The 144,179-nt window shown below is 40.0% G+C and overlaps 3 protein-coding genes and 1 long non-coding RNA gene across 15 annotated transcripts in view; 1 reads left to right on the top strand and 3 right to left on the bottom strand.

Moving 5' to 3' along the window:
* The window catches only part of SUSD1 (sushi domain containing 1), a 48,190-nt gene extending 39,002 nt beyond the window's left edge, over positions 1–9,188 (bottom strand). For 6 of the 11 annotated variants that reach the window (XR_012670828.1, XM_075136356.1, XM_075136365.1 and 3 more), the window contains exons 1-6: positions 8,817–9,187; positions 6,877–7,008; positions 5,539–5,694; positions 4,753–4,905; positions 3,256–3,432; positions 933–1,112 (exon numbers count right to left, since the gene is read on the bottom strand). Coding sequence is in view for 9 of the 11 variants with exons in the window: in XM_075136356.1 (XP_074992457.1) it covers positions 933–1,112; positions 3,256–3,432; positions 4,753–4,905; positions 5,539–5,694; positions 6,877–7,008; positions 8,817–8,895 (877 nt within the window). In the remaining 2 variants the exon portion in view is untranslated. Of the gene's footprint in view, positions 1–932; positions 1,113–3,255; positions 3,433–4,752; positions 4,906–5,538; positions 5,695–6,876; positions 7,009–8,816 lie in introns of all 11 variants that reach the window. The other 5 variants (XR_012670827.1, XM_075136358.1, XM_075136362.1 and 2 more) reach the window with 3 other exon arrangements.
* A 16,383-nt stretch (positions 9,189–25,571) lies between these two features.
* PTBP3 (polypyrimidine tract binding protein 3) lies at positions 25,572–82,864 on the bottom strand. 2 transcript variants are annotated; one of them, XM_075137531.1, is made up of 15 exons: positions 82,727–82,864; positions 80,945–81,008; positions 52,547–52,622; positions 48,696–48,865; positions 47,656–47,802; positions 42,799–42,963; positions 39,844–39,954; positions 36,678–36,852; positions 33,401–33,478; positions 32,601–32,740; positions 29,957–29,990; positions 29,227–29,319; positions 28,434–28,650; positions 27,296–27,373; positions 25,572–26,597 (listed from the first exon to the last, which is right to left on the bottom strand). In XM_075137531.1, exons 3-15 carry the CDS (start codon positions 52,569–52,571, stop codon positions 26,465–26,467), a joined length of 1,566 nt encoding a protein of 521 aa, XP_074993632.1. In that variant the 5' UTR covers positions 52,572–52,622; positions 80,945–81,008; positions 82,727–82,864; the 3' UTR covers positions 25,572–26,464. The 2 variants fall into 2 exon arrangements, with proteins under 2 accessions (XP_074993632.1, XP_074993631.1); XM_075137530.1 differs by lacking the exon at positions 80,945–81,008.
* Positions 82,865–115,869: 33,005 nt separating this feature from the next.
* On the bottom strand, positions 115,870–132,790 carry HSDL2 (hydroxysteroid dehydrogenase like 2). Its single transcript, XM_075137532.1, has 11 exons — positions 132,659–132,790; positions 128,212–128,375; positions 127,677–127,775; positions 127,440–127,554; positions 124,931–125,034; positions 123,875–123,973; positions 118,696–118,890; positions 118,137–118,208; positions 117,298–117,483; positions 116,637–116,765; positions 115,870–116,180 (listed from the first exon to the last, which is right to left on the bottom strand). The coding sequence occupies exons 1-11, from the start codon at positions 132,673–132,675 to the stop codon at positions 116,068–116,070; spliced, it is 1,293 nt and encodes a 430-aa protein (XP_074993633.1). The 5' UTR covers positions 132,676–132,790; the 3' UTR covers positions 115,870–116,067.
* Positions 132,791–134,782: 1,992 nt separating this feature from the next.
* On the top strand, positions 134,783–137,035 carry LOC142075729 (uncharacterized). Its single transcript, XR_012670999.1, has 3 exons — positions 134,783–134,969; positions 135,502–135,630; positions 136,711–137,035. It is a non-coding gene; the product is annotated as an uncharacterized LOC142075729 (long non-coding RNA).
* Positions 137,036–144,179: the final 7,144 nt, after the last annotated feature.

Raw genomic sequence — 144,179 nt, 5'->3', positions numbered from 1 at the left:
GCTACAAAAATTACTGCTGCTTAACTCCAGCTATCTGCCCCCGGCCATCCTGTAATCAGATGGAAAAGCAGAAATGCAGAAGTATGTTTCTCTGTAATATAGCAAACCTTGTATTTAGACTGGTGACCCAGAATAAGAATATTAAAGAAGATTCTAAAAGTAGAGAGTTGTTGTAACATAGACACGGCACATTCAAAAAACTTACTATATTTGATTGCAATGAACAGAAGATTCCACCCTGGTGGATCAAGGTGAAAAGATATTAATCATCCAGTGAATGGAAAAGTGAAGTTGTTCCAATGTAAAAACTGACTAAAGACTGTAATTATCCTGAGGTCACATTAACTAATAATATGAGCTCAGAGTAACAGTACACCAGAAATTTTGTTGGCAAAATACTTTTTTTTAAATGTACTTTTGTGTTTCTTCTTATCAAGGAACTTGTTAGGCTATGTTCTTCCAAATCATAGTAACAAAAGGGATTTATCACTCATGTCAAATAACAATGGCATGCTTGAGCAATCATAGTTTGCAACTGTCAACTGTCCAAATATGGGAATTTTAAGGGGATGCTAACTGCTAATAGTGGTTCCATTTCTGAGTAGTGGCTTCAACCACAGAGTAGATATTGAGCTAGAAAAATGGCAGCAGTTTAGGCTGAATTCTCATCTCATGGAAATCCCAATGCCTGACATGCATTGGAATTTTGTCCTTAGAATGTTAACTTTTAACGATTAATTGCAATGTCATTAGCAACACAGATAAAAAAACCCTGTTTTATATATGGCTTTTGTTCTGTGCCTGAACTTCATATGCCAGAGAATGTATAAACTGAATGCCCGAAGAGGATGTCTCTATTTGATGACTGCTATTTATTACGGTGCCTGAAACAGTATCTACGCTAAATAAATCTGAAGGCAGATTTCATTTACCTTTGCACACCAAATCAGTACCATCCCACTGTCCTTTGGCATTGCAGACTGCGGTCTGACTGCCACTTGCGACAAAGTAACCATGAACACACTTGTAAGTAACTTCACTTCCGTATGTGGTCCCACTTACAGACGCTGGATGTGCATTCAAAACAGAAGGTGGAACCCCGCAATCCACACCTAGGGAGAGGAAGAAAGAGGAAGATAAACTTGTTAGTCAAGCAGCAGAAGTAATGACGGCTGCACTCCCATGAATATTTCTTCCATCAGTCCGAAGGAGGCAGATGAGCAGAACGGCCTTTAGGAAACAAAATCTTGAAAAGTCCACAAGGACCAGAGAAATGCAAAACCACAGAAGAGGTTACCACATACAATACAAAAGCTTCCTGTTAAAGCAAAATGCATTGTAATAGTTGCTCTATTCACAAACATGCCAAACTGTCATTTACAAATGCATAAAACAAAGAAGTCAAGTAGCACAAAAACTAATTTGTTCATTATGCCATGCATTTTCTAAAGTAAGCAACCACCTAAAACACTTTCATGTTAGCATGACACAACACTCACATTCAACAGTTTAATTACACTTCCTCACGTACATCACATCTTCCCATTAAACCATCTGACTTTTCATGTCAAGAAAATTCTTTTATTAATATTCAAGGGAAGCTATATTGTTCAAAGACACATTACATCCATATACTTACATTTAAATAAAAAAAAGGGGATCTGCTCCACTTACAGTTAGGTCACACATTTTAACAAGTTTGACCTACCTTCCATGGCCAGTTTCATGATGACTGTATAAAATAAAATCCTAAATTACCACACGAAGGAAGACAAAAGACAAACTTACTGATTTTCCCAAAAAAGAAGACATTACACCTGGCCAAGAGAAATTCTCAAATTAGTGACAAAGACTTATCACGGAAACTCTCAGAGTTTAAAGAATTATTTAAAGGTGCCTTTACTAATATTAAAAAAAAAATCAGACTTGCTGGTTTTACAAAAAGAGAAGTCCTAACTGAAATCCAGGAAAAAAACTTGCAATACAAAGGGGAAATAAGCTTGTCATTTCAGACTCATGGACTGTTTCTTCGTGTTTGATGTATTTTATTTCAATTAAACATGAGAGATGTGCTCAGAAACTCCAACCTGACTTACTGTTTGATTGTAGAAATTTAAAAAATCACATGAAAAAGCAATCACTGAAAAATATTAATAAAAAACAAATGTACCAACAACTCACAAGGACTGCATTCCACAAGCTTTCTTTAGGGACCTCTTGAGATTTTGGGCACTTCCTTTTTGTTTTTAAATTCATTGTCCTTTATTTATTTTTGGGGAAAAATGTTATTTCAATTGTTTTACTTTTGATGCCAATAATTTAGTATTAAATTGTTTTATCTTTTCTTTCTTACGAATTTTCTAGTGATACTTAATATTTCACTTTTCCCAAGCACACTGATTTAGCATCCTTATTCCAATTCATTCACCTCCCATAGACACACATAACAATATTACATTCCTATCCACTCTCAAAGGAAAAAAAAAAAAAAAAGAAAATGGGGAAAAATTAGAAACCAAGAGGTTTGTATTTTGAGATAAGGAACTCTCCTCTCTAAGTGATAATTTTCAGGATGACAATTCTGCTGTGTGGAATTGTTATACACAGTGTAGCTTCTGTTAGCTAGCACTTCAAGTTTAGCTAACATTTAACTAATATATAGACTTTCTAACTACTCATGGGAACACAAAATCCTGCACTTGTAAGCAGTAATATTTCCACAGAATGGGCGACTAGAAGCCAAGCAAGCGGGAGTTTTAAAGATGCTCACAGGAAACTTTACACTTCAGAGGTGCAAAAGTGTTTGCTCATGCACAAATCATGAAGATTATCCAGAGATGAGGGGTGGTATGATGCCTCTCTTTTGCATCTAAAGTCAACCTTAGGAAAAAACTTCACAAGCTGTCAGAAAAATTGTTCTTTTCAGGAGAGGTCACTGATGCCTTCCAACTCAGTGGCCTTTCCCATGAAATGCTACAGAAATCTAGTTGTTTCCTAGGCTTTGGTTCACAGGCACAAGGACACGCTGCAGTGTCTGTAAAAATGCAAGGACCAGCATCAAAAATGTCGTAACACTAACAAGAAGAGGTGGCAAAATTTTATAACCCGTCCTTTTCTTCTCTTTTTGCAAATAGCCAGATCTTGAAAAATTATCCTTTAGATTGAGGAAACAGTCTATTGTCTTTCACACACACACTTCCCCATGCATAAACCCCCTTAATGAAGAATTTAAGAAAGATTTAAGACTCTTTTCACCTTTACAGCTTAAAGTGGCAGGTTCCCAAGTTTCATTTGCAGTGCAATATGCGAACTTTCCCTCGTTGCTGTAAAACCCTTCTTTACATTCATAACGAACCGCACTTCCTGGTAGCAAGCTGTAGTTCCCCACAATGTAGCCATGCTTCATTTCAGGTGGGGAACCACATCCAATTTCTGCAAAGAGATTGGGTTAAAAGATCTCACAGTACAAAAATCACAACACATGACCTTTAAGATGAGCTGAACTGGATGGTCACATCACAAAATACACCCAATCTGATGAATCTGAGGGGTTGCCAAAGGGGTAGAAGATTAGAGTTGAAGAGTTGTACTGGCCACAGTTGGAAGAACACAGTGATCCAGGTATTGAGCTACATCTTTACTAACATACAGCTGGAGCCATTCACAACACCAAAGAGGAGATACTGCAATGTGATGGTGCTTTGTGCGTGCCAGTCTCGTTACAGCAGTGGCTGAATGATCCTTCAACACCAGAGCAAAATTTCAGGCCCCAGTGCGCAGCTTATTTCCCTCTGCATGGGAAAGGTGAAGCACTGCAGACAGGCTGAAGTGAAATGGTCTGCCCCTCAATTCCTCCACCTCACTGAACCAGCCTGCACACAAAAGCTACATTCCTTCAGCACAGCTGCTTGACAGGGCTCCCTTGTCCGACTCCGCAAGTGACAGTCAGTACAGACACGCTACTTCACCACTGCATGTGGAGGGGAAAGTTGGTGAGATAAGCAGGGTTATCAGCAGTTCTGGCAAAACGATGCAGAGCACTCCAGTTGGAAACACTTGGACGAACTACAGGCAGTGAGCTTTACTGACTGTTCTTGCAATAATTCAGAAATGAAAGCTGGATATAATCGAGGTAGTTCCTTCCACCTGGGATGCCTGGGTTCATGACATACTCTGAAGCTACAGCTTACGCTGCTAGCACTTTGCACTCTGAAAACCTACACCAGAGAGGAAAGGAGGAACGGTTTCAAATTGAAATTTTTTTTTTTATGGCAAGATAAACAGAACAGTTTATTTATGCAGGTGGCACAGTATGTAAAAAATAGTTAAACTATTATTTTATCATTCCTCTCCCCTAGCCGTGTTTCATTCATCTGACCTCTCTTACCAACTATTTATCCTCTCTTCCCTTCCCCTTCACGCAGTGTGATCATATAAGCAAGTGGATTATACCACACTTCCTTCCTATTCAGACACTAACTACATCACCTTCATGGCATCATTAAGCTTCTCTGACCCTGCACACCTGAACCACTGCTGAGAGCCTGTAGAAATCATACCCAGGGTCAACTCCACCATCCAGACATCATTGGAACAAACCGAACCCAAGAAGAAAAAAATTATACAGCAGGCAAAGTCCACAAAGAGGGCTTCTGCCCTGCAGACTTAAAAGCACAGGTCGGAGCAGGTACTACTGTATCAGGTAAGATCTGATTTTATCTGCTAGCAAAAACAGCATCCAAAGACTCTCACCTTTGCATGAAACTACATTCTCATCTGGATGAAAAGAATGTTTTCCATTTTCTAATTTATAACCATCATTGCAGTAACACTTGTAGCTTCCTTCAGTATTCACGCATCTTGCATTGCGACCACACAGCCCAGACTCCTCGCATTCATCTATATCTAAAAATTCAGAGAAAAATATATGCACTTGGTAATATAGGTTTTTTTAATTAATTAAAGTAGGACCCAAGCTTAAAACAAATACAGCATTCCATGAATGGTTCTATGTAGATTCTGATGGCTCATCTGGAAAACAAAAGAGCTTATCATTGCCTGGTGTTCAAGCATCCGGAAGGAGGAGACTCTCAATTTTGCCTTTTAAAGTGTTTCGAGACAGATAGTTTCCAATGTTATCTCCTGCTACAACAACCCTAGAAAAATCCCGTATCTGCAAATATCTTAATCAGTCACAACAGTTCATTACTGTAACAAGGAACTCGCTAATTTTCTACACTAAACACAAATATGACATTCTGGCGGAAAGATAAGTATCATTTTATTTTCTTAAACCTAGCTTCTTTTTCTGGAAAGGTTATTGCTTGAATGTGACTGTGAAGCAATAATTTATAACACAGCAAAGAATGCAAAATGGAACTAATTCATAGCTGTTAGAACCTAGATGTCAAATAAGTGTTTGCATCCACAGCAGAAAGTGCTCTGATATAGTTTTAGAAAGTGACAGGAAAAAAAGATTTGTGCAGTAGAAAATTAAGTTCTGGATTCCTGGTGGTCAAGATTCTTTGTGATGTCTACCTGTACAGTTCGTGCCATCATTGGGAATAAACGTCTTGTTGTTGTTGGAGGCTCGGTATCCATCAAGGCAAACACAGTAAAAACTTCCGTGTGTATTATGACACACTGTATGATTTCCACAGATCTTGCTGGCTCCAATCTGGCATTCATCTTTATCTGTTAGCACATTTAAAACACATCAGAGAGAGATTAAGGAAGTAGAGCATCCTCCCCTCCTCACTCGTTCTTGTGTAACCAGACTTCCCTTACTGTTTTTCTTTATAAGTTATTTGCGATGTAAACACTGCTAGTAAGCTGGGGAGTTTAGACCAACAGAGGTGGTTGTCCCTGGATGAAACTGTGAATAAAGTTTCATGACACAGCTTGAGTTGATCTAAGAGCTGCTGAAACCAGAGGGTCCTGCTCTCCGCTTCTGCTCTTCCTTAGGGCATGCGCTGGAACTGGCAGAGAATTAACATGGCAACATATGCAACTTCTCCTGCAATAATGAGATAACTGAACTCTGTGCAGGGCCCAGCGGGTGCCAGAGCGTGTGAAGGAAGGGGAAGAGATGGAGTGGAAGAGATCAGAGGTAGAGGATCTTCCCCTTTAAGCAGTGGTAAGCGGTTACATACACTCAGACACAGCATTTGACATCATCCTTTGATTCACTTACTGATTTATCATGTATGAGGTAGTATTAAAAGGACATTATCAGCTACAGTAATAAAACAATTCTGAATAACACTTTTCATGTACAGACATTTGCACTTAAGAAATCTCTGTATATATGCACACTGTTATTAAGACCAGACCTTCAACTTATGAAATTAATTTTTAGTTACCCAGTAATTTGAGATAACTGGAAAAATCAGCAAAAAAGTGCTAATTTTAATTGCCAGTTTTATTGCCTAGTTTTCAGTTCAACAGCGCATAGGTTGAAGAGAATAATAAAGTGAAGCCCACCATATTAAATTCCTTTTTGCTGAAGCTAAGATAAAAAATATTAAATAAACCATTCCAATACATTTTATTTTAAAAATAAATATTTGATAAAACCCTACACTTTCTAAGATAAAACTAATTTAAATCCTTCATTATATAGCAGAAACTGAATAAAATAATTAAGCAACTAAGTACAAAACAATACTTACATCAAGTACAAGTAAAGTACAGCTCATGGCTAGCCATTAAAAAAAAAAAACGGAAAAACAATCCACACATATTCTAGGTTTTGGAAATTCTGGCAGGAAATGACAAAGCTTTTACCATGTTTTGAATAACTCAGTAATATTAGTTGAGAAAGGACATTTTAGGAACGTACACATTTTCTTGCCATTTTACAAGCAGGCAGCCTACCTTGACAATGAGTTCTTCCATTGCCTACAAATCCATAGTTACAGATGCAGACACTTTTTCCTTCAATTTGATGACATGTAGCATGAATGTGGCAAGTTGCACAGACATCTGAAACTGATCTGTTCACAATTGCTTTAAGAACAAAAAGATGGAATTACTTTTTTTTTTTTTTAAAAAAAGGACCATAAAGGTGGTCTGGTATGGGTAACTGGCACAGAATTTAAAGTGGAGATAAAATCCAGATTAAAACACATAGAATAAAATCCCACCTCTTCCCATCTCATTTTCAAACTTGCAGGAAAACCACAGCCATAGTATTCAGAGACCAAAGAAAAAAAATAAACAGAAAGGATTAAACAAAATAACTACTGAACAGTCTTCTCCATCCATCTACTCTCAGACAACAAACAAAACAGCTTTTCAGCAGTTAGCAAGGCTTACAAGACATATAATAAATAGCTATATTCAATATTATTAATCTTTTCTCCATATTAATTTTCTTTCCCTTTTGTCTTGATTTCTGTTTCCTCTTTTATTCTATTATTTTGTTTCTATTATTTATGCATAGACATTTGGGCTATTTATCAATCTATTTGTAACTTCTATCATCAACATGTATATGGTATAAATGTTATTCATAAAAACGATGTTACGAATGCTGCCAGAAGGAAAATAACTTATAGTAAAGTCATTTTAGAAATTAATTTATATCAGAAGTAGTTCAGCAGCATATGACACACAACCTAATTGGCTGTAATTTGATAGGGCTATAAATATACATGAAACTAAAATAAAATATGAACTTATTCCCTTATTTGTATTCATACTTCTAGTGCATTATGTGCATTTCTCTCCGTTTTTTTAAGCTCTTTTTGTTATCTTCACACATGCACTGGCTTTCCAAATTATAAACCTCAGAATGGATGGCTTAAACGTAGACAAAGCATATATACGTTTGCACCCTTTTACATTTTTAAAGAAATAACTAATACTACACAAGCTGATGTTGCCTCATGATGCTGGACATAGCAGTATGGAATTTTTTACTCTTCTAAGACAGCTAAGATGACTGATAAGGATGGTGTGGTTCTTACAAAATATAATCTTATGGCATATACAGCAGCTGTCACAAAGTTTTGTGTGCCTTTACGTCATGTCTAAATACACAACCGTAACGGGAAGGAGAAGGCAGCTGAACACTCCAGCCAACTTTTTTACGCACCAAATTTATCAGTGTGATAAAACTGCTCTTCCACACACATGGTGTTTCAGTTTTACTCACAGTGCCTTTCTGAGTGCCTTAAGACTTGCTGGAAGTATCATAAATTCCTACTCCTAATTCTCAACGCTTTTACATACTTTTTTGTGTGTGTTCATAATAAGAACAGGAAACAAAAACTGTCAGCACGCAATGGCAGCCAGTGTAGATCAGAAAATTAAATTTAAAAACAGCCACGGTACGAACTTTCTCATGATACCTCAATCTTCTGATAAGACATGGGAGTGTCCTCCTCAGATTGCTGCTCCGGGAGATAAAAAACGGTTTCCCGCCCCTTCCTACTACGGATGAAACTTCGCGACTGACTTCTCCTCAGCAACACACGATTTTTCACTCCAGCACTAAAGCCACTCATGGTTTCAGCCCACCCAGGCGCTCCCTCAGGCGCGGCTCCCGCCCAGGCCAGGCCCTCTCGCCCGCCAGGCGCACGAGGCCGCTGCCGCCACAGCCTTCACCGGGCGGCGAGGAGACGCACCAGCCGCTGTGAGACGTGGGGCGCCCCGGGGGCTGCCGCCGCCACCACCGCCGGGCCCTTGACGTCCCGGCGGGGCAGGCGCCCACCGCCAGGCCACAACCCTCCCGCTGCCGCTCCCCGCGTCCTGCGGCCTCCGTCCCCTTCGCGCCTTCCCCGCCCCGGCGCCGCCCTCACGGCCGCACTTACCCCGCCGCCGCCCCGCGCACTGCAACAGCGCCAGCAGCAGCAGGAGCGGCCCCAGGGCCCGGCCGCCCCCCGGGCTCATGTCCCCGCCGCCTCCGCGCCCCTGGGTGCTGCGCGGCCCCGGTGCCTCCGCATCCTCCCCGCGGGGTGGAGGTGGGAGGGGAGGGCGAAAGGCCGAGGCCCCCGGGCCGAGGGCGTCGCGCTGACCCTAGCGCCTGCCTCCCGGCGGGGCGGGGGCACCCGCGGGCGGCCCTTATCGCCGCCGCCGCGCCCGCAGGGCCCCCCCCGCTTTCCCTCAACGAGGCCCCTTTCCTCCGTCGACCGAAGAGCCTTTGCCCGCAAAACCCTCTCTTTTCTTCCCCCCCCTTTTTTTTCTCTTCCCTGGCACAACCCCTTTCCTTCCCCAGGACACCGCCTCTGCCCCGGCCGGGCGAGTGGCAGAGCTGATAAGGGCTGTTGCTGTCTGTAGCGGCCGGCCCTCGCCACGGGGTGGGAGAGAGAAATGGAGCGAAATGTTATTTACGATTCCTGGGAAAGGCGACTGGGAAGTTACATCCTTTGTGCTGCTCCCTGCCTGCCCGCGGTGGGGTCCTCCTGCCCCGCAGCAAAGGGGGCATCTCCTCTGGTTGATGGTGTTGGGACTGGGCGGCAGCTCCTGGTTGATGGTGTTGGGACTGGGCGGCAGCTCATGGTTGATGATATTGAGGAAAGGTGGCCACCAGCAGGTCCTCGAGCCCGCTGGGGCGATGCTGCAGCCCCGCGTCTGGAAGGGGCCCGTGCGATGCTGCAGCCCCGCGTCTGGAAGGGGCCCGTGTCCCCCTACACTCAAGAGGGAGCCGCTCAACAGCTCTGCTGGACCCGTCTGCAAGCTTGCTTGAAGTTGGCACATCAGTTCTACAAGCGTATGAAAACTCTGTAACTGTACGCTACCAGCCCTTGGTACTGCAAATCAAGTAACGCTTTCTCGTTGTAGGCCTTCACTGCAGTACAGATGAATCCCAAAACTTTGTTTTTCTGCTGTAGAAGAATGGTAATCCTCCTGAAGCTCATGGTCCCCATTCAGGTCTGCGAGCCTGAATTTTAGAAAGCTGCATAAACTTGTATTTATCTACAAATGCAGTTGCCCAGTTATCAGAACTACAATAGGGGAGATGAATGGGGGAAGCCTAGCACAAAGGTAGATTTAGGCATCTTTGATACGCTCTAATGAGCTTCCTGAAGAAGTTTTGCTCATGTGCCATGTTGGCTTTACATTAATGCCCTTCAATGCTAAGAGTCAAGTCCTCCATCGCGACTGCATTTAAGTGACATAACGTGATCTTTTACTGCTGTGTCTGCTGTGTTGTAACGACAAAGACCAAACAATCTGTGTCCGATTTCAATGGAAACAAAACTCAGTTTCATAAAACTATCCATCACCTTTATTGATTTACTTTCATTTATGTAAGTTGGTCTGTTCCAGTGTTTTTTAATTACTGTTCTGCCTACTTAAGGATGTATACATTTTTAACCAGCTTCTGCTACCCTTATTCATCTTGACCAGGACACAAAGTGACCTGATTCTCCAGCAGTGGCCAGTTACATGGCAAGCGACCCTGCTTTTGCAGTAACACACTACAGATGTCAGTACTGCATATTTCTATCTTAAATTACTGAAATTGGAGGCATGCATTCTCAATGGTGGTAGGTAGTTTATCACTATACGGAATAATTCAGAGAGGAATTGTTCTACACAGCATATTAAAAATGTTTTGGAAATTATACTTTTTCTCTCCCTTAGCAGCCCACCAAGTTGCAGATCCACTAATCACTGCAATTTCTACTGTTCCTTTCATAAAAAGTAATGGGAGCAACTGTTTATAATTATAAACACCTCACACAGCAAACAGGAAAATATTTTCGGTAGCAAGCCTGAAGAAATACGAGTATATCATTATATTTATAAAGAGAACAAGTTAAAAAGTGTAATATAAACATTCTTTAAAGAAAGTAACAAGGAAGTTTATCAGTTGAAGAAAATACAGGACCTAGATTGGAACAAACCTCCTTGTTTTTTTCCAGTCTAGTATGTTTTAATTCATATATGTTGCTTGCATATCTAAATTCAAAGCACAGTCATAGGAAATAAGTGTCAAAAGGATGTTGAGAGGTCATCTATTCTGTTTTTCTGCTCTATGACAAGACCGACTCTATATAAATAATTCCCGATACACTTGTCTAACCTGCTCTTTATAGTGACAGTGATGTAGAATTCACAGCATTCCCAAGCTATCTATTCCAGTACTTCACTCCCTTTGTAATCTGAAAATGGTAATTTAAGGTTCAACTTAACTTTTTGTTAAATTGTTAAGTCTTTGTTCACAACAGACTCCCAACAGCCTTCATGATCTGGACCCAGGTCTGCATCAGCCATTAAAATCAGTCACAGATCACTTCTGCTCTGAGGTCACCTGCCCAAGTCCTGAGATAATTTATTTAGAAAGACAATTAAAGATTCAGGAGGATAAGGCAGATCAGCATCCCAACATGCTGATCCTTACAGTGTAGGCAAATTCAGCTTATTTCATACAAAAATCTGTCTAATGAAAATACAGGATAATATCCACATAGATTTTCTGTTCTGCATAGGAGAAGGTTTTTATCTTTTCACTGGCAAACTTAAAGGACCTAGTTTGTAATTACAGTGGTTCCTTTGTCCCTAACAGCATTAAATCTCACTACCCAGAAAGCATCTGTACCAGTATTTGCTTCCATTTCTCTTTGTGATAAGAAAACAGTTGTGATGGTCAAAGTAATTGAATTCATCCAGAGACACTTGGAAGTTTCTTGCGCAGTTTTTCCTTGCAGCTGTCTAAATGGAGATAATTGAAAATTGGAAAGGCAAGCAGGATGAAACATCTCCTCAGCCGTCTGTATTTGTTCTGTCTCCTTTGCAGACAGTGAATGTCACTATGTCACCTAAATCACATTCTTTTTGTAAGGTTGTTTGGCATAGATTACACTACTTATTCTGACATATCAAGACAAAATATTTGATACTAATGGCTCTTTCAGCAAACAGATTTTTAAAAACACAACAAACATCTTCAGCAAGATTGAATAAATGTAATTCATCCTTGTTAACAGATCACTCAGCTATTCGTAATGCAGTTGCATTCTCAAACAGCTTGCTATCAAGCACTTCTTTCCAGCTGGGAATGGAAAGAGTAACTGTAACTTGATGGAAGGTTCCTTCCATCTGAATTCTGCCTCTCTTGCCTATTTAAAGTGAATCAGATTAATAACTGGTTTCTAGTTATCCACTTAATTTCTAGAATAAGCAACGCAATTGTTGAAGCAGAAATAACTGAAAAATTGGCTGACCCTCTTCAGCTTCTAATGAGAATGCTTCAGTAAATATTGCGCAGAAGAAAAGCATTCTCTTGTAATGAATTTTGCTACAAAGGAAATACTACCACTGAAGTTGTTTGCAGCATTTCTGTCTGTACTCTCAGGTGCCCCTATGCCACTGTCTCAACTCCTGACAGATGAAGTCAGGATGGAAAAAAGAAATGGGATTTCTGCAAAAGAATTTGAGAGAGAGATACCTGAATTTGAACCTTAAATATTGAACGGTTCTATACAATTTCCCTGGAGGATAGGCCTTGGATGAAACAGACATCAGAGCATGACATATACATCTCACAGCAAGAGCATGGTAGGTGATAAAGCCTGCTGACGGTTGCTGCTAATCAGAAAAGCAGCTCTACAGAGCTGCTATCTGTGGCTTTTAGCATAGGAGTAGGAGCCCAAACTGAGCTTTGCCACAAACTCACTGTGACCTTTGATAAGATAACCCCTTTCTGCCTCTCTTGGCTTCTCCCTCCCACTTAGTTGTGAAACTGAGATAGTGTTCCTAGATGTGCTGAGGCTTAATACCATAAAAGCGGGTCTGAGATGATGCAATGTAAACTTCTGTGACAGAAGCTTTGCTGTCACTACAATCTGCCCCAATTCTTTTTAAACCACAAGGACTTAGGTTTAAGCAGTGTATGGCGCAGTGTCCTAATGTTGCTAGATCTTGGAATATCATATGAGAAGGCTGCTGACTAGTCATTGCTTCTGATTATTCCATGCTGTTATATACAAGCTGTGTCATTATTTTGAGGGCTATGCTGACTGAAAGCAATAGTTAAGAGGAGAGAGGCAGAGTCACAAAGAGAAGTAAAGAAAAAGAGTAACAGCACCCCCTTCATACATTATTTAAAAAAAAAAAAGTAATGTTGTGATTTTCTTAACTCCAGATAGATGAACACTCATTTTTTCCTTTCTGATCCTGGAATACCTGCTAAAATCAGAAGAGAAAGAACTGGGCAACAAGCTTAATGCTTCCTTCTCTGCCAGGCTCCCTGATATCATCCACAGGGGTGCTGGCCTTGCCATTCCAGCTGCACAAAACTTAGTAACAACTTATAGCTAAGGCAAAAATTAATGATAATTTCTTTGATAGGTACAGGAAGCAAATCAAATCCCACTGATTGTATTATCCTTCTCTCGCCATTGGCTTTGCTATATTTGGGGGCAAGATCAGTCTAGAAGTGTTATAATCATTAGATGGGAAATACGGCAATTTGTCAAACTATCTATGAAAACAAGAAATTCCATACACACGTCTTATGAGAAGGGAAAACCAAATATTGACAAGAAACTATAAACCAAAGAGTTTTCCTCAAGCTGTTCAGGCAGCTGGGGATTCTTTTCCCACGGCTCCTTTCCCTAGAGACCAACTGTATTTTGTCACCTGGCAATTTCATATTTGCATCAACACTTTGTAGTGGGAAAGAAAAGGGGAAGAATCTAATAACCAAACTTTTCATAGTAAATACCTTGACCTCTCTGAGTTGTTTTGTAAGCAATTCAGCGTTCACATGCTGTTTATCCAGTTTAAAGAAACCGTTATCTCAATTAGAAGGCACCTCAAGTATTTTCAGACTCTGGGAACACAAAGCCAGCAGGATGAGTTGGATTTCAGATTCATAACATTATGCATTCATTTTTTGTATATAAAGAGAGAGTGCTTTTGTTTGGTTACAAAAACAGCACGAGCTTTGCTCTTTGGTTTTTCAAAATTCAGTTAGGTATAACGCTATTTTTTCTACATTTACTGGCAATCAGAAGAGAAAGAGACCCTGGGTGATGACATTAGTATGTTGTCATAAATTGTAGTAAAGACATAAGTTTGACATCTCTAGGGAAATAAAAGGTCACCTTGTCTTTTTTTTTAATATTAATTGCAAAGCTGACAGCCCTATTCATCCTCAAATAGTTTACAATATTCCCACAAGACTCTTGAAGACTATCAGTAATGCCACTATCCAGAAATTGATTGGCAATAAGAGACCATTTGCCACAGTAATTAAAGGTTGAATTCTGTCTGGTACTGAACATTCGTTCTTGCATCACAAAAATACAGTAGCTAAATGACAAAATCATTGACCTTTGCTGCGATTTTGTCTACTACCTGCTTTTTCGCACCAGGAACAGGGTATGTGTTAGTCAATGGGACCCAAATAAAAATTAGGGATCAGAGATATACTTAAAGATGATGGAAACTTCTCTACAAAAGCAAAAGGAAGTGTTCTGGGGATAGGTCTTCACATTCTAAAGGGTCCTAAAAATTTGGAGGAAAAGGCTCACACAACTAGACTAGTTAATTGTTCCATTTTGTATAGACCCAAAATTAGGGAGATTACTGTACATCTCTGATAAAGAGTCTGTTTATGAAAATGCATTTTTGTATGTACTGGCTTTGGGACGCTGCTTGTTAAACCATAAAAACACAAGTATTAGATACAAGTATTTGTTGACTTTCAGAGAGATTTTTTAAAGCACTGTCTAGCATTAAATTATTTCCAAATATTAAAAAAATTCCAAATTAAGATACTTCCAAAATGAAACTGTTCTTTAAATTTAATCAACCCTGCTTTAATCTGAAAATTTAGGCAGAGAAGTGTCACTGTGGATGGCACAATAGATAGGAAACAGGCAAAATGTATTTGAACCTAAGCTATTGCTTAATTGTTATCAGTGTATGGTGAAATGTTTGAAAAAACAAAGCATTGCTGGCAGAAACACTCAGAGACATCTCTGTATTAGAAGTGTAGAAACATCTATAGGCATTTTTAACTTCTCTTGTGCCTAAGGAAAAATAGCTACATCTCAGAAATCATAAAATTTAGAAATAACCTGCTCTGCCTTTATAGTTTTTTTTTTTCCTCTTTGTATAGAAAAAGCACCTCTTAATGACGACCTCAGCATTTCATTGTTGGTTATCATGAAATTAAATTATAGTGCATGTTAACTGTGCTTTTCTAATGATCTCTGAATTACAGATTTGTCCAGCATAGTCTTTCTCAGACAGCAACTTTTCCAAACCTTGGCAATCCAGAGTTCTGAGCACATTTTTTACTCAAAACAACAAAAAAATTTTTACTCAAAACAGTTCAACTTTCACTTCTACTTAGTGGTCCTTCTACACTTATGATTCTAAAGACAATCATGCATAATGTGAACACTTGGACCTGTAGTAAATATTTAAGACACAGAATCAAAATTCTGGGCATGTTTTAAACTTCTTGTAGCTTATCTTCCTGAGGAATGTGTGGCCAACTTGCATTCTAGAATATTCCCCCAAAATTAACCTGGACAAGGCAGTCAATAAGCATACAATGCATCAGAAACTGCTTTTCCTAGACTACTTTTCTGACCTTGTAATTAAAATACACTTTAGAGTTGCAGAAGAGGCATTGCAATTGTTTTTGGTCATGTGCAATACTCCTCTCAAAACTCCTGTGATAGTATTACGAAGAAGGAATCTGAGACAAATGAAACTTTCTAAATCCACAAAATACCCATAGATTAATCTGAGCAAGAAATCCAAGTTTGTCTTACTATGCACTGCCAGTTGTAACCTTTAAATCTATAGGCAAAAAAAGTGCATACAAAAATAGAACCTTTACCTAGCAAAATGTGTAGAAAACCAACAAACAGATTAAAAAACCCCTTTCTCCCCACAACAAACCTTGATGTGGGTAACATATGGCTACTATGCATCTCTAATGAGTAGTATAGAGTGCTATGCAGCTCTAATGAGCTACTCCCACACTTAATCCTCTTTTTGCCTTCTTGGAGAACTTTCAATATACCTGAAGAACTTGAGATTCAGATAATGTAAGTCTGTGGGAACTAAATGATGACTGTCTATTTAGTCCTGCACTAGGCTGACTATTTTTTTCTTGCTAGGTACAACATCAACTCACTCTCTAATCACAATTACAGAATTTTTTATTTCATACCCATTTGAAGTACAACTATTTCATATGTGACATTATACAGCTACATAAATCAGATATCCCAATTTATAACTGTCTTAATAATATAACACCGTGCATTAACATAGCATTAAGATCCAGGTAAGTGATTTTACACCAGGGGGTGTTTTAAAGTTAGGCTGAAGGTACAGTCCCATCATTGGGAGAGTAAGTGAGAAGATACGTATATTTAAGTTTAGCAGCGTAGTTGTTTAGATTGGATCCTAGACTTCGAAAGGGAAAAAAATCAAGATTAGTCAGCAGGATTTCTCAACTTGCATTCAGCATCTTAATCAAGCCCATTGTTTCTATGCAATTGATCTGCAAAGTTATCAGCAATTTTCCTGTTAGATTACATGAGACAGTAAATGACTGAGATATTCCAGGCAAGACAGGATGTGGTTGCTAACATCTTAGGGTTGTGTCAGACCCTTCAGAAGTAATTTCTTCCTCATCTATTTTCCTGCTGATGAGTGGCAATAATGACTGTTAAAATATTTTTCAGGGGCCTTGATTAAAATCTGATGCATCAAAATAAAAACTAAATGAAAAGTGATCTTTCCATAATATAAAGTTGGGAGAATCTAAGCCCCACAGAATCAGCAGCTTGTATAACAGCTAAAGATAAAGATGCACAGTAATTTAACACCTTCCTCAAAGAAAAACAATTTACACAAGCAGCAGTCATAGTCCTGCACTGATTGCTGAATAAAGGGCTCCATAAAGAGTTCCAGGAAGTTCTTGGGGAATGTTACAAGCATATATAGCATGCCCTGAAGCCCAGGCCATCTTGTGATGGGCAGGCTGTAACCAACAGTGCCAACCCAGAGCAGAAAGAGAGAAAAAGACATTTATGACACAACAAGTCTTAGGATCAAGAAGCATGGTGGTGTGCATTAACATTTCTATCCCTGTGGTGGAATTAACATTGAAAGATCTTATCCTGGGAGATGCCTAAACTCAAGAACTCAAATAGCATAATGCGTTGTTGTTTACAGTTGAAATGGAAGGCACTCAACAATTGGCATAGGTCTCCTATCAAAATCTTCAACCAGTTCAGTATCTGATAGACCAATGAAGGCTCTGAGAAAGAGGGTAAGCTTGTTGAAACACATACAGGAACAGCGTGAACCCTTTACACTTTTGACAAGGTAATTAAAGCTTCAGCAAGAGAGAATTTGAAGCTATCCAGTCACACAGAGAACATACACACAAAAAGGAAAAGAGTATGCAACACATACATGAAGGAAGGTGTAGAAATAATTTTCATTTAACAGATGTGATTCAAGAGAGTACTTCGGTAGCAAACCCTTTTCAGAAACCTGCTGTGCTCTTAAATAGAAAAACTTTCACAGCTTTGTAAAATGAGGAACCTTAGTTACACAATTCACAAGGTATTTCCAAATCTGTTGAGCAGATGAGTCAAATTCTGCATGTACAGGAATGACATTTTGCTGAATGCACTACATTGCTATTAAATCTCATAGTGGTTTTGGGCAATTTGGCCATGGGAGAGAATTGGAAATGAGGGGAGGGAAAGGAAGGAAAGAACAGGTTAGAAAAGCTGAAAAAAAATCAGCCAGTGACATTGCCATGTTCTTTGGTAAGAACTAAACCTGACAATCTCAATTTTTTGTCAATTCTTATCTGAAAGTTGTTAATTAGAAAAGAACCCACAACCCTCCCTCCAAGCATCCACCCAGATCACAGTGACTAAATAGTTTATGGAGCTACAGACAGTTCTTCCAAGATCATCAACAGAATTCATGGGACTGAACAGAAGAATTATCTTAATTTCTTTAGCTTTTGAAAAAGCCCTCAGTGTCATTTTTTGTGTTAAGATCATATTTTTAAAAAAAGCTTCATTTTTATTTTTACAGGCAGTGATACTTACCGAACACTGTTTGCAAATACATTCTCTAGGTGTGTGCTAGATACCACCATAGCAGGGTAGAAACAGAAACTGCATCCAACCACAGAGCTGCAAGCATGCAGCAGCATGCAATATCCTTCAGTCAGTCCTCTCTTGAAAAGTTTCCAAACATGGAATAATGCGGCTTTTCAGACCAAGATGGGCTCTGGAGGGAAAAAAAAAAAAAACAAACCCCACAAAACCCTCAATAAAAACTATTATAGACCCTTCATCATACAAGTAATATGCACACATAAGAGAACCAGTTAAACCATAGCTGGAAAAAACACTTTACACAGTACATTTAATGCATAACTACAGAAGGTATGCCTTTGCTTTTCAACCAAGTAATTTTTAATGCTTGCATTAAAAGCTAAAGATTCTCTCAGACGGACACTGACTAGCTGTACTTGAAGCAGACTGGAAATAAAAAACAGGACCTAAAAGCATTACCCTGATAAACTGACTTAGACTAAGCGGCAAATATTAAGGAGTGGGAATGATCACTAACTTGAGACTGAAGTATTACTCTTCTTCTGAGAGCTCTTTTGGAGTCAGGCAACTCATGTTGCTACCCTACACTACCCTAACGAGGTTTGTCCTCATTGTCAATGGACAATTTCTCTCGTTTTTTGCAGCATCTGAGCTGAGTTATGGTTGACAGCAAAGGCATTGGTCTGGAAATAGTCTCTGGGTGGATTCACTTCTCTGAGGCCTCTTTTCCCTCACCTACATATTCTACCATGTGACTTCCACTTTCGTATGTTTTGTTTAGACATCCTTGTACTCACCTGCTACACTCTGAAGAACACAAGGCCAGATATCCAAGCACACTTAAGAAAATGCAAGAGGAGATTTTTATTTTATTTTTGAAACATACATTAACTTGTTCCCAGCTCTGTAAATGGGTGAGCACTGGGGCTGTAGAGTAATCTTTGGGGATTGATCCAAACCATATGAGATGTTATCTGTTGGCAAATTCACCAGTTACTGCCCTTTCTGTTTCAGCTTGCAAGTAACAGAACAAATTCTGGTATCAAAAATTTTATATCCATGCTATTTAAAAGTGATTTTTCATTTTCCAAGACAGACAGTGTATTAACTACTTAGGGAAAAATAATTACTTGTGATTATATTACAGGGGTACAACAACAGCAGACAAGAATTTGAGATAGAATTTATTTTTTGGTTAAGGAGGTAGGGGAGAAGATGACAGATAGGAATTCCACTCTCCTACCACACTTCCTCAGGCAGACTTGGCCAAAAAAAAGCAGCTAGATTTTGGCCACCAAAACCTAGCATTTTCTCCTGAATGCTCATCAAATATTTAAGTATCAAGGACAAAATCAAGAGTTACGCTTGGGGACTACATATCTAGTCTTCAGAGAATAAGCATTTTGCTGAAAGATGCAATCCAATCTAAACTGAATTACATATTTTTCCCTACAAAAGCATTTACATTCAGAGATTGGTAATAGCATAGTTTACACGAGATTTGCTCAGTGCTGTAGTCCTAGCCTTGATACGCAGGCAGTCATTAAGTACATGTACGAGACTTCAGATTCTTCAAGATCTGCTAGGCTTGGACTCAGTGGCAGACAATTAAATCCTTGCCAGATAGGCTGAGCATTTTAGCTCAGAAAGAGGCACTGCACTCCCCACGTCACCCACATACTTGTATCTATTGCTTTAGACTGCTGCCTGTTTACCATCAATCCTGAATTCTGGATGCAAGAATAAAAGGGTCTAGATTAGTGTTGTGTAACACACAGAAGGACAAGCAGAAGAGTATGAAAGAGTATGAAAGAAAACAGTCAACAAGAAAGCTGAGACACAGGAAGCTGAAAGCAGACCATCTTTTTCAGCTACTATTTACATTTTTTTAAATCTTTGTGAAATGATACAAACTTGAATCCTAAGGCTAGAAAAGAGTACAGCATGATAGAAGAGAAAACAAAAGAATTCTCATTGATGAGGCACCAAGGCTTGAAGTCTTTCACCCTTGTCTCAAAGAATGAAGCATCTTCAACTGCTGTATTGGCTCAGGGTTGTAGAAGAGATTTCCATCCCACTGAAAATGAGAATTTCTACCCTGCTCAGGAGAAAGTTTAGGTGCTGCTGAACTTCAACTGTTGTTGAAGATGTGCATTAGTCCTGTTAAAATACTTTTGATATAAAAAACTTTTGCTTAGATGGCTATGTATGCTAAAGAAAAAAACAAAAAATAAGACATTATTAGCTGCACAATTATAAGACAAGAAAAACCCCAAAGCAATAGACAAGAACACAGGAAAATTTAAGAGAGTACAGCTGTAATGACATTTATTAAAAGGCATGCTACAACAACTAGGGTTAGGAAAAGAGTTAGGTATAGATACCAAGTAATCTGCAAATACTAACCTAGAAGAAACAGAATATATTGCAGCATAAGCAAAATCAAATTAACCATGCACTACACAGTCAGAAAATAGGTTTCTTTAATATTACATCTTCTTTTCAGTTTTAAATCATCTCAACAGACATGGAATCCTTTTTATGCAATGCCGCAAGACGCTTTACAAATGAAAGCTGTTGCTTATTAAAATATACAAGACAATTGTTTTCTTATATAAAAACATTTTACACTTTCATTTGTTCCCCAAAACACTTTTTGCCAAGTTTGAAAAAAACAAAACAAAACAAAACATAACATGATGTTACAAGTATTTACAGCAATTTCTTGTGTTAGATGAACATTTTTATAAACTGAAAGGGAACTTCTATGAACAGATCATGTAAAATGAGGGAATGTCAGCAATCCTTAGCCATGCTTTGTGTGTCTTGAATACAGTACTAAAAGTAGTCCATTAACCTTTTGCCTTATCTCACACCATTTGGTTCACATTATGATCCCATTTTCCACTGTGTTTCATCCACCAATCGTAGTGTCAAGAAAAGGCCACTTTGCATTGGGTCTTCCCATCAGAAAGGAGCATGAGAGAAAACACGGATTTCCCACAAAATGTCTCAATAAAACCAGAACAGTCAGTCTTTGGTCAGAGAGTGAGGTGACATTCTGATGCAAGAATCTGCTTGGTTAGCAACCTTTGTCTTGTGCTGCTGCAGTTCTAGGGTGAACTTTTGCAGAAAGTGGATAACATATTCAAAAATAATTGGAAAGTGCTTAAAATTAACTAAGTACATAGGTGGTAGCTTTCCACTCATAAATAATGCACAGTTTCCAAGAACTGAAAAACTGCTTACAGTGATGACATTAGTCTGCTAAGGTAAAAGCTCTCTTCATCTATCAAGGACCTTTAACTACATAAGCATTTCATTTCTTTGGGACTGCTCCAGGCACAACATGTTATTACTATTTGAAGTTGGAAATATGTGGGTTATGCTTGGATTCCTGCATATTGCAGAAAAGAAAATGCAATGGTAAAGGCAAAGGGATAATTAAATCTGTACTGAAACAGCTGTAATTCACTTCTTGTACAGTCAGTGGACAACATTCATTTTTAACAATATAAATACACAATTTCCAGGGGGAAAAAAGTATTCATTATACTTAAGAAAGCAATAGATATGAAAAAACCCTACATGTAAAACTACTGAAGGCACATAAACTTTGGTCCAATTTTGTTCCCGTCCTCCATCCCGCCTGCAATAAAACCCTGAAGTTAAATAGCTCAGAAATTTTCCATTCTTTTTTGAAATAATTCACAATTCCTATCTGTTAGGATTTGCTTTGAAAAGAGCAGGCAGTCTTGTATATAGCAAACAAATCTTCAGAAGACAAGTAGAAGATAAAGTTAATTTAAAGAAAAAATTCTGTGCAATCTGACCAGTGTCCTTTCAGCACAACGGTAACAACACTAAGTCTGGTAGTTCTGCTCTAGTTAACAACATACGAGGGCAAAAGGTAAAGGCAAAACAATGCTTTTTGTAAGCAGTTGACCTCTCATTTGAAAAACAGCAGTACGTGCTAACAGTATACAGTGACAAGTAATAGGTCCACATCCCTTATAAAAAAGAACTCATCACTTTCCTACTTACATGAATCAGAGGAGGGCAAGATATTTGATTACACAAACCACACCGGCAGTTTTATCAACAAAGGCAAATAGTTTTCTCGACATACAAATGCAGGTTTGCCGCCTGTAATCAGAAAATGTCATATATAGGCAAATCTCCTCAGATATGTGGAATATCTTAGGCATAAAAAGGACCTCAATCTACCAGTGCACAAAAAAGTGCAACTCACAGGACTAGCAGACAAGGCAACCAAGTCAAATTATGAATCAAAGTTTCAGAAATTTGTTCTGATGTTCAAAGACATTTGAAGAAATTCAAAGAAGCAAAAGTTTTACCGTTATGCAACAAATCACAGGTCATTTGTAAAGGCACTAAGTTGCTCTTGGGTTGTTAAAAACGCCTTACTACACTTTGAACCACGTGTGCATCCACAAAAAAAAAAGAAGCTGGAAGTAACCCAGAGCTGATTTGTGGACTTGACATACACATAGGCAGAGAACTCTACCCTCCACCGTTTCCAGTACCTGTAGTCAGGATAAAACCACTAGTGTTTTAGCGTACAAGTTCCAGGTTACACTATGCACATTACCAGGTACTTCACAAATGATTTAAACAGAAATTAAGAACCTATATTAAAGAAATTATGAACCTATCTTTAACAACTTAAGGCCACAGTATAGAGAAGGCGGAGCCAGAATCTTCTTGGGAGTTGCACAGTTAACAGGACAAAAGGCAACAGACATAGGATCAGTATGTTGAAAGCCTAATTACATATTAGGGAAAAAAATTCATAATGAGAGCAGTCAAACATTGGAACAGTGGAAGAACAGAGAATTTCTGAAATCTCCATACTTGGAAATACTGAAAACTTAACTGGACAATTCTCTGAGCAACTGCTCAAAATTGGCCCTAATCTGAGTAAGAGGTAGGATTAAGGCCTCCAGAAGTTCTTTTCCAACCTACATCGTTGTAAGAATCTGTACAATAATCCCATCCTTTCCCAAATCCTGCTCTTCTCACAGATATCAAGGGGTCTGCTCGTACATGCTTTAAAGAAGCAAGAACTGAGATGCAACTGTGCTTTTGCAGGCAGGCACTAATAAGTCAAGCACAAAATATAAGAATCATTCCTTTTGTCCTGATCCTTCACTAACAATGCACTATGATAAACAAGGGGTTATGGTTTTGCTTTTAATTATTCAAGGCAGAATACTGAATGAGATAAACTTAACTAGTGCCTTTGTTCTGCCAAGCAAACATTAAAACGTACTGTTTGTTTGGAAGCTTGTCTGCACTTCTTGTAAAAGCAGATCTCCCTAAGAGGCAGCATCTTGAAGATATACACAAATCTAAAAGTAAGTTGACAAGAATAATTCAATTGCAGAATAGAAAAACAGCAAAGGAGAATTAAAAAAAGATACATGATAAATGTATCACAAAACCAAAAAGCAAACATCATAAATATCCACCACCCAGATTTTTCTTAAATTAAAAAATTGTAAATCTCTGCTAACTTACACTGTAGGCTTCTACATTTCAAACTGCTAACAGTCCAGAGCTGACATTAGCTATACTCTAACATTAACCTAAAACGGAGAAATTATTCCTTTCTCTTTTTGAGAGAATGTCAGAGGCCCTCATCCCTTTATGTTTGATTAAGCTTTGCCATCTTCTGCTATCAGAGCCAATAAATTAAAATGCATATGATTCACATGTTTGTATACACATATAACGTATTACACAGATAGCATACGTATGGTGCTCCTGATACTGTATGTGGCAATATTAGCTCTCAAATTTAAGGTTCCTTTTTTCCTGCTTTAGTGTTGCATTCAGATCTAATACGATTCCTCTCCTCAGTTGCTGTAATTGTTAAGAAAAGTGACAAACCGTATTTTATGGATAATGGCCTAGCATTATCAAACCAATTTATGTGCAGTAAACAAGGAACATTCCCAGGTCAGCAAGATTCTCTTTAACTGATATCAATGTGACTGCTAACAAGGTACAACATAGACATGAATTAGAATTAAGCATCTTGGTCAAAAACGGCCTGTGCAAACGAACAAGCCTGCTTACAACTGCACTTTGCTAAAATCATAAATGTGTAACTTTTTAATATGGTGCTCTGGCACCACACAATTACTTATTTTCAGGAATTTAAAAAAGAAATATTTGGTTTCAAACTTCACCAAACTGAATTAGCTATTTCAGAAAGGGGAAAATGGAAAGACTATCTCAAATCTCAGAGATAACATTGTCTATTATTCCTAAGCCAATTTAACTTTCCAGTAAATAATACATTCTGAATATTTATTTGTTTGTGTTGTACAGCACTTATTATAGCTACATACGTATCTACTCAGCATTTTATCTACTGTCAGATAGCACGCTTTTGTTGCAGTATAGAGGTCTGGCACCATCTTTACTATGATTGGCTGCTGCACCTCTAATTAATTTACATACATTAAAAGAAGGCAAGCTAGTATCTTGCTGATTTTGCAAAAATAATTCAGAGAGAAAATCTGAAAAAGCTTACTCCAGAATACTCAGATTATAGTAGAAACATGCCCTTTCTTCTAGAAAGATAGAAAAAAGTCATACAATTCATACAAATAATGAAAAAAAAAATTAATGTGTGGCAAAACATTACAGAAGCAAAGCAGAAGCAAATTCTGCAGTAGTTAGAAGTAAAAAAATGCTATGTTTGAGAGGAATATCTCTTTAAAAGGTGTTTAAGTAAATACTAAAAGAAAAATTTCTTAAAATGAAATTTGAATTTTTAAAATACAATCAGAAGTTACTAAAAAGTTCATATGTACTTTCAACACAAAAACTAACTGCATCTCAGTTCCAGCAAGAAATGGACATCAGTATCGAACATTTTTTCATACTTACAAAGGAAAGAATGCTACCTCTTTACTACTGGAAGTTCAATTTTGAGAGAAAATGCAGGAACCCAAAACAGAATATTTTGATACAGCCAATGTCTCTCAAAAAGTTAGATGAAGTCTAGAAACTTCAGTGAATTTGTTGTTTGGTCTTTTTATACAGGTTCTTTTTAGTGTATTTTTCTGAGTGTGAAATTTTTTTCAGCCAAGTACTGGTATCAGACAACTGCAACCAGGTAAATTTGAAGAAACCGTACATGATTACACAATGAGTTAAACCTCATTCCCACCTTTATCCAATCTCTATACCAAAGCAGAAGAGACTAGAATTCAGAGCATTACTTAATGAAAAAAAAAATTTTGAAGTATCAAGGAAAACATTTCCAAAAAGATCAAGAAGAAAAATATTTTGAAGTATCAAGAAAAACATTTCCAAAAAGATCAAGAAGAGAATTTTCACAAAGCCCAAAATGTATTTTTCAAGACACTTCAGATAGAACTCTAAGCTATTGTATCATAAGCACATAGTAAGGCACATTATAAGAAATTATAAGTAAATACACAGTAATTTAAATATTAGACATTATAGTGGTATAAAAAACTTTTGAGGTTTAATTTTTCTTCCCCCAAAGATGACCTTAACAAAAATAACTTCTTAAAAATCTGTCAAACCATCATAGACCTGAATATTTTCCATAAGATTGTAAACATTTTATTCTTTAAAGCAATGTAAAAAATTCTTTAAAATCAGGACTATTTTCTTGTCTTATTTTCTCCAAAGTACTATTACACAACATCACTTCATAGTAAAAATAAGACATCAAACTTCCATTCCATGGTTAAGTCAAGCTAAGTCTCTGATACCACATCTTGAAGAAACTTGTCAAATATCTTTTACTCCACAGAGAGAAGGCACTGCCTTTTCTGTAATAATTTAACTCATATGAACAGCACAGACTTTTTGTTTTTAAAAAAAGTTATTTGTAAAGATTTGCCAAAGTATGAACACACACCCTGGTAACATAAATACTATTTAGAGGACACTCACAGTCAATGCTTGCTTTTCTTCAAGAAACCCAAGCACTATTTCACATTCAAATTAGCGTTTAATCTGTGTAGAGTAGATTTACCATTTTGTTAGAAATACTCTATGTTTGGTATATTGTAAAAGCACTCTAAAATGTTTTGTAAGGCTGATTTTGAACAAAAGCTAAAAGAACATTCTCAAAATACAATTTTAAGTAGGAAATTTGATGATAAATACTGTTGCTAAAGCAATTTCATAGAAGAATCTTTCTATGGATGAATATTAAACTTTGATCACATACTGGCAGCTAAATCAGAAAAGATGATCCCTTAATTCTTTGTATATGAATGAGCTTTTTCTTTTAAGAGACAGAGCTAGTCACAGCTGTTTCAGTCTCTATTTGAAGATTTTACTAAAACTGTGATGCAGTCTTAAAAGGGAAGTTCACAGAAAAGTCAGATTGTAGATTTTGAGAAGGAAACTCGGAGGTGATGGTTTTCTCCAAGGTCGTGATTGTGAAGCTCAATGAGAGCATGAACTGCTTCTTCCACAGAGCCCAGCTGGATAAGAGCCATTTTGCAATCTTTCCTGAAGTACAATAAAAAACATTATTAATCCTAACCAAATTTTCATTGCGCTAGCCAACACAGAAAAGTGACGCAAGTATTTTTTCAGCCACACCACACACACTGAACTTGTACAGTGAAAGAATCAGAACTAGTTATGTACCTGCTAAAATGAGGAAATAACAAAACTATACAAATTTTGCAGATCAATGGCCTACAGCCATGCCATTCTTCCATTACACTGCTCTTGAAAAAACAGGGTTGAACTAAGGCTTGAAGACCTCTAAGAAACACTTGTATTGTCCATATATATGGGATTATTCTAGCAGGAATAATCATGCTAAAATAATGCTGCCAAGCAACCTTAATGAATGTTACAGCAAATTCATTGTCATCTTTTACATAACATTTTACATACACACAGCTTTTATTTCTTTTTAAAGAAGCGAGTATTTACTTTCCTTAAACTTATCTTACTTTCAACACGTGGAATTTGTCAAAAGACTGACTATTTTTCATTTAATTATGCTAACATAGTATCCCATTTAAAATTTTAAGATTAGAATTATGATAAAAATTGTCATAGCTGTACAGCTTTTGCCTATAGATATATGCATATGGGATTTTGCCTATAGTTATACACACATGGAATTTCGCAAAAAAGCAATTAGCCATCTTCCAGGATGAAAGCTTGCTCAGCATTTTTACAAGACAACTTACTGGAAGAATCTGAAGGCTTTCACAGTAGATCCAGTACTTGCAAAAAGGTTCTTCAGATCATCAACAGTAACAGAAGGCCTATTTAAAAAAAACAAACAACCAAAACCAAAACAAAACCCCGTCAACTTGTAAAAGAGCACAGAGTTCTGTAATAGTATCAAAATCTCAATTGTGGCTTCTAAATTAAATTTGAACAGCAAAAACTATTCCCACCAACTCAAGTCATGTCAACACTTTAGACCAAACATCTTAGCTTTGACACTAAGATTTAGCACCACAGTGTGCTACAAAAATATTTCAGATACACTTTACTGGTTTTCATCCTCCCCCATTCCTCCCTCACTTAAATTCAGATTGCATAAAAATCACTTAAGATCTTAACAGGTACTTTCAGAAATACCTTTCATCTTGTAATTACTGCTAGTGTGCTTCACATATTTTCAATTTCAAAAGTTTTCTCATTTACTTAAAAAGCTATTTTCTAGATTTTTTTTTTTCTTTTCTTATTTGGACAAAATTCCATAGTTTTCCCTTTTCTCTCCCTGCACAGCTGCCGAACAAAAGAAGCCTGTAAAAACTTATGTTTGGCTGTCACTCTACACATTGTTGACAACATTCTAGATAGGAAAAAAGGTTGTTTCGGTTTTAAAGAACACGCGTCTTAATACATTTTTTTTAAAACAACTTCCCCTCTACGTAAGAGGTCTGAATTCTGTAGAAACTGTTCTTTAAAAAGTGTCAGAATGATTAAAAACTGTATCTACATTAAATAACAATGCCAATGATGAAGTTGATGTAATGTAAATCCAGTACATTATCTCAAAAACCATGTCTTTAATCTTTGTAAAAATTTGTAACACAGGACTTAATATGTGAAAAACAGATCATATTCTCAAGAAAATGTAAACTGTATTAAAACTCGTAAAGAAGAGCATTCAATCAGTTATCCTCTTCGCTAACAATAAAAAAGTGACAGTTAAAGGATTCACTTATTGTTAATTACACAAGAGAATGACCCAAATTCTCAGGAAACTGTAAAAGGCCAAGGAAATTTAAAGCTTATGTCAGACTTTGTAACTTAAGAACATAACCTAAAAAACATCATCTTTCCAAGAAGATCACACAGGTAGATACTCACGGGATGTTGGAGAGATGCAGGGTGGCAGATGGAGGAAAGATATTTTGGAAGTTCTTAGAGCCAGGCTTCTTAAAGCGATGTAAAGGGCTATTGCTATAGTCCTTTGTCAGACCTTGGTCTTCTTGTCCCTCACGAGGAAGTTGAACTGTCTGGTGTTTTGAAAGAGTAGCACGGAGGACCCTTCCATAAAGCCTCTGTCCATTCAAGTGGCTGATAGCTAACCAGTGGAAATACAATTTGAACAGGAATGAAGGGAGGGGAAGGAAAAAAGGATTCTTTGAATACTAATATTGTCTTCTATTTAATGTCAGATTTCACGTTCTAAATTGAAACTGCAACTTCCACGTCTACTAGGTGGGCTGTCATAATATTATATTTAAAACAAGTATAAGGATGTAATATAACCTCCAGTCAAAATGCAACAAAAATGCAAAACAGCATTTTGATAAAGAGCAGTTGATTATTCTTAAACAGCTAGATATAGGATAAACTACAGGAAAATTGTATGATGTATTAGCAAAATAAACTACAGGAAAATTTTATGATGTTTGAATTCTAACATTTACTAGATTGAGATTTACAGGATTTTTTTTTTAACCACTAGAGGAAAATAATTTGTTTACATGAAAGCAAACAGATCATTATCAACATATACAAAGAAAAGTTCGTCTGTAGTAAAGCATCACAATGATGGATTTAATTTGTTGATGCTTGTCACTGACAGATGGCATATTCCTCACCTATATCACACTCATGCTAGTTTGAAACATAACTGTGCCTTAAAAATCAGTACCTAATTGAGCCTGGGTTGCATCTGCCATCTGAACCAAAGCATTTTCTTTTTTCTTAAACATGATCTTCACACGATGGACATCACCATACACACCTGTGGAAATCCAGAAAGGAAATGTGTCCAGAGCATCACTACAAACAGCACAAGGGCAAGCCTGTTCCTTTTGAGTAACATTAATGCTACAAAGAATAATCACCTCATTAAATAGGTTGGTTAGAATATTAGTATGAAGGAGAGCTTTAAAGTTTGTGTATTATTTTCTGAGGCTCAGAAATGGGGGGGGAAAACCAGGATCTTAGTTCTAAAACTGCATGTTTATGTTCAGCTTTTAAATAGTGCAACAGTGTTAAAGTCCTCTTAACAGAGGCATATTAAAATATTACTATGCCAACAAACATTGTCCTCTGCAACTAACGTACGTGCCAATTCTGTAATCCATTTCCTCTGATGCAATCTTTGTTTTTTCATCTTACTTCGCCTTCCCACTCTTTGTAGTAAAGAAATTGGACCACACACTGAAATTCTTCTGACACTGTAACCATTTTGCCTTTTTGGTACCTATGGCCTACGACTACTGACTCAAATTATTGTCATTTTAAAACCAGCACATTCTTTTGTGCATTTTCTGGACAAGAACAAAACAATGGAGCTTGCATTAAGCAGCATGTGTCAGATAAATAAAAGGAATGCTAGCCCTATAGTTTCTCAAGGTATATTTGACATATCTTACCAAATAGGATGAAAAGTCCATGTGGTGTGATGGCCTGTTTAAATGATAAAATGAGTATATTATTTTTAAAGCCATGCAAATAAAGAAATCTATTCCATAAGTGCATGGTAAACAAAAAGAATGGAAGAGATACTGCACACTAATACATAAACCTGTCTCCCCAAAAGCCATTCCCTGCAATAACTACAGTGTATAGCATTCTTGTTAATATATATTTGCTATGCACATATAAGATATTTAAACAAGCTAACCTTCAGCTCATGCATTTTCATCACTCAAGACTCAGTCTGTCATACCGAAGAAGTTATTAATATATTAAGTGGCTTAATTATTTGAACTTATTCTTTCCAAGCTAGCAGTTCATTCCCTGAAAAAATGAAAGCCATTTGCTAAACTAGAAATAGAAAAGAGCATTCAAGAACTCCTTTGTATTTTCTGAACAGTAGACAACACCTAAAAAACTAAGAACAGTTGCTTCAAAGTGTTTGCTTTGTCTTCTATTTTGCCCCCATCTCTGTACATGACCATGACATACTAAACTGATACACATACCATTTAACTGTTTATATATGAAGCATATAGAAAGTGGTATTTAAATTGTGTTCGATTAGAAGCTGTGAACATAAAGCAAAATATTGGAAGAAATAATTTTTCTTCAGTGATTTTTAATTAAATCCTTGTGTACCAAGGTCCCCAAGCACCAAAGAAGGTAATTTACACCCTAATGTAACCAGATTTTATTCAACTGAGGCAAAGGTTTTGCCAGTAATGAGTACTAAAAATACCTGGGTATCAGAAGCACTACTCACACTCTCTAGCCTTATTCCTTCTCAACTCAGAACATTTGAAATGTGTACCAAACATACCTAAATTATTTAAAAACAGAAGATACTGCAGCCTAAGTGTAAGCCCGTACCCTTTTATCATCAGCATTTAGTAATAAGGAACAATTACTGTCAATGTAAAATTTAAATGCTTCTAGAGTTTATCCTTCTGGCCCAAATATTTTAATTCAGCACAGTTTATTTAAAGACATTTCTTAACCAAATGAGACTGCAATATTTCTACTAAAAATGTTTTTTGGAAGACAAAATCAGCTAATTTAGAAGTCATAAGGGAATGTTCAAATGCGCACTGAAACCCTGCAACAGTGGAGAAATATAAATTGAAATAAAGTCAGCCAGATTTTCTGTACACAGGAAAATAAGTGACAGGGCTCAGACAACCACTACTGAAGAACAAGTGTTACACAGTTGCCAGGAAATGTGTTTACAAGAATTTATATTTCCAACAATTAATGTTGTTGTACATTCTTATTTTTTCTTTTAAGTTGAGCATTATTTAATGCATTTATGTTGTATCATGCATTGCAGCACTAAGTTCTACATGCCAACTTCTTAGATGTGATTAGTATTAATTAAAGCAGCAATGTCCTAAAAATAGCTTTGACCTATACTTCACATATGCTTATTCTTAAAAAACACACTCTTTTAAGACTCAGAGAATCATCTTGAATAATCACCTGCAGAAAGCACATCCACAGCAATCATCAGAAATTAACTGATAAGTTATTGACAAATCAAAGAAAAATTGACTTGTCTTACAGTCCTAATCGGCAGCTATTTCTTTTAATGCTTACTGTGGAACTCAGCTATAAGTACAAAAACAGAAACACAGCAATTACTTACAGATCAAAAGGAACTGGTCAACAGATTTTTAAACCTCAGTAATATGAAGATAACTTCCATTTTGCCAGTAACTCCTAATTTTATCAGTTTTATGGTTAAGTGAATCTAATGAGTGTGTAAAACAAACAAGAATTTTACATTGCTGAAGTAGAACTGCTTATCAACAGTCACGTAGAATTGTGTTTTCAGTCATGGCTTTGGTAAAACTTTTTTTTTTTTTTTTTTTAAGAGATGAACATTGCTTTTAATTAAGCACAGATCAATGTGTAATATTTGAGTAACAGGAGTAAGCTTATTAGAACAGTTTATGTCTTTTCCACTATAAAAATAACTATCCAAGTTTTGCTTGGCAATTTTACTGCCGACATATGAAAAAAATCTGTGTGGTACTATGAAAAGTGAACATGTGTATTTGTTAACTTTTAAAAATGGATTTCTTCCTCTCCAATCTGGGAAAAGTTGCAAAACTAGAAAGATCTTATCAATGTTTTGAAAGGTACTTGATTAGGTAAGCTTTTATCTCCTTTTCTCTTCCATCCTGTTTCTCTAACTCCTCATGTTTTGTAACAAATGAAAAATTCTTTAGCTTCTCTAATGATAAAGTAGCACACAAAGGAGTCATATTAACAGAGACAGCAGCAAGTTTAGCCATAATATACATTCTTTACCTCTTCAAACATTTCTTACATCTGACCGTAGACTTTTCTCTAATTACTAGCTACGCTGCTAACATAGGTTTCCTTAAGTAAATTGTGTTAGGAGGCTTTTCAGTGCTGACTGGAGTTTTTAAACCTCATCAATATTGCAAACTATCTCAAACAAGAATAGAGCTATCCTGGTTTTAATATTATCAGCACAGAGATTTCCTATCTTACTCCTTCAACTAATGTCAATTTGCAGGATTCTGGCAGTTGGTACAAATTGATACTTGCATCAGTTCCACCAATCAAACTTACTTCAGGGTTGAGGTTGCTGACTAGTAAAACAGAATTTCCTGGAACACCAGCAACACCAGGAATAGTCATCTGTCCAGATGCTGCAGATGTGGTGACTGCGAGAGAACCAAGTGCTCCAGGAATGGCTGGAACCGAAAGACCTAGAAGGGTATTAATAGCATCACTTGACATCTCAAAGCAGAAAAGACATTTTAGAAGACAAAAACAAGTTATGTTTCACAAAAACATCAATATTCAATAAAAAAATGCTTTTAAGGAATTTAGTTATTCCTAGTATCTGACCAATAAAGCAGGAAGCACCTCCCCTCCAGAGATGAAGAAACATTCAGCTACACCAACAGACCCAAACAAAAGGGGACATAAATTGCAGCCCAAGAAAAAAGAAAAATAATTTAGCACAGAAGTTTATCCTGTGTTAGAAAGGAAAAGATAGTGCTGAGTTTAGAAGACTATTTATTTCTCATTTTATAGCCAGAAAAGGGGAGACTTCCTGCTTTAGCTTTGAATGTCACTGAAGTCTTACGATTTTTAGAAAAACAGATGCTCAGAGTTTCCCCTCTTGCAGGTAATCTTTATTATGGCATTTAATTTCTTTGCTAATTAAATGACGAACTACATCAGCATATGTTTTTTATTACAGAAAGTAATTTTACTGAATGAGAAAGAGAATCAGAATGACTCAAATGAACATTGTGTTCTGACTGCTATATTTGAAAACGATTTGCTCTGAACACAGGTGTATTCAGATAGACCACTAGCCCCAAATGCAAACACCACATTTTTAGAAAATAGAAACTTACCAGCACCTTGAGCAAAGCTCATGGCTGGGGCAAACCCACCAGCCCCTGCATATGATGGGAAGATGATATTTTGGGTGCCTAGAGAGAGCAGACACATCTAATTAAAACAGATTTTAAAATTTCTAGAAAACAGAAGAGACTTCAGCAATGAGAATCAGCTTCCAGTGTTGCTATTCTGACTTCAGTCTGTGCTTACATTTCTTATAAAATGTTTGGGTTAAAAACTCTCATTGAAATCCAAGATTCTATGTTTTACAAAGACAATTTTCAGCCACTTTTGAAAGCAAATATTTCAATCAGCCTCATGTCCCTCTCTAAAACGAAGTCAGGGCAAAATGTAATTTAGACAAGTTTGAATAGGAAAGCACAGCATAGATTAGTATCCGTTAAAGTTAAGTCACCTGTGGTGTAATGTTCAACAGTTTCCATTCACACAATGGAAATGCATTCTAGAAATTTTTTGGAAGCAAATACACTCAAACACATTTTGCAATGATGAGCTACAACTATTTCCTAGATATTTCTAAACTCAGTATGGGCCAAATAATACAAACAACTACAATGAATCTGAGGTTCTGAATTTTACTAGCTATTGAGATGCATAAACTACACGTATTTTGTTTTTTAAGGAGATGTACTTTCCCAGCTTGTATTACTTCATAAATGATCAGTGGTTTTTATGGTTCTCCTGGTAATCACAAGCATTAAACAGTTTTGAAGTATCAACGTATGAAGAGTCCCAGCTCAGTGATTTTCATGTTAGTATGTGAAGTTAAGCATTACCTGGGGCAGCACAAACTTGTGTTCTAAGAGGCAGTTAGATTCAAGCTTGAGTTGTGGATTCTTTCGTATGTTAGCACACCAGATTTTTTTAAATGGGACATGTATAATCAGCAAATACATCCTGCAAGCCTGGCAATGTGTCTGTTTTACTACTCAAACCTCCACCATTGACTAAAATAGCTACATTCACTAACAGATGGTTATTGACAGGAATGATACAATACCCTATCCTTCACGAATTACAAAAACAACAAATGCAACAGACACCACAGATCAAGTATTCATGAATACTGCATCACATTACACCACCTCTTATCTGTAGCAACAAAGTGTCTTTCATACAAACAACTGAATACATTTATCACACCAAAGCAAGTCATTGTGTTCTTGAAATACACACACTGGTGCATTATACTGACAAGTTCTGGCAATACAGGTATTAATCACTTATTCACAATCCCGGAACAGTAATCGAAACATTAATGAAAAATAGATAAAGCGCTTTTATTCTGCCAAATGAGACCTGCATGTTGCACACTGATACTAAAATCAGGCACGTAGAAGTTGTGAAACAGAGCTAATGCAGAAAGATCTGGAATTCTTTGTTGCGTTTTTTTATGCATGTAAAATCATTTGCTTTATGGCTAGCAGCTAGCTTTCAAAGCAAGCTAATTCATGTATCTCTGCTTATGCTCACTGGGTGAGGGAACTCCTTAAATGCAAAACATTCACAAAATCTGCTTGTTTATAGTGCAGTATCTTTTCCACCAAAAACAAAACAAAAGAAAAAAGAAAAAAAAAGAGGAAAAAACAACTTTCAAGAGCCGTTCAGTTTTGCTATTAAGATAACTTCAAGTCTACAGAAAAACTAGATGTATTATTGTGATAGTTACCTGCTTTATCTTAAAATTCTTCATCAAAACAACATCCATTAGTAATAACATAGGAAGTGTAAGTGCTCTCATGACTCCCAAGAGCTTTTCGTCATGTCATGCAACTGAGGACTATCAGAACATGCCTATGGCAACATATGCATGTTGTTACCACTGACAGAAAGGCTAGAAGCATGCTTCTCCCAGTCTACAGCTATGTTTTTTAAAAGAAAAATATCTATCCAGCTGCTTCACTGTGACTGCACTACAAACAGATTTTTATACAGACATCAGACTCTTCTTTACACCAGCACCTCTGCTGTTCTCACTATTACAGTAAATGTTCAGACTAAAAATGAGACTGCTAGGAATGACAAGCTTGGAAGAGTGAGGGGGAAGGAAATGGAGAAGCCTTCATGTGTTATCCTCCAAAAGCACGCGTACAGTGTTATCTCTGCCCTACAAGCAAGTTTGTCCTTAATCTACTCTAATTGTACTTTCCTCTTTTATTGACATCTCAAATTGTGTAAGTCTAATTAATCAGAACACATCAGATCTACAACAGCACGTTTCCATGATGCTGTATGGCAAATCCTCAAAAAAATTATAAAGATAGTTGTATGTTACATAAAGATCCAAGGCCTGCCTTTAATGAGACCAGCAAAAACAATCAAGAAAGTAGTGAGTGCAACTCACTTTCTTAATCTATTCTAAGCTACCAAAGCCAACTATCCAAAAAACCGAAACCAATCCCAGTATCTGCCCTAGCTATCACAGAAAACTAAAGGAAAAATGGGAATTCTTTCCCAGCCCTTGGTACTGTTCTAACCAACTGGACAGTACTTAGATACCTATTCAACAGCTGAGACAGTTCTTAGCTGTGTATTATTGCTAATGGTTGTCAATAGAAAGAAAGAAAAATAGCTAAAATCGCTCAAATTGCATTGTGAGCACTTCTGCCAGGTCATCAGTTTAATCTGTTTGATGATTTGCATTATTACCAAATTGATTAAATGAGCATGCATGAGTTATTTATGTCAAAAAGGCTTCTCCAGTGTGGCCTCAAGCAGACACTGTCTCCTCTATGCCATAGAAATGACTTGTAAAATTCAATAAAGTTTCTAAAATGTTATCATTTAGAAGGTGACTACAAAACATACATAAATAAGTGTAGAATTTCTAAATTTTTTATGGTTTTGTTTGTTACAGCAGGCAGTTATCTTAAAATATCAACAAGTAAGAGCTAACACCCTTAAAACACGTATTTTCAAGCAGCTTTAGGCAACCAGTGCCAATTTTGGATGACGCCATTGACCATTCTGACATGCAATATTTATAATACTACCTGTACCAATGATATAATTTCACAGCATTTTACAAATGTAGCTTTTTGACAACACTTTGAATTTGCCCAAGAACATTCCTCATGTTATAGTTTCAGATATTAATTTATCTTGAGTAGGACTTTCTGCTTTCCGTACAAACTTTACTGGACCTAACAAACAGAAATGTATGCAAAATGTACCCTTCTACGAACCTGTTATGAAGCCAGAGCATAAATGCAACATAAAAAGCGTAATGATCTTATTGTGTATTTATCACTAAAAGTGAAGGTTTCTTACCAAAGGCAGCAGCTATGGATGGCTCCAGGGGTGGCTGGCCATCACCAGAAGGAAGGTCAAGGCGAGTGAAATCTCTACTTTTGTCATTGTTGTACTTTACCTTAAGGCTAATTAACTTGGAGAAATCAATACGCAGAGTGCAGCAGGCAGTGTAGATACTTTGGCCATCCAGAGCCTGAAGAAAAATAATTATGTTTTCAGAGACAGAACACATAGTGGCAGCCACCATTGTAAGTTTATTTTATTTTCACCCCGCAATTGTATCCAAACAGAAATTCATCTGCTGTTTTCAAGGTGCTGCTTTTAAACAGCAAGTAGACAATCATACAGCCACTATGCTTACCTAAACATCCTGTGTAGAGTACTAGTGTAGTCCACTAATTAGTAAATATTATGTCGCCTTGTGCCAATGGACAAAACATAGCTTTAAGCATGACTTGTCTTTTTAGCTGTGCTTCTAATCTTCCCTGTCTCCCACTCAATACACAATATCAGATGCTAGTAGCGATACTAATTTGGAGATTTTTATTGTATGGAACTGTCCCTTGCATAAATTGGTGAAGGGTCCTATGAGGAGCAGCTGAGGGAACTGGGATTGTTTAGCCTGGAGAAAAGAAGGGTCAGGGGAGACCTTATCACTACAACTACCTGGAAGGAGGTTGTGTGTGGTGGGTGTCAGTCTCTTCTCCCAAGTAACAAGTGATAGGACAAGAGGAAACGGCCTCAAGTTGCGCCAGGGGAGGTTTAGATTGGATATTAGGAAAAATTTCTTCACAGAAATGTTTATCAAGCATTGGAACAGGCTGCCCAGGGAAGTGGTTGAGTCACCATCCCTGGAGGTATTTAAAAGATGTGTAGATCTGGCACTGAGGGACATGGTTTAGTGGTGGACTGGGCAGTGTTAGGTTTACGGTTGGAGTCAATGATCTTAAGAGTCCTTTCCAGCCTAAATGATTCTATAAAATCCATCTTTTTAGGAGCACCTATGCTCAGAAAGATCATTGAAGTAGTATCTTCTGCCTATACCATAAAAGAATCATGTTGGATGAAGGGTGAAAAAAACACTCAAAAGATACTGGTTTGTTATAATTCTTTAATATAATCTAGACTGAAATTACGATTTCTGTGAAATCTTTAATAAAGTATAATTTATTATTAATACTGTTCTTTAAGAAAAGATGCTATTGCTAACAAAGAGGCTATAATCCTAACTACCTTTTCTAATTTTCAATATATATTTAATCTCTAAAACACATAATGAATTTACTTATTGGACTAAAGTGCAAGTAGCAATAGATACATATTCTGTGCCTTTAATTTTGAAGCTGAGAATAAAGTCAACGTCAATAACAAAAATAAGGTAAAAGTCCCATTCACTCTAGTCTTCTGGTAATTTTTTGAAAAAACTGAATGCTAAATACCACTTAATACTTAGCAGAATCTATTCTTCTATATATCTTCTATGGAAACTTTCAAATTGATTTTATTTATTTACTAATATTGAGGTGACCACATAGGTTAAAAAGAAATACAAAGTGTCTCAGGCTTAGTTTCAAGTAAGCAAGGTATTTTATTTTCTGTCCTGATTTTTTACAGTTCAAGTATCATAACGTGATAATTTGTAACACTGCTGTCCCTTCTGCAAATATCTTTGAGGTCTCAGCTCTTAATATTTAATTATCAAACTACTCCCCACTGAGGAAATTAACAACATTTTCTAGAAATTAAAATATTTAGCGATTATAAGGAAACTAATTCTAAAAGTTGTTTTGAAAAAAAAATGTATTGGTTTTATGTGGGAAGGTTTTGGTAGTGGGAGGGACTGCTGCCCCTCTGTGGGAAGAGACCAGGGGCTGCCCCGTGCTGGACAGAGTGAGTTCCAGCCGGTTCCAAAACAGATCCGTCGCTGCCCAAAGCAGAGCCCATCAGAACACTGGTGGCACCTCTGTGATAACATGTTTAAGAAAGGGTAAAAACCACTGTGCAACAGCTGGGAGAGAAAGGAGCGAGAAAAATGTGAGACAAACAACCCTGCAGACACCGAGGTCAGAGAAGGAGGGGGAGGAGGTGCTCCCGGTGCCAGAGCAGAGATTCCCCTGGAGAAGATCATGCTGACACAGGTTGTCCCCCTGCAGCCCACGGAGGTCCACAGTGGAGCAGATATCCACCTGCAGCCCGTGGGAAGGACCCATGTTGGAGTAGTTTGTGAAAGACTGTTTCCTATGGGGAGGATTCATGCTGCAGGAGGAGAACAGCGTGAGGAGGAAGGAGCAGCAGAGACAAAGTGTTATGGATGGACCGCAAGCCTCATTCTCCATCCCCCTGCACAGCTTGGGGGAAGGAGGTAGAAGGGTTGGGAGTGAAGTTGAGCCTGGGAAGAAGGAGTAAGGGTGTGCGGAAGGTGTTTTTACTTTTATTTTTGTTCCTCTATCCTACTCTATTTTTAATTGACAATAAATTAAATCAATCTTCCCTAAGTCGAGTCTTTTATAGCTGTGATGGTAATTGGTGAGCAATCTCCCTGTCCTTATCTCGACCCACGAGCTTTTTCATCTTATTTTCTCCCTCTGTTCTGCTGAGGGAGGGGAGTGAGAGCAGCTTGGTGGGTGTCTGGCAGCCAGCCAAGGTTAACACACCACAGAAAATGTACCTAAAGTAGGTGAGCTTTTCTTCAATACTGAGAACATGCATTTTAAAAATCAGGGTACAGCTGGTTTGAAATTAAGACGCTTAAGGTGAAAACATTGATTAATGTAAATTTCTCACTGAAATTCAAACAAGTAAAACATGTAACATTCATCTAATCTCTGGGCATTTAACTACACTACTCTTAGTATTGAACCTCACTGAAAATATTCCATTTAGTTTGAAAGGCAAAAGACTTTTTCGTCAGCTAGTTACCATCACTCATCAGCTCTGATTTTTTTTCTGGTAGACTCATGCAGGTCTTGGGGTGTGTGCTATACATTTATGTTTACAGTTGATGATAGAGTGTTATCCTCTTAACTAATGAAGGATGTCAAAGTTATTCATGTGCAACAACAGTGTTAGAATGATGAGAAGTCATAAAGTTAATGATCAAGCTATCCCTAATGTTCCCTATTTATCTGGGGAAAAACAAAAAAAAACAACAAAAAAAAAATCAAGCTGAATATACTACACTTACCATTTTGGCATAATATGCATTCATTGGGTCAGCATACTGGAGCAAAGCTTGGAATTGATTGTTCTTAGTGAAGGTGATAATCTTCAAGACAGATCCAAATTTAGAGAAAATCTGAGAAGGAACAAACATGAACTTTCAGAAACAATGAATAATACAAGCACACTAAAAACTAGCATTTTAATACTTCATATAAATTTCTGAAAATTATTTCTTATGTGAGACCTGAACAGAAATGGAGTGAACTCAGAATTTTGTTCCAGGTAAAAAAAACAATTTCAAAAGAGGCTACAAAAGATGGGGAAGAAGGATAAAATTTCCTTAAAGATTTAGCGATGACTGTTCAACTAAGAGCAGGGGAGGCCAGCCCAAAGAAGCATTTGTCCCATGTCTGCAGAGAAATTGTGGATAATTAAAGTTGAGGTTTGAGAAGCGGACTTTCACAAGTCAGTTGAGATGGGAACTGCAAACTGCTTTTCAAAGTATCCACCTTTACGTTCTGTACTTTAAACAAATTCTGCAAATTTGGTTACCAAAAATACATCTTAAATAGTTGCTGTGCCTACAAATTAATTACGCAGACTCACTGTCCAAACTAGAAGACAAAGAAGGAAAGAAGCAAGACAAGACCTAGTTTGGGACCTACCCCTCTAATTTACAACTGAATGGTATTTAATTTATTGCAAATGCAAGCATTGCAGAAAAATTTTAAAAGGTTGAAATTAAATGTATATCACTCAGAATAAGAGTATGCACTACATCAAGGTGTCTATACAAAAGCAAAGCCACAAAGAATGAGGACAAAAGTATAGCTACCATGCAAGTGCAGAAAAACTATGTCCAAATTAACAGCGGAAGAGGAAAGGTGAGTTTGGGAAGTAAGTACTAATAGTTTTAGAGAAAACTGTTAGAATCGATACAAAGTCAGGAAAGCAGAACCCCCCAGACAAGTATTAAGCCTGGAATGGAAAGAAAGGACAGAGATAAGGACAAGCACCTCTTGCCAGCCTATTAGGCCTAGAATAATGGATACAAGACACACTGTCCTAACCCTTTGTGCCCAGTTTTTCAACCTCTCAGAAACAAGGTTTTTATGCTGCGGTCATCATTTTGTGGTAGAAATGTGGTAGAAGGCAGAACAGAAACCTTTTTCACAGCAATTGAAAATTAGCCATTGAGTTCCTGTTCACAAAGCACTTCCCCTTAAGAAAGGCCTAAATACTGCTTCTGAACATATGCTTTTTCACATTTATCCACAAGACCAAATAGACCTTTTTTAAGATAATTAAATTCAATGTATTCCTATATGGTTTTAAACCTAAAAACCACTGTATATATCAATTTTGTTTCTGCAAAGAAACGATGAATATTCTGTTTCTTATAATAAATATTTTAAGGTGAATTGTGGTATAAAAAAGGCGTTAGTTTCTTGACAAGCAGTTATAACTTACAAAATATAATCAAATTTTTGGATGACAGCTTGCCTAATAGTGTTCCATATGATGCTATACTTATCAGTGAAAATTTGCATTTCCATTAACCTTACCACACTTATAAAGTAATATTACATTGTAGCTATCAGGCACAAAGTGCTGCTTTAATTAGAGGAGATTGTCCCCTCCAAATAAGCTCCCTTTTCAAATATTGCTTAATTTTCTAGACCTACTGCAAAAGTAGTTGAGTGAGGGTCATTGGGCAATTCAAAGACTGAAAGTGTAGTTCTGCTGCACTGAAGTAAATATTAATCAAATTAAAGTAAATTAACATGAATCTCCTCTTCCACTACCTGCTTAGTAAAAAACAAAAAACCAAACCAAAACAAAAAAACCCACACAAGATTAGATCCAGGAATTGCTATTGCACTATTAAACTAGTACAGCTCCCATAACCGCAGAAGTTTGTTCTCAGGCTATTCTGAGTGCACTAATAATCCTAAACAGTTGACATAGTATTTGCACAAGTTCAATAATGAGTGAACAATACTCATAGATACAAACAAAAGTTTAGATCAGGCAAATTGCTACATCAAAGTGACAACTAGTATACCAGTTAATCAGTATCATGGAGGGGAGATACAGAGAAAGAGGAAATATTAAGAGGTAACAGGAAAAATACAGTGTTGAGATGCTAGTAGAGCAGCAAAAAATCTTCTTCCAGGACTACAGGTTCTTGTAAAAACATCCCAATTATTTTAAATTGCATTAATTCAAGAAACTCATATTTGGGCATTGCACAAATTTACTAGTAATTACAAAAGCTTCAAGTATGAAATCCTTTGCAATATCTGAAAAAAGTATCGGCAAATCCTTCAAGCACAAAGAAATAGTCTTGTAAAGTTATTGTTTTAAAACTTAGAGTTCTCAACTGCATAGCACAACCCCTAGTAGGAGTTATGGTAACGTCTTTCATAGCTATAGCCCACCACTATTCCAGGCTTTCAGAGGTAGTTAAAGTAAATGGCATTCTAACAGTTGATGAACAATCAAAAACATTTGTCCAAGCCACTAAACTTGTATATTACATCACTTGCATTGAATTATAAAAGGGAATATAAAACGCTAAAACATAATCCAAACTACAAAAGTTACTCCGTATAAAGACTGCTAAAATATTGGTCCACAAGTTCATAACAATCAGTATTTTGACTAGCTCATCATGTGGGCATAAATTAGAAATAACACCTCAAGTTTGTTGCTGCTTCCACAGAAACCAAGGAACTAAAAGAAATGAAAGACAACATGAAAAGCTGAATACAGAAGTTCCGCTTACTTTGATTTTTTGTGCAAAACTGATTCAAGCCTAGATCCCTAAACTGCAACAAAACATTTTAAAGTGACAGTCCTCATTCAAACAATTAAGCATCCACAGGTACTTTTAAAAAAAAAAAAAAAAGTTAATGGATTTACAATGGCAACATTGAAACAGATTTTAACTATTATTTTTAGCAATCCTCATTACCTGGTACAGCACTTCTAAAGTGACAGGGTAGAAAAGATTTTCGACAATTATTCGAAGAACAGAACCTTGACCTGGAAGGAGCCCACCTTCAGCAGCAAGAGCACTTGTAATAGCCAGGCTTCCCGACTGCACAGCATTCACAGCTTGCAATGCAGCTTGGGCTCTCTGAAATCATGACACAGTGGAGACCACAATTAACTTACACACATACAAATCATTCAGATCCAAACAAAGTTCTCTCACAAAGAAAAGCATGTAAAATGCAAAAAATATATTCCCTTTATATGATTATGGATTCAAATCCCACGTTAATAGGTAAGTCATACCTCTTCCGTCCCTTACCCCTCCCCAAAAGAAGTCAGATCATATTTTCAGAGAATTACGACTTTTTTTTTTTAGTTAAACTGTTTCTACTTTGTAATGCCATATAGACACAATTTTGTTTTGATTAAGTAAGCTTTTGTCATTCTAGAGATTTTCCAGCAAATCAATATGATGACAATATTGTAATAGACTAACAGTCTATTACACTAACACTAACCAGTCAGTGTACCAAAAACTATTTGCTCTGCTTTATTAGGATTTCATTCTCCTCAGGAACTAAGTTTTGCTGGGGATAAGCTTAAAGCTGCATACCCCACTCTTTTTTCCTAAGCCAAGCTATCAACCACAAAAAACACCTTTAAATCTCACTCCTCAAACTGCCTCACTGGGACTTTGAAAATCTCTACGCTTGTTTTTGATGGGCTTTCCTCAAAAAGGTCTTCAGACTACCTCTGAGAGCACTATGAAGAGATGTTCCTTTCCAAATGTAGAGTTGTGACTTGAAGTCATGTCTCAGTAACACTATTTCCTTGGAAGATGGGCTAAACATGGCACACGCTATAGATGTTACCCAGCTGCAGAAACATGTAACCCTGCAGAATAATCTGTACTTCAGGCCTGAGCCTAGACACTAGGTCAGTAACATAGTGTTCAGTTGCTCTGCTAGGGTCTCTAAAATTTAAATAAAACTCAAATGTAAGAGTCATAAGTGCAAAAAAAAATTTTTTAAGTAGACAATGTTGTTTCTATAGAAGAAAAGCAAGTGTCATGCAGTGAGTTGAAAATACTCTGAGAAACGGATACAAGGAGTCTTATTTGCAAATATAAGTATAGTTTTCCTGAGGCTGTTACATACACCACATCCTTAAAAAAAATCTTGGTATTTTATTTGGTTTTGGAGATAACAAACCAATCCAGCAATCTTGAATGAGGAAAGAGACAAATAACACTTATCAGATTGACAAGCTTGCAAGATTTCAATGACTTTTGCATCAGCACAAATTAAAAATGAGCACTGATTTTTGCCCCAATCACTACTTGCAACATTCTTACAGAAAACAAAATCGTGATACACACATCATGTTATATAATTTATGTATCTAAATGGCAGGTCAACTGCAATTCACCCAGGAATCCAAAAATCCAAACGGACTTCAACTACAATATGATGATGTGTGTACTTTGATCTTCTTGTGCAAAGAGTATTTCCTTGTTTAGAGATTAGGATTTAAAGCAGTCATCTGCAACGTTCAATTCATATTCTTGAGAAATCAATTTTTAGTACTTAGGAAGAAATTAATTCTGGTGTTTGGCATAAAGTTACACATAAAACTGATGTCTTGTCAGTGAAAATATCCATTTTATTGGATCTAGGGTTCTTCTTAGAATAGAGTCAACATTAAAAAAGATAACACTATTAAGAATAAACTTGAACAATTTAAAGATGATGATTTGCTATTCCTGAGTTTGGCAAGGCCCTGAACAGTGCCAACAACACAAATCTTACAAAAGCAGGTTACATGACCTCTCACAATAACATCTATATCTGATAAAGTAAAAAGCTTCAAAAGAGCTGCTTTTTGGGCAGAAAGCGGTTCATCAGCTCGGTTTGCTCTTCTATGTGTTCTTCAGATAGCATCTACAGACCCCTGATTAGCAATTAACTTTAAGAAAATACAAACATATAAAATTGAAGGGGTATGAGGTTTTTTAGTATTCCTGCTACTATATTATGGACACAGTAAGAGGGGAAAAAAATCAGGACTAATTATTCAGAGAAAAGATTTACTGGAGAAGACATGATACTTTCTTCGTATTCTGAAGCTACTGAGAGCTGTTACCTAATGTTAAAACTTAGGAATCGCAAAAGTTCTTTCAAAAGAGAAACATATGTAAGCAAGTATTCCTAAGTAGTGTAGAATATAATAGCAGGGTCACCTACAGCAGGATGCTCAGGACTGTTTCCAGTCAGGTTTTTAACGTGTCTGAGGATGGAGACTCCACAACCTCTCAGAGCAACCCATTCCACTGTTTGAACATTCTCACAGTAAAAAAGTTTCTTCTTAAGTTTAAGTGGATTTTTCTGTATTTGAATTTATGCCCATTGCCTCTTGGGCATCCCTCACTGGGCACCATTGAAAAGAGTCTGCTTCCACCTTCTTTACTCCCCCCTCACCACCATATTTGCAGACATTGGTAAGATACCCCCAAGCCTTCTCTTCTTCAGACTGAACAGTCCCAGCTCTCTCTGGCTCTCCTGGTGTGACAGATGCTCCAGTTCCTTAACCACCTTCATGGCATTTTGCTGGATTTGCTCCAGTATGTCCATGTCTCTCCTGTACTGAGGAGCCCAGGACTGGAGACAGCATTCCAGATGTGTCGCATCAGTGTTAAGTAGCGGGGAAGGTCACCTCCCTCAATCTGCCAGCAACGCTCTGCCTTCTGCAGCCCAGGAGGCTGCTGGCCTTCTTTGCTACAAGGGCATGTGTTGTCCACCAGGACCCCCAGATCCTTCTCTGCCAAGCTGCTTTCCAACTGGTTGACCCCAGTGTACAATGGTACCTAGAGTTACTCCTCCTCAGGTGCAGGAGTTGGCATGTCCCTTTGTTGAACTTAATGAGGTTCCTCCTGTCAGTCCATTTCTCCAGCTTTTCAAGGTCCCTCTGAATGGCAGCACAACCATCTGGGGTGTCAACTACTCCTCCCAGTTCTGTGCTATCAGCAGACTTGCTGAGGATGTGCCCCATCCCATCATCCAGGACATTAATGAAGATGTTAAGTAGTACTGGACATAGTATCAACCCCTAGGGTACTCCACTAGCAACTGGCCCCCAGCTGGACTTCGTGCCACTGGTCACAACCATTTTAGCCTTTCAGATCACTTCACAGTCTACTTATCTAGACTATATTTAATCAGTTTGTCTATTGGGATGTTATGGGAAACAATGTTGAGAGTCTTACCAAAGTCAAGATAAACGACATCCACTGCCCTCCTCTCATCCACCAAACCAGTCATCTCACCATAGATGGCTATCACACTGGTCAGGAATTACTTCCTTTTCAAAAACCCATGCTGACTTTTCCCAATCACCTTCTTGTCCTTAGAATGTTTGGAAATGGTTTCCAGGAGTAGTTGCTCCGTTACTTTCCCAGGGACCGAGGTAAGGCTGATCAGCCAGTGGTTCCCCTGGATCCTCCTTCTTGTCCTTCTTTAAGATAAAAGAGAGATTTGCTTTCTTCTAGTCCTCAGGAACCTCCTCTAATTGCCACGACCTTTCCAAGACTGTAAGAGTGGCCTTGCAATGACATCAGCCAGCTCCCTCAGCACTCATAAGTGCATCTCATTAGGGCCACAGACTTTTGTTTATCCAGTTTGTTTAAGTGTTGCCTAATGAGATTTTTCTCTACTTCCTTCATCAAGACTTTCCCACTGTTCTCAGTTGCTTGGTATTCCTAAGAGCAAGTCCTAACCACTCAAGACTGAGGAGAAGGCATGCAGAACTTTTCCATGTCCTTTGTCACCAGGGCCCCTGATCCATTCAGCAGCAGGCCCACATATGTCCTAAATTTTGGAATTTAGGGAATTCTGCTGCTGATACACTTTGAGGAGCCATTCTTGTTGCTGTTCACATGCCTTGCCAGAGACAATTCCATGTGGTCTTTTACTTTCCTAACCACAACCCTGCATGGTCAGATAATATTCTTCCTGAGTCACCTGTGTGTGATTCTACCTTTTCTATGCCTCTTTTCTATGTTTGAGTTCAATCAGGAACTCCTTGTTCATCCAAGCAGTCCTCCTGCCACCTTCACTTAATTTCCTGCTCATCAGGATGAACCATTCTTGAGCTTGTGCTCCTCCACAGTAATTTTACAGATATTGCGAAGTCCCTGTCTGAAAGAAGCTACTGCTTAGATAACAAGAGAGAGAAATAATATCTATCAGAATTTGACCATTGGTATAGTGGAAAGTAGTCTGTTTATTTACTAATGTTGTGGTTTAACCCTGGCAGGCAGCTAAGCGCCAAACAGCTGCTCAGTCACTTCACCCCAGCAGGATGGGGGAGAGAATCGGAAGGGTAAAAGTGAGAAAACTCATAGGTTGAGATAAAGACAGCTTAACAGGTAAAGAAAAAGCTGCACGTGCAAGTAAGGCAAAATAAGGAATTCCTTTACTACTTCCCGTTGGCAGGCAGGTGTTTAGCCATTTCCAGGAAAGCAGGGCTTCATCACGCCTAACAGTTACTTGGGAAGACAAACACCATAACTCCGAACATCCCACCTTCCTCCTTCTTCCACCATCTTTATATGCTCAGTACGACGTCATATGGTATGGAACGTCCCTTTGGTCAGTTGGGGTCAGCTGTCCTAGCTGTGTTCCCTCCCAACTTCTTGTGCACTGACACTGGCAGGGCAGTGGGAGAAGCAGAAAAGGCCTTGACACTATGTAAGTATCACAGGCTTACATAAAATTAACTCTATTCTAGCCAAAATCAGTACACAACTCATGTGCATAGGTTGCAATATTATACTTACAGCCTGATTAGGTAGATTGTCAGTCTTAAGTTCTCTGTGATTGGAATACTGAATATAAACAGGCTGACTGCGGAGGTGAGGTGTAGCAGGAGTATAGTAGTTCACCATAGTAACAGCAGCTTCTTCAGAAGCCATTTCCAGAAATGCCTGCAACCAATATATAGAAGTTTTCAGTGTTGTTTTGTTTACAGGAGAGAACAAAGCATCAAAACACCATTTATTCCCAATTCCATTCTCACTAGAAAAAGATCATGTGAAAAAACAGTACTGATTTACTCAGCATTAAAATGCATTTGTGTGTGCATCTTTATGGGAATATTTGATTTGATTTGTGGGTTTTCTTAAAAGGTGTTACATTGTAAGCACAGTAAGTCATTAAAGAAGAGGTGGAGTAAGTATGACATATGGGAAGCAATGCTGCTAAATACGACACTGCTAGTGAATTATTAGATTCTTGAATCCAAGCACTATTACCTAGGTGGCAGACACACATACTGATTGAGAAAGTAGGAACAGGACACTGAACATCTACCAGTTTGTGCATTATATTAACCCAGCTCAGTGTTCTAGACAATTTTTGAATGAATGCCTATTATTTTTAGGATTGCAGTGTTTATTCATGATGTGAACTACCCCATCACATCTAAAAGGATTAAAAAAAAAAAAAAGCAATTTATTTCACATTAAAAAATTAACATGCATATATTATTTAATCAGGCAGGTTATTTCAAGACATATGTCAACATTAATAGTAGACAATGTAGTTCATCATCATCTATATATTCTTACATAAGGTGGATATAATGTTTAGCAATATTATTAACAGTTACTAGATAATTGTTTAATACAAAAGTATATTCAAAACTTAAAATAAATATCAAGACATCCTTTCACATTTGAAAATATGAAAATCTTGAACTATCAATGAAGTATTTAGAGACTGTTGCAATCATTTCAGCCAAACGCAATACCAAAAGGGTCATAACATGAACCACATCTTCAGCCTTGCTCTTATAATTGAAACACTGAAAGTGACATACCTGACTTCTTCCTTTTAGCATCAAAAGGTTGGTTACTTTGCCAAAAGGGAGGCCTAATGAAATAACTTCTGCTTCAGTAACATCACTTGGAATTTGACGAAGATGAAGGACACGTGAAGGCGAGCATGGTGATCTGTCTCCTTTAAATTTCTTCTTGTCATTCCCATTTTCTAAAATATTTTAGGGAGGAGGATGGACAAGCAAAGACAAACTTATTGCACAGTATAGATACCAAAACCTAAAAGAGATCAACTGCTGTCTCAGCACTGACATTGAGTTATCTGTAGCTGTTTGAATCCTAAAGAAGGGCAGTTCATATATAACAAAGGACAGTTTAAGACGACCTCTTCAGCTGTTCCAAATCTCCACTGCAAGGGGAGTGAGTGGTGTGTTTGTTTTGCTTTGGTTTGAGTTTGTTTGCTTGTTTATTTTCTTGTGTTTTGGGTTTTTTTTTTTTTTTAAGTCTTACAGACAGAGAGGCCAATAACTTCTTCCCAAATGCCCATGTAACATATTTACAAAATGTTAATTACACAGAAGAGGGGCAAGTAGTAATTGGGAGGTAATACATTCCTTTTTTTTATTACTAACTTATCTTCCTGCATGGTATGTTTCTTAATTAGATTCAGTTGCTACCTCAAATAATTTTTTTTTAATTTTATTAAAGAAAGCCTACTGTCCCACATGACTGTAAGTTTTAAAAAGTCTTTGAAAAGGATAGACAGCAGTGAGGCATGAAATCCGTTCAGATTCTAAAGTCCTCCACTTTGGCAAACTGCCTTTTTTTTTTTTAACATATGCCTATTTGGATCTTGTAACAGGTAAGTGACCAATGGTTATATTTCAAGGAGATGACTTGGAGTCCTTGAGAGCACTTTTAAGCAGAACACCTAGAATAGGCACGTTGTTCTAGAAGCTATCACAATGCAGTAATAACTTAAAGTAGTAAAAATGAAATTCATTAGCCAAACTACAGATCCCAGTAAGAGATTCTCCTAAAGCAAGCTAGAGAGGCTAATGAGATTTGGTGAAAAAAAAATCCTAAACTGAGAGGAAAGACAGCATATTTGATGGAAATTGTATTGAAGTCTAACTGCATACCACTTAAGTTAAAGGAAGAAACAGCATTCTTTTTTTACTTATGCGCCACAAATAGCTTCACTCCAGCAAAAGAGATAGCCTTAACACCTCATGTGTTGCATTTAGCCTTCCAAGGAGAATAACAAAAGATTAGGAAAAAATATCTGCATGAGCTTAGTAAGTAATTTTGGATTTTGCTGTAGGTTTTGAGTAGAGTCTAAGTCTGAGAAGATGTTCACACAAGTCACTCTGTATAAGGATCTTTACAGAGGGTTTTTTTACTAGTGGAGGTCTGTTAAACTCCAAGTTAGATGATCTAAGGCTCAACCATGGCTCATTCATAAGCCAAGTTAACTAATTCCCCCACCCGCAAAATAGAAAAGTCTGTTATGCACTGATTTTTCCATCAAGAAATTTTAAATGGCCTCACGTGCTGTGTGTGTATTCTGTGAACATGTGACACACTTGTTGGGGATGAAACTTTAAGACAAACAGAAACATATTAAATGCATATCAGCACAAGCCACGACAAGATATATTACTATTAAAGCCTAACAACCCATCCTATTTTGTACATACAGTGTACATCCTCTATTTCACTATCTACCCACTAGCTCTAGTTATCTGGCTTCTGGACAGTGACCAACACCTAACCTAAAAATGCTATTAAAGTGCTTCTTTTCCTGTTGTAATTATATTAAGTTTTGTGCAACTTTAGCTAAGTCACTAAATCCGTAATAAAAGCTATCACTCATTCCATCCAAAGTATAAAGACCTCAGCATTTTTTAAACCATGCTTCTTTCTCCAGCTATTGTTTGATATTAATTTTGATGCAGAGTGGTAATCATGTGTTTTTTCTAGCATCTAAATTCCAAAATTGATTCAACAATTCCTTAAGTAATTCCCAAGGTGTTCACCTCTTCCGAATTTTACACTCAGTTGGGTGAAAGCAAAAAATGCTTTCAGACAGACAAAGATAAAAGAAGCCTTATGAACAAAGTGAAAATTGGGGCCTGGTGCTACCAACGGAAGTTCATTACAATCATGATTCATGACTGGTACAAATATATTTCCTAAGTGAGAAGCCTCAGATCAAGAAACCCAAAACGTATTTTAGACATGTGACCCACCAGACGAAAAAACCGCTGCAGGTGAAGCAGTTGTATTAGGTAAAGAGATGCATCTCAACAGAGATTATATAAAACCAAAATGAAGTATAGAGTTATCAATGAGAATCAGAGGTTTTTTGGATTTCTTAGGAGACAAACACGTCTATCTTATTTTAAAGTTTAATATCATTTAGACACCCTGGACATCACTATGAAGGATCAGTGGTTGCACTGCTAATTAATAAAAGCCACTTGAACTCAGTACAAATTTATATTCCTTGCCAGCTGGTTTCTTCTTACAAAAATACCATCTACACAGGCCTGAAACATATTTCAGCTACTATATTACTGAGTTATAAGCTAATGCTGTTTCAAGCCAAGCAGAAGGCTCTGGATGTCACACTGAATCGATTAGCAGAAGAATGAACAATCTGACATGTGCAAGTCAAAGAAATCAAAAAGAAAAATTTTCAACTTAGCTCCTCAGACTCTTCCTTCTCCTTATTCCCTATTGGAAATGTAGCAAGTAAGTTTTAGATGCTTATCAAGAGGATATCTGCTCTGTCCCTTGCCCCATTATAAAATCAACTATTTGGAAACGACTGCTGACAGGCAATAGTCTATGTCATGAGTTAGTTAATTTACTTTACTTAAAGCTAACTTATGCAGCCATGGGCCATTAATACTTCAAGCCCACCTAAGCTGGAATTACCTCTAAAGGAAGCAGTCCCACCTCTCTCTCACTTTCAACTTTTTGTCTGATCTAAAACTACAGGTAACCAAATACACTTACTGCATCTTTATCAACACATGGCGTGGGGCACAGCATAAATTTCTTTGGGTGGTAGTACTAGTTTAACATGTTTGAAGAAACATGTGGCTGTGGTTTCACACTGAGCTATCACATTGCCTAAATAGACCCAATTTCCTTACCCTGCCTCTGTCTATCCAATTTCCCACCATCTCCCAAAAAACCATTCTGCTGAAGAACAATCTGTGCAGATATGTAGGGAACCAGATCAAGAAAACATCTGATCAAGAAAAAAATAAAATAATTTTTCCTACTGCTTCCCTTGCAAAAACACTACCATTTATCTCAACCCATGGAGAGATTGTCTGGGGACAAGAACTGGAAAACATCTGAAAACAGATCACAGGAGTGTCTGTGCTGCTGCTCAAGAAGTTCTGGAAGTAGAGTAGACAGCAGGAACAAGAACATCCAAAGGAATCAGCTTAACTCTTTATCACGAATCCACATAATGTGCCCTATGTTCCACCAAACTGAGATTGATATAGGATATTCATCTTCTGTCTCTGTAATCCTGACAGCCTTGAAATACTTCAAAACAAATTTCTTTCAAATGCACAGCTACAGGAAAATTGAGTAGGCACTTGAGAATCTGTACAGAAAGCTACTTGCTAGATCACGATTATAGAAAATAGATACTTTTTTGCCCCTTTCAACTGATCAGTTTTGGAGCTCCTCAATACTGTCATTGAATTGGATAGACTCCAGCGGCTCTACTGTTGGGAGTCAAATTACAGTTCAGGCTTGGTGAAGCTGCTCATGGTGACAATAAATAATAATAATAAAAAAATACATTTACAGAGAAAACACACACTGTTGAAGAACTGTGATAAAAATCTTTTTTTATGTATACCTGTAGCTGGAGTAGAATTGTTCATGGTAAAAGGCCTGTTACTGACACCAGAAGAAAGAAGCTTGTCAGGTCCACGCTAAAAAATAAAAGACAAGATTATTAGTAAAGGCTGTTACAGAGAAAGAGCTTCATATAAAAGCGCAACAACTCTTGTAATTTATTCTTCCCAAGAATACCCCCTTTCTATACACATTATCCACTATTGCTGTGAACTTATTTTTCAGGAAAAAAAATTCCAACCACACAACTTTTCCTTCTGTCTCAAGATGTTAGTAAGTTCAGCTCTGTTACACTTCTTACTTCTCTTATTATTTATCCTACTACAGTTTATGTTTTAAAAGATCAAGAATAACAAATGCTTATGAAAAGAAATAAGCTGGCTGCAGGCTCTGGATCTGCAATACTACATTGCTTCCAGATACAAGTAAACACACAGCCACACAGATAAGGTCAGCATTTGTGGCTGGACACAGTGGACCTTGAGCAAAACTAACTTAAGACATATATTTAAGTATACCTATGGCACTTTTTTTTTTTAAACCTAAGCCTTGTATGAAGAATTTGATGGTGGATCATACGTATTTAGAAAAAATACCGAAAATCAAAGTGTATGCTTTAAGAATACTGACAATTTGAGGCTCTAACTACTAACAGAGAAGAGTTTGAGCACTACAGGTTCTTCATTCAAAAATCAGTGCCTTGCTGGTAAGTCTGTTTACTCTTTCAGACTGTACTCGTATGCCAGCCCAGCATCAGCTTCAAAATGCCAACAAGAAACAAGGTACCACAACCTCTGAAAGGCAGTTAAGGTTCCTGAAACTTTCACCACACACTTCCCTGAAAGCATTTTCATGAAAACGTTGAGACTAAGGGAGTGGTTCTATAAGATGGAACAAGCTGATCCAAACAGCTCCTCACCACTTTGGTGGAAGGAGAGGGTCCCATTGCCCTTGCCCCAGTATTCCCACCTGCTCATGGTCATGAGCTGTTTATCAGCAAGATAAAAGATTTTCCATGAGATGATTTAATCCTCCAACGTGCCAGCACTCTATGCTGAGTTAGGTTAGTTAGTTTATCAGCTGAAAGAAGGGTTGAAAAGCAAGTCCAGTGCGAAGAAAGGGGTAGGGATACTTGAAGCGGAGAGGGGACTAAGAAAGCATCCTTTTGGCAGCAGCAAGCCATCACCGTGGCTTGTATTGGCTGCCAAAGTACTGCTCATAGAGGACTGGTTTATAACCTGTCTGTGCTTAAAGGAGCAGTTTGGTTCTTTTCATCCTTGCAGTTAACCATGTGGTCCTGCTGCTTCCCCAGTATTGGCAAGGTCATTCACAACAGAAGGCTGGGACAGGTTAGGATGATGAAAAACCGTTTCAGCCAAATTTAGCTGCTCATGAAGGAGCACAGGTGTTAGTGTGGGATGGAGGAAAACACAACTGTGTTCAATCCTCTCTGGCAGCAGTACAGACTTATCATTGTTAACTATGAAACTGCATCTTAACAGTATATTTAAATGCAACATCTAATTGTGGCAAACACTGCGCAAAATAATTTTTACATTAAAATAAATAAAAAATATAAAAAACATTTTAAAGAAATTCCAATTCTAATTGTTTTCAGTTGCCACCAATTAAATCCATTTGCAATAAAAATATAGGCTAATGTAAAGAGCAGCCTATTCAGCTACGCAATAAAGTACACCATATAATCATATAGCCCAAGTTATGCTTCTTTGGATGGTCACATTTTAAATTAATCCCGTTAAAGTTACTAGATGTCCGATACATATCACATTCTATTTGGATGGATACTGGAATGTAATTAAAATCCAAAATCAGTATTCATTTTTAGTTATTAGAAGTACCTTGAGTATGCCAGCATCCACGTATTGAAAGCCTAAAGAGCATACTTTGATTGTAAAATGCATAACCTGCTAATGAAACAAAAGCAGCAATATGTGCAGCTAGTAAGTGGTAGGAAGTATTAAGGATGGTCTTTTACCAAGCCAACCCTTCCTTTTACTTACAGGAGGGCAGGAAAAACCCCCACTACTCTGTAACTCCAGTTGTAGGGGCTTTTAGCTTGTTTTTTAACTTAGCATTTATTCAACAGAAGAAATTGCTGCATTTTTCAAGAAAACTGTGAAAAAATTTGGTGTTTAGCACATCTGACTCTGGCAGCAGCTGCCTTTTTTGAGCAACGCTATTTCGTGGTTTCATTATAAACCCTCGCCCCAAACACATCTATTATTATTTTGACAGGTAAGTTAATGTCAAGGACTCAACATGTATTCTCACGATTTCATATTTAATTTTGTATGCACTGATATAAAAAAACCACAACAGACTTTTTCAGGGAAAAAAAAATTTCCAACCTCTTCCATTTTTAAAAGTTGTCTTAGTTGAATCAACTCAGGATTCAAATGAGCCAGGTTAAACCACGACAACATCTTAGTGCAGAAACCAGAATCTACTATTTTGACAAGCTACGTACTTACAGTTTTTGCAGAAGTTAGGAAAATGTGTAATGGCAAGATTTTTACAAATTAGTGTAAGTTGTCTAGGTATTAGTCTACAAATGCGAAAAATCTGTAAATTAAGAACATACATATTTCATGGAATTTATAATTTACAACAAAAATTATTTGCTTTCAACTTAAATTTTACTGTCTGCATCAGTAACTTACAGCATTAGATACTTGGCAGGTTTGGCACATGAAAATGCAACTGATAAATTTGATACTGATTTCTGGGCAAAATTCTTACGGGATATCACAGAAAATATTAACTAACTGTGAGGATTTACAACAGAACACCATGATGAGCGGATAGATCTTAAAAACAAATTGCAAAGACCAGAACTTACTATCACAGATAATACAGAAAGTGTATAAATCAACCATGATCTGAAAGATTATTCAGCTTTCTCAGAACAAGTTTTGGCATATTCCAAAAGAAAAATGTATGTAACCTTCTGAAGAAGTATTCCTCCTTTCTAGGCCACCCCATCTCTACAGTTTCACCCAGTAATAATATCGCTTGTGGGATTGTGCTGTAAACCAATGAAGCAATTCCAGGTTAAAAAGGCACACGCACAAAGGAACACAATTCAGATGACTGCAGCGATCTGCAGATGACTGCCCTGTATCCATACAGCTAAAGCTGTAGCTCACTGCAGCATAAAATGAACTGCTCCGGGACGAGGGACTAAACCAGCTTCAACAGGGGAAAAACGATACCACAAAATTACAACCTTCAGTCATGACACGTGCCTGTACCTACACTGATATGTCACTCAATCACCATCTCCTAAGACAGTTCCCTAGATTTTGCCTTTCTGCTGACAACCTGGTAATATAGCAGCCAAAACACAATGAAAGCTCTTTTAAACCCTAAGCTCATCACCTAGTCAACTGTTTTACTTGGTCTAATAAAATACTAGCAAGGCTTTGAGCCTCTTACAATACAGGGAACCATCATCATTACAAATGTATAACTGTCTTCGTATCTTCAACTCGATAAAAGGAGGATTTTTAAATTAATGTACTTTTAACTGTACTTATGTTAAAAAAAAAAACAATAAAACTTTAAATCGAGACATCATAGAGTAAATGGCCTGCCACAGTCATGCTAAGTCTAGAGCCCTTATTACAAAACTTAGTTTCTTATAACCACAAGATTTTGGTTATACCTTTTGTTATTATTTGAATGCTCCACTGAAACACTACTCCAGTTTATAACTTTTGATACCAATACTAAGGTATGTACCTACTCATACAATTACAGCGTATTTATTTATTATAACATGCCCCCTCGAAGGATGTGGTGTAAGAGAACTGCTAGGAACTCCAGGTTTTGCAGGTGGATGACCAAGCTATTTCTGAATATATAAAGATGATTTTCAGGACCTTATCATTTATCCAGCAATATAACTGATAAGCCTTCTCAGTCATTGATTGGAAGCAAAACCAAACTCAATGCAAAAATGTTCTAGAAGAATGCAAAGATAAATTGACACCATGACAGTTCTCCTGCAAGTTGAAGTACAATGTGCGCATGTTGGGGATATTCTGGATTAGTAAAGGAGATGACATTTACTTCATCAGTGTCTTCCCTGTTCATACAGAATCCACAAAGAAATGACAGAATTAATGTTCGTGAAGCCCGTTTGTTCAATCTCCTCCTTTTCCAGATGGAGCTGAAAGATGTATTTTTGAAATACTTTGTAACATGAAGCATTTAATGTGGTGACAAAGATCTACTACAGACTGCTCTGGTAAAAGGGCTGGCAAGGCCTTGAGTCTTGAAAAAGTCCACACAACAAGTTAGTGTGGTCTAGGTAGTGTGTTACAAAATTCTTACTGGATTTTTCTACAGAGGCTAGAGTGTCCTACCATGCCCCTAGTCTCTCTCTGTATACACGTTTTCAGTCGGCTATTTCTTAGTTATTCACTGTTTAAGTCCAGCTCAGAAACAGTCAGAGCAGCCAAATCCTGCCTACAAAGCCACCTTGACGTCCTTCCTTGCCTGCAGTTCACACACACTTGACGAGCACTTCTTTCAGCAGGCATGTCAGCTTATGCTGCCTTTATGCCATCAGTACCGCTTCAGTTTTCACAGCACAACTGTCCGAGGTGGGACAATTACTTAACCTAAGTGAGCTGCTTGCGCCAGTTCACCGCGAGGCCTCACAGGCAAAGGTGAAGAGGCAGGCAGGACAAGGAAGCCCGGCTGCCTAACCTTTCACTGATAAGCACTTCTAAGCGACACTCACAGAAAGCAGCACCATAGTTCTGTTTGAGTGTCAGAAGGACTGTAGCAATTACATGGTGAATATTCCTTCTTTCAGCCCTGTGGGAAATGTAGGTAAGTGGAATTGTTCAACACAAGGATGGCTACCAGCCCAGGGCTGGAACACCCTCCTCTGTTCCCTTACTCATCCCATCATTCCAAACACATTAATGATCTCCTAACATGTAAAGACTGCTTTTTCTTAAACCATAAGACTTTCCACCTCTCCTATTTCATGCCAACTTTTTTGTATTTGTTTGGGATTATTAAGTGGTGATAGGTAAGGTAAGAGCAGTAGAGCACCCTACAGCTAGCTCAAGTTTATTCTTTCCTATTGAGTAGGAATTAGAAACGAGTTGCTTGGAAAGCATAATTTGATTTTGGGCACTTCTTTAAAAAGACGTAAAATTTATAGTGCTGAGTAACCATCCAGTAAGGGATGTCTACAAAGTGTAGCACTCAATGACGGGTTAGTGAAACGAATTATTCTTCTGATCTACCATGGCCAATCTCCCTGACTAAATAAGGCATATTACACAACTTCAGAGTATAGCAACAGATGCCTTTCCTGAAATTACTTAAGCTGTTCTACGATTTTTAAATTTCTGATAGTAGTATATGTTAATGATTCTGCAATTCAAGTATTAAAAAAGCTGCACTCATTGCAAAGAGGTATAACAAACATCTGAAAGTCTACAACTCTAGGTTTCTGAAGTCTTTGTGAGTCACTTATAGTTGGAAACAGGAGGGTAAGTCTGGTACTCTAAAATACTTCTTTACAACAAATTCATTGGTCAAAAGTGGCAGGTATTTATTCAGCATTACTTCTGGAATCAATGAATCCTACAAACGACCTTTTAATTTTTAAAAAGGCTGTATGTAAACAAAACCACTTTTCCCCCCACCCCCTCAACTTTCAACTGCAGTATTTTCCTCCTCCATTTCTTGCTAGTCACAAATACTTCAGTACAGTTCAATTAATTACAAATGGGATAGTCTCAGAGAAACTTATTTTACCTGAAATATGTATTGTTTGTTTTCCTAGAATACAACTAGTCACCCTTCTAGACTATTATTTCTAAGTCAACAACCAGGAAGAACATGATCATAGCTTTTTACTATGAGATAGCTAGAACAATAAAAAAGGGGGCCCAATTTTAAGGGAAAATAATTCTTTCAAAAAGCAGATTTCTTGCATATAAATTAAAGTTTTGTACATTTTTCTACAAGATTCTACATGGCAACAAATGAATTTCTGTTCCAAAAAGGGCACCCTTTGAAACATGACAATTTCAACCTGTACCAGTGAAAAATTGTTGTTAAATGTAAATGAAATGTTCTAATGCATACTTTATTAATTTTTATAGAATCCAATTGTGAAAAAAAAAGCTAAGGGTCATGAGAAGAGTGAAAATTACCATTATCTTCTACTTCTGCAGTAAGCTCTCTAAATACCCGTTATATTCCTTTATTCTTTCTTCCACAAACCATGTTTGCAACAGAAATGCAACTCCTACTTCCAAAATGAGAATTTAATGTGAAGTACAATGCCAGTGATGCTAAAATAAAATGATTTCAAAGAAAGTGGAGGTAAACTAAGGGAAATTTCAGAGTCAAATATTTATAAACTGACCTTACAAAGAAAAGGTGCCATTTCAGTATGCTGAAACAGAAGGAAATGAAAGGCAATGATCACAAACAAGCAAGCCTCCTTTCCTCTACTGCAAAGACCCCTTACAAACACATTGGCTTAACAGGCTGATCGTCAGTCATCCTAGAAGCATGTTGTTTTAGCACAGATAGCTGCTCTTCTGCAGGCTTGAATGCTCAGTGGCTCTGTTAGCAATACAGCCCGCTCTGCTGCCCCTGTCATCAATTACTGAAGCTCCTTGCTACACTGGTAACAAGATACTGCACACTTTCAAGAGTCATGCAACAGTAATTAAAAAGCGAAAAGAAAAAGAATGAATCAAGTTTTAGGCTTGTTGATTTCATTAATGAAAAGATATAGGGTTCTTTTTAGAACAACAAATAATTAGTAAAGCTGCAGCAGTATGTACTGTCACACAAACTAAATCACCTTTCCTAATCGTGATAGAACAATTTCTTAAATATGAAGTTTCTATGACACAAAAAATAACTTGAATAAGCAGTTCCTAATGGCAGATGCCATACTGAAGTTGGAAATACAATACAGACTCCGAAATAGCCCAAAATACACTACATGAAGTATCTAGCAAGAATTTCAAATCCAGCAGTTTCAAGAACTGCACACAAAATAATTTTAGAAACTGTCTAGTCATCCCATCTTATCTTCTGCAATGTACATAATAGAACAGTACAATCATGGAATCATTTCACCATTTTTCTATAAAATAGCTGGGGACAAATAGTTAATAAAAAACCTGACTACATACACACACATTTGTCCTGTTGTTTTCTTTTAAACAGCTATTTCTCTTTTTACCACTATAGACTGTTTTTTAAGATTGATGCAGCAGTTTAAAATGAAGAAATCCAAATAAAAAAAATGTATTTTTTAAAACCATATAAATGCTAATTGCATTGGTTCAAATCACATCCAGAAGCTATGTGGATTGCGAACAGTTTATCTCGAGTTTATACATGTTTGTTTTTCAGGTCAGCAGCAGGAATATGGAAAAGGAGATAAGCTTTGCCAAGCTACGGCATTCATCCTCCACTGGGGAGACAGCAGAACACAGACGGGAAGGAGGCAGTGAAAAGCTCATGAGACCAGACCTGAGCAGCACCTTTCCCCCTCTCACCATGCCAACTAGCACAGACACGTAATACGCTTACTGCATGGTATACACCTAGACCATTTACCTTCAACAGTTGTCTGCTTTTACCATTATCTGGGTGTTATCTATCTTTTGTTGGAAGAGAATTTTAAATTAATCATCCAATCCTACTGTATGTCCAAGGTCACATCTTATTAATACAAGAATCGCCAGTTGTGCCCTACATGCTTTAACCAACCCACCCATCCATTCACAAAGTCGGAGAAACCACAAGCTGTAGTGACAAACTGCTAACTTAAAATCATTTGAAACTAGGGAGACATCTTAAAAGTACAAGGAGGCAAAGAAAAATCCAACTGTTCTTACACATTTTCAGGTCATCCATAACGGCAAGCATCCACAACAGCAACTTCTGCATCCACAGCTACCTGGCAAAGCTGGTCATGATCTCTCCATTTTAAATATTTGCCTTGCCACAGTTTAACAGATGCTCTAAAAATACAAACGACACTCACTATATAAAAGTTCTGAAGTACAATTCTAGCGCAAAACCAACTCCCTGTCTTTGGGATGCAACACATGTGAGGCATAAAACTTCGTCAGACTTGGACTAAAAATCAATTAAGCAGCATCAAACCCAAAACAACAAGTACTCTAATTTTATACATAGGGAGTGGGGAAAAAAAATGTAGCTTTGACAATTAAAGCCCCAAAGTCATATTTTAGGCACTTTCAATATTTTGCATGTAGTCAGTTTCATTACCGACACTTAATACTCATGTTTACCCCACACTATAGTAGCAGAAACCAGAAACTCAGGTACTTATTGAAAGAATTCAGGTTATATTTAACTTTTTTTCTATTATTAATGGTACTCAGCAACTACAATACCAGAAAAAGTGAAAATGTACATTCTGAAAGGACCTCAGTCCCATGCCCTAAATATGACCTGAGCATTCCTTCTCCACTTTCCACACATTCTAATAATTTTATTCTTCCCTTCTCCCTAAAATAAAAAGGCAACTAAATATATGCCAGGAATAAATACCATGAGTTTTCATTAAGCAACAAGGTCAGGAAGAAGGCAAGCGTCATTTTGTCTGCTTGACTCACCACAAGGCTTTGTCTAGGAATATGCAAGGGCCCAGTAACAAAAAGCACTTCTTAAATTGAGAGCTACTCAATCATTATTTGAATTAAGGAGGAATTTTTTTATATATAACATAACTATAATACTGTGTGGTTTTTCTGCTTTCTAGAGACAGTTTGCATATGTCCTCAGCAATATTAAGGCATACAATTTGGCTACTTGTTAAACTATTTTCCTAAGAAGGTGAATTGCTGCTTTCAGTTTTTAGGATGGAGAGTGGGAGAAGGCATACTAGTAGTTTGACTCATTTAACTGCAGAATCTAGTCTTCAAAAGATGTTGTAAATACTACTTAAATGTACCAAGAAAATCTATATCTAACAATGTTACTATCCCATATACATAAGACTCATAAAACATCTGATCTGACGGACGTAACAGAGACGGATAATTGTACAAAAGCCTAACAGTTAATTCAGACAATAATTCTGAAATAACAGAAATTTATTCATACTAACACTGGAGCTAAATTTTCTGATGCAAAGTCTTCCACAGAAATACCAGCTTAGGCTCTTCTTCCCACACACTCCCATCCTACTTTCCCACCGTGAACCAAATGGACAAACTAATTTGATGAAAAAATAATCCATGGTCTTGTCTGCAGCAGAATCACAGAGCTGTGTCTACATACCTGATGGCATGGTTTCACAGCACAACCCAGCTGAATTAATGATTTATTGCCATGAAGGTAAATAAGTGGCTCAGTGCATCATTTCCTATCCCTCTGTTCCACTCCATCTCCCTAAAAGCGAAGCAAATTTAATTTGCCAACCAAACAAAAGACAAACTCCCCTCCAAAAAACACTTCTTTTTTTAAAGGAAGAAAAAAAAACAAAAAACAAACAGCCTAGTCTCCTCAGATGAGCTGGATCTGGAGGTCCAAGTAACAGAGAAGAGACTCAAACAAGACTTCACTTTTTCAGCATCATTAAAAGTGCTAAATGTCCTTCATGAAAACATAGCCTCATTAGTGACATGGTACGAAGGCCATGAGTAAGCAGCAATGCAAAGGAGAGGAAGTTTTGTCTGTATTGCTTAGATTTAATAACAAAGAGGTCACAATACACATAATACATTCAATAGTGGAGACAGCAAGTAGAGTTATTTGTTAAAAATGAGTTACTAATGTCTGTTTTTCTCCGAGCAAGAGATATTTACAGTCAATCTGTAACGGATTTCTTCCAAAAAGAGCTTTCTTCCAAAAAGAGTTTAAACAACTGTAATACTTGCATCATTTACTTGCCTACTTCTAACCATTCTTTAAAGAGACAGATTCTACATTTTTATTCACAGGAAAACTAGCATGATCCAACTATAAAATTTAGGTGGAGACAAGACATTGTAGTTTTATGGGGATGTAACCAAAAAAGTTAACAGTCTGCCTTATCTCAATACTGTAAAAAATTCTGTGTCCTTTTTCTACTATGACTTTTACAGAAGCATAATCAGAGGAGAATACTGTCAGAGATACAAACTTCGTAGTGAGCATCATGAATACTAGGCTGTGTTTGGGAGATTTTAATAACTTACAAAAGTAAAGCTGTAGATTTTGTGTGCATCGAGCCTGTCTCTTGGCGCAGTACATCTACACTACATTCTGAATCCGTAAGACACTGCTTGCATACACAGGTTTACTTGCCAGCTCAGTCTTCCACATTAACATTCTCCAACATTTCCAACTTCAGCATAACTTACTTGTGCCAGGCTCAACTTCCAACATGCCTATACTCCTTCCATGCTTCATCCACTTTTATGCATTCATATGTCACTTTAGGCAAAGCTATCTCTATCAGAAGAAGCAATCAAAAAAAACAAGATCAAATTGTTCTTGAAAAAAGAGCTCCTAATGCTAACTCAGTTTGGTTCATGTATATTCAACAGATTTGAAAGTTGCTCTGTTTAACTAAGAAGTATTTAAAAATTAAAGTATTTGGTCACTTTATTAGCATTCCAGTTCCTATGTAAACAGAAATTATGAGAATGCACATATTAGGTCAGTCCAAAAAATCTAACACTACTAACAGTTGATGCCCAGGAAAGACTTTAAGAAGAAAACAAGTATACAACAATATTTTCTCAAAATATTCTCCCAGAACCACACAAACATACATGCAAACAAACACAAGTTAACTGAAGTAGAAAAAGCCACATGATACATATCCAAAAGCAAGAATAAACATTAGAGATATGAACAACATGTTAAACACTCAACTAAATGTGTTAATATAGTGTATCATTCACAGTAATGATTTACACCCCACAATGAAAATCAACATCTAAGTAAAGGAAGAAGTATAAATGACATTTATCTTTAAATCAATTCATCTGTGGACAGGAAAAAAGAATTTTAATCATGATTTAAACTAGACATTTTAAAATAACCCATTCTGAATGTCATTCAAACTTCCCTTTAGGGGGAGACTAATACCAATAATCAAATAACATATGCTTACAGCAGAATTCACTGACTTCTAGACTGTTTTCCCAAATCTTATGGCAATTAGTCTACAGAGTAAGGTTATATTAATGTACAAACCAAGCTTCAAATAACAAACCTTTATATTTCTGGGACATAGATTCCTTAGGCATTCCTTGTTGTTTTTGACCTTGTGACACAGATTGCAGAACTAGAGAACACAGGGATACACACAAGGTCAGAAAAAGTTTACAGACAAGGTTTTGCTACTTACACAATACATGGATACTTCTCTCATCATTTTCACAAACAGCAATTTTAAGCCTGCAATAATTGTAAGTAACCATTTTAACAAATGCTAAGTTGTTTTTCATGGTATGATATGTAGGAAAACCACACTTCTCCCCTCCCCAGAATACTAATACAATCTTCAAGATATTTACCAAGAACCAAACATTAAAAAGGCAGATGGTATCACATGGGCTCAGAGCAAACTGGTAACAGTTCCAGCTTCATAAAACACAGATTTCAAAGTTCTATGGTGTCACGGCTTAGGTCAGGACAGATTAAATGCATCAATTGGTACAAAATAACTGTTTTTTTATTCCCTCTGTAAAAGAGTGATTATTAATGCAAAGAACATACGAAGTGTGGTGTTCTACGGAACACTACAGAAAAGTGCTTTTCACTACTTCCCCTTCCTTGCTGAAAGGAGCAGTGTGTACCAGGTGGTCAAACTTACGGGCCTGCAGCATCACCCTAATTACTTGGATGATGTCAGCTCAGTAGGCCAAGGCACATTCCACCACTGCTGGATACCTCAGTAGCACTCATGCGTATAACAGTAAGTTGTAGGAAGTTACTCACATCTTAAATTAACGCCTTTTGCAACAGTTTACAGATCTTTATACACAAGACTGTAACAGCCAAGGTTAAGATTACAAGTGCTCCCAACAGTATGGCAATGGGGGGAGCTTCAGCTGCAGTGACTATGCTCTGAGCAGTCTCAAGTATATTCCCATGCCGATGTAGCACTTTGATTTCTACCTCCTGGTGAACGTCTAGGCGTCCTAATGGCTTTGTGATTTGTGTCTTTAATCCCACTTAATTAGGATGCTGTTCTGTGAGCCCTTCAACATACAAGTAGTTCCCGTTTATACTCCCAGCCCAGGTCTTTGTTGATTGTGCTGATCTGTGCCGCTTGGTCCTCTTGATGGTTGTCAATTCATTTTCCAGTGGGCTCTTCCCTTTGAAACATAGGCATTGTCATGTTGCACCTGCGCACTGAGTTTTTCCAAACCCCATGTGCTTTTTCCCCACAAGTTAGCCATTCAAATTAGCTTTCCTCATCTCTGCCAATTCTTGCTTCCAGTGTGTAAGCCACGCCCAAATGGCAATGGCAACCATCCAAACATCAGTACACAGGCATAACCTAGGCCACATCCTCTGTAACATTACACCAGTGGCCAGTCTTGTGGCTTGGAATTCCAAGCACCAATTCCATTGTCCTTCACTTTCATACATTTCTATCACCTGCTGAATGGGACTCCAAAGAGCACATTTCCACCTTCTCTAACTGCCAATAATGTGACAAGAACCATCTGTGTAGAAGGCATATAGCCTGTCATATTCCAGAGCTTCTTGAGCATGGGGTAATACCTTGGATTAGGCCCCAAAATCACGATTTTTGGGCCATTTTATCAGCTATTCTACGAGGCCTAGACGTCTCTGTTTCCCCATCTGATCCGACTGGGTAAGCAGAGCTGTCCATCTGGGCAGGTAGAACTTGCCACATGATGAGTTGAGGGCATTCCTCCTTTCAGCATCCAGTACCAGAAGCCAAGGGGCCAGCAGTAGTTGTGACTCCATCCCCCTGCAGATGCTGCCCAGATTCCCTCACAGATGGCTCCTGTTTCTTTTTCTGTTAGGATATAGTTTTCTCAGGTCGACAGCAGCCTTGGCTCCAGAATCCAAGGAACACTCCTGTCTCTGTGTGCTTTCTGCCATAAACTCCACTGGTTTGACTGGTCCCCTACTGGTTGTGTATAGCACATTTCAGACATTTAGACCCATTCTGACAGGGCTTAGGACAACAGCATGTGCAATTTATTGCTTTATCTAGTCAACGCCCTGCTGTTGGTCAGGCCCCACTCAAGTGTGGTTTTTTCCTGGTGACTTGGAACAGTGGGTTCATGCGCTGACTTTGTCTGGATACATATGTTCACCAAAATCCTACCATTCCAAATAAAATTTGTTTCCTTTTATGTTCATCGGTGGAACAACTGCCACAGTCTTATTAATCATGCCAGTATGAAGACAGTGGTGGCCATGTTGCTATTTGACACACAGAAACTGTATTTCTAGTCCTGCAAGTCCTTTCACCTTACTCCTCTTTGATTGCAAGTCCTACATTCAGTTCAATTCCAACTATCCTCATTATCCACCCCTTGGGCAGTGTTTCCCTATACTATGATGTCATCAGCATACTGTAAGTGATCTAGGGCACTGTCCTCCTCCAAACCATTTCCGTAAGTCTGTGACAGATGCTGGAACCATGCTTCCATCCCCACTGCAGGTGGTTCCAGGTGTATTGTGCTTCCCTCCAGGATAGGCAAACTGCAGTTTAAACTCAGGAGCCATGGGAATTGATAAAAACACATTAGCTATGTCAATGGTGGCATACCAGGCAGCAATTTTTTTTTTTTTGCTTTGAGTTTGTATTGTAGTTCTAGCGTAGTGTTATAGCAGCCCTCAAGGGTGCTGCTACCTCGTTCAGACCTCTATAGTCCATGGTTAATCTCCAATCCCTGTTGAGTTTTTGCACTGGCCAGATAGGGCTGCTAAGGGCTAACAGGTTCAAGTAACTATTCCTTGATATTCTACTTCCACGGTAAGATAATTTATGGGACAGGCTGAGTATCTTATGCAAGAGACCAATATACCTATTAGTTTGATATTCTTGCCAGTGCACTGCATTGCAGTTGGCACTGATGGAGAGGACATCTGTAGCAGTCCTACTATGACTCTACTCCTGCAATGACAGGCAGTTAGGACAGCAAAGTGGTGTTCTTACTCATATCCACAGCAGCTATGCCAAATGCCTGTGATGTCCTTATGGATCCTTAGTATGTCCATTCCTTAAAACGGCAATGTCCAAGATGCAAGGGGCACCAGAACCATCCCCACTTCATGGTGCTTCCAGTTAATTTTAGTAAGACAGAGTTTGGCTTCTACCACATAGAGCTTCCACTGGCCTCTGGTGACTTCTTTGATGATGACTTGCACCCTTCCACTCAGTGTAAAAAGGAACGGCGTGCATTAAACCCCTGTGTCCACCAAGGCTTGATGTTTTCTGGGCGAATGTGTGCCAGGCCACCAGACTCACAGCCCAGTAATTCCATTATTCCCTGCAACATCATCATCCCCAGCTGGCTAGGGGCAGAACTTCCCCTACTGGATGTTTACTTTGCCAGTTCTTCTTGGCAAGGGGTGAAATAGGAAAAATATATGAATAGGAGAATGCTGATAGGGCTGATGCTGTGAGGCCTTCCTCAGCCTGTTGTGGCTTAGCAGCTGTCTGTCAGGAAATGACAAGGACCAGCTCCCCCACAAAGGATGAGGAGCCACGAGCAGAGGGCCAGCAAAGCAGTGCCCTATCCCACAGTACCCAAGTGAGGCAAGCAGGGCAAGTGCAGGGATGGTAGCCAGGTTCAACTGAGAGTGCAGATCCTCCAACAATTCCATAGTGGCAAGGCAAGTCCACAGTCAAGCTGGGAAGGCAAGTCAAGATCAGCCCCAGTAAACATAATCAGCACCAGATACAGTCCAGTGATTGCTGTGCAAGTCCACAGCAACAAGGCAGGACCAGGTCAAGCCGCAAGTCAGTCTGTGGGTCAGGGTCTGGTTCAACAAGGTTCTCAGCCAGCCACAAGCATGGCTGTGATGGAGCTGCAGACAGGCACGCATACGACATAGCCTGGGCCATGTCTGAAGGCCTGGGCCCGGGCTGAAATAGCGATAGGACGAGAGGAAATGGCCTCAAGTTGCGCCAAGGGAGGTTTAGATTGGAGATTAGGAGAAATTTCTTTACTGAAAGAGTGGTCAGGCCTTGGAACAGGCTGTCCAGGGAAGTGGTGGAGTCACCATCCCTGGAAGTATTTAAAAGACGTGTAGATGAGGCGCTTAGGGACATGGTGTAGTGGGCATGGTGTGTTGGGTTGACGGTTGGACACGATGATTGTAGAGGTCTTTTCCAACTTTAATGATTCTATGGAATAGAGCCCATGGGCAGAGGGTGTGGGTGGAAGCCCCAGGTGAGGCTCATCAGGGTCATTAAGACCCTGCATTTTAGTGCACTCAGGAGCCTGACAATGTCTGTCTTGCTGCTTGGATTCACATTCTCAGGTGGCCAACTCCTTGGTCATCCATCTCTGCCATTGGAAATAGACCCCCGCCACTATGCCTCCCAGTTATACAGCTCTAAGCTACGGCACACACGTCCAGCATTGTAATCACCAAGTTAGTTGGTTTTCCTCTACTCCTCAATTATAATCAGTCTTTTGATCATGTGGTTTCAGTTTCTCACATCATTAATGTTTTTTGCAACTTTTCAACCCTTCTCCCAGTCTAGCAGAATCTGCAGTGATAAACAACCTCTTCACATGGATACCAGAAGAGAAAAAGTTAAGATACACTGCTCAGAGCGCAGCCACACAGCCTTGACTCCTATTTCTTCAAATTGCTCCTTAAGGAACACACACTGCTCCTCCCCTCCTCCCCCCAGGAAGCACAGTCTTATACCACAGATGCCCCAGACAGTGTAAGGAGGATTTGCTACACTCACTATATACTGAGAGTTGCTGAATGATGACAGAAAACAGGGAAGGGAAAAACTTAAACTCCACTTATTAGTGTTTTGTGTGTTTCAAGACGTTAGTGTTATCTTATATACACTACTAAAATACTGTATCAGGTAGGAGTTAGTGTTATCCTACATCCAATATTGACACATCATACTGAATAGCAGCTAGTGTTATCATACGTATGAGTTAGCATCCACTATATACACTATTAGCACACCTCACATAGAAGTACTAAATACACTTCCTGCCATACTCCTTGCTCCTCTCCTCGCAGAGAACTAATCTGGCAGCTCGAAGTGGTCTCAGCATCATGGACATTCAGACAGCACTACTGCTGTAAAATCCCCTTTTCACAATCCAAAACCTCTTCAGATCCTGCATCTGGCACCAGCTTTTTATTAACGGCATGGTTTAAGTTAGGACAGACTAAATACTGGCATTAATTAGTATGCAATAACTGCATTCATGTGAAGGAATATGGCTTTTTTTTACCTCTGCAAAAGAGTGATTATTAATGCAAGTAAAACTACAATATTACAGAAAAGTGGTGCTGCCTACTTCCCCCTTCCTTGCTGAAAGGAGCAGCAGGTGTCAGAAGGATTAAGGTGCTGAGTGTGTCGGTTCCAGCCATACAAGCTTGATCCCTCTCTGGAGTTCCTGCATGGTCAGGCCTCCCTAAAAACAGAGGACAGTACCTTGCTCCTTCAGGATGAGATGAATGACATTTACAAAGGGAGAGCATCTTCTGGTTTGTTTGATCTTTACTGGTCAGTGGACCTCTTTGAACTGTGGATTGGTGTAGTGGGTCACTGGGCAAATATTCCTACGTAAGTTCAGTTTGGCCTTCTTTTTTCCTATCATTTTCCTGATTGTGCTTTATCAAAAAACTCTCATCCTTAACAACTATGTAGTAACATAAGGGAGGTCAAACTGTGGGCATCCAACATCACCCTGATTACTCAGGTGATGTCAGCTCAGTAGGCCAAGACATATGGTAATTGTGGCTCATGAACAGGCAATCAAGAGAAACTTAGCACAGACATTGAAATGCTAGGAAATCTGCATAAGGAAAATCACATCTATTTATCATCTTAAAACTCCTATATAGGTTATTACATGTAGTAGGCTAACACAGGGAAGTCCTGTTTTCTCTGAACTACACTTGTGGTTGCATTTCAAAACTGCTTTGGATTTATCACATTTTACAATTCTTACACAAAAAATCTTGCAATATTCCTTCATTGCAAATACAGATGAATATAAACAAATAATACATGATATGAAAACTCACAAGCATTGCAATGACTTGAGACTGCTACTTTTCCCACAATTTCAACATTTAACTAAACTATCAAATGGGAGAGAAAACATTAATAAAATATTCCTTTTTATACAAAGGCACTGTCAATTTTCAATTATTATAAACTATGAATGACTACTCTCCCTTGAACAGAATTCCTATAAGTTGAAATCTTGTTTAGCATTCTAAATATATGAATGCCCTTTTAAAGTGCCCAATATTAAAATAAAAAACAATTTAACTACTACATGCATTAAAATGATAGTTTGTCAAACTGGAGGCCAGTATCTTCCCAGGAAAGATACTTCACATGCTTCTCTCCTAATGATGATGTCCTACAAAACAACCTGGGGGACTCTGTGCTGGGCTCAAACATTGAGTGGAAGGCTATGTACAGAAACCAAATTCTGCCTCTTCCACCTTTTGTGACAGTGGTTATACGTACTAGAAAGTGGGTTTGGTATCCCAAGTTTACTGGTTTACTTGGTTATCCCAAGTTAATCCTCTTTCTCCCCTTCTCCTGGAAGTTACCCTGCAGTTGTCTTTACAAATTTAAGAGTGAAGCTCAGCATTTTTCACATCCAAGAGTCTACTTCAACCTTTGCTTATAAGGGCTTCAAATATATATGTAGACTTATAGTGGACAGTTGAATTAATGTGAAAAGTTATTAAGCAACATTTTCAATTATGAAAAGCACTATTCCCATTTTTTGTAACACGGAAAATAATAATAATTGATAAAAAGCTAAGAAACTATATTCCCTAAGCCATTTAACTTTTCAGCTGAAAGTATTTATCCACATTAAAAGAGTTAACTGTTTTCAGAGAACTGCATAGCTACCCTAGTAAGTTAAAATATCAAGTAAAATAGATTCAGCATGTTAGCTTGAGCTCAAGTGAAGAAAGCTCTATGCAGACTACCAACACAACTATAGTCTCTAGTACTTCTGGGCAAAGATCCCTGACATTTTAAACAGAAACTTCAACTGTCAAGGTTCTCTAAAGCTGGAAGTATCATATAGTACACACCTCTACTTTATATTACGACACAACCCTAAGGTCTGCAAAATTGCATAAGTGCACAAGCAGAAGAACAATAACAGTAGGCTATTCCACAGAACTGTTTTTCATTTGTCTTCTCTTCTGTAAGGTAAATAATAATTTGCCTTTTACTCTGTACCTTGTGATGAAGGCATGACAAAACTAATCAGCACCACAACTTGATAAGTACATCATTACCATCGCTTTCCCTTCCCAATCCTGACAACCACTCATGGAGGCAGGTCAATATTAACTTTTACTTTACTTTTTGCTGTCTTTAATAGAATGACACACTTTTCTGTTTCCCACAGATTTTGGAACTACTGTTCGTATAAGAAGATTACCTTGTATTTCACACTACTAAAACAAATTAAGGACAGCTTAACTCTTATCAATTTGCTCCTAATACAGCAGGCAGAATTCAGCAGTGTTCTGCCACTATTACCAATCTGAAGGACAAGCAAAGAGAAACTACTTATTATCTGCCCTTGTCACAGAACAGCATCACACAATCTCAGGAACTGATTTATGACTCTTTTGCATCACTATTAGCTAATGTAGTTGGGATAAAAGACTACACAACCAAACAATCAAAAAACCAGTCAAACTGAAAAAGTCTCAAAATTAACAATGTTAAAGTAACAAAGTGATCTGCAGGTCAGTTTTTAGTACAGGTTGTTCTCCCCTCCCTGACAGATTGCATTTATATAATAAACAAGTGTATTCCGTGTACTTCAGCATTTGCCTTTTGAGAATAATTTATTAGTAAATACGACTTTGGAAAATTTAGTGATTTGCACCAGACGCCAGGAGGGACAGAGATATTTCCAAAAGCCTCTTCCACATTTCTTGTTCATGCAACACTTTGCACACTAATTCAGCTTTCAATAAAACTGAATACATTCATTTAAAAATAATTAATCTGAAGGCCAGAATAATAACTTTCATCTTGCATGCTTCTGTTGTTTCCTTCTCCAGCGTACTAATATAGCCTATTCATACTTAAAGCAACTAAAAACACTCATTTAAAAGTTAGTTTCTCAAATTTATTCAGGTGCATTACCATTTAGAGAAAACACCACCTTTGTTATTCCAGCAAAACAAAAAGGTTTCTGGTTTGTACACTAGGAGAACTGCTAAAGAGCATCACCAATATCAAAGACGTTTGCATCTCCCTAAACACATTAGGGTCTGCAAACAAGCACAGTAAAATGTGAGGTCTAACTATCGCTTCACTAAGTTTGCACAAATGTGAGTGAGCACAGGAAATGAGAATTACAAATTCTGCATCAACTACACTCCAATGAGGACATGGTGTAGAACTGCATTACAACCTAGCATATCACAGAAGTTCACAGCTGAAGTTGGCATGAGCCAAGCATACATATCAGTCTAACAGTTTGCTGTTCACTTAAACCGAACAATAACATGACACTTCACAGACTTTTATGACTACATTTCTTTTATTACTAAAGAGAAAAAAAAATTTCAGTAATGCTAAGACTGCATCTGGATGTACAGACATCTTTATACTTCCAGCTGTCACACTTAAGACTGACTACTTCAGAATTTAAAATGAGATACACCATTATCCGGTGTATCAAAACTGCAGTTTGATGCAGTAAGTCCAAAACAGACATCATGACCAGACTCCACAGGTCAGAACACTGTAATGTTACATACTTTGCATTTATGCTAGATATTGGGCAAGAACCTAAGGAAATAATATTTTCCTCTTGAAATTGTGTATGTCCCATCAATACGCAATTTGAAGATGCCAGGAAGTAAATTATTAGCTTGTGAGAGAAATTACAGACTTCCTATACCAATCATGCCTTTCTAAAGATTCACTATCACACAGGTTTTTCTCCTCTTCTAGGTTCTTCCCTCTAACATATCATGTCCAGACTGCTCAACTAAATTGGGAGAGGCTGCAGTGGAGGAAGGAGAGCAAACTGGTAAAATAAACTACCATCAACAAAAGCAACCTTGAGCATGTGATTATCAAGAGCTGTGAAATTAGTCTGACGAGTTAAGTTTTTAAATGAACATAAAACATGCATTTTCATTCTTAAAGTATGAAATACCTCCACGTAGTACAAAGGCTTGTCCTAAAGGACAAGAATCCATATACAACTTTGAATGCCCCAGAGACCGAGCAGGCATCATGCAGAGAAGCAGGGCTTCCTTCGAAACTGTGCATCAAAAAGAAGATGACAGCTTTTCTTTGTAGCATCATCACTGATTTATGATTTCCAATAATGTTGTTTTCTGATAGTTTAAATACAAACTTTACTAGCAATAAAGATTAACGTCTATGCCTCCTAGTTAGCTTAATCCTTAAATACGTCAAGATCAAAATTTAAGTTCTCCTCATGAGTTAACACAGGCTTTTTGTTTCAAGAGAAAGTTACTTCAATATATTCTTTTCAATTATATTCCTTTTTCAAACAATCAATAGGACACTCAACACAATCATTACTGAAATCTTCATCCTAATTTTTAATACTCAACTGAATGTGTGAGCATGTCTGTAAATAAACACTATACAGAATGAAGCCCTGTACAGTAAGCACATACTTTGCCTTAAACTTAAGGTTTTTCACTTGAAGTCACAAATATATCTGTACGATGTCATATTGTGTATAGTTTTGTGCCATTTTACACTTTACTGTGCACAAGTCAGAAGATGTTTACCTGATGTAAACATCCAGTAACCTAAATAAACCACCTGTAAGCTGTCTCTTTTGAATTTGATCAGAAGAAAATTTACATAGCCTTATAAAGTAAAAAAGTGCCATTACTGGACAATCTGGTTTATAATTTATTATTATTAAAGGTTAACATTAAGAAAGAAATACAGCTAGAGAAACAAAACAAAAACATGAGGCTTATGACTATCAATATGGTATCAGCAAAACACAGGAAGGGTTATAACAACAGAAGTAACAAGTGTATATGAAAGGCTATAAATAGACTCCTACCTTAAAACTGACTGCTAAAAGATCTGTAACAACACTGTATGAAAACAATGAAGAGAGAAAACAGAAGATACTAGCAAATTATTGCAAAGGTAATGGTAAATAGGTTAAAGGAAGAAAGAAAAACATTGTTATAAAAGTAAAAAATGTGATGAGCTGTGGATTTTTTTTTTCTCTTGCAAAGGAAACAGTTTAACAATGCACAGCATGGAGAAAAAAAGAAAATGATTGGCAGAATCACAATAGCAATCATCAAAATTTCTGCAAAATTTCTGTATGAAACACACCCTTTTTACCCTTCATTTTTAACCCTAGTTCCTTCTGAAAACAGAAAAATGCATAAACAGGATTCCTGAATACAGTGTTTATTGGCAGCTCTACCTTGTAGCATGAAAGACATCTACTTTCATTACTTTGATTTCTGTTGTTCTGCAGAACTAAATATACATAATTTAGTTTAAGAAAATAGTATTTGGGGAAAAAAATTCTCGCTTCCCACGCATCCAAAAAACACCATGGATTTATAGGAAGCAACCAAAGAGATTTGCCTCTTAACTAACCATTCAATTTAAAAGCATGAAACTACTTTTTCTAACTTACAAATTTTCGGAGCCTTACAAATTGTCTAAAAAAAAAATTTCCCCTTCTCAACTTAACCATGACACACTACAGACACACGTTCTGGATTGTTTGCCTTCTGAGTATTTAACTTTCAGCTTCACATTTAAAGCTTTTCTCCACAACAACAAAAGCCAGAAATTTTTTATTTTTTAAAAGGAAGATCAATGTTCTCAAAGAATCACATAACTCTAGGATTAAAAGCTCTAAGAATTGCACACTTGAAGTCAAGTGGTTGGAAAGGAATAAAAGTCTGCATGATGATGTGCATCACATAAATTAAGTATTACTTGAATAAGCTCTTGTCCTAATAGATGAAAGATTTGCATCAAGATCAACAATAGAGTACAATACTTCTATTCACAAGCTAAATTTTCAATACTACTTAGTATTTTCTATGAGAGTAGCGTTGTATGCAGGAAAGACATGGTCACACCTATGATACCCACAGTTATTGTCCTTTTTGTCTCATCGATGTTTTCTTTCCTCCCCACTTCCTTAGCAATGTTTCTTACCAGTTTCTCACTGCATGAGACTTTCTCATGTAATGGTCTCTGTTCCTCAGCCCAACTCTGCTTCATGTGTTGGTACAATTAGTAATGAACTAGCCACTGTAAGAATCATCCCTTAGACTAAAGCTTCAGTATTAATACACTAATTGTATAAATCAGGGCAAAGTCATAATCTCAGGCTGTCTGGAGACTCGGGAGACAGCACAGCATTGATATACCCCTGTTTTTGTTTACATTCTCCCCTGTATCCAGAAAGCCTACATCTTTTTTATAATGAATGCTCCATCTTTTCAGTATATATGGACAAGCTCTTCTTCTCCCTTTTTCCCCTCTCCTAAATATCACCAATCACACGAAATGAACTTTTCCCTTCAATTTTACTTCACAATAATACATCCTTTTACAGTCTTCATTTCTTCCAACTCTCAATAGAACCCACAAGTTAGTTAACGAAATAATCATTTTCCCTGATGAAAGTATACTGTGAAGTGATTTAACAGTAACACTAAAATCATTTTACTGTCAAGCACGACTTTTTTAGTTTTAACCCTACCCTTTTGCTTACAAACATACAACAAACTATGGGAGAAACATGATTCTGAGAAGGAAACCTATGAAGCAAATACAACTCTTGAATTTTATTAATATTTAAATCCATGCATCCAGTTAATATTCTCCATGTTTTATAAAATATGGGTTACTAAATGAGTTATCACCTTTGGGTGGTCTACAGTTTTAAGTTAGGTTGGTTTGGTTAAATATCAAGTTACTAACACTCATTAGTCTAGAACACAGTTTTAATCTAGGCTTTATGATCGCATGTTTGGGATCCTGCTGAGACCTGGCTTTTTTCTTGTTGCGCGTTATGAGTCCCTCTCCCTATCTTTTAAGGTACACACTGAAACAGCAACTAGTACCATGATAACAAGCTCCTCAAAGAGAACATTGTTCACAACACCCGAGGCTACACTTGTCACAAGCGTGCACTAAAAATGGCGATTTTGTGCACAAAACAGATGAACCCTATTGCTCAAAAATAAAGTTCACAAAAATAAAAAATTCCCAATGAATCATAATCTTGTTCCTTGATGATTCTACATCAAAGACAGTATTTATGTTATCACTGTCCAGTTCTCAGCCCTACGGAGAGCAACCATTACACAGCAAAAACAAGCAACAAAAAGCAGAGGCAATAGGGGAACACAGCACAGAGTGAATGATCTTTGCATTTACACAGAAGTCCCATTAGTGTGTATGTATATAAAATACCATCATGTAAAATAAGTCTCAAGTATCTGTGTATAAGACAAAAATTGCCATTAGCAGTGCCATAAGCAAACAAATCTCCCTACAGAAAGTATGTTAGGGGATCCTGCAGATAAGACTTAGCAATGAAGAGTTATTTTCAAGTTACTTTTACATTCTTAAGGCACTTAATTTTACTGCTATACTTTTTTTCTATTTTAGAAAACAAAGCCATTGTACATACAAAAGCTCTATTTCAATAAATTGAAAATCATGCATTAGTGGATAAAGCAAGGTTGTACAGAATAAAAGGAAATTATATATAAACAGAGTCTTCTTCAGTGACAGACTTCCGTAACACTTTTGTACACATGACAATTAAGACAACTCAGTTTCTGAAGCAACAGATAGCTGCTTTTAATCTGGGAAAAAAAAATCTAGAACTGCATAGATAGAACACCAATTTATTTTGTTTATCAGGAAGAGATGCCTATACTCATTGACCTTTAACCTCATTGACTCATTTCCTTTAAGCACTACTTTAGCTCGTGCATTAAGTTGACCTATAAGACTGGACAATATATGTAGTTTTGCCACCCATACCTTCACTCACACTTTGGTACCCCATCCCTATAAATACTTGGTTGCCTGGAGGAGAAAGACCAAAGGAAAAAAAAAACAATTTATAAATTAAAAAACCCAAACAGCTCCAGAGACTGTGGATGTCTGCAGTTTGTACTCATCTTCTGAAACTGACCAGTTTTACAAGGAGAACAAGCTTTTCTATATCTCTAACAAGTTTCATTACACAGACACAAGTTTGCCAGTGCTGACAGAAGCTACATGAAAAATGAACAGATCACCTACTTTTGGGTTCAAGAAGTTTCCTCCACATAAAATAAGTTTTGCACTACAGCTTCCACCACATCCAAGGTCTTACACCATGCACTGAGTAACTACAAAAAATCATTATGGATTTCAAACTGACTGTGTTTTGGAAAAGGACCAGTAACTGAAACAAGGGGGAAGGTAATTTTCCTGGCAACACAAGATCAGAACAAATAGTTTGTCTGTATACGTGGAGCAAGGAAGAGAAATCAGAGACTAGAAAATAGAAACAGGTGAACTGAGAAAGAAAAAAAGAGTAAGAAAATGAATGTACTATAGTCGGTAGTAAAATGAGAAAATGAACAACCAAAAAACCCACAGAAATGGAACCAGAATGAAAATCATAATCAAGCCGAGCAAAGCTAGGTAGGAAAACAAGGCCTAACAAAACCAAGAGGGATTATGTGTAATTTGGGAATTAAACTAAGTCACCTGGCAATATTACAAGTCAGTAAAATACTCAGATGCTATATTCATTTAATTTGCAGTGGTCTTTGGGGTCACTGTGGCAACATGCATTTCATGCTGACTGCCAAACAATATTGTAAGTGTTCCTAGCCTAGAAAATGTTATGGTTAAAAGGCTGAAGGCATATAGAATCACAGAATCATTTAGGTTGGAAAAGACCTTTAAGATACGGGAGTCAGTATCTCATAAAGGGTTGAACTGTAGTTTACACGCTCAAATGCAGCCCTTGCAGTATGTTGTCACTCTGGACAAGTGCATAAATGTGTGTTCCCTTTAAAAACGTTTATGGCCTTTTCCAAAGTATTGCAGTCTAGGAATTACCTAGTAAGCAAGAATCAGAAGTGGGAGCAATACTCTTAACCAAATCACTGCAAGGTAACAGATCTGCAGTGGCCTGCTTTTTATTACAAATGGGAGTTATTTCACATCCTTCTCATGTGCCACTGCTCATGTAGCTACCATGCCACCTAAAGACAAGAAAAAGGGTTACCAGTCCCTGATTTCTCCACAAGGTCTGATCCCAAACCAGAAGACATAAGATTTGATTTCTGCCTGTACCCGAACTGGTTTTGGATCATCCTTATTCCCATGACTAATGCCATCCACCTCCCAAGAGATAGTAAGGTTTTGTTGAAATGGTAAGATCCTAGTAGGGAGTACTGAACCCCACCATACACTTGTGCACTTCTGTGAAGTACGCACACTTGCACAGAGTGTAAGTATGCAAACATTATTTTGATTCCTTTGCTTCTGGTATTCACTATTGAGAAAGAATGATCTGTCTTCTCCTTGACTTTAAATGCCACTATAGTACACCATGTCTTTTAATGAATAAGAATGGCAGGAAGTTAAATTACTTGTAGTACAGTGTGATTAAGAAAGTTAATTGCAAAGATGATGGTTAGATTATTGAATCATATGAGCATTCATTCCATTGGCTTTCACAGGAAATTTAGGGTGCGGTTTCCTGGTCAGTTAAGCTGACCTAAGGCTACAGTGAGCAGAGGCAGTCATGTCATTCCCCACCCTTGTGTTTTCACAGCTCCCCCTGGAGTGACTAACAACTGCAAGGCAGCATGGTACCAGAATAATTTACTATGTGGTTCACACGCAACAATTGCCACACCACGAGGGAGGTGCAGAAATGTGCTGCGGAGGATAGTGCTGCACTTTTGGCAACAGCCCTGAGTTTGAACAACTTCAGCTAACAAGGAAACAGCAAGAGCCAGGAAGAGTGGTATACACAGGAACAGTCAAAATACTTTTTCCTTTTCACCTACCCACTCTGCAACACAGTGTCAAAAAAGCTGCCTCTTACTCCAATGTAAAAGTCACATCCACATACCTGAAAAGATAGGCTTATTTTCACATGCTGAAATGAGGGGAAAAAAGGTCTCTCAAATGTAGTCTTCCATAAAGATTATACAGCACAAAATGAAAAGTATAAATGATATAGAATGATCAAAAGCAGAAAAACTAAAAGTAAGAGTGCAATTCCATGCAACAGTTAATGAGTGCAAAAGAAAAGAATTAAGAACTGTACCTTGAAACAGGCGGCTCTAGGCATACTTTTAATACATAACTAACTCCCATCCTCACGTTTTGACACAATATTATGTTTAAGCAGGAAATCCTTTAAAAGAAAGTTGACCTAAACACATTTGGGCTTATCAGTTAATACCTCCAGAAGTGTTTCAGCTAGCACAGGATTAGTTCAGCAGAAAACTCAATAAATACCCCCTGGTAGGACCCAGCATACTTAACTGCTGGTCTCTCCACCACCTAAGCAGGTTAATTTTCTTGACTATAGACCAAATCAAATAAGTAGTCATTTGACAACTGGTAAGGAAACTATGAAATTGATTTATATTTTGCTATTTTCATGATTCTGGTTCTGTCAGATGATTCCTATTTCTGATTGTATCAGATACTAACAGTAAACAAGTTTGTTCAGTGAACAGCAAGCTCATAAGGAGAGGTAATTTCATTCATACCAGGCCTACATTAGATATTTTTCACAAGCACATAACTCAAAGTGAGTTAGAAACAGATGCTGATGGAGGAACTACCTGCAGGAAAATGTAAGCTATGTAATTCTACTCTAAGTAGAATATAAATCCAAAAAAGACTTGTAAGCCAGGAACTTAAGCATAATAATGTGCAAGTGGTTGACATCTCTTTAAGAGCTTGAACATCATCTTGCAGAATTCAGAAGCCTTGTTAAATCCAAAGATTTAATCTGGTACTGGAGTGGCTGAATTTAACTTGCAAATATAAATTCAGCTGCTGTGTTTACTGTTGTTCCTGATTTTTTCCTCTTACTAACCCACAAGAAAGTCACTAATCTCAGTTAAAGAAAAACATACATCTATATGCATATCTGGGCTGCCTTCGATAGTCAACAAAAAATTATAGTTCATACCATTACTAATTTCTTTTAATTTAATCAGTTTAACTTGAGTCACATTTTCCTCCAAATGCAATAATCTTAAATAAAGAGCCAATTTCTTTGCCACAAAACAGTGAAATATTTACAGCTTTCTAGAGAATCTTCCTGATCCAAATAAAAATGGTCTGTGTTTACCTTTATGTATTCTTACCCTCACTAAATATAAGTTTTGGATCTAAATTAGCCTCAGTATCCCATAGAAATAAATTAATCCCTGTACTTAATTTCCATATTAGTGCCAATGAAGTGTAACTTCACTTCTTTTACTCTTCCTATTTTGAAGACCGTTTAACCAAAAAAAAAAGTCACAAGCTGGTTTATGAAAAGTTTTAACTTGTTTTACTTTAAATTCTCCATGCTAGGGCAATTCTAACCAATCACGGTCTTAACAGCTTGCATTTTCAACTAACAGTTTGGAGATCCTCCAATCAAGTCCAATTCTCAGACAGTACTTAGCATCTTCTAACAAAAAAAGAACACCCCCAAACCACCCCCAAAAAACAGGCCTTCCTGAAGTGTCACAGGCAATATCTAACAACTGAGAGCATACTCAAACTTGCAGTTATCATCAACCACTTGTATCATCACTGAAACACCTAAAAAGCTCTACTTAGGAAAATTTCTTAAAAAACATTTAATTGATTCACCTTTAATTTGCCCTTAGTCTTTGCCTTACTCTCTGACAAGCACATTTATTAGGAAGGTTCTACTTTGTGATGTTAGATTTTTACGGTTTAAGAACTACATACATTTTGCTTATACTATTTTTGCTCAAAACAGAATTAATGTCAACCTTAAGTTATTAGTATTTCAGGGCAGTAGACGAACTGACGCATGCCCCTTTTTCCTGCCTTTCTCAACTGAAATAACAAAACCTTTATGAAAATTAAAAAACAGTTTGCAAAAGAAACTCATCGTACAAGTTGAAAGAGAATAGGGAGACCACAGGAACCATACACGTAGCTTAGGTAGCAATTCCACAACCTAAGAGAAAAAAAAAAAATTGTATTCTCAAATGGATTAAAAGAAAAATATAATTACATGTTCCTCATAAACACATTTGACAGATTAAAAAAAGAGAAGATTCTCACTCCAGAGAGAACTTTCTTAATTTTCTTTTGAAATTTTCCAGAAAGTAGTTTCAAAGCAAATGTGAAAAAACGCTGACCACAGCAAAATTACTCATTACATTTTTGAATTAAGTTCTCCAAAAAGATACTTCCTAACACTATTTGCTTTTTGATTAATCATCATTTATGCAAGACTGTTCTTGTCAACTTGCCTCCCTATCAAGGCTTCCACTGTAACAGTGTTAAAAGATGTCAGAAAAGTTTGGGCTGCACTGCTTTGAGTCACCAGAAAGGAAAAAAAAAAAAAAAGTCATCCTAACTTCTGTTTCAGAATTCCTAGATTTCAAGAACAGCTAAGATTTTACAAGACACTGAGGGACAGGATGCACTTTAAGTTAATAATATTTATGTCTTTGCACTGTCTTTAGTGATCATTTCCATTTTCATGTATGCTTACTGTTATGATGAAAAAAATAAAAGAAACAATAAAATGCCTTACTTTACTGACATTAGGCAGAGTTAGTTTCCTGGGACAGTCAAACTTCCCAGGCTTTGGATTTTGAAATACCAATAGGCAAAGGAAAAAATACCAGCAGTCACATTTGCACTTAAAAAAGTGCACTTAAAAAGTAGTGAGGGAAGTTGGCAGTACACATCATGAACTGGGTTTTATTACTTAGTTTCAAGAAACTTTATCAAGGCATATGACTGTAAGTCAGTGTACATCACACTACCCCAGCAATGGGAGCACACTACTTCAAACTTGCTAGAAACAATTTTGTCTTCTGAGGACCCCATACTGTATAAACTTTGTCACTCTAACAGCATACCGTGTACTTACGGCCTTCAGTGCGGTCTATAAAAATGCATTTAGGACTACAGGAATAATCACTCTCATTATTGATTAACCTTGCAGAATAGATGTCAATCAGTTCACTTCCACATATGCACTTCTATCAGGCACCAGCGACATGGCAGACAGCAGCACCCCCACGTTTTTTCTGCTACAGACAACCACCCGCCGGACTTGAGGTACAAAACTTAAGTTACCACATGAGACTGCAGTCTCCGAAACTCGTCGCGACCCTCACTCACCGTTAAGAAAGCAGCGCGCCAAAAAGCTTTATTACACGTTAAAAGCGGTAACTCTATAATAAGATTAAAAACCCGCCGACAAGTAGCATCCGAGAGGCGAATGCCACCCCCAGCCCGGAGCGCCGCGGCGTTACGGGAGGGCAGCCCCATCCCCGAGGAGCAGCGCCCGGCGCATCCCCGCCCGGCGCCCGCGCTCCGCTTCCACTTCAGCGCTGGACGACTGCCGCCGCTGCCGGAGAAACGTCAGCCGCGAGCACCGGCGTGTAAAAAACGCGCCCCCAACCCCGCTGGGAAAAAAAAAATTAAGAAAAAAAAAAACACACAAAAAAAAAAACCAAGAAAAAGAAAGCAAAACGAAGAGCAACCCGCACGCCTCGGATACCACAAAGTTCCCCGCGAAAGCGCCCAGTCCCTCAGCTCCAGGCCGGCGGCGGCTGCTGGTTTCCTCCTTCCACAAGTACCTGGCGGAGCAGCCCGCGGCAATATCCCCACCCCGAGCCCGGCCCCTCCGAAACCCGGCCCCTCCCCGACATCCACCTTTCCCTCGCTCCGCTCCCTCCGCCGGGGGCGGGGGGTACCTCCCTCGGCCCCCTCTCCCCACCCCCGGCGCGGCAGCCGGCTGCTCCGAGGAGGAAGGAGCCGGGCCGGGCCGCGCCGGTCCCCCGCCCCCCGAGACCGCGCCCCGCCCCGCCCCAGGCGGCGCCAGGTGAAGCCCTCAGGGGACCGCCGGCCCCCGCCGCCAGCGGCCAGCGGCCACCGCCCGCCCCTCAGTGCGGCCCCGGCCCCGGGGGCAGGGCAGCGGCGGCAGGTACTAACCCATCCATGGCCCAGCTGGGGGGAGCGGCGGGCCGGCCGGGGCCGGGGCCGGGGCCGGGGGCGGGGAGGCCGGCGCAGAGCGCGGATGACAGGGAGCGGCCGCGGGCGGGGCCGCTGCCCCCGGCCCCCTCCGCCCCCGCCCCTCCCCTCCGCGAGCCGTGGCGCAGGCGCACTGACGGGTGGCGCCCGGCGGACGGAGCCGGCGATCGCGCCTGCGCGGCGGCGGGCACGCGCCCGGCCTGGCTTTCCTCGTCCCCCCGCTCGGGTGGTGCGCCCCCGCGCCCTGGCGGCCGTGTCCCCTCGCCTCCTCCCACCCCCCGGCGCATGCGCGGTGCGGAGGCCGGCGCGGTGAGGGGCGCAGCGGCCATGTCCGCCGGCCTCGCCCCCCTGCCGTGGTGGGGCGGTGCCTCAGGGAGGGCTCGGCACCCACCGTCCCTCGAGTGCCATTTTGCCCTCTGGGTCCTGGCCCCGTAAGGGGCGTGGGGGAGCTCGGGGAGAGGGGGAGAGCAGGCCGTTCGCTGGAGGCTGAGGGGCCGCCGGAGGCCAAGAGGGATTTTGGGTGGACCAGCTCCAGCTGGGTACTGGTAGCGCGTGCCTTGTCGTGTGGCACGCGTTCTCCAGCTTCAGAGCTGGCTGTTGCATTTTTTAAAGGAGGTCAACTCTTATTCATGTTAGAGCTGGTTATGTGGGTTGTAAATTCACTGGGCCACAGGTCAACAGTGGGCAGAGGCCTAGAAAAGTGTGAGGGCTGGGGAGCAGGGTGGGAAACTGTTGAGTAATGCACAGCCCTATCTGGTAACTTAAAGGTATCTGAGCTGGCTGTGTGCTGGGTCAAATGAGTTGCTTCTGCATCCTGTTCCCTGGAGGTAGGAGCCCGAGGGGTGGGATGTACTGTGGAGACACCAGGCAGCTACCAGAGGAGGCACCTGCATGTCATGAGACTGGAAGGAAATGTGTTCCTCTAGTTCATGTCCCATGTAGCGCGGACTTTAAGGACTTCCTTGAACTAACTCCTTTTCTGGGCTATGGCATTAAAGAATGTGTAGCCTCAATGAAGTGGGTGAGAGTCACAAGACAATTCTTGGCATTATCGAAGTCCTGTGACTCTGATAGACTTCAGTGGGAAATAGAGACCTGCCACAGTGCTTGGGATAAAGCTCTTTTTATATTGAGTCTCTGTAGAAATATGACGTATAGAGGTTTCTCGTATCACTCGACACAAGTCATCTAAGAACATGGGTGAAGAGGCAGCTTCAGTGCAAATGGGTTGAAAATTCTGTGTGAGATGTCAGTGTTTCACATGATGTGGAAGTTACAAGTGTGATAATGATGGGAAGTATGTACATGTGAGGGTTAGAGGGGGACAGTGGATAGAGAGAGGCCCCATTGGTCTCTCCACTAAACCCCTACCTGGAACAGGAAGGATTAATATGTACAAGAGATGTCTTCATTTTAAGTGTGGCAGAGTGTGACAGTAGCTTATTTGACTGATGCACAAAATCATCTGAAAGTAAACCTAAAAGGTAGTGAAGACAAGATAATATTAGAAGAGGGGCAGATCCATATCTATTTCACAAGCCGTTTGCAGATTGGTGCCCTTATAACATGAATCCTTTGACACAAAGTGGGAAAAGACTTGCATTCGTATTTATTCAGTTCCTAACATATTCATAGTACATGGCAGCATCCTTTACATGGAACAATGGGATTTGTTACATATTTGCATCTCCTGGAGTTCACTCAGTGCAAGACTTAGCCTGGCACACAGGCTTTTGATGATTACAATTCCCAATCCTCTTTCCCTTCAGGTAATGAGAATATATCTGGCGAGTGAACTGCAAGCAATTCCTGACAGATGATACCTATCATTTGTGTCCTATGACCTGCTGGAGGGTATTTGCGTTGCATGCGACAGGACATCTTTTGAGTCCTGCTCTAGGGAGAGCAAGTAAAATGACTGGAGGAGAAGTTGGTAGGTAGCAAGGTCATCAAGTACTTTGCCCAATCCCTGCCTGCATCAAGGAACACCTGGGAAAATGAGTGCTTTGGAGTTCATGGAAGAAACACACCGAAATGGGGGACTGGGTTTGTTCAAAGGCTGTAGGTTGAGAGTCCTGTTATCTAAAAATAGAATGAAACTTTTTTAGCTGAAGGTTATGAAGTCTATAGCGGCAACAACTGCGTTTCTCATCCCTTTTCTCCTTTTTTTTCCCCCAAACATGGTAGCATACCTCTTTGCTATCACAGCTGCCAGTGTGGCCAGCCCGTACACTGGTTTGGGGAATTAACCTGACCTTAAAAAAATACTTTTTTTTAAATTAGGTAATTTGTCAGCCAGGTTGGTCCCCTAATGCAAGTCAAAAAGTGTGTCTGTATGCTGCATTTCTAGTTTAGGATTGTTAGGGCAGGAGGCAAGAAAAGCATCTTTTAGAGAGAGGGAAATTTCATTTCCCCTGTGTACCTCCAAGTTTTTGTGGTTTGATAGCACAACCTCATATGTCGTTTAAACTCAGTCTGAATTCTCTTATCTGGGAACAGTAGCAGTCTCAAGTGGAAAATGTGAGAAAGTTGTGGTTTCATATGGTTTCCGCCTTAGACCAGGTTTTGGTTTAAAGATTATCATCACTTGCGAAAGAAATGAGGTTATGAGTATGTTGTTTGATTTAATCGGTTGATTTCCAAGAGCAAGTTCTTGAAAACAATCAATTTTGTTAAGAATAAAGGAGTGTTTAAAAGTTTGCTTTTCTATTCCCCCATGAAATGCAGGAGCAAGACAAATCATGACGATCAAAAAATCCCACCCAGCATATTGACAGCTGAGGTAAGATTAGAAGTACTTTGGCGAGTATTCATTTGAAAAAATGAATTTTAGTCGTAACACAAGACTCAAAATCAATGATATTTGAATCAGTTATGATGAGAAAAGGAGGCCAGAATATATATATGAATATATATAATGTATATTCTAGTATATAGGCTAATACATATATTCTAATATTAGAGTATACATACACATATATGAGAATATACCTAATATATTCAATATTTTCAATAGAATATATATTATTAATGTTAGTAGTTATATATATATTTATATAAATATAAAATTATGAATTTTTTAATTCTTTGAAAGATCTTTTCTTTAGAGGTCAGGTGCCTTACAGTTTCATCCTTTGGCATACATGTTTCTTGTTACAAGTTAAATATACAATGTAATTTAAAAATACTGTTAGGGTTCTCCTGTAATTGGTCTGTACACTATAAAAATAGAAATAAGTGTGTTTCGCCAATAATCTAGACCATGCTGCTGTTGAAGAATGCTTTTAAATTTATTTCCAACTGCAATTCACAAAGCCAATAGAAATTTTGATAGATTGTTATGATAGAAAAAAAAAAATCTTTTGTGAAGAGCCTGTGAGCTGGTTGTTAACATAAACAGGGAACAACAGAAAGGAAGAAAAATTTAAACGTTCTCTTTCAGGGAGGGAAGGAGCGGAGAGGAAAGAGATAGAGATAAAGATAATGTGAGGGAAAACACTTCTAGGAAGCAAACTTGGGCTTTGGGCATTATATTCCTACTTTCCCTGTGACGCTTTTAGTGGTTTTTTTATTAGTTCACTTATTTTACTCATTCTTTTCTTTTCTGCTTGCTTCCCTGGTTCGTTGTGTCTGTTCCCTTTCTCCTTTTCCAGTTTCTTTAAATTGCATTCTTCCTGCTCCATGTCATGTTTCTTGCAACTTTAGGGAAGTCGGTAGAGTTGTGCTGTCTATAAACTAGGTGTGAGTGATTGGGCTGTGGTGTGAGGGTTGTGTTTCAGCTGCCTCTTTTGTAAGGACATATAAACTGAACGATGGTCTTGTTTACTTTAAAGAGGTATATGGTGTAATTTAATTAAATATAAATTCAAGCAAGAACAGAGGTCTGTATGCACAGATCTAATTATAGCATCAGGGCCTGGGTGCACAATAATTAGTCTTCTCAGCATACAAATATGATTAGACAGACACAATCAGTCCACATGATCTATTCTAAACAAACTATGTTTATCTTTTTCAGCAGGACAGCATTTTATTGAAAATGACCTGTCTTTGAGGTTATTCATATCAGGTTTAAAGAAACTAACACCTACCATATTTTTCTCATTCAGATCTTATCAATATTCCTATTGTCCATATTACTAATGCTTTCTTACACTACGAAAAAAGCCCTGACCTGCTCTTCTGTTTTGTAATTTTGTTCTGTCAAACTTATTGCACAAATCCATTTTGGAATTTAGATGATCTGTTTATCACAGAAGAAAACTTTTTATAGATTCTCAACACTGAAAACATTTTCTCTTTTCTGATTCAGTCAGTTTTTAATGCTTGCCACAAAATCAATATGTAATCTTCAAGTCATATTGTTCCCATGTGCTGTAACCAGGAATACAACGTTCTGTGTACGCTGATTCAGTACCGAAAGGAGATGTAGAACCCTCAGTTCCAGACCTCCCCTTTTCTTCACTGGGTCTGATCTGGCATGACTACCTACCTACCTACCTACCATGTGTTTTAGTTTACACATCCATAAGACAGAAATTGTACTTATTATGAAACTCAAGGAAGTTAATTTGTTTGAGAAAGAATATGTTCAATCTTTTCAGTAAGCAATTTAGCACCACCTTTGCTCTTTTCTTGTCAGGTTAACAAGTAAAAAATATGACTTTCCATCTTTTTTGCAACATCTACTGTTAAGTCATTTTAAACAATACACGTAATTACTGCAAATTGTCAGCTTTCATTATTATCTTCCAAATTATACAGTCATCATAGTAAATCAATACTTTAGACATCTTTGTTACATTTGCTTCTTATTTTTGCCATCTAGATATATCAAGTAATTGCTGTATGAGTGCTAACCCATTGGAACAAACTTATAACCATATGGTTTTAAGAATTTTTTTTTTTTTACATTAATTAGTAGTTGGCAGCTAAAAGGTCTTCTAAACTGCTTTTTATTTAATGGGAGAATACCCTGTTCTCCATTGTATTTAGCTCCTATTTACTCAGAATAATTTGATACATTGTTGTCTTTCATGTAATTCTCCTATTAAAACTTCTCAGTTCTTTGTAAAATGTTATGTGTACATAGTCAGATGTGCTATGTTTCTGGGAATACAAGAGAATACAGCTTCTAGTAGGAACTTCTTTGTTTAGTTTCCTGGAAAAAATCCCAAGAGATTTCTTAGCAGGGTAGTTGTTACTAGGACATTCAGTTTTGCGCTTGACAACAGAAGGTCTTCACTAGCAACTGCAGCTCAAGGAGTAACAGTCCTAATTAAACCTGACAATTCACTGCAACTTGCCAGCTCCTCATCTCTTCTGACCCAATTATTTGTGAGGTCATTCCACAAACTGGATTAAAAAAAGTAACCTGCTCCTCCACCTTTTTGTTGGGATCAGTCCAGTTGGCCAAAGTGGGGATAAGCGATTTCCAGTAGTGGGGCAGAGAAGACGTCTGGACTTCCATGGGCCAGCCCTTATCTGACTTACCATACGCTGATACGGCTGGCAGCTCCTGGTAGGGTACGGCCTCTCCACTAGGCTGCCCACTGCACCATGGCTCAGCAATACAAATTGCATCTTTGACTCTGCAGGTCGCTTCTGGAGAAAAACTGAACAAGACACTTCCTCTGAGCAAAACAATTCATTTGAGTGAACCACTCAAAGTGACAATTAGATACTGTGATTTACCATTTTGTCTCTTTCACAAAGGGGCCTGATGCATTGCAGAAACTGGGTGCAGATTCTTAGCAGAATTTTACTGACAGTGAAGAAAAGGGAGAAATTGTTTTGCTAGGCTACTAAAAGCTGTGTTTATCAAAATGCTAAGTTTAATTCAGACTGAAATCACTGTGTGGCCACAGTTTAAGAGCAGCTTTTTTTTTCCCCCTAAGAGATAAACTTGACAAATTTCTATTCAGCTGGTAAACATAAGAATGTGTTAAAATATATGCACTATTGCAATACTCATACATTAGGTTACTAGGAAGGAATTTAGTTGTAGCTGCTTCACTATGAAGTCTGAAACATCCTCACATGGGGAAAATGTAGTTAGGACTCGGCTACCACTCAAGGTTATGGTTCGTCTCCTGATTTCAATGCAGAATCATTCTAAGACCACAGTAAACCTAAACGCCATTTGCTGACAAATGGCAACAAATTAGTATTTGTCTATCCCATGGAATTGCTAAGAGAATGAACTAACTAAATCATCAGTGATGGAAACAACGTAGCTAACCTGCTAACTATAGCCCTAAGAGGAGTGCATTGCAGTAATTTAGTCTAGAGCTGCCAAGATCTATGGATACTTTGCAGAGATCCAAATCACAGAAGGTGGCAAAAGATCAAGTGAGGACAGTAAAAGGCTTTGGCAGAGTTTGGATGTAAAGAGTGTTAAGGAATTGTGTGTGATATTTAGGAATGGCACAGATTGAAAGATATTTTATTTGTGCCTGTTGATACCAAAGTTTAATTTGTTACCAGAGTTTAAAGTAAATTTTGAAGCAAGATCTGGCAAACTTGGGATGTAAAATTATGCTCTGAAATCAGTATTTGTGCATGTAAATAGAACTGCCAGAATGTGTAAAATTGTGAACTTACCACCGCCCCCAGTGAGTTAAAAAAATTCTGTTTTTAAGGTAAATATTGGGCATTGGATAGTTCAGAGGAAACTCAGAATGTCACCGCAAATCCAGGTTTAAGCTCAGAGGTAGCCATTTGAATCACAGAGCAGAGGGTCAGAGACAAAAGACAGGCAGAGAGTAAGAGGAGGACTTGCTGTTTCACCTCCCTAGGTAACCATTTTTCATTGCTAATAAGACAGTACCAAACACTTCCTGTTGTGTCTGACTGTTCCTGTGACACTCTTTGTCCTGTAAGTAAAAAAAAAAATTGATGGGGATCCATCCAGTGAGTATGGCAGCAAAGATCTAATTCTTAGTCCTTTTCATTGCCCTTCTCCCAGGATCCAATCGGTATGAATCTTGGGGGTGTAAGTAATACATCGCTAATCTAGTGGCTGTTTTGGGGGTGCATGCAAATCCGTGGCATGTTCTCAGTCTAATTCATAATACATGCATGGAAATGGTCAGTGAATATTATCCATTGTTTCTCATTGCATTTTTATAATGCTGAAGTGAATTACTCACTGCCACCATTTACAAACCTATTTGAAGTTACTGGATGTGGCAAAGAGGAAAAGCATTCAAGGACTTTTATTAAGGAAGGCTTCCAGAGGCAGAAACTACTGCTCAAGTTTTGAGGACAAGTGGGACTCTCTTAGGAAGCCAAGTCTCATTTTTCCTTGGTCAGATAGCAGCAAGAGGAGTGCTCCAAAGGAAGGTGAGAGGAGAGCAGCCACAAGGCAGGCCAGGCAATGGCCTCAGCAGCAGAGCACAGTCCCATGGCACCAGAGGCAGGTGAGCAGAGCAGAGTGGTGACTGCAGCAGGTCCTACTGACAGTCTGGTGAGCATCAGGCAAAGAGGAGGTAACATGCCAGGTCCAAGGTGAATCCAGGAAATCCAAACAATGATTCAGGTACAGAGCTAGGGGTAAGTGTACCTAACATGTAGCTCTGGCAGGGACTAAAGGACCAGGCATGAGGTTAAATGGAGATCCCAGTCAGAGGGTGTAGGTGGAGGCTCTGGGAGAGGCTTGTCGGGGCAACCAAGGCCTATTTGTCACCTAGGTTCCTGACAGGGACTTGCTGGATGTGGGCTTTCCTGTTGACTCTGTGTAGGTCAGAGGCAGAAAGAAGATAGGGTATCAAGATGAAGAGAAGCCAGCAAAAAGGTGAAGAATTGATGAATGGCTGTTTGGAAGGAAGCTAATGGTCAGAGCTTCCTTTGAGCAGAATGTCTGTTGGAAAAGCAGACATTGCTTTTGGATGAAGAAATATTCCTACTTTTTTTTTTTTTTCCCTAGTGGGATACAGAGTGGTGTGAGCATCTTTCGTTCAAAAATATACCCCAAGCCCTCTGGATAACACCAAAACACTCTGACTCATGTAGTCCATTTTTTCCCCAGATGGAAGTGGTTTTGCTTTGATTTGCTTTGTATTTGAACAGTACTTACTGTCGTGATGTAACTAACGAGAATATCTTGATGCTGTAATAATTCTGGTAATAGTAATGAAACTTTGAATGTTGGAGATCATTCGGCCTAGGGTTTCTTAGTTGATTTGGTTGTTGACTGAAGAGAAACTTGGTTTTTTTTCTTGCCTATTTTCACCATCCACTTTTCAGAGACTAATTTATTGTACTTACATCTTGACATTCTGTGGCCTGGATTTCTGGTACAGCATCTATTCAGTTCATTAAAGTTACAACCAAATTGTATGAAGGTTTGTCATTCAGTGTTCAGAGAGCTGCCCTCTCTCTTTTGAGTACTCTTTTTCTCGAAGTCATGACAGCTAAGTTTTCTCAATTTTTCTTCAACTGAGGCCATTGCGTTGCCTAATAATGGAGAAATGATCACATCTTTTCCATAGAGAGGCCTTTGTACTTCAATGTGGAACAGCACCATAGCGTATAATAGATTTGTTACCTCCTCCAGGTGCCTTCCTGTTACAGCTTGACATAACACATGTATAATAGATTTGTTAGCACCTCCAAGTGCCTTTCTGTTACAGCTTGACATAACAGTACCCTCTAGTGGTAAATTTTATTTATTTATTTATTTAGAGCATATTTGGAAGTGCCAGGGAAACAGCAGAGCTTCCAAGATGGCCAATTAGCTGATAACTGTTATAGTGGAATATCGTTATCACACACCTTTTTTCTCCATGAAAAATTTCCTTGACATTCTTCCAGTGTTATAGATGAGTTTATGGTAGCAAGTTCCATTACTGGACCAAATTTCCCATCAGTGCATCTCTCTAGTAAATTGAAACACATCTTTACTTTACAGCTCTAGCATACTTCCTCACGTTCCTTTTTTTCTTTCCAAATATTCAAAGAATCTATTTTTGGTAGGTAACCGCCAATTTCATTTTTCTTAGTACAAGATTCTTTTATATCCATGTTGTCCCCTTACAGATTTTGATTAATCTTGCATAGCATCATGTTTATCACTTGTTTCTTTTACATCTTTTTCATTAGTTAGTTGTCCTTTAGGATGCTCCAGTGTGATTTGAGAGTTCAGTCCCACATTATACTTCGCAAATTACTATTCCCAGCTCCACATAAATTTGTTGTGATTTGAATCATTTGTTGTGATTTGATTCATTTGTTACATTTATTGTGATTTGTTTCACAACAGATGCAGAAACACTATCTCACATGAACTTTGTAAGTAACTAAATGTGCCAACATATGCATTACTGGGTGAGGAGTCTTAGCGAGGGAACCATCTGCTATATGTTTGATTTCTGGACATCTGGAATAAGGATCATTTGTAACTGCACAGTATGCTTGTTAATGCAAGATCTATATATATTGCTTGACTACAGTTAACCACTCTGTTCCACAAAGTTTTGGAATTAATTGGAACCAAAGAGTTTGCAGAGTTCCACTGACATTTACTCATGTATCTTGATCATGTGTGGCCACAAACAGCTCCCAGTTGGCATATAGTGTTTCTGAGATTGCTCTCATGAAGACCAAACTTTCTGCTTGCACTTCTGTGGGTCTAAATAGTCTTCAGATTGTAGTCTAAGCCATCTACTCCAAAACTGCTGCGTAGTGCAACTTTTGGGTGTTTGTGTCTTTTATCAGGTCATGGTCTAAATGCCTAGAAAAGTGCTCAAGCACTGAGACCACAACTGGTATTTTGTGCTCAGTCTTATGCCTCTTCCATTGGAAGAGCTTTTAATTGCTGCTGGTAACAGTTTGTACCCTAGAGTTAAACTTAGGCTTTCTCCTATACACCTTTTCATAAGCCCTGTCCCCTCTGCTCAGCAAACCATCCATATTCCTGGCAGATTTACAGGCTACATCTGCCTACATGAAGATGTATTTGCATTCATAGTTCTCTTCTGCTTTTTTTTAGTAACTGTCAGGTGAACAAGAAAATTACAAAATGAACGTGAGAAGTGGAGTTCTTCTGCCTTCTAGGCCCAACTAGAAAATAATGTGAAAAAGGTGCCCCCAATTTTATTTAAGAAGATTGCTTCTGCCAGCTCAGATGAAGTCCAGTCTTACAAACACTTGACCTAGTAGAGCTAAAGAGAAGGTGGCCATTTGGCAGTGGATGAATTGGGGAATAGGAACTGTCCAATACAGATTTGGCACAGCTTTTAGGATAATGCCTTTCCACTCTCTTTTTTCTTCCTTAATCACTCCTTTTTCCCCCGTAGTTGTGAGGAATAATAAATGAACTCTGTGTTTGACTGTGCTTCAACAAAGGTGGGAGAAGGTGCTCATTGAGGGAAGTTACGTATCTCTGAGAATGCTATCAAAAGATGATCACCATTTGTCAAAATCATAATCTGTAAAACAATTACCATTCAGCAGCTCTGTTGTTAATGACTGCATTGTTGCTTTGCACTTTCATGTACCCATTCTCTTGCTTGCCTTCTCTTTGGGATGCCCATTCTTCAGGACAGGGCTAGTCATGCACTCTGTGTTTGCTCAGCAACTGGCCCAGCAGGACTCAGCCTTTAGTATATTACAGATAAGCAACAAGAGCAACTAGAATGGAATGGAATGGAATGGAATGGAATGGAATGGAATGGAATGGAATATTTCAGTTGGAAGGAACCTACAACGATCGTCTAGTCCAACTGCCTCACCACTCCAGGGCTGACCAAAAGTTGAAGCATGTTATTAAGGGCATTGTCCAAATGCCTCTCCACTACCTCTCTAGGAAGCCTCTTCCAGTGTTTGACCACCCCCTCAGTAAAGAAATGCTTCCTAGTGTCCAGTCTAAACCTCCCCTGGCGTAGCTTTGAACCATTCCCAGCCATCCTGTCTCTGGATACCAACTACGCATAAGATAGGCTAGTGAAACAATCTGCCATTCTCCTTGAAGACTTATACTTCTGCTTCTTCCAGAGAACTGTATGAAGACTGAGAAACTTTGTCAAGCAGTTGCAGTAAGCAGTCTCTTCTTTGTATGTTTCTTGGAGCATTTCTTGGTGTTTGTTCTTTCTGACAGCTCAGAGTAGGAATATGTGGTGATTATGTATTCCCCATTGTTTTCAAATACAGGTATCATTTGACCATGGTATGAAGGCTTCAGATTAGGAAGATGATCTGTACCTCATTTCAGTTATAATACATGGTGGAATACCAAGAGCCCTTTACAGTCTGAAGGAAGAAAATATGTAGTATAAAACAGTGGCTTACTGTATTCTGTTATAGACAGAGCTTGAATTTATATAATGTGCTGGATGGCAGTCATTTTATTCCGACTTCTTGTAAGGGTAGTGCTTCAAGCAGCAGAGGCCAATTCTGCAAGACTTTTGCACAGAGACCCAAGGATTTAATTCAGACTCTATGAGATACTGGGTCAAAGTTACAAAGAGTTCATTTCTGGGGACACTGGACTAGATCCTCAAATGTGTTTATGTACCTACTTCTGGTTTCAACCTGTGTTTTCAGAACTTGTCTAATATAAGATATGGTCAGTTGCAGCAGTGATGAATTTCCCTGTTTTTGAGAAGGTTTTAAGGGGCATTGTGTCAGAACCAAGTTAGTTAACCGTAGGTTCTCCTTGTATTATTGTTGTAAAAGTGGCCAAGAAATACTTGGCATGTTGCGAAAAAAAAAAAAGGAAGGCTAAAGCAAAGGTAGCCTACAGTTGTAAACTAAGACAGACAGGGACAAATGGCCTACCTTAATTTCTCATGTTCAGGAGGGAACACCTGGCAGCCATACGGTATTATTTCAGCTGGTTACTTATGTCTTTGATTCTTTGCTGTCAAGAACAGTGCCTCTGTGATTTATCAGACGTGCTCATTGATGTTAAATGGAAATGAAAAGTATGTGTTGAAAACATAAATAGAAAGGTATTAATTTATGGATGCTACTACTAATAATTTTTTTAAGCATTTTGTCCATTTTACTAGCTGTGCAAGTTCCCTCAAGCACACCCTGCAAAAGTGCCTTCACAAATTGCATGGAAACGTATCTTCAAATTTCACCATTCCAGTTGTTGCACAGGGTAATATTTATCTAAATCTAACCACATTGGGAAAAAAATGCCAGTTAGTCACTGTTCTAATAATTCTAAATTTACACAGAAATACCAATTTTCAACGGAATAATGTAAGAGAAAATGCCTCTTGAAAAACTCCAGCCAGAGGTTGTAAGATGAAAGAAACTATTAAAAGCTTTTCTAACAGAAATACTATTTTGAAGAATATTAAATAGTAATTCACGTTTTTTTGAGAGAATCCTTACTGCTGTCATTCACTCAGCTCATATTTGTGAGTATTCTAAAATTTTAATCCAGTAAGTCCACATACTTGGAAACAGAAGCTTTGTGCATGAAAGAATAGTCATAGATACGGTCAGGGCAAATCCTACAAGCCTAGAGCAGATTCACTGTTCATCCAAAGTCAGTTATTTCTTGCTACCCACTCGCTCATTTAAAATCCCAGAAGAGTGATGTGCACATATGCTCACAAAAAAATCTGTTTTAAAAAGTTAGTATTTTCAAGCCTCACACTCTTAGGGTCAAATCCTGTTTTCCATACATTCGAGCAGTATTACTGAACTCAGTGGGACCTCTAGCACGTGTTACAGGAACAGGACTGAACATGTAGCTGGCCTGTTTCTTTACCTGTGAAATTGACTCATTTCAAGAAGATGGGAGTGTCACAGTAGTCTGTGCTTCATGTCCCGCCAGAAGGCTTCTGAGCAAAGTCAGACCTTATGCGTAGTGAGCACCCTTGTTAATTCCTGCTAATATAACCTTGAGTGGGAACAAAACCAGGAGTGCACCGTCACAAATTGTTACTTGTACTGTTTTGTCTAACTCTTGCCAAGTTCCCAGAAGGGAACTGGACCAGTCTCAACAGTACCTTGAGGCAGAGCACCCTAGACAAGCATGTCTGCCTTTGCCAGAGGTGTGAACAAAGGAACTGTTCAGGGTGTTTCCAACGCTGGTACGGTTTTGGAGTTCTTTTACAGAGTTGTAAGAATGCTGTGAATAAAACTCTTGGAGCTCAGTTATGTATGAGAAGTGATAGGACATACAAATGTGCTGCTGCTTTTGGCAGTGGTGCTCTGCATTGATCCTCCAGCATGATATTTCTTATCCCTATAAAAGTCACATTGGTTGAAGGATGGAAGGGAGGGAACTTCTGCTTCTCAACTGCCCTTCAGCCATCTCTCTTCCTTTCCTTTCAATGTAGAGTTGAATGTCTGTATCTCATGGACAAAGAGATAATGAGAGCAGAGAGAAACTGAGGTTTTATTTGGATGGCAGACCTCTCTGTAAGTTCAAAGCTTAAGCTGGACTCCACGCACAAGTTTTAAACATAGTAAAGTTTGGGGACAGAAGCTGTTGAGGGTATCACTGCAACTGAGGGAGGAGTATTACTAAACCTCAACATGTTAAAATATAACTTAAGCACAGAAAATATTAATTTTGTAAGGGTCTGTAGTGTAATTCAATTGCTCAAGTAAAAGGTATTCCATCTTTAAAGCCCTGCAAAACAGTAAAAAAAATGTCATGCAGATATGCTGCATGACACTCCCTCCTTCCTAGATGTCAGAATTACAAGATAAAAGTTACAGAAAGTAAGTTGTGAAATGGAAGAGCCTTATCCTGGTTACAGCAAAACATAGGAGGGTGCACACTTTTAGATTCCTTAAGTATTTCTCAGGTGGTTGGAGACATATTCAACATCTAGCATGCTCCCTAATAGTGCGCTGGATGTGGGCACCAATAAGGGCCTAATGCATACCCTGCTGTGGCGTATTTCTGTAATCAGTTACATAGAGCAGCAGGCACAAGGCAGCAGTGGCAGCCCTGCTGGCTGTTACTAATTATTAAGCATGTTTCCTTGGCTTAAATAACATGTTTCCATGTTATTTAAAGCTGCAAGCCTTCTTTTAAAGCTTTGGAAACCGTGGGTTTGTAATATATGGTACCTTGATTTTTTGTTTAAACTTCCTTTTTCCAAAGAGACACTACTTCTCAATCTTTAACGTTGAACATTCACTCTGTTCCAAGGTTTAGGTCCTTCTCCTGGACATATTAAAGCTGGTGTAATAGGTGATCATTACTCGTTTAGAATCTTCCTACCCTTTGCTGGAAATATGGTCCATTTTCACAGATACCTTTCCTAAAACCAGTGGGGAAAGAGGTCTGTCCTGAAGAGTTCACAATATAGATAGATAAAATAGGGTAGAGGAACATGCATAGGAGTAATTGCCCAAGGTCACACAGCTGAGCTGGAACTGAAACCTGGCAGTGTCCTCTCTACCTCACAGGCTGTCTTGCATGCCAACTTTGTTTAATCTCACTGAAATGGAGTTACCCATTTGTACCTGCTTTGAAATGGCTTTTCTCATATATCCTTGATCAAGAAATGCATGGTTATATCACGACACTACTTCTCCCTACTGCTGACAGCATGACAAATGCTGAAATCTGGCCTGGTTTTCATTCAAAAATCCTGTAATGTTTTTTACCCTATCTGAATGCTTCTTCTGTCTCATTCCTTGCCCATCTTGTGGTCAATATCGATACTTACGACAATCCAGTTAAATGGAGCTTTCTGAAGAAAATGACAAGGAGAGCCACACTAGGATTCCTCACAAGGTGTTTAAAGAATGTATGATCTGTTCTGCATAAACAGCCACCTGTAATCTCATGCTTCAGACTGCATTAATTAAAAGCCTGCACGATCCAAAGTTGTAAAGAACAATTTTCGGTAGAAGTTGGAGTGCCTCATTTTTAAAGGCATTGGGAAACAAACAGCAAGTTTTGTGCTTGGCATAGGTGATCTGCCCCTGTCTGGAGTTAGCCTCAACATATCAAATGAAGGAAGAATGTAGCAGAAGGAGTTTTTTTAATTAATCTTCATGTTTACATTGGCCCTTCAGTTCTTTGTATGCCTGTGTATGTGAATATAAAAAGGGGAGGTTGCACCTTAGTTAATATGTAGTGAGATTTTGCTTTTTTTGTCAGCTTAGCTTTTATGGTAGTTGTACTCACTGGTAATTTATTACAGACTTATTAAAAAGCTTCACTTTGAAGAAGGTAATGGCTTCATTACAGCTTTTTGTTTTGGTTTGCTATGGGCTTTTTGGCTTTCTTAAAAACAAAAACTCTAAGATCTGCGCTAGTGAGATATCAAATAAGAAATTACACTTGGACACTTGGCTTACTCAAACATTTTTCTAGCCATCTGCATTTAGATGTGCTGTTACAATCGGTGTTCTCCATTTATCAACTTATTTTGAGATATGGTACTATGAAGACTATAGGCTAGCTATTGCTTTTATCTTTTTTCCTTGGTTTTCTGTATGATACATACATATGCTAAAATATGCAGAATCCACAAACTGAATACAACACACAGTCCTCACCATTGCTTCAACATGGAAATGTAGTTAAAATAGAAATAGCCCCATAATGAGACCGCCTGTTATTTGGGTGTGATCAACACTGAAGAAGTTTTGCTGACATGAATGATGTAGATTAAGAAGGAGCCTGGAAAGATTGCTTACCCCCATAGCTGAACATAGCTCAGTTAAACGTAGCTATATGAAACTAGCTAACTGAGACTAACAGAAGGATTATCATTGACATGTCTTGCTTGCAAGCAGGAGAGGAGGCCTGGTTTTAGCTGCGTCAGTAGAGGCCTGCATTGCTTTTACAAAGAGAACCACAACATACTTTATAAAGTAACAGTTGCTTTTTACCTGCAGTTGTAAAAATAATAAAGCAGAGGATGGGGGATAGGTTCATACTTGGTCTGTTTGTTTAAGGGCAGCTTCCTGTCCAGCCACAGGTCAGTAATTCAGGAGGAGGCCAAAGGCGGATCTGGGAGCCTCTCTGCGGGCTGTGTGGATTCTGACTCTGGTGGGGGACTCCAAAGGTAGGTGTCAGATTCCTGGTCCCATTTCAGCTGCTTTGCCTTCTCACTGTGATTTTACAGTAAAACTCCTCGGAGTTGTTGGCGTGAGACTAGCGGTAAAGTCCTACTGACTCCTGTTCTCTATCACAAAATACGAGCTGGAAAAAAACATGTTAACTGCTTCTGAAGAAAACTGGTTTGCTTGCAGAAAATTGTGGGAGAGGTCTGTAAGCACCCTGTATCAATCGCCTGAGGAGATGGGAAATGCAGGGTTATAAAAAGAAAGGAGCCAAACTATTTGCTTTCTTTGAAAATTTGTAGCATCCCTGGCTGAATGGAGAGAAGGGAATTCTGCTGCTTAGAAGAAAGGAATTCAGTTTCCAGTGAGCTGGAAGGAAGAACACTGTACTAAAAAGAAGTTTGGGGTTATTCTACTAAAAAGAAGTTTGGGGTTATTCTAGTGGCTTGGGCTTTCCTTCTTGAAGTGAAAGTAATGCTATGTCTAGAAACACTAAACAAACTGGCCATGTGGGCCCAAGGTGTTCTGAAGGGTTTAGGTGTGAACCTGAGGGTTTCAGTTTTCTGGAATTCTTGGAAACAGCTTGTATCCACTAGCAGTGGGAACTGGAGGAGGTTGGTCAGGGCCAAACTCAGTGGACAGACAGCTGAATTTCAGAATCCAAATCTCAAGAAAAGATTTTGTAAAAAACTAAAAGTAGCCGTGGGAGAAGGTACAGAAACCTGAAGTCTGAGAGGTCCCAGATTAGAGCCTGGAAGGTGACACTGGCTGAGAGTTCAGGAGTGTAGTGCCTTACCAGCAAAGCGGAGAGTGGCTAATTGGGGGTCCTGCCAGGCGCTATCACAGGCCGTACTTGTCAAGTCCCAGCTCACAGCTAGATCCCCGTGGGCAGACCTTTGTGCCTGCACAGTGTCTGATTGAAATCATTGCATAGCCTGAGGCAGGTTTTTGTTACAATAATAGCCACTGGAGCCAGTGGATACAGGCTCCCTTTGGCTTAATGAGGAGTAATATTTTATAACGCTGTAGTGTAGGCTAGGTAACAAAGAAAACTCTTTTACCAGCTTCTCCTGGGTTTTGGGGTTTGTTGTATTTTTTCCCCTTGTTTTAGATTAGTTTTAACACCCGTTTTATTACGTCTGTTTGCAGACTGATTTTTTTCAACCCAAGCATGCACACCATGCTAGTATTTCAAAGCATCAGTTTTGTAATATCCTTATGTATAAGGTTTTGGTTTTATTTTAATGAGGGTGATTACTAATATTTGTGTAAAGTTGTCCTGCTCAGTTCTGATCCTATGCATCTGACAATGCTTGTCTTTTAAATTTATTTCTCATGCTCCAATAAATATTTCTTCATAAAGAATATTCATAGACTTAAGCCATTGCTCCAAGCATTAGCATCACAGCTTTCTTCTTTTGCTGTGTTTCATTGTGACTTATTATTAACTGACTTCAAAAAATAAATTATTTTGGTTTATATTTGACACAGTCCTGCTGCTACTTGATATTATGTCATTGTGCTAGGGCTGCCCTTATGTTTATTCTAGCAAACAAGGTTTGTTACAATTTCTAATCAGATCTTCTTTCAACTTGCTTGGCTTATACTCTTGTTTTGGAAAGCTTTATTTTGGGGTTTTATGCGGGTTTCATTGTTGTTTGTTTTTTTTTTTAAATAATGTGCAGATAACCATTGCAGTCAGCTTAGGATCTATTCTCACAATTTTTCTTTGACCTGTGTATTAGAATACCATATAACTCAGAAGATAGTCATTCTGATTGCTGGCACATTTCCCTTCTTTTCCCTTTGATCTATAAAATAACTGCTCTGTAAGCTGACCTCTTAGGCAATTCCTTGTAAATGAAATGTGCCTTTCCCCAGAGAGTTCCTGCACGGATCAGAAGGCTGAAGCTGTTGGCCTCGCCTGGTGGAAGTGTTCCCAGCCTGAGTTTTCTCTGGAACAGTGGTTGGAAGAGGTGACAGCTATGTGGATGTGTAGCAGCAGGAAATATTTGGCTGATCAAGCAGTGTTTTGCCTATAACTTTGGAGAAGTTTGTCTACTATTAACAAGATGCATCTCTTAGTTTGGAAACCCCCACTTGTGGTGAGCCCTTGTTCAGCTTCTGCAGGAGTGCCCCACGGTCCTTTAAGGGGTGTGGGCACTTCACACACAGCACTGTGTGTCTCTTTGTGTGTGGAGGGGGGTGTTTTCCTTTGCAGATGCTTGTTGTCACTCACTTCTAAGAAAAAATTGAACTGGTACAGCCACTGCTTCCACTTCTCTGCCAGATGTCGTACCATGCTAAGATGATTAGCTTTATTTGCTTCAGCTTTGCATGCTCAGAATGAAATTAGGAAAGTTATTTCAGCGACAAACGTCAGGATAAGTCTTATACTGACCTGTACTTTGTTGAATGCAGTTACTAATGGAGTCACTGGTTGATTTATACAATAAGAGGACTACTTAGAATGCCTTTTCAGCATGGAGTATTGCCCCAAATTTTTACAGAATGAGTAGGAACATTTGGTGATGCATCAAAATAAGAAAGATCTGATACTCAGAATCTGCAGGAGTGCTACAAAGGAGTGCTACCATTTGAAAAAAAAGAGAGAATTATGTTAAGGATTGACTAGTTTACTGATCCTGCAGCCTTTACTTGTGCCTTTATTTTCATTCTCATTCTGATGATTTGGAAGACTAACATTAACGTGCATATGTGTATATATATAGTATGCACAGCACCAAGCCAAAGTTTACTTTTTTCCTCACTGAGTTTGATGGGTTGTTGAAGTTTGTGGTGAATTCTGTCCTGCAAAATTCTGAGTTTCACTTTTCAATGAGGGATTCTCTGATCCTGAGCTTCCAGGACTGGGTCTGAACAGGGCTTAATAGGTGGTAGCTAGCAAAGAGGAGCTTTCCTTTTGCAGTGTTCCATTTGAAGCAGTATAAGCAACACCGAAACTCCAGTAATGTAACGGTTACCTGATCCCTGCTGTTGTATGCTAGAGTGATAAGGCTTTGGAAAATGTAGCAGCTGAACCAAGACATGCAGAATGAAAGCCTTTGCAACAGCATCCTGAGGGAAACGGAAGAAAGAACCTGCATTTTGCTATTTGTACAATGACTCTGGTATTATCAGTGTAAATCTGCAGAAGTACAAGGAGACACGAGAAAGGCCAAAACAATAAAGACTCAGTTACTGTAGAAGCTAAGCCTCTAGCAACAAGTGTTCTCATTCATGGACGACTGACTGAGGGTTGCCCTGAGTTACTGTGAACACTTGTGTTTAGAGCGTGACTCAGTATCTAGTGGCAAATTTTACAGGATTGATCTTCCCTCTGCTGCTCAAGGATTTAAGAGCTACATGGGAAACTTCCAGTCCACTTGATGCCTGTGGCAACTTGTTCAGTCACAGGCTGAAGCATAATCCTTACATGTCTGTTTTGACTGGGTATTAATTCAAGTGACTGGCAAACAGAGACAGGAGTAGCCAGATTGCAAAACTGCTGAACGGTGCTGTATTTATCTCTGTGTATTGCTTCAATGTATGGGACCATATTTCATGGTTCACAGAGAGGCCCTACACTGAGATGACTCATGTATGGTATTTTCCTAGTTAACTGTAGACGTTGTTTTTGAAGGGCTGTGTCTGTCATTTAGGAAACATGGAGCAGTAAGTGATAGAGCAGTTCAGCCTGCAGCTCACCTGCCTGAACAAAAGACTCGCTATAACTTTAATTTACATTCCCAGCAGTGTAAGGGCCAAAAGTCCCAGTGATATTCCGAAAGTGAAATGGAACGTGGGCTGTGGGCAGCTCCCAAATAAGAGCTGTGGTTCAGCTGGAACATCATTGCGTGCAGTCATTTGCCTCTGTGTCGGGAGGAAGTCGTGTCAGCTAATGTGCAACTGCTGCAGTATGGAGCCCAGCATATTGAAGGTAAACTGGGTGGGTTCAGCAGCTGCTATGCAAGCAGCAAAACGAAAGTCCCTGACCCCTTTGCAGAAAGGGTGGGGCAGGTAACTTGGAGTGGGAACCCTCTCAATCACCCAGGTTTAGGAAGCAGAACTTACAGGTTGTTAGCAAATATTTGAATACATTTGAAAGCTGAGATCATTTAAGTTATTTCCTGTCAGAGAGAAGTGATTACAAGGAAGATTTTTAAAATAAATCATCAGTGTCCGAATGCAGGTAACTGAGCACAGCTCTTGGAAGCATTCTCTTTGAGGTGACGGCTGCCTTTCCCCTCAGCAGAATGTGTGTAGTTTGTCTTCATGTAAGCTCTCATGATCTTTTTTCGTATTTCAGTGGAAACAACCCCTTTGTACACCTCTGGTAGTAGTACCTATTCTTTGCTTTCTCTTGCCCCGTAAGGCAATTCGTTGCCTTTCTTGCTTGCTCAGTTAGGGTGTTCATGGCAGAGACTCTGCTGCCATCTGAACATGTGGAGGTGCCTGTGTCTCCAGGCACAAACCCATGCCAAAGTGGCAAAAAAGGGAGAAAGTTCTTCCTACACTAAGAGCAAGGTTGATGAGAGGGTGCCTGTCTGAGTTCGGGAGGCCTGTGGTTTCAAATCAGATGAAATGAACTGATTATGAGAGACCCCTCAACCCCATTGTTGTCTTTTGCGAACACCTGCAGTAACAAATCTGCTACAGAGGAGACACCCAGTCAGTCATGGATGGTGACCCCAAAGGTGGGCATACTTGGAGAGACTGGAAAAGCTGCTCAGCCTCTTAAAGGGCCTCTTTAGGGGCTCCCTCCTTTTCTGAAACACAGCAATGAGATTATCTGTGGGTTTTTCAAAAAAGTGTGACAGACTAATGCTTTGATTCAATGCAGGGTCTGTGTGGCAATAAATCTCTCCTAGTACCATCAGTATTTTTTTCCCCAGAAGGGCAGTGTCCTGGCAGACAACAGCATGGCACATTTTCCTGTCTGTTAGTTGCCTCTTTTTAAAAAAATCTTTCCTTTGGCTTTTAGGAGCGTACTTCATGGTAGTAATTGCCAAAAGAATAACAGCCTGCAAAGTGTCTTTGCTGCACTCCCTTTTGAAGTCCCTCCCTCACTGCAAACCACTCAGCATTTATTAACCCTTTCCTGCATTGAAAAGGCATTAACCTCTGAATGACCTTCTCTCACCCTCACCCTTTAGCCAAGTGCAACTAGACTGATTCATCCACACACGTTTCCATTACCATGCTTATCAAGGCTGAATAAATCCTATAGAAGTCCAAAATTAAGAAGAAATGGTGCATTCTGTCATGGATGGCAAAAATACTACATTTTCGTATTCTCCATTGGGGTGAAAGATGTCTGCTGACAGAAGGGCTAGCTGGGCTGAGATACAAGTTTCTGTGCCGTAGCTCAGCTCTTAGCTGAAGCATTAGCTTAATTTCTGACTCTGCATATAATGTTACCTATAGTTTCATTTCAGGGCTATAGTGAGTGAAACCAGAATGTAATTCTCAGTCAACTTTCAAAGACAGTGTAACGTACAATATTAGTAAGACGAATATTGAATACAGTCAGAAAATGCCATGAATTAATAGCATTATTGAAAGTTAGATAGTTTTAAAAGCAATTGGTAAATCCAGCAATATTTCTTGTACATGGTATTTTATGAATTATTTGCATCACTCCTTCTTTTCTAGCCCATGACTAAAACTGCTAACTGTAAAATCTGAATTAGTTTTCTTAAGGAGATGAGCTAAAGCTTTAAGGCAGCAATTAGGTAGGTATCTCTGGTTTTGATGCTGGAAATCCTGCATAGACAGGATTTTGCTTTCAGTATCCCTGCTTAATAGCTTGTAGCTTGCCACAGCCTGCAGAAATAAACCACCTGCTAGCAAAAGAAACAGTGGGTAACGTACAAAGTTTCTCTTCAGTTTTAGCTCTTAACTTGACTTTGTCTTATTTTAAGTAAATGAATCATAATACCTTCCTTTTGAAACCTTTGTGCTTCATAATACATGTTCTAATTGTGGTTCTTACCCTTACTTTGGCTATAATAGCCCCATATAATGGCTAATTAATTCTGTACTCTGATACCTATCTTCTCCACTGCTGTGAAATGTACACTGTTGAATTTTTGTTGTTGTCAATTCTTAGGAAATGAGAAGCTTTGATTTTGGAGTTATCGAAGAGAAAACCACACACAGAACCTTTAATGAATCAAATGCTTATTTGCTGCCTGTAATTAGGATGCATAGTAAGAGTCCATTATAACTTGCCTCTCTAAATTTTCATGCAGAGGTCAGATAGTCTTAATCCTTTTGCCAAGGAATGAGGGAGGAAAGCATTGGAGCCTCCCCCCTGCATACCTGCCTGAAGGCCAAGGACACAGCAACCTTGATAGCATTACACTGACAGTTCATTCGAAGATGTCCACAAAGGAGTTTTTTAAAAATAGATCTAATTTGAAAATGTTAGTGGAATGTTTTGAAGACAGAAAGTAGCCTTCCCTCACCCTTTCACTCCCTCACTTGGATTTTCTCTCTGACTTAGCTATGCTTTTGTATGAAAGCCAAGGAACAGACGAGCTAAAGTAGGAAACTAGAACTCTGCATCCAAGTATCAGAGCAATTTGCTGCAGCACTACACTTGTAAGATTCACCTTTTTGTAACAAGTATGAATGACAGAAAAGATCTGCAGCATGAACTTGAGATCGGGCTATATATTCTTCTGTACCTGTACTAGAGGCTCTTGGGGACAGCAGTGGGACAAGTTGTACTCCGCCAGTTTTCAGGAGTAAACGGCCTTGCAGGTGATACAGGTTGCAGTAATCAGAACAAAGTTAATTGTGGCCAAGTGCCAGCTTTGTTAATGCAGTTCTTATTTCACAGAAGTTTCTTGCTATACATTTAAATCAAAACTGTTCTGCTATGCAGCACGTTTTTACAATCCATTTGCCTGGTGGAACTTCAATACTGTTATGAAATAGCCTGATGGAGTTGCATAGAAAATGGCAACCGCTAATGTTTTTTCAAAATGTAACTGAAAAATATCACAATATGAATTCATAAAACCTGTAGGAGATATAGTTGTCAAGTTTCTAAGTTTTAAGTCTGATGCGGTTTATCCTAGTACAATTCCTAAGAACCAAACAGTTTTGTCATATTTGTAAAGTGTTTCTTTACTCAAACTATTCAAAAGCTAAATGCTCTCCAGTGTCTGGGAGATGTTTGAAAACACTGGAAGCAAAGATGTACTTAAGTGCTTGCAGGATTAGGCACCATGGATATAGTCGTCAGCAATTTGTACAACTTGGACTTTCCTTATTTACTCTGTCAAAACAGAACATATGTATTTAAGACTTTTAATCTGAAATAGTCTTGTATGATTCTTTCCCTACAGGTTTCATGGTTTTAATGTATTAAAACAAGAGGCAAAACCAAAGCACTTATCAGTATATCTTGCTTAAAACTTCCTCTTGGCTTCAAACCAATCTCTATACATGCTGAATGAATATAACAAGATGTAACCAAAAAGAATACACATCTTACATATTCACCAACTGCTTCAGTATCAAAGTCGTATCGTGTAGCTCTTGAATGCAATACTCACCTCCTGGCTTCAAGTTAATAATAATTAACTCTCCCACTAATTTTGAAATAATGGAAGGCTTTCCTTTATCTACTGATTAGTAAGAAACAAGGAAGAGACTTTGATGTCCTCCCCTTGGAATTGTTGTAATATTTTAGTTTAAGCCTCTTGACCTGATTTGTAAGGGTTCAAGTCAAGAAGGATTAAAATTTTCTCATAACTGAAAAACAGTTCTCTACTGCTAGCTCCTTTTGAGATTCTTCTCTTATCTCCAAGGTCAGGTAAAAACATCAAGGGATTAGAAATATGCTCTGTCTGTGAGATAGCTCAAGACGACCTTGTAGTGTTCTCCCACATAAGAAAGTTCATTTATTTCTTCTTAATTAAACAGTGTGCTCAGGCTCAGAAGAAAACAGCACAAAAAAGCCTCCAGCAGCTTTAAAACTGATCGACCTTGCCTAATTTTCAAGCTGTTTTGAACATCTTCCACTTCTTTCTTTGATGAGTTTTAACAACTAATATTTTCGCAGGATGCTATTCCTCCAGAGTGGCTTTCTCTGGCTGTTACAGATTTTTTAGATTTTCATTCCTAGTGAGCTATTTGTAAGATCAACTTTCTGTTTTCCTTAAGAAATCAAGGAGGATATCTTCTGCAGATTAATTCTCTTCCACTGCATTGTTCCCATTATACTAACTGTTAAGGGAACATTTCCTTTATGCAGCAGTATACACGTGAAAGTAAGGTCTTTGAGGTATCTTTCTGTGTATCATGGGCTGGCATTCCTAAGTTAGTTCCTAATGAAATCAGGCTGTGCACTCTGTTCCTTCTGCGCTGTCCTTTTTTTAAAAAATTATTTTTATTATTTTATCCAAGTGATCTTTCATCTTCCTGTTGTAGATAAAAATCCTTCTGGTCTGACATAGAGCTTTAAGTGACTGCTTTTTGAGCATGAAGTTATTATGTCTGTGCTGTTTAGAATACATACGGAGAAATACAATATGGTGTTTATTTCCACCGAATGCTAGGTGAAGTCAGTGGAAAAATCTGCACAGATTACAGCGGGGTTTACCTGCGAGCGTCTTGCTCCCCGAAACACTGCGGCGACCGCCTCATCCTTACTATCACACGCACCCCCGTGTGGGCAAATTCCGTATCGTTCCCTCCTCCTCCTCGAGGATTTACTCCTTTCTGGAGTAAATCACCGAGAAGAGAAGCATCTTGCTGTCCCACCGTGGCATCCTTTAAAACATGGGGAGGATCTTTGACAAAGAAAAAAAATGTTTAAATAGTGTGAATCTCTGAGTACACGTGCTTAATTTCTCCAGGTTGGTGCTGAGATTCAAAGGTTTTATACGTCCATGTAACTATCTTGACTTGCACAGCATGATCGAATTGGGTAGAGGAGTATGAGAAAAAGGGTAACACACAGTCTCATTTGGTGAGGGGAACTGTTCCATGTCAGGTCAGGCTTGTGCATTTTACTTGCGAGCATGATGGTCTTCACGTACCACACCACGCCACACCACGCCACACCACACCACACCACGCCACACCACGCCACACCACACATTCTTTGTTCACGCCATTAAGGAGAAGACTGCTGGAATGATAGCAAAAGCTGTAATGAGGTTCGCTGTAGTTCCCACTTTACAGCTCTTCAGTCTTCTATCAGTTTCTGAAGATCTCATACATTGCTATGAAACTTCATTACTCTCAATCATCAGTTTCTTTTGACAGACTCAGGCTTTAGAGCATGGGATGTGTAGAAAGATGGTTCCATTGCAACAAAATTACTGCAGTCCTTTTTTAAGGATTTAAAAATTGTTTATAATTGGGAGTGAAGTATCTTGCAGTAGAAAATTGTTCCCTAACTAGACAATGAATTCTGACAGAATTCTGTATTTCAGCTGTACTTAGCCTAACTCAGGATATTTGCTATTCCACATTTTTGTTTGCACAGTAATAATCAGAGGACACCTGCAATTAAGCAAACTGTTTCTGAGGAAAAAATAACTGACCTTGATAGTAATCATCCCAGTGTAACAGAATATCTGAGGCGGGTGCGTAGTTAAGTGAGGCATCACGGGCAGTGCTGTAGGTTAGAGGTCTTCAGGACAAACATGCTCAGCTGAACTGTGAATCAGAGGGAGACACTCAAGGGCAGTAGGTGGTAAGAATGTTGTTCTAGAGGGACACAGCAGATCCTGTGTGAAATGTTTTACCCATATAGTTTTGTTTGACCATTGGAGTCAGATCTTGTATGACTAGGAAAAAGCAAGGACTTCTTTGTTGACTTCAGATAAATCAGAACCACAAACTGAAGGAATAACTTAAAATAATGTAGCAATGTTATTATTAAAGGGGTGTGAATTCACGGTATGCTCTCTGTTCTGCACAAGAATCCATGTATGACCAGCTTTACATATCCATCTTCCACTGTTTATTTACTACTGTTATGCAACAAAATTTAACTGTTTCTCTACTGTTTTGGTTTTGTTTATTTGTTTAGGTTTTGTTGTGTGGTTTTTTCACTGTGAACAAAGTTGCAGAATTCATATGGCTTAACTTTGAAGGGAAAGGAGATCATTTCGCTAGCTGGATTTCCCATTCTGGTTCATAGCAGGAGCACACAGTTTTATAACAGCACAGCTGAGCCACCAGCACCCTGCAGGACAGAGAAGAAAATGTGCGAGGGGGCTGGAACTGCTTCAGCTGGCAATGGAGGTTTTTTTCTGTTTGTAATTTGCCTGTTCACCTTAAACATGGAGGAGGGGGGAGCTTAGCTAACAAAATCACAGAGTGCAGCCCTTGCACATTAGAACATCGACCCTATCTCTAAGTGCCCCAGTCTTTTGCTTCATTTGCTCTCTGTAGATCAGAGCATCCCAGATCATATTCTCCTGGAGGATCTTCAGAACTCCACAGGTCTCTCTGAGTCCATTAGTACACTTTCCATGACAGAAAGGTCCTCATCATGCCCTGAGTAAGACCACAAGAGCACCTGACAGTGGTGCTTTGTGCCTTCTTCTCTAAGCCTCCTCATATTTTCACCTCTACCCAACGTGAGGCACCACTAAGGGCTGCCTGTGTTTGCCTGTGTGTAATGTATGTTACTCCCCTTTGTGAGAGCATTAAACTGTTGCGTTGTGGATGCGCACACAGAGCAATGGTGGTCACAGACAGTGAGGAGCAGCTGATAATGATATAAACTGGGACTAGTTTGGCTATGCTTTGACATGCTTAACCAGACCTAAGTTAATTTAGGGGCTGGAGAGACACTGTAGCTCTATGCAAAATATTCACAGGTTCCCTTCCACACAGAAACATTTCTTTTGAAAAGCCAAAACTGAAGCTGCATTAAATGAAGAAACAACTAATCCAGAATTTTTATTGAGGAAGGGTGGGGAATCTTATTTGAGACACCTGATAAAATTCAACTTCAGTAAACCAGTTTAACCTGAAGTGGTCGTGGAGATATATATTACAACTGTCTTCCATGGATCTGATCTATGATGTTATTTATTATCTGCATTGTAAGAGTGTTTTGTTGTATTAGACATAAAAATCCATAATACCGTGCTTTTCCCTCTGCTCTAAAGAAACTGAAAGTCATTATGTTTTCCAGCAAATCTAATTGAATGAAGTATTCCTAATACAATACTCACAATTAATGTTTCCAAAAGAACAGCTAAACTATAAGAGGAGAGCTGATATTAATATACATTGGATTAAATCTAATTGGTGAGTATAAAGGAGGCTCCTCATATAAAAGAGCTTAAAACATACTTAAGCTGATAGATTTTTCCTTCCTCCTCTATTCTGCAAGATCACTCGGATCAGTCAAAGATATTCAAATACCCTGGGCTTTTCCAGGAAATGTTGGAGTATGTAGGCAAAAGAGAGAGAAAGGAGAAACTCAGAGCACACACAGTTGACTAATGTGGTGCAAGATGCGGAAAAAAATACAGGGCCGCAAGCAAGGGAATAGAGATCAGTTATCTGAGTCATCAGTAGAGCAAGATTTCAAACATTATTTTTTAAATAAATGCAATTGTGATTAAATAGGACCTTCACTTTAGGAGTTTCTCTAAGGTAAAACAGTCGGAAAAGATGCAAATGCTTGATATGGTAACTAGTCTCCTGCCTGTACTTATATCACTACCCAAAAGAAATCCTAAAAAGAAACACTAAAATGAATTTTGATAAACTCATTGGTAATAAATTAAATGTTCTAGTAGATAACTTACTGCAACTTACTCATGAAACCGCCTTGTTTTTTCCCCTTTCGGTAACAGACATAAAACTTTACAATACACAGTACAAGTCTTTAATGTTTTAGTCATTTTGAGCTGAAAATGCAATCTTGCTGTGTTAAACAGACTGTTTGTTAGGTCATGGTAACAAATAATGCTTGGCTATAGAAATAGCTGTTCCACAGAAGATGCTCCAGAAGTAGCTGCTTGGCTGTTTAAAACACCAACGGAAGAAATGTATTGCTTTTTGCAAATTCCAGTTCTAAAAAACCCTGCAATCTTCTATAATTCAGTTAAAAATCCTGAGACTGAACTAACAAGAGTTGTGCCAGCCATTTGATCTTTTCATTGCCTGCTACTGAATTGTCTCTGCCCGAACCACTGTGGAGGGGCTGGGGGGGCTTGCTGAAAATCATGTGTACCTCTGGAGTGGCGGTTGAAGTGCTGAAGGGATTGAATACACTTCCACGCCCTCCAGAGTAGCTGGAAGCCTGTACTATGCACTCACTGTGGTTGGTGTAATGTCTCTTAAACAGAGTAGAAATATTTCCAATTAAATGAGCTTCTATAAGTTTACACAATGAGAAAAAAAATCTCTTACATGGAAAAGAAATTAAGTAATTGAAATCTTTGTTCTTTCCTGAAAACAAGTACGCTCCAGAGACAGTTGGTTCAAGGCAAGATGAGAGGAAGATTTCTGTGGGAGCAACTGTGTCCAAAATACAGCCAAAACCTACTATTCCACAAAGACGCATTCCCAAACAGTGCGAGACAGACAATGAAGAAGTTTCTCCCGTAAGAGCTAATGGAACTGAGGCAGGGGAAGCATGCGGGGACTTGAAACACGCCACTCAAATAGGCGGGACAGGGCCAGTGACACGGAGGCTGGAAGGGCAGAAGCAGGTTTGTTGGGATTGTCAGCTGGAGGAGACACGGTGTTTTCGGAGATGATCGCTGCCCTGACAGATCTTCTCACTGTCTTGAGGACACTTGGGGCCCAGCTGACATCGCTCACTTGGACCATTCTTGCTTCCTCCTTCTGAATGGCTGCATTTTCCTCATCGCTTTCCTCAGGCGAACGAGGGTCAGCCACGGGTGAAGGCTGGGGGGGCAGGCCACTAGCAGAGACAGGGGTCCGCAATGGCAGGGGGAGCAGCAGCAGCCAGGGAGGTGTTGCTGCAATGCCACGGCAGCAGTTGCATAAATTAAAAGGCTGATGGGCAAAATACCTGACCCCGCAAAGTTAAGGAAGTAGTTTTCGAAAGAGAAGGGCGTCCTCCTGTGAGCAGCTGTGGGGGTCAGGGGCTAACTCTGCTCCAGGATGAATGCTACACCATCAGAGGGAAGGGCAGTTTGGGGGGGTGCCTCCCCCACCACAGGGCCACAGGCGCTAAGGCAGGGGTGCTCAGCCCGTGGTAAACCTGTGCTCCCCTGCTGCTCGTCAGCTGGGTGAGGGGGGTGAGCTGCGGGGCTAACGCACAAGCTCCAGCAAACTGCAGAAAGCCAACGTGCGAGCCTTCCAGCTTCTGTAGTGCCTTTCCAAATGTTCTTTGCTTCTCACACTAAAAAACCTCCCGGGAGGTAAACTGACCCTCCCGGTGTAGAAAAAAGCCCCATCACTCCCTTTCCCATATTAAATACTGGAGAGAAAAAAACACTTGAGGGGAAGGAGGCTGAGCATGATGCCTAGGGGCTTCTCCTGCAGGTACTTCTGTGCACGGCTGAAACCAGCAGCTCTCTACACAGGCACGACGGCTCATTTACATGGCGCTTACTGCAGGCACGAGGCTTACGGTCCTGGCATGGAGCTGTCGCAGTCAAGCCCTGTGTTCCTCCTTACTTGGGCTGAGTGGCTGGAGAGAGGCTGAAGGAGAATCATGCCTGAGGGAGATCTCAGCAAAGCGGTTTTGCTTTCATCTGAGCAGGATGCCAACCGTGGGAAAGCCAGTGGCATGAAAGACATTCCAGTTGTGAAGCATTCAGACAGCCCTTGGCCCCTTTGACTTGGTCATGTGTTGTTCCTACAGGAGTCTGCAGCTCTGTGACAACGGGAACTGCAGGGACAATAAAACAACAACTATCATTACCTCAACACACAAGGACTAGTGCATCTGCTTATGGCTTAATTTGATTTCTGTTTAAGTCAGTAAAACCATCCGTCTCAACTCTTACAGTGGGTTCAGACCTACCGGGTGATTTTCCCTTCTGGCATCAGCTCACTGTGAAACCCAAATCCCTCTCAGGATGCTGCGCAGGATCTCTGCATGAAAGCTGAAGGGGGAAAAACCAAGCCAAAGGTGGAAGCTGGTGGAAGATCTGCCAGCTGTAGCAACAGGCAGGCAGCACAGCAAGGGCAGGAGGAGGTCAGAGCCTTCATCAGGCAATAGAGGGAGGAGGAGATGATGTGGGAAGAGTTATGTGCGGATGTGGTGGTGCAGGATTTGGAGGTGAGGACCGACCTCGCAGTTACTGTGAAATATGAGAGGGATAGGGGAGGAGGTGGGGGGGACAGGTATGGTTGGGCGAGCAGAAGACAGGCATTTTGATGAACTGGGGAGGCAGAAGGTGAGATGGAAGCAAAGGCTCCAGTGATTTGAGCGGAATCACTCCGGAACAGAGTTCAGTTCAAAGCAAAATTTCTCATATCCAGCAGAGAACGGAAGGAAAACCGGAAGGAAACCACTCGACTCCACAGATGACAAATGGGCATCTAGACACATTCAAAGGCCAACAGGCTTGAACTGCATAATGGAAAACAAAACCCATGCTGTGTTGCAGGCGAGTATTATTCCTGATAGTTACTTTAGTACCTAGTTTTTCAAGATAAAAAGGCTTCATATTTGGGAAGAGTATGGTGTAGTCCACCACCTCAACACTCCTGAGAGATCTTCAAGGGGAGACATTCAGATTCACTCCTGTTAGTTGTTTCCCAGCATGCAGTTCCGAGGAAGGCCAGCAGCCATCACTGAGGAAGGCCAGCAGCAAAATCCTCTTTTCATTCCATGTAGGCGCCTATCTAATCTCAGGTTGCCTTATGTCCCCTGACCTGGCCACCCCGGCTCTCTTCACAGCGGTGGTTCATACAGCTGGGGTGGCTTCCTCCCCAGCCATACCCGCCTGTACACGGGGCCGCCTCAGCCTGCTGGGAGAGCAGCAGCGTGTGCGTCAGTCCATAGGCATTAATGTGAAACACTTTCCCTGTGTTCCTAGCTGAGGGTTCGGGTACCGTCGTCCCTTCAGATTGCACAGCAAAGCTTTCCAAAGGTTCTGTCTCTAGCACTCTCCATTCAGTGGAGTCTACCTCAAATCCACACCAGAATAAGCCACAGCTTGCTTTCTCCAGATCTAACATCCCAAGTAGTTCTGAGGCATTATTTGCTCTTTTTTGTTTTTTCCTGTAGGGGTTCCTGCTTCGTAGAGAGGCAGAGCATACACACTTCATTGTATTGCAGCAGCCAGTAGTACGCGTGCATTACTGCATCATCAGTTCAGACATTCCGCCTCCTCCAGAGGACTCTGGTTTCCAGTGCTGGATCTTCTTTCCCTCCTATTCCACGTGCAGCCTTTGGTTCCGTGTCCCGGTCCACACCAGTGCTCCTGCTTTCCTTCAGCCGGCAGGACTGCGCGGACTGACACCGCTCTGGAGTTAGCAGGTCGGGGACAGCGTGGTTACCAACCCAGGCACCAGGATGGGGGTGGGAAGCCGACGCTGTCTGGTGGAGACTGAAACCTTTGGGCAGGGACCCTGGGACCATCAGCACTGGCAGCAGGGGCAGGCGAAGGCAGTTTGGGCTGCACAACGGGCGTGTGGACGCCTCACAGACACCGAGGCCGACAGCTGTGCTGGTGGCTCAGCCGAGCACAGCTCGGTCCCTGGCAGGGATGAGGACGCTGCTGAGCGCAGCTCAGTGTGGGAGTAGTCCCACAGCCCAACTGTGCTGGACTGGGAGTAGTCCCACAGCCCAACAGTGCTGCCCCTTCCCGCTGGGGCGGCCCTCACCTGCACTGCCATGCTGCCCAGCTGCCACCCCCTCCCTCCCTCCCTCCCTCCCTCCCTCTGTGCCCCCAGCCCCTTGTGTCTGGTGAGAAAGGAACCTATCTTCATTTTTTTCCAAGATCCCTGAGGCTCCAGGGCACAGAGGTGAATTTGACATTTTCCGTCTTGTTACCTGAATTCAACTGCGATGGAAGCAATAAGGATGTGACCTTCACAATACAGGTCATAAGCAATTTTAGATGAGCACGTCCTTTAAAAACTTGTAAACTACTGGACTGCTAAGTGAATTAAGAAATAAATCCTAAGTCTTGCAAGCTTCTCAGCTTACTTAGGAGAGTAAAATGCTCTAAATTCAGGGCAGTTCTTTTGGGGACACTGAATAAACATTTTAAGAGACTGGTGCATCTGGCTTTGTGGATGCTGTCACACAAAGTTGCAGACCATGTATGCGCTTGTCCGCTTACAGAGTGGGGGCGTGCGTGCTTTTACTGGTGAGCTTCCATCCTTACCAGCCAAAGGGAAGGAAGGGGAAGTGGCTGGCTGCAGTGATGTAGGTTAATCCTTGCTATGCTACATCAAGGTGCTGTGGAAGGCAGCACCTTGTCTGTGGCAGCCGGGGGCAGGGGAGTGTGTGTGTGTGTGTGTGTGTGCGTGCGCATGTGTACCTTTGCACAGAAAGAAAACTTGCATATCATTCGGTATGTCTGTGCAGCCTAACTCAGTGCAGGACAGAGGTATGAGAAGTAGTGTAGGTAGTAAACTCAGGAAAGCAAGAAAAAAAATTAATGAGATGTTCATTTACCAGGGGTAATTGGGGCCTTGCTAAACTGACCATATTGCTTCCACTTCTAAGCCATCTCAGGAATCTCTGCATGGCACTTCTATCACACAAACAGATCTGCAGGATGACATTTGCTCCCCCCACCTTTTTTATGGGACATGTGTGCCAGCAACTATGTGAGAAAAAACTCACTTCAGGTGTCCTGCATTGATCCAGAGGAGCAGAAGAAAAGAAAACACCTGCAACCTAATGCGTGTATTCTTGAGAAGGAATTAGTTTAATCACAGAAAAACACCTTCTTGTCTTAATCAGAGTTATTTCTTCTCTAAAAATCTCACATTTTATCCATACTTATTATACTGCATCAGAGAAAAATGAGGACTACCATTTTAAAACAGCATTGCAGTTATGTATGAAAGGCCACTGTTCTACTAGTAAGGGTTTCCCCTCACAGTTTAGAGTTAAGCTGTGTCAGCATCTTCTCCAGCTTTATTGCTAGCGCCATGTTACCTTTAATCCTTAATTTTCCTGACATGAAGGCCAGGGTTGGCTTTAGTTTACCTAAAAAGAAGAAACAGAACCATCAGAAAATTAAAAGGAACTGGAGACAGCCTGTGCACAGGAAAATGTAATGCCACTACAGTGAGACCTAGCAGCTGTATTGCTACAAAGTTCTGCTGTAAAAGCAGTGCCCATTTCGGAAACACAGGCTAGAGATGTGCAGAACAGAAGCCCAACAGATTGACTGGATTCTTTCTGAAGCTATGCGCGCTGCTAAAATTTCAACACCTAGTTAATAAAAGCAGTATAAGCTTTCGTGCTCTTCCTGTTCACAGAACAGAAGAGGTCAGGAAAATCCAAGGAGTTCTATCCTACACTTTCACTTGAGCCACAAAAAGCCAAAAGCTCCTCCACCCCAGGACCACAAAGCAAGGAGGCCGTCTACTCGCCCATCAGCGGGAGGTTTTCTGGGCACCAGTACCTGCGTCCGCCCTGGCAAATGCCTTTGTCACTCACCTGTGAACATCTTCACAAAGTCGGCGCTCGACATGCTCATAACCACATCAGCCGCCACAGGAGGCTTTCCGAAACCAGCGCTCCCACCCTTGGTTTTCAGGTCAATGTACCAAGTGCCTGCGTCATCACCTGAACAGACGGGGGAAGAGGTGACAAGGCAGCAAAGAGCGCGGTGCCCTCCCTATTCCTCCCTGTCCGACGGCCGCTGCCGTGTCCATTTGGAGCGGTTACACGATACCACCTACGCTGGCGGTGCCCTGCAAGAAGTCACCGCTTGCCCCCCGTTCGGCGTGCAGGCAAAGCCAGCCCCTGGCAGACGCCCCGCAGCACCACGCATCGGGGACACGGGCAGAAGAGCCCAAAGGCAGCACTTTGCTGACAGAGCTGGTGGCAGCTGGCGCTTTTAACACCCCCCTGCGAGCACCCCTCTGCCGTCACGCTGACCCTGTGCCGTAGGGCCAGCTCGGTGACAAAGCCTGCCCGCACACGCCAGGAGCGGCAGGCGCTTCCTGCGCGTGCTGAAGCTGATCCTGAGGAGGAGCGTCACACAGGACAGGACAAAAGGGATCAGCTTGAGAAGGGGAGTGTTTCTGTTTGAAAACACCGAGTGCCTCCTGCCAGGAGCGTGAGCATGTGAAGGTTTGAGGAGTGATGGTCTTACCAGATAATTCAAACTGGAAGACGCCCTGAGTAGTTCTCACGTGCTCTTCACTCATTGCCCCCTGAATAACTCTGAACGTTTCTGCAACAGGACCCGATGGCTTGGCTGTGTTGACCTTAGCTCCATCTGGTCCTTCATGCTGGGATCCGCTTAGTTTCTTCTCCTCTTTCAATGCCTGGGAAACACCTACAAGAAAGAGATTATTTTTCTCTTTCAAATGCAAACCACTTTAAAACTCCATGTAGAAACATGTGTAGAGAATTCAGTTTGAAAAGATTTAAGCTTCACAGTAGGGAAAATGAGTATTTTCCCATTTCAGTATTCATACTGATAAAGGAAGTTTTTAGCACCTGGAAATCTGAACAGGTGTAAAGCACTACAGGTAATTCTGCAATATATTTCAATTCCTAATATGTCAAAAGAAAAGCGAAAATAAAATCACAGCAAAATTCTAATTCTGACTGTTCACAGTTCATCACAAATGCTTACACAGACACTCCTGCAAAATGCACTGTTTGCTATTTAATTTCTTTTTCCAGCAATATTTACCTGTGACCTTCATATTACCACAATTCAGATGGTTAAAAAAGGATTCTTCAAAATAAGGCACTGATTTTATACCATGAAAGTCCTGCAGGAGGTAACATTCTTTCCCTAGCTTTAAGTACAGAGTCATTTCCATAAATCATACCCTCCAAATGAGAAAACAGTTTTTGCCACATAGCTTGAGTGGAGGCCAAGCTCTTGGGAGAAAAGAAAAAAGAAAAAACAACTTGAAATAGAGAGGGCATTTATTATTGTCAGAAATGATCAACTTTTACACACAGTGCTTTCCCTACCGTGGCTTTCTTGTTTCACGTCTGCCGTGTCAGTTTCAACATCTAAGAAGAAGTCAGGCATCAGGGGGTGACCTAAAAAGGAGGAAAAATGTAACAGTAAGTCCAAGTAAAGTTGGACAGCACAAACAGGAATCCATTTCGTATGAAATTACAGCCAAGTTTATAAGTAAATAAACTACAATGTGAAGGAATGACATAGCATGAAAAAACGTGTTTAGAATTTGAAATCTGACCTAGAAGCCCCTTGAAGTTGCAATGAAAAACATTTGAAGGAAAAAAAAAAATCTATCTTACTAATTAAATAGTAATATATACATCTACAGTGCAGGTACATTTTCTTTTCATTAAAGTATTTTTTTAATTTAATAGGCACTTGATGATTAGAATCTCAGTGGACTTGTATGTGCCTTCCAGGAAGGCACATTCTGAAAGCTGAGGCAAGGCAACTTTTTACAGACTAATTTAAGAGCCCCTAGAAATAAAACTATATTAATATTCTCCATATGGCCTTTCCTCCTTCCTGAACTTACTTCTCATCTTGGAGATATCTTTTTTTTACCTGGTGCAATGGCATAGACATCAAAATCCTTAACGCCTTCTTCTCGCAGCAGAACTTCATCAATAATGAAGTTTCCAGTGAAACTTTTTGGTTTTGTTAAAATGCAATACGCAGCATCTGCAAGGATGTCCGTTTTCCTGCACTGTTTTTCTATTCCAGATCCTCCCAGCATATCCATAGCAGCTGTATGTATGGCTAGAAAGTTTGGAGGGTAAGAAAACAAAGCTTTAACATTGACAATGTGAAATTCTCATTTCTCTGGAAAGTACACAAACTTTGTTTTCCTTTCACACAAAAGGAAATGGTAGGAAGACGAATATATGAAATACTACCAACCAACAAATACATCTGTACAAGCACCAGTAAAAAGCAGAAAACTATTAAAGGAACCAAAAAGTAGAATAATGGACACAACTTTTTATGAAATTCACAACCCTCTACCCGTTTATCAGTGTGTGCGTGTCCCTGCCATGGATTTCCTCCAGGTTATTCAGGACATGAAAAACTAACAGGACAACTAGTTTTCTCAAAGTGAATGTATGATACATCAGTGATTAAGAGGTATTTCCGTTGGTGATTATCACACTGAAAATCTTGATGCTTAATTTTAGCCTTGTAATAACTCCCATGAGATACCCAAGTGTCTCTCCTAAGTTAACGAGAAACCAAATATCAAAAACTCAAAGAACTTGTTCAGTATTCCACAGAAAGGCTGTGTTAGCCCCCAAAATAAAACCCAGATCTCCTAAACTTCTGGTTGTTTTATTAACCAATTCTACTAACTTCTGCACTGTTCCGCTAGTCTTCTTTATGCTTCCCCCAAGGGAGCTACTAACATTGTGGCATGTTCCACTCTAAGTCTGTAATTTGCTCTTCCAGGCTGAGGTATCCATTTCATTTTTCTTTCATCCTGTTCCACAAAGAGGGTGTTTGGTTGTAGCTTTTGGCATTTGCCATATTACTGTTTTCCCCTCATACAGTTCTGCTTCATGACTTTTTCCCATCTGCTGTTTAAGACTCAACACTCTGCCCTCAGTTTTGGGACAGACTCGCAAATCCTCTCCTACACCTGGGGCTGGCAGAGCCTGGAGGTGGAAGGATAAACCTGATTTTAAATCACTTTTGTCCTCCCTTCAGCGTTGCCATTCCACACGAAGTAACAGCGGCTTTGATGCAAAAATGATCCCAACATCCCTTAAAAAGCAAATAGGCGCTGTGCAGAACACATCTATCTGAGCTGGATCATTCACCTTCCAAAGTAGGAACTCGGAAAAAGGATGGCAGTCTTCAATGCTGGCCAGGGAGATCCTGTCCAAGTGTTTTCTAGGAAAGTGCAAGAATGGGTAGATGTCCTTGCTGACTGCCTTATTTTATTCTTCTGTGGCGAGGATTAACCCCTAGGTTTCATTTAGCTTTGACCAACCTCAGCTTCTTTTTTTCAAATCAACTGACCTGCTATAAATACGCATACGCCCCTAAATAAAAAGTGGCGAACGGATATACTATACATACACCTAGGTCTCCCTAGGTCTTTTCCTCATTTTTAAGGACAGGAAATAAATTTGCCTTTCTTTGGTCCTCTGAAATGTCACCTGTCCTGCAAGATTGAAAAAGAATTTTTTTAAGAACCACCAACAGTTCAGAGAATATTTCTGTCAAATACTCTGATGAAATTTACCAGGTTCTGTTGACCTGAATATATTCCACTATTCTGAGGATTCATTAACCTGTTCGCTTTTCCTGGGCCACATTTATGGCACTTCTCTGTTAGTGTCAACTATTATTCTCCTGAGCACAGTAAGCCTATGTGCACAGACTGAAGCAAAAAGGTTTTAAACAGGTACTGCCTCATAGTCCAGCTGCACATTGTTCCGCTTATTTCATATAAAGTGCTGCTGGTCTTCCTCTCAGGCACACAAAGAGTCTTCCAGTTCTGTCCCAGGATACCTCTATTATTCATACGCGCTCTTAGTGATGGGATTGCCCCTTGCCCTTCTGGTAGGCTTCCTCTTTCACTTTTAGATAAATGGAGAGCTCCTGGCATCTTATTACCAGCATACTTTCACGTGTTTAAAGAGTCAGATTAATCAACAGATACTGGCATCCATACTAGCACTGAGGCTAACACATTTGTATGAGATTATAGTGGATTTTTTAATTAAGAACTTTGCAACTGTATTTTAGATATCATGGAAGTCTGTAACTCTCTCTCTCTGGTAACCATGTGAAAGTAGTTAATTTTCTCTCTTTTGGGAGATTAACCTTTCGAAAAAACATTTTTTGTACTGGAGCATTTGCACATTATTATCCTCTTTTATACGTGAGGACACATCAGTTTTCATGGAAGCATCACTGATTTATACAAACTTTGAGAGCTCATCTAATGTTTCTAAACATTAAACTGAATGAGCCAGAATGGATTCAGCAAATACAAAGCTCTGTCTGCACACCTTTGATCTTATAGAAAGCTTAATTACTTTTTAACTTATTTTGCAGCATCTCACAGAGAGAAATCTTTATTTAAAAAAGCATTTATTAGAATATACTGTTGTAATTTGTAAACTGAATCTTCCTGCACTTCCAAGCCTCATGTTCTGCAGGTTCCTGAGGGAAACAGGTATTAGCTGCACTCTGTAACAAGTGCCAGCTTCTGCAGTGTTATCCTCTGACTTATTTTAGCAGGTACAAATACATTACCAAGGGCACAGTGGCACTCTAATGCACAAGAGAAAGATACTACTTTCTTTGGTTTTGGTTTCCTCCCCAATAAGAATGTCAGATTTTGTAGAAATGTAATTAATACCATCATAGACATCCTTTAATACCAGACCATATCTGGGACACTGGTACTATTATTGACATTTGCAGTGTTCCAGCATATGCAAACACTGGAAAGAAATAATGTATTCACCTACACAACATAAGACTTAATGTAACGTCTGCCTATAAAGTTAGCTATACCTCTGAAAAATTTTTCAGCGTGAGCGGGTGGACAAATTCTCCTAGGTTGTTTTGCCTTGCCATGAAAAACAGGAGTCCAAATTATTCAGATGGGTGGGGAAAACACCTACATTGCAAAATAAAGACCTAGTACAACCAGCTGGTCTCTGCAGGAAGTATTCTTTAGCTTTCAGCAGTACAGTGGGACCCATAAAACCACTGACTCATTTCCACAATAATAGTGAATGTTTTCTCCAGCGTATCCAGAATCATAAGGAGAAGGTGTTGAAGAATCAAAAAGCTTTGGAGGATGCACATAATGTGCCTATGCAGCATGTAAATATGTGCATTTACAAGACACAGGTAATCTTGTAACACCTTCTGTGTGAGAAAATAAGTCAAATTAGTAATGTTGTCTGCAGCTCGATACCACATCTTTCTGTGTGAATGAAATACTCTGGATTAATTCCTTCACTGTCCCTAACTCTCATATACAATTTATACTGCTTAATCAGTCAGTGACCAAAAACCACAAAATGGTAGATAAAAGATCACCTCTGCTAATGGAAAACCGAATTACTCCCATGTATAGGATTCTGAAGTGATATAAAACCCATTTAGGAGTGGCATTTTAGGGCCAAGCCAGGCAGGATGGTCATGAGGTCTAGGGAGTTTGGCTTTAAGTACTAAGTTTCATGGCTCTATTCCACATGACAAGGATAGATCCTGGGAAATCTCCATTGAAACTTTTCTGAGGTTTCCCTGGAGCACTCAAGAAGCAAGTGTGTGGAAACAAGCGCATGTTTCTTCTAACTCCTTCAGAAATAAAAAAATACAACAGAGACCCAAAACCTGAGCAGTGAGCTTTCACTCCACTGCCAGGAAGCCAATCCAGACCCTGAAGTTACACATGCGGTTGCCTTCAGTACACCCACCAAAGATGAAGAGCTTATCCCCTTCAAAATAGACAGTACAGGTTTTGTGATGATATAATTGTCATGAATGATACAATTATCATTCAAAAAGTCAATCCCTTACCAAAATATTTCTATGAGTAAAACTCACAGTGTGAGCAGAATTATGAGGCATCCATTTACTGGGAGAATTTAGGATGCAAGCATCCAGACCAATGAATCAGGACCAGGTCTGTCAGACATACGAACCCAAGTGTTCAACTGAGTATCACCTAGAGTATTTAAGCAAAGAAGCTCAGCTGATTTTGCCTGAAATAATTAAGTTTTGCTCATACTCCTCACTTTAGAGGAAGCAAATCAGAGAGCTTCCACACTAGAAGTTAAAAGGGGCCTGCAACTCCTAGCAGGAAAACGCTGAAGTGCCTGGGGTACAAACACTTCTTACACTGGAGCACCAGCCCCAGAAGAGGATCTTGGTTCATATTTTTATTTCCTCTTCCTTCTTCCCTCCCTCCACTAGTTAAGGGAATAAGCTCTGCTGTTGTAATGCTTCATAACACAATGACTGGGCTCACACCATTAAAGGGCAGGACTACCCTCTGTCTTTACTGATTTTAACATCAGTATCATTTCTGCACCTAGATGTATTTGGAGTGAAGAGACTGGCCTCTTTGGCAAACAGCTGACTAAACCTCGAACAGCAGCCCTGATCCTCACGGACCCAAAGACAACAAACTGAAGTTAATACAATGTGGGAGCATCGAATTGTTTTTCTTCCACAGAGCTCTTTCATTTCATGTGACCTGCAAGCAGATGGTTCTGTGAACAACTGTTTGCTGGCCCACTGTGCCAAAACTTCTAGGAACAGGGTTTTTTTAAATTAGTTCTGCATTTACAGAGGTATGTATCTTGTCAGTTCCGTCTACGCTCTGGCAATTTAAGTAGCAAGGAATTCTAAATATACCACATAGAGACGTTTAATACCTACTAATGAAAGCATGCTAATACTTTTGTGATGCTGTCCAAACCATGAGAAAGAACACAGACAAGCCAAATACTACACAGATGCTTCAGCCAACTGAAAGGGTTGAATGGCTTGCAAATTAGCTGAAGAGGAGTTTGGATTAAAGTGGCAATGGTCTAGTGAGAACTAGGAACGAAAACCAGCATCCATTCAGGATGAACAAAGAACATGCAAAAGAACTGCTCGGTCTCCTGAATCAATTCCAGAAGAAGTCTGAGGTACAATCAAAGTCAAATAAAACAAGCTGTAGAAGACAAAATACAGCAAGTCATTATTTTAGTACCATTAAAAAAAAGATTACCTGTTTTAGGCCATAAAGCATTGACAGCAACTTCTCCTCTAAATTCTTCTGCCATTCCCAAGACACACATGGACATCCCATATTTAGAAATGGTGTAAGCTAAGACAAGAAGTATAAAAGATAAAAATTTACACTTTTACAACAGAACTTTAATTATGAAGAAAGAAAAACCAAATTATTTGTTCATAAGGAAAACTAAGTTTTTGGGGACAAAACAGTATCTTAATAGAGTCAAAATCTCCCCCTTCTCCCCACCACCCCCAGCAGATACAAACTGTAGTCTGCCACCTTTTCACTACAAGCAAAATGAGAGCTACGCATGTTTTGACAAAACGAACGACTGAAGCCTAGCTATATGGTGGTTTTGTTGTGCTTTTTATACATGGCATACTGAAAAGAGTGCTCAATTTTTTCAAAAGGCCTAAGGCATACTAGCTGCTAACGACCAAACTAGTATTCTATAGAAAACAAAAAGGGGAGGGGGAAAAAAAAAAGTAAATTTTAAATCTTTGTCATCTATTTTGAGAAAGGAAACTTTTGTGGGGAGAGAACTGAGGCTTGCTGGAGAAGTTTAACAAGACAAGTGTCCGTGAAAGGTTTTTTTACAGTTTTAAAATGAGCAACATTAACCTCAAGACAAAATGGGGTCCCTTTCCCACCTCAAAATTAACTTCCATTTTAAAAGACAACATTGAACTTTATTAAATCAAATGTGAAGCTGAATCTGTAAGAAAATAGATTTTGGGTTTCAATCTCTATTTGGAATAGAAAATATTTTATAGTCTTCAGAATTCCCATGAAAAAGCGCAGACTCTTGCCCTGGAAACATTCTTGAAAACATAAAGGATGTATTAGGCCATGCAATCTGCACTACGTTTTCCCACAAAACGATTTCTTTTAAGTTAGGTACAAAACACTCTGGGGAACCATTAGTGCCAGTCTGTATATAGTGCTAAAGATACAAGTCTAGCATTCTGGGCTGGCACTCCTGCACATTTCACCAGGTATTTACATGGTTCTCAAAAAATTACAACAAAGGCACTGAATGCTACTCACCACAATGATTTTTGAACCACATGGGATTCAGATTCATAGGTGGGCTGAGGTTCAGGATATGGGGGTTCCTACTCTTCCTCAAGTGGGGAAGGCATGTTTTAGATCTGAAAGATAGATTCAAACTAATCAGTCACCTCTTATTTTATGGAACATCTATAACTACAGGAAAAACCATACTAGTAGACCAGTTATTTTCATTTTCATGAAAGTCCAACACTAAGCTGAGACCCTGCCCCTGTATCAATTATTAAACTGATATAAAGAACAACAACAAAAAAAATCTATCCTTGCTCACTTATCTCAGGCCTCGTATTCATTCCTGCTAACTGGACCACATTCTCCAAATAGCACAGCAGCATCTACTAAAGCTGATTTTCCAGATGCTCAGAAGCCATAATCTCCTTGTAATAGTTCTGGTAGGAGCAGCAAAACACTATGAGGCAACAAACAAAATTAACAGCACAGAGCATCGTTTAGTCATAAATATATTCTCTTCTGATCACATACCTATTTCTTCGTTAAAACCACGCTAAAGAAATAATACTGTATAGTGAAGGCTATTACAAATATTCTCTGCTGACTGAAGAGTCCCTATTCATTCAACTTAGAATTTACACATATCTGTAAAGGGTAACTTTTACTTTCTAGAACCATCATTTGACTTCACTTCTAGCATTAGGGTACATGTTTGCATTTGATTTCTGCTGGAGAATTTTTAATCAAGCTTCACAAGGAGAACAGCACCGCAGCAGACTACACTACTGACCTACTATTCACACATTTCAACGGGACCCACACATACTGTCAGCCACAGAAGGGACACCTTCAACTGCAAAATCATTATAGTAAAGTAAATCATTTACCACCCATTTAAATGTCCTGGGATCTCAACTCTTTTCAGTGGCAGCGTGTGAGGTTCACATCTATTAGATGTCTCAATTTTTAATGCACAGGAACCAAGAATATGTCAACAGGTATAGTCCATAAGATGGGACATCCTCCCTGCCTCCACCACACAGACACACCACACCTTTTTTTTTTTAGCTATTGTAACTTTCTCAACATTAAATTGCAAACAGATCTCTACAAATTACGAGCAGAAGCAACATACAAAGCAGGGGAAGAAAGGCTGAAATGCTTGACTAGGTCTTCCTAATTGACAGCTATAAAAGCAATGACAAAGATCATTTGTAACTTCCCTTGAAAGGCATTAATCTTTCATATACTCTTCCATTTGCAGCAACACAGAACCTGCTTTTTAATCTTTTTAAGGCAGAGTAGCACCCAAAGGAAAGATGACTTTAAGAATTCTCCATGAATTTGGAATAGCTAGATGTACCATCAAGAAAGTGATTGTTGCTGTTGCGTGGTGAGGGGTAAACAGAGCTTGCCACTGGCAATACAGTGGAACCCATTCAGAGATTTGCAAGAGAGATCTACAGAGCTTTTTCTGGAATGCCAAGCTCCAAAACCAATTCTCCTTTCTGAGGGCAGAACCACTTACACTTACAGCCTTTCAAAAGCGAACATCATGGGTGGAAGCACAGAAATCCCCATCTGCAAGCAGACTTTCTTTCTTCCACCCTCCTCTCTCCATGCTATCTACAGGCTGCGGATGTGTCTCTCTAATTCAGAAAGCTGCTATTCATGTGTATTTTACATTTTTCTAATGGCAAATCCCTTCACTGATTCTTAGCAAAAGAACATTAAAGAATATAATAATAATATCTGATAACCAAATTCATCTGCACAAATGAGAATGACAGACACTATTCTTGATGAAACTTTGATACAAAAGCTCCTGATCACATCAAGCAACAACTGAACTTAGAGAATCTGCATCATCCTAAGGGCTTTTTTTTTTTTAACACAACCCCGTCAAAATCAAAGTTTTCATTTTAAAACAGAGCAACTTTAAATGACATCATGTAAATCTACAGATGATCCCACCTACTGAATCCATTTCCAAAAAATGAGCAAAATAAGGACCACACGAATTGTGAAATCAAATCTTGATATGGCAATTTAAATAAATGATAGAATTGATAAGCTGAAAGTAGGTGGAGAACACTTTAGATTGTTAAGTTACATCTTTAACATTTCTCTATGGTAAGTTACATAATGTCTTTAAACATGAGAAAGACGCTTACGAGAAGGAAGCTGACAAACAAGACCTTGCATTTGATGTAGGCAAAGAGTTAGTCATTTTACTTGAAGTGAAAGAGCAGGCAGCATGTAGCAAAGCCAAGCTGGAGCTCCATTTGAAATAAACTAGTTTTGGCTTCCTACCTGCATGGAGGAGCTTGTGAACACTTAATGACTACAGTAATAAGGTTCCTGTTTACTGCAACTTGCAATTAATTCTTGCAAATATTAATTTCAAATCAGTTGGCCAATAACCAAGCAATTTCCTGTGAGCACGTGATTGAGCTACACAATTTCTCAGAAAAACTCAGATGACATAATACATTTTGTTACAATTACTTTGCTTCCCTCTCTCAGCACTTACGTAAGGTAGGTTCCTCGGACATTGACATCCATCATAAGATTGACCTTCTTCGTTTCTGTTTCCAAAGTGCCAGTCAAAGAGATGGCGCTTGCATTGTTCACCAAAATATCAATCCCTGGTTTTAAAATAAGCCATTTCACATTAGCATTTAAAGGCAAAAAGCGTAAGTAAGGCAGGCTGTTCTTTTCTCTGTTTGAACAATCTGCCTGTTAATGTCTCCTCCACACCTTAGCATACCTCCAAAAGTCTTCACAGCTTTCTCCACGGCCTTAATAATTTGCTGTTCTTCCCTCACATTAACGATGCATGGCAAAGCCTTTCCTCCAGCCGCTTCAACTGCACAATTAAAAAATTAAACATTTAAAAATTTGCTCTCAGATGGAACAAAGAGCATGAACCTATTGAGAATCTCTCATTCAATGACACATTTCAAGAAGGCATTGAAAATTGCACTCTGAAATTGCTACCTTTTTACATGTTACATAAAGAACAGGGAAACCAAAACCAAATCTTAACCCTGAGAATGTGTTCGGTGCACACATACATCTCCATTAACATCGCATTTTCTTATCTATACACATACATCTTCATTACAGTAGTATTTTGATGCCTCCCAGCATTCCTGGGAGGCAAGAGAAGCAGTAAGCTTGTTTTATTAAAGGTGAATTGGAGCTAAGATAGTCTACGGAGTTTTCCACTCAGGTATGACAATTAAGCTAGGGCATACACCCAGCCCAGCACCTGAAGCCCACTCTCATTTATTACAACTTACTCTCGGCTGCAGCAGTGTAGATAGTCCCTGGAAGAGTCGGATGGGGCTCGGCTGTCTTGGCAGCTATCACAATGTTTGCACCATCCTTGGCAGCTTTCAAAGCAATGGCTTTGCCAATGCCCCGGCTTGCGCCCGTGATGAAGAGAGTGCATCCTGCTAGTTTCCTAAAGGTGAAGGGGGAAACCGAGGGTGAAGAAGAGGGAGAACAAAGCAAAACCTGTAAATCATTGACTTTTAGCACTCTTTAAGGGCAAAAGTAACTAGAGCAGTCTTCCAACCAGGCAAATGCCTTCATCATTTTACTAAGAAAGCAGCCCCTAAATACAAAAGAAATGGCTACAACTACAGCAAAGTACAGTACCCCCGAAGGCAAGACCACTCTCCAAGTTTGCAAACACTAAAAAGCAAGAAGGTTACACCGGTCACCCAACTACATTTCTTCTTTTTTGTAAAATGATCCAACACACTGTTTACAACAGAGCTGCTACGTTCTCCAACAACGGAAAAGGACTAAGCTGTAAAAACAAAATGCCAGTTTCTAATGAGACAACACACCTACGCAGCTCTCTGTAATTTACTAGTCGCAGCCCTCTAAACACAAGAAAACTGCTGTCTCAATGTGGTATAAAGTTCAAGACCAGAACCACAATGCCAATGCAGGGTGCCACATGCAAGTGCCAAAAACTTGATTTTCAGAAATGACAATTATTTCTCGTAAAGGTTTTACACTGAACTCAACACTTCCCAGTAAGTACATTTAATCCAATGGGTCCACCCAAAAAATGAGTTCAATCAAAACCTCTAGAGAAACTGACAAGTTTTAGAGTGTCAGAAAGATGTCTAGCTTACAAAATATCACTGAATTTTTGAAAAGCAAAAGATCAACTCCCGTTGATCTTTTTTAAAGTATATTCGACAATAAAGCCTCTTAGACCATAAGTTTTCCATGTGAAGGAATGTGCATTTCAGTGTGCATAAAGCTTGTGTTGCTTTCTGTAACTCAGTGGAAAAAACCAAGAGGCCCAAGTTTTCAACCCCAGTTACAGAATGCATATAAACTATGTGCTACAGCAACTTCACTTTTCACTCGCATCACAAATGTTATACACCAGCCTCCAAGCTTGCATTAGTTTTCCTTTCAGTCTGGGCCAGACATACTACTGTTTCTCCAGGTCTGTTTTTTCCCTCCAATCCGAGAGCATCCCTCTCTAAAACACTCTCTAGGAGGGTGAGTGTTTGCGTTCAGAAGGCAGAAAACTGGGATGGGGCAGGGAGGGTGAGGGATCTTCCCCTGCTGCGGCACAGTTAGGCACCTGCGGGTTCCCAGGAAGTCAATGAAGGTGCCTGCAGGTGCCATTTCAAACAGCTTTCCTCTGCAAAATTGGGTCCTAGAGAAGCACAGGAAGAAAAATCTCAAAACAGCACAGCGAATCACAAAGAACTGCTGCTGAGTCGAGTCACGTGCACAGTAAGGAAAGTTCAGCTCTGCAACACGCAGTCAGACTGTAAAACTCAGTCAAATAAGGCCAGAATCCGGCTGCTTCTTCAACCAACTGATAGGAGGTCAGCAGACTCCACCTTAGTCGGGGAAGAAGGAAAGGGGGTCCAGCGAGAGGCAGCTGAGGAGGAAGCTGAGGAAAGCTGGTGGGGCTTTAAGCCCCTCCAGGGACAAGAGTGGTCCATTCAGGAAGACAAGTAGATGTACCAGACCGGCACGGCTACACAAGGAACTCATGACTCAGCTCCCATGTACAAAGGTGTCACACAGACAGTGGGAGCAAGGACAGGCCACAAAGGAGGGGTTAGAAATATCACCCGGGCATGTCGGGGTCATGTGAGGAAAACCAAAGTTCACCCGCAGCTGAGGCTTGTGAAGGACGTCAAGGGCACAGGGGCTTCTGCTGCTACACTGGTAGTAAAAGCAGGCCCTTTGCTCAATGGGGTGGGTGAAAGCAGGGCTTTCAACGCCACCTCTCAGAAGGTTTTTGCATCCAATTTAAGATATTATGGTCTGGATGGGTGCACAACCTGACAGGTAAAAAACTAGTTGGCTGTTCAGACTCAGAGGGTGGTGGTAGTAAGTCATACTCTGCAGAGACCGGTAACCAGTGGGGTACCACCTCTACTCCTGGACAGTCCTGTTTAACATCTCTATCAACAACCTGAAGGAGGTGACAAAATGCCCTGGGGGTGGACAACAACCGGTTCACAAGCTTGAGGGTAGGGCTGCTATCCAGAGGGTCCCCGACTGGCCAGACGAACAGGAGCCTCATGAAATTCAACAGGGACAGATGCACAGTCCTGCACCTGGGAAGAAAGAGACCCTGCAAGGACACAGGCTGGGGAGTGAACGGCCAGGGAGCGCTCTCTGGAAAAGGCCTTGGGCGACCTGGCAGAGAGCAAGCTGAGCATCGGCCAGCAGCGTGCCTGGCAACAGAGGCGAGCCACATCTTGGGCTACAAGAACACCACAACCAGAAGATTGAGGGAGGGAATTATGCCCCTCTATTTGGCACTCATAAGACCACGCTTACATCCTGTGATGAGTTATACACAAGGTATGTGTTGACAAATAGGAGAAAGTTCCGCAAAGGGAGACAGAGATGGCTGGAGGCTCAGCACTTGTGTGAGAGGGCCAGTTCAGCCTGCAGGACAGCTTTGGGGGGACCTAGCAGCAGCCCCCCAATACCTATGCAGTGATTGATGAGATGGAGCCAAGCATACATGCTGCGGTGCAGCGCTGGAGGATGAGAAACAACAGGCCCTTTCAAACTGAAAGAAGAAAGGTTCGAACCGGAGAGATTCAGACTGTCCTCCCCATGACGACAGTCAGGCAACAGAGCAGGGCCCTGAGCTGTTTCCAGCCTTGGAGGTTTTCACGACCCAAATGGACAAAGCCCTCAACAACCCTCTCTGATCTCTGAACTGACCTGGCTTTCAGAAGGAGTTTGGAATGGAGACCTCTCAAGGTCCCTCCAGCCTTAATTATCTGATGATCCAACCTGGAAGAGTCCAGCCCCAGATTCAATTCCTTTCCCCAAATTATTATTCTATTCAAAATGTCAGGGAACATGTTCTATTCACTCCAGTTACACTCTCTCTATTTTTCCCTTCCAACCTTTCCTACATTGGCCATCAGCCTCAAGTCTTCTTTTTTCTCAGCACAACTGCATCTCCAGCCTACATAATCCTCCTTTTTCTCCCTAGGCTTACAATCACCACTGACCACATTCACTCTCTGGAGCTCCCTTCCTTCAATTCTAGCTCCACAATCTCCAATTCTGTCCCTACAGCTATGTTTTTACAGCATGTGCTTGTCTAAAATTGCTTATGACCTGTACTGTGAAGGTTGCATCTTTATTATTGCTTCCATTGCAGTTGAATTCTGGTAATAAGACAGAAAATATCAAATTCACTTTTGTACCTTGGAGTCTCAGGGATCTTGAAAAAAAAAAAAGATAGGTTCTTTTCTCAGCAGGCATGACTGCTAATACAGAAACCCAAAGGCCATATCAGGGACACTTTTTACAGCTTGCTTACACATACGTTAGGAATTTAATGAATAATCCTGTTTATAACATACAGGAACAAGTAACACCAATTTATCTTGCCGGCTGTTAGCAGTGCTGGCTCTGAAGAAAAGCAGAAAATGCCTCTAAATGATCCTATACTGGGAGAAAATTCGATTGCTAGGTAAGAAGGTACTGGCTTGGAATAACAGGAAAAACAGTTTCATACATATAAAATCACAGATGCACTACCCAATTTAGATGAAAGTCCTCCGATAACTATTTCATAGTTATGGAAACGCTCCGCTCAAGGACACTGACGTGAGTGCTCCTCACGAAGCTTTCCAGGACCTCTGCCAGTCCCCACCTGCCCCCTTATCTCCTGGCCTTGCTTCCACCCTCTCTGCCGGGGAGAAGCTCCTTGGCCGGACCTCTGATGTTACCGCACGTTGCACAAGCACAGGCCGGCCACCCCGCGGCTGGCGTGACCGGAGGACGGCGTGACCCGAGGTGCGAGCAAAGCCGCCGGGGACGAGCGGGGCCGCGGGGACGGCGCGCTGCCCCGGCGGGGAAAAGCCCACCATGACAGGCGCGTTCCTACCCTCCGGTGTAACGATTCACTCTGAAGCGACTGTAAGCGCTGTCCTGCGTAACCCATTCGGAGGAGGAGGCAAGCCAGCGCCGAGCTGAGTGCCCCGCAAACCTCCCCGGCACCACGACGGACCCCGGCCGAAGCCAACCTCGCCCCCCGCCCCGAGAGGCCTTCGGCGGCTGAAAAGCCACGGCTTTTCCCTCAGCCTCGCCCCCAGCCCCCGCGGCTCTGCCCGCCGCCACCGCCGCCGCCTGAGGAGCGGGAAGGAGCGGCCTGGGGCGTGTGTGGGGGGGGTGCCTGCGCCGGCGGGGGGCGCGGAAGGAGAGGGTAGGGCTGGGGCGGCTTACCCCGTGTTGGGCAGCATGGCGGCGCGGGTACGGCCCCGGGGCGGGGAGCAGGCCCGGAAGGGCCGCTGGGGCCGCCCCGCTTCGCGCAGCCGCCGCGGCGGCGAAGGGCGGAGCGGTCGGGCGGAGGTGAAGGGCAGCGGCGGGCCTCGCCGGGGCCGGGGCCGGGGCCGGGGCGCGGCTGCCAGCGAGGCGGGGGCTGAGCTGCGGGCCCCGGGCCCTGTGCGGCGCGGGAGGCGGCCCCGTGCGCACAGGCGGGGACAGCCGGGGAGGAGGCCGCCCGGCTGTGCGGGGAGGCGGCGAGGCGAGCGGGGGTGTCGGGGGACATCAGCCAGCCTGAGGGGAGCTGGGGGCCGACACGGGGTGAGGAGAGTGGAGTCGAGTGGTTTCCAACCAGAGCAGCGATCGTCTCTCAAAACACCGTGTCTGCCCCAGCTGACGGTGCCAACAGACTTGCTCGTGCCCGTCCAGCCTCCTGTGTATTTGAGTGGCATTTGGCATTTTGCCATCACTCGAGGCTTAAGCACTGTTTTCAATGAATGTATCTCAAAATGAATATGGAAATAGGTAGAAACATTCTATTTTTCAGGTGGAAAGTGAGGCAAGCCGAGGAAAACCGCTTGTCCAAGATCACCCAGCACGCCAGGGGCATAGTTCACTGATAGCCCTCTCCCATGGCCTCTATGGTATTGTTTCCTCCATCTGTTCACTTAACAAATGTGCACCCTAATGAACAGTGCTGTTACTTCAACATACTAAGGGAAGAATTTTTAGCAGAAGAATCATTACATTTAAAATATTCCCCTTACACACACTACTATTTGATTGGAAGATGAAATAACATTTGGATATCTAACAACAAAGGCTAAGAACGTTTCTGAGTACACTGCTACTAGTAGCGATTCCTGAATTTGGCTCAAACTTTAAGAATTTATTAGAAATAAATAAGGAGGGTGGAGGACAGGTGTGCATATGGGAGTTGAGGTGGGTTTTTCTAAGTGTTTGTTTTTATTTCTTAATTACATATTCATATTAATTGATAATAAATTAAATTGATTGAAATTCCCCAACTCAAAACTGTTTTTTTTTTGTTGCCCAGAATAATGTGTATATTACTACTTACCAGCTAATGACACAGTTTCTCATCTTCAGATGTTTTTCATTGCAGCTTTAAGAGGCTTCTAGTTTTGATGGTAGCAATGAAGATAGAAAGATGTGGTAGGGGAAGCACTGTATGTACAAGTTGATCATTTCTGGAGATAATGAACACCCTCTGGATTTCACGTTGGTTGTGTTTGTTGTTTTTTTTCTCCCAAGAACCTGAACTCCATTCAAACTATTTGGCAAAAACCCTTTTCTCATTTGGAGAGTATGATTTATGGAAGTAGCTGCGGAGCCTCTGCACTTAAAGCTGGGGAAAGAATGTTACCTTCCACAGGACTTTGAAATTTTTATGGTTTATAATCAGTGCCTTATGTTGAAGAATCCTTTTTTGTACTGAATGTCCCAGGTAAATATTGCTGGAAAAAGAAATTAAATGGCAAACAGCACATTTTGCAGGAGTGTCATATGATCTCTCTTGATAAATTTATACAAAAAACAGTCTCTGTTAGTTCCTAGATGAAACTTGCGTGATTTACAATCTCTTAGATGAAATGCAGAAATCTTTTTTGAGAGAAGCATTGTTTTTGCTTGTTCAGAATTGTAGTGTGTCAAGTTGGAGGGCAACTAAGAATGCTGAGCAGGTTCATAGGAGTGCCAAAATAGGGATGGGAGAAGGGCAGAGGAGGCAAAGTTTGAACAGTCCCTTTCCCTTGAAAGTACTATTTGAGCAATCGCCAAGGACTGTTCTGCCAGGGACGGATGGTGTTAGATCCCTGGATCTCACAAGTTATTTAGTAGGGACTCACAGAATAGTCCTAACTATTTTCTGATACTTAAGACACCTAAGAGACTTTCAACAACATTTTCAGAGGCTGTTCAACTTGATCAGCCTTGTAAATTGCAAATGCTTTATTGTTAAATATTGGTAAATGTACACGTTCACTGCGATATAGTAAAATGCTGATTAAAGCAGTGAATTGATTTACAGCTTAGAAGCCTTTGCAGAAGAATCTCTTTCTTGTAGGTGTTTCCCAGGCATTGAAAGAGGAGAAGAAACTAAGCGGATCCCAGCATGAAGGACCAGATGGAGCTAAGGTCAACACAGCCAAGCCATCGGGTCCTGTTGCAGAAACGTTCAGAGTTATTCAGGGGGCAATGAGTGAAGAGCACGTGAGAACTACTCAGGGCGTCTTCCAGTTTGAATTATCTGGTAAGACCATCACTCCTCAAACCTTCACGTGCTCACGCTCCTGGCAAGAGGCACTCGGTGTTTTCAAACAGAAACACTCCCCTTCTCAAGCTGATCCCTTTTGTCCTGTCCTGTGTGACGCTCCTCCTCAGGATCAGCTTCAGCACGCGCAGGAAGCGCCTGCCGCTCCTGGCGCGTGCGGGCAGGCTTTGTCACCGAGCTGGCCCTACGGCACAGGGTCAGCGTGACGGCAGAGGGGTGCTCGCAGGGTGGTGTTAAAAGCGCCAGCTGCCACCAGCTCTGTCAGCAAAGTGCTGCCTTTGGGCTCTTCTGCCCGTGTCCCCGATGCGTGGTGCTGCGGGGCGTCTGCCAGGGGCTGGCTTTGCCTGCACGCCGAACGGGGGGCAAGCGGTGACTTCTTGCAGGGCACCGCCAGCGTAGGTGGTATCGTGTAACCGCTCCAAATGGACACGGCAGCGGCCGTCGGACAGGGAGGAATAGGGAGGGCACCGCGCTCTTTGCTGCCTTGTCACCTCTTCCCCCGTCTGTTCAGGTGATGACGCAGGCACTTGGTACATTGACCTGAAAACCAAGGGTGGGAGCGCTGGTTTCGGAAAGCCTCCTGTGGCGGCTGATGTGGTTATGAGCATGTCGAGCGCCGACTTTGTGAAGATGTTCACAGGTGAGTGACAAAGGCATTTGCCAGGGCGGACGCAGGTACTGGTGCCCAGAAAACCTCCCGCTGATGGGCGAGTAGACGGCCTCCTTGCTTTGTGGTCCTGGGGTGGAGGAGCTTTTGGCTTTTTGTGGCTCAAGTGAAAGTGTAGGATAGAACTCCTTGGATTTTCCTGACCTCTTCTGTTCTGTGAACAGGAAGAGCATGAAAGCTTATACTGCTTTTATTAACTAGGTGTTGAAATTTTAGCAGCGCGCATAGCTTCAGAAAGAATCCAGTCAATCTGTTGGCCTTCTGTTCTGCCCATCTCTAGCCTGTGTTTCCGAAATGGGCACTGCTTTTACAGCAGAACTGGATAGGAATGTAACCTGGTTTCTTTCTTCTCCTTTGAGAGACCTGAGTTATACGGTCTTGTCTCAGCTAAAATCAGTCATAATCTAAGAAGTTCATTAAGTAACAGCATACAACATCTGATGCAATTTGGCCCTCTTACTGACGTTTTTCTGGCTCCAGAAAAGGTTTTTACTGGTGAACAACTTGTTGGACAAGAGGCAATGTCACAACTTTCATAATGTTAAATTACTGCTCTGCTTTGTAAGTGTGATTTCCGTATTTATTGCTATTCAAAACAGTTCTGAACCTTCTTTAGCAAAACTTCAAAATGGAGTCAGAAGAGAATAGATTAATCATGAAAAAAGAAGTTAATTTTTTTAACATTAAGTTAATCATTATAATCGAGTCCTCAAAAAATTCTTTAAAAATGGACTGGAAAAGCAAATTCTATTTCAATTAATCAGCCTCCTCCTTTTTAGCAAAGTGCTTCAATATTGTGAGATATATATAGATATATAGATACAGATAGATGGAAATATGGAAACTTTGTTAGACTGAGATACTTGAAGGGTATGAGATTTAATCGCAGACTGTGATTTAGCATTTTTACCACGTGGATAAAAATACGAAGTATATGCCAAAGAGGAATTTCTAAAGAACTCAAAAATCTATTCTACCAATATTACTGTTTCCTGTGCACAGCATGTATCCAATTGCTTTTCATTTTCTGATGATCCTGTTTCTTCTTTTTAGGTAAGCTAAAGCCAATCATGGCCTTCCTGTGAGGAAAATTAAGTGTTGAAGACAACATGGTGCTAGCAATGAGTCTGGAAAAGATGCTACCACAGTTCATTTTTGAACTGTGAGCGGAAAGCCTTAGTAGCAGAACACTGGCCTTTCATATATAACTACAATGCTATTTTAAAATACCAGTCCTCATTTTTCTTCGATGCAGTATAAGTATCAATAAAAATTTTAATTGTTAGAGAAGACACAACTCAGTCTGACCATAATGCCCAAAAACGAGCATGTTTTTCTTAATTACTTGCTATGATGATTAAAAGAAAAATGATGTCCCAAAATTTCGATGTTTCAAGGATAATTCTTTTTCACTTTTTCCTCTGATAGCAAACTGCTCTCTGTTACTGTGAGATGTAGACCTAATAGAACTTTATTTCTTATGGTATTATCTTGTCTTTGAATTACCTGATGTCTAATGAGATGTGAGTTCTGATTAGGGGATTAGGGGAGGCACAACGTGTTTCCAGTGTACTGCAAGAGTTGAACTCAGCACTAACTTTCCCTCTGACTGGGAGACAAGCAGCATTTTTCTCTCCTATACTGGTTTCAAAAAACTTGTAGGAACTGACCATCTCTATCAGATGTTATTAAAAAGTGGCTGATGATCTCAAGCTATTTGAAAACACAATGTATGTGCTTATGTGCAAAATATGGTCACATAAATTTTGTTTCTTTAGGGAGCCACCTTAAAATACGAAACATCTTTTGAAACCTACAGATACTAGAAAATGTTTTTCAAGTGAACAGAGGTATTCAAAGAACATTTCCAAACACTGTCCTGTAACACTACAAGAACTGAAGCAGATCAAAGAACTTGGGTATCAGGAGAAACATTGTTTAATTTCATACCTATTCATCATCAACCCCATGCATTTGCAGTTTTTCCTTCTGTGGAACTTTTCTGCTAAAGCATTTTGTTTTTCAGGATTGTGGGTGTGGGGGAGGGGAAAGGTGTTCCAGTTCAGCATCCAGTTCAGTATTAAGAATGTGCTTATTTGCTTCCCTGCCTGTGTCTATAGTTAATGGTTTCTTGTGTAGTCAGTAATACTGCTCTTGCACAAAATGGTTGGTAGTTGTGAATGTCATTTGGTGATGGACTGTGATGCCGTGTAATCCTAGAGAAAGGTGTCATCCTTACAAGAAAAGCGCTTGGATCCAGAGCAGCACAACCTGTCTCCAACCGGCCACGGTGTTTCTTCTCTCTCTGGTACATCAGTAGTGTTGCTTGCATGATGGAAGAGCGAGAGCTCACTGTGCTCTCTGGGGGGTACTGATTGCTGCTGGCAGCCAGGTCATGGCTGTGCCTCACCCCTGATGCGGTTGTATGAATAATTGCTCATGCCAGGGAGAGAAGGGCAGGAACTACCACATCCAGCACTTTGATTGGTGTAAACGGTTACGGATTCACACCCAACAGGACAAGAAATTCATTAGCAGGAAAAAGGAAAACCAGAAAACTTGGACCTCTGTTTTTCAATTGAATGTATTTACACTACGCTACTTGACTCAGGATGAGTGTGCGTCCCGCAGGCAGCATCACGAGCATGTGGGTAGGTGTCCTGCTGCCTTCCCCTCACCTTAGGGTAAGTGGGGGGGTGGCTGCGCCACGGGATGGGCCCTGTGGGACCTGGTGGTGTGCGTATTAGGGATATTTGATCCTTGCACTACGAATGTTCATATTATGGCATTCCTGGAGTTTCCGCTGTAAACAGACATGGCTGAAAAACACGCCAGTGTGCTGTGCACTGTTAGGACAAGACCTACAACGGGTGCTGTAGCGGAGGAATTACCGTGCGTATTTGGGTTCTGCAGGGGATTTTTACATGAGGGCAGAAGTGTGTTGCTTTTTAATCTGTTGCTCAGTTCACAGCTTTGGAGGCCCATAAAAATGAAGTGACTGAACAAACTGTGGCTGTTCTGTTACTGCAAATAACTGGAGAAAAAAAGCTACAGGTTCTTTGGGTGACAGCTCCGAGGAAGAAAGGAAGCAGCAGCTCGCAGGCCTGTGCGGAACGCAGGCACTGTCCGCACGCTGCTGACGGCCACGAACAGGACCGACGGCTCAGCACGCTGCGAAGGAATCGTGACCCCCTGCCCCCGGCGCCCGAGGGCTCCGAGCCGCTGCCTCCCCCCCGCCTCCGCGGCTCCAGCCCCTCCGCCCGCCGCTTTTCCCCGTCTCGACGGCGCCGGCGCGGCCGCGCGCTGCCGGCAGGGGGAGCCGCGCGCTGCCGGCAGGGGGAGCCGCGCGCTGCCGGCAGGGGGAGCCGCGCATCGGTGCCTTTTTCTACTCTTAGCAGGGTTCGGAAGTGGGATGGGGTGGGATAAGCAGGTTTGCGGCGACAGCAAAACCTGCATCTGTGCCTCGCAGGCTCGCAGCTCCCTTCCCTCGCCTCTGGTACAGAGTCCCTGCTCCAGAGCAGGAGTGGGGGTGTACTTCTCGGTGACAGAGCGCCAGGACTTCTCATGCTTATTTGTCCCACCAAAATAATCAGTGAGAGACTAATGCTTTGTTGTCAGAGAGACTTGGTTTGGAAGAACATTGGCCTGAATGCTTAAAACTTTGACAAAAATTAAAACCATTGAATCTCAGTCCTTATAATGGAGTGTTGCTTAATCTTAGTTCTGTGTAGCGTTCTGTCCTAGAATAAGATGTTGCTTTATATAACAAAGTTAAGCAATAACTAACTAAATATAACTAACTCAAGCAACAATACTTAGAGTCAGTATTTTTTACTGGGGTGTAGCTGTTCCTCTGTAGCTTTGCTTCCCACCATTCCCACAGGGGTCTCATGCTGAAGGAAGGGAAAGGGACCTTGCCAACTGTATGGGGACAGTATCATCGCTCCTCTTGAGACAGGATTACCTGCACAGAGTTTTACCCCTGGACAGAGTGGGGTCCACACATCAACTTGAAGTTACCACAGGGGAAAAAGAACGGAAAGAGAAGGAAGGGCGAAACTGCCCAGTGGCCAGCCAAGAAACGAAGCAATAGGGCTCCCAAAAGAGTGTCCTTTCCAATGTCAGCATCCAGTGAGGATGAGGAAGATTATTGTAACTACTCTTGTCAGGCTTTCTGCTGTGTTAACTGTGTGCTTGGCATTAGGACCCAGCCAAGCTCCCTCTTAGTTGTTCCTGTACATGATGCTGCCAGTGCTGACAGGATCACATTTAATCAGTCGCCAGTGGTGCATGCTGGTCACTCCACTTTGTGCATGTTTATGGCTGGTAATGCTTACGGGATATTTATATGACTATTATCCACTTTTCTATTTGCTAACTGTTGTTTTTCCCCTAACGTAAACTAAAGTTACAAAACAGGTAGGAAGCACAGGGAGAAGAAAGCGGGGATTCTCAGACAGTTAGCAATTGCTCTGCATGAGAACCTATTGTAATACTGAGATTTGCAGTGGAAGGCCATGAGGATAACAACACAAAGGCAACAGCATAGGAAGGAGAAGGGAAGAAGACTGACACAGCAGCTCAGGTGGAAAGCTGCAGAACTGCAAGTGAAAGGCTGGGTACAGAAGTGCACACAGACGTCCCTTGGCATTGCAAAGGTGAAAGCACTTGTGTATGTGCAGCAGTTAACGTGTCTGGCATTTGCTGTTCAGTGCTAAAAGAGGGTTTATACAATTAAGTTGTGATTGCAAGACTGGACTCAGAGGCCCGCACATCAGAACTTCACAACCAAGGAGGCAGGAAAGTGCACACACCGTTTCTGCACAGCGTGGTTAAGCTCAAGCTCTATGGTTAAGCTCAGTCTCTATGCAAGAAGGAAAAAGTGGGTTCTGTTAAATTTCTTAAGTGTGAACTCTAATTTTAAGCTTATTTCCGTGTTCTTACTTTCTTCCATTGATAGGAACCACATGGCATGAGCATCAACTCTCAGAACATACCTTTTCATCAATGGTTAAAGTTTTAGCGGTTTGGGGGACAACTACCATATCATTATATTCAGTTGTAATCTTTGTCCTAATGGTGTGTGAGTATGTGTGAGATATGGTACTGGGAGAATAAACAGCATAAAGCCAGTGTACAGAGTTCTGGATTTTTTTCCTAGAAATATAATTCATACTGCATTAAAAATATTTTGCCCAGAAGGATGTTGTCAGCTATTTCTTTATAAGCTAAGAGCTTACTATTTCCGCTAAACAATTAAACGTGATAGAGGGGAATTTTTTGATCCAGACTTTACTGTAAAAGCAAAGTGCCTGAGGTCACATCTGTTTGCTGAAACTCAGGTCTCTCAAACTTCTAAGTTTAACCAGGCCAAAAATTGAGGGAATAAAAGAATAATGTAGTTGCCTTACCCAAAGCTGGGAGGAAACAAGCCCAGTTGGTTCACTTGGTTATTTTCTTTGCCAGAGGAATAAATGCTCCTGTGATGGTGACAGCTGAACATACCCTAAGTAAATAATGCCCCATCTTCACAGTTACCACCTTGGCTGCTGTCATTTTATTTTCTTTGAAGAAAAATATCTTCCCCACCCTCCACCTTTTTGTGGTTGCACTGTGAGCTCTGTAAGGCATCCCGCAAAAAAACAGGTCTGCCCTCACAGATCAGCGTGAAGAGGGGAACAGAAATGGACACACTCTGGGTCTGCTACAGCCTTCATTCGTTGCCTATAGAAAACTACCCCTTTTCTGAACCCAGGAACTCACAGCTAGCAATGCAAGGGAGTGACGAGCGAGGCCCAGTTATGTTCTAAAGCCACTCTCTGTGTTGTAAAGCACATTAGGGAATAACTTGAGGCCACAGGCTGGAGACCGAAGTGTCATGGTTTCTTAGACATAGAAAACAGCCCATTGTCCTTATCCTATATACAGAAATTACACACTGTACATTCTTACTAATGTCAGCCAAATCTCCATCCTATAATTAGCACATACTTACACTGCCAAGTCCCCTGCTTTCTTTCAAGTGGGTTTCTTGTTGAGCTGTTATTATAGATTTTTACCATACTCATTATCCAGGCTTTTGTTTAAATTGCTCTGCTTTACCTGTGTATTTCTGTCATCCAACAACTGACACTCGCCTGCTGTTGCCACAGATAGGTCCTGTTCCACCAAAACCCCAGGTGTCCCTACTATCATTATGCGTCTTTCCAAAACAAACAGGGGCTGTTAGCAAGTTAAAGAGGAAACGGAGAACTCCAGATCTGCCCTTTTCTGTCTCAATCCTTTCTTGCAGACGGCTGCTCTGGGGAAGCTGTACCATACTCCTTGTATGCAGTTCATCAAGGCTTTCTCTGACTCTATTTTTTATTTTCCAGGTTAGTCTTTTTTTGCCTGTAAGACATTTATGTTATTCACCTAAAGCAGAAGTAATTTTCAATACTGAAAGAAGCTCATTCTTTAAATTTTTAAAACATTTTTGTAAGAGCTCTGTCTTCCAAGCAAACACTGAAGAAATCAGAAGCTTTTCTGTATTGCAGCAGTTCATATTCTGTCTGATTTACACACGGAGGGCACTGCCAACCTCATTTGTCCTTCCACAAGAAAAAGCGACTGAAACTGCTTCCTTTGTGTAGTGAAAGTGTAATGAGGGCTGAAAATGAGACTTCTTGGACTCTCTGAAGCCATATCAGACAAGAGGAGCCTGGAAAGTAAACTAAATTAAAATCCACAGGAATTTCATACAAAACAGAGTCGTGTGGTGACAACTCTGAAAATGCACAGGCTGGATTCTCAAGGGTATTTCAGGCCTCTGGTGAGGTAGCATAGGATTTTCAAAAGCACCTTGGGGGCTGACCTTCACATGCCTTTTTCTGTGTCACTGCTAATTGTTAGTTGCAGTCTCGTAGCAAATCTAACAAAGGAAGGACCAGCAGGAAGTTAATTCTGCTCTGATATGCGCGGGTGTGAATGTGAAGTAGCCTCATGATGCCCATGATGACAGGATTTGTCTTCAGCGTTTCCTACAGCATCATGCACACGTGAAGGAAAGGTGGCTGCTGAATACGACAGTCAGGTCTCGGCCAGCAGAAAACTAACAGGTACCTCTGTCAGGTTGTTAGCGGCCCCAGATGGGGCAAGAAGAAAATTTAGAGCTGACCCAAAGGCTGGGTGTTTTTCCTGGGCACTACCATCTCTGTGTAGGCTTTTGTGAGCTGTTACCTGTTTTGCATTTCGTCAATACACACCCTTACTCACTTTGATCTTAATTCTGACTTGAAGCTTGGTGTTTTGCTTTTTTTGTTTTTTTTTTAAAGTCGATGGCTAACTGCAATGCTAACAGATCCGGTCACTGTGAGTCGGCTGGTCTTTAGTGCTGGTACTTATTCCCCCATGTTTCTTCAGGATGTCCAAAGGAAAATGCGGGTGTCCACATGTGTGCCATAGGCTGAGTTGTGAATCTCCAAATGGAGTCTGGGAAGGACAGGAGTCTTCTGTTAATCAGCGATTACTGGAAAAAGACAAAACCTTTGCAGTGCATTGTGATGGCTGAATCCCTGCTCCTCAGATTGTCCCATGCTGCCTTCTACTTAGGAAACAAGCTCAGGACACTCCTTGCCTGATCGCCCCTTTTAATTCAGCCTGGTGTTTCCTACAGGACCAGAAAGACGTCTGCTTGAGCACTTGCACAAGTCTGCCCTGCCCAGTCAGGCAGAGCGGTGTGGGCAACACCTAACCATAGCAATCTACTGCAGGCAGCTGGAGCAGAAGACCACTGTCCTCAAGCTTCCCTGTTCAAATCAAGCTCCTTGTGGGCTTGCGTCCCCTGTTATTGACGCAGAAGGGAGCATGCCTTCCTCTCTTGTGGATCCCTGTAGCTCTCTGTGCCCTGGTTTCTGACCTGTGGAGCAGGGATGTAGGGTCAGTGTTAAAAGCAGCATTACAAGTGCTGAAGTACTGTCGAGCAGGGTGAAACCAGATGCTGTGGTGAAGGACGGGCAAAGCAGAAGCACCACAGTCTACCAAAGGTGAATTTGTTGTGAAATCATCTCCAGAAGTCACAGAAATCTTATGGCAACATGCAGTGCCCACACAAGTAATTTTTGGACTGGCAGGTTAAGTGAAGGGTAAATTAACCAGCAGTACTTTGCTTTGAAATATTGTGTGTATTTAATTACAGATGTTCCAGGAATACGGATATGATGCTTCACAGACTCTGCTTTTAAAAACTTCCCTTACCTAAAGAGAAGGTTTGGGGGTGTGAGGGAGAAGTTGCCTGGTTGCTCTTCCTCTTTAAGGAGCACTCTTAAGCCAATGGATCATGTTGCTTTGCCATGCCTGGGTAAACAAATTGACCTTTCAAACATTGAACTTCCAATGTTTTCTATAGGAAACCTAAAAAAAACCCCAACAGGCAAACATCTTATTCATTGCTGTATTCTGTTCTCTTTATTAGCAATTTTCCACGAACTTCCCAACAGCAGCATCCCTGTCCTGTCCCTGATAGTGCCAGACAGCTGGTGTCC

This window comes from Calonectris borealis, chromosome Z, assembly GCF_964195595.1.
Source record: "Calonectris borealis chromosome Z, bCalBor7.hap1.2, whole genome shotgun sequence".
Classification (NCBI taxonomy): domain Eukaryota; kingdom Metazoa; phylum Chordata; class Aves; order Procellariiformes; family Procellariidae; genus Calonectris; species Calonectris borealis.
This window is presented reverse-complemented; position numbering and strand designations above follow the sequence as displayed.

Bases quoted from the DNA above. Each gene is read 5' to 3' on its own strand.
- PTBP3 (XM_075137531.1), bottom strand. From the start codon at position 52,571: ATGAACAATTCTACTCCAGCTACAG. The intron at 47,803-48,695 runs GTATGTCACTTT...TATTGGTTGCAG, and splicing joins TGCTAAAAGGAAGAAGTCAG to GCATTTCTGGAAATGGCTTC. The intron at 36,853-39,843 runs GTAAGTGTAGTA...ATTTTTCTTCAG, and splicing joins ATGCATATTATGCCAAAATG to GCTCTGGATGGCCAAAGTAT.
- HSDL2 (XM_075137532.1), bottom strand. The intron at 127,776-128,211 runs GTAAGTTGTAAT...TTAATTGTGCAG, and splicing joins CTACACTGCTGCAGCCGAGA to TTGAAGCGGCTGGAGGAAAG. The intron at 118,891-123,874 runs GTAATCTTTTTT...CAAACTTTCTAG, and splicing joins TGCTTTATGGCCTAAAACAG to CCATACATACAGCTGCTATG.